The sequence below is a fragment of the Paramormyrops kingsleyae genome, chromosome 15, assembly GCF_048594095.1.
Source record: "Paramormyrops kingsleyae isolate MSU_618 chromosome 15, PKINGS_0.4, whole genome shotgun sequence".
NCBI lineage: Eukaryota > Metazoa > Chordata > Actinopteri > Osteoglossiformes > Mormyridae > Paramormyrops > Paramormyrops kingsleyae.
Window position 1 is genome coordinate 17,957,122 of NC_132811.1, and position 111,970 is coordinate 18,069,091.

The window sequence follows — 111,970 nt, forward strand, 5'->3', positions numbered from 1 at the left end:
GAAGCCAGCGATTAATGACATATGCAATATTAATATGCAACATACTCTGGATATAACACACTGTCATCCGTGTCATTCGTTACACTGACATACTGTCAAATTATTACTATTACCTTAATATTGCTTTCGCCTCCATAATTTTATTTGATTTAGTATGATTTCAAATGTTTTATTCTAGTACATTTTTGTTGTTGTACAAATAAAACATAACATTCCCAGTCATAATGAAACAGCATTAGCCTTCTCACACTCAGACACATGAAGCACTTAAATAGACAGATAATAATCAGCATAATAATAAGTCTGGCCTTGAAATTCCTGTTTCTTTAAGCATTATTAAGAATGACAGTATTTACATACAGCTTTAATCATTTTAAATGATTCTGGACTGAAGACCCAGCCAATGGAAACCCTGTGTCTCCCAATCAATGCTAAAATACCATGTCTACCATGTGCTCCTCGTTCGGATTTAGATCCCACCAACTTTATTTCCACTATTTATGGCTGTAATCAAAAGAATGTGACTTGATATGTTGCTGCAAAATAATTTTTCAGTTCATTCTCAGTAGTGGACCAACATTTTTTTTTTAAATCGTTTACTAATTTACAACGTCATTCAGACCATCCATCCATCCATCCATCCATAAATCCATTCATCCATCCATCCTCCAATTGCTTATGCTGGTCGGACTTGTCATTCAGACTATTCATAATGAAAATGCTTAAAATTCATAGTAGTATGGTATTCAATAGAAAATAACAGTAATTGTAATAAGAGTTATGTATATCTCTTTAATTATCTATTTAATAAACAGGCCATTCTTGGTACCATCACTGCAAATGAAAATGTCGTATCACTTTTCTTCCGCTCGTGTCCTGCCATGTTTTCCCCCCCTGACATGACTTCCCCACATCCAAAGCTCTGCCCAGCTCCCTCTCTCCATCCCCACATCTGTTTTTCTTCAGCTATCGGGCTGTTATCCGTAACCCACGGCGATTCGGTTACAGCGCACCCTTAAATTAGGCTGGCCTGCATCGTGTAGCCCAGGCCTTGCCAGCCCCGCGAGCTGTCGAATCCCCGCCAGCGTCTCCGAAGTGCTCGTTTTATTGTCATGGCCTGTAGAATTCCCAGACAGAGAGCCAGCGAGGTGGTGCCAACTGTGCGTGTCACAGCATCCGTGTCTAATTTCCAGAGCTGAACCACGAAGGACGTTTCTACAGGCTGGGTACGTTTTAAGAGGTCTTGTGCCTGCTGTTCTGTAATGTGATGAAACAGAATAAGGTTTGGCTAAGTGTCAGTGGACACATAGTGATGGTTATCCTGCTGAGATTCCGTTTGAGAGGAAGTTCCGCCATTCCTCTGCCCAGGACCTCTGCTGCTATACGTTAACTTTAACAGAATAACGTGCTGAGGGATGGCGTCTTTAGCGATGCTCTGAGACATCGTCCCGTCCTGTGAGATCATCTTACCTCGTAACTACAAATCTTGAACTAAACAGGTACATCATTAGCCAAACACCAGCTAAATATTTGTTTAATATATATAGAAAATTATTCTGAAACTTCAGGTGGGTTCTTAGTCCGCCTTAAGTAGAATGGAGGGCTGCCAGAAGCATGCATTTTGCAATAAAACTCCAGTTACCCACAATAATGTTATGCTAAACCAGCAAGAATAATATTAATTACTCAGAGTTCTCATTTAGAGGTGCGAGTTTGCTAGTTAAATGCAGACCATTTAAAGAATAATGAGCACAGATGTTATAAATTACCACGTTTAGAAAAATATCCATCCATCTATCCATCCAGTGAGCAGTACAGGGTTGCACTGGAGAAAGAGCAAAGGTCCCAGCCAAAAAAACGTACAGGGTGACCATACATTGACCAGGAGAACCAGATTAGACCGAAGTTGGTGAGCATGAAAGCACAAGGATCAAGGAGGAACCCCAACACTGCAATCTGTCATTCCAGTGCCAAGTCTGTTCATCACTGGATACTTCAGCCAGAGCTGCTGTTTCAGGTTCTTGGCAGGATATTACCTCTGTAAAATGACTGTATACATATGTTCACGTGACCTTTCATGGATTCGCGTAGCACATGTAAGGATAATTTATATCATTCTGCAGTTAGTTTTCCCAGTGTACCGACAATGTCCCTTGTAATGGATATGTAAACCAACCCCCACTCACCCACTCCAACACAATTGAGCCACATAGCATGTGATAACAGGCCATAACTGTATATTTGATCAACCGTGGGGGGGAGGAGGTGATGGTGATTTATTGTTCTGATTAATTCCACCTGTAATTTATCCTCCACAACATGCATGGATTATGTGGTGTGCGACATGGTTATGTTCCCCCACCTCAACCACAGCTGTAACTTTTGAGGCAGGAACAGGAGCGTGCATCTCAATAACCATTCCTCCAGAAACATGTAAACAAAGAGAGGTTCCTGACACCGTGTACAACGGAAAATCATACCATGTGAATAATTACGTGCTTCACATGTACTTTTATGAGCATGACATTAATACTTAAATTCCTGAGGGGAGGAAGATAGCAGCAAGTTTAACAAGAGTAGAACCTCTGCTCTGGACTTATTTAATGTTCAGCTGAACCTCCACCTGGGATTTGTTTAATCCGTAAGGCATTATCTATCTCCTGCACAAAGGATCTTATCGCTGTCAACTGAGAAGAGCATTAATGATCTTTCAGGAGGGTTAAAATCCAACAGCAGTGTAAAACTGACATGGATGTTAATAATGCTGTGCAGCAGGGGAATCCGAGCAGGTATTGAACACTCTCTCTGCTCACGAAAAATCTCCACCGCCCCCAAAGATTAGATCACATTCCAACGATTTCTCCCAAGCCGTTAAAATCGGTTGGTCTGTTTGTGATTTCAACAGAACACCCAGGAATAGGCCCAGCCGCATTTGGGCCGCTAATTGCTTGCAGTGGGTTTGAGGAATCTGACAAAGAGCTCGTCGTCTAGACAACATGATGCACAATGAACTGGGAAGTGGCGGCCAGCGGGTCTTGGAATTTGGCAATAGATGAAGTAATCCTTGTAGGGTGGCTTGTACCATCATTCTAGTCTTCATCACTTTCTGTGCTGGACTGGTTCACGGTGTCAGGGAGATACATGACTCTTCAGTAAACACTATAAACAATACAAACACTGCTAACGCGGAGGGCACCGCTAGCTCCTGTGTTTTCATTCTGAGATGGTTTTAAAGGGCTCTCAGGCACTCCTGCTCACGTCTGTGCCCTAGTCTGTGTCTGTGCCCTAGTCTGTGCCCGCGTCTGTGCCCACGACTGTGCCCTAGTCTGTGTCTGTGCCCGCGACTGTGCCCGCGTCCGTGCCCGCCTCTGTGCCCACGACTGCAGCTGTGTTTGTTGAAAAGCTTTCCCTGCTATCTAACAAAGACCCCCACACTGGATCTGCTATGGATTTGCTGGGAGGGTTTGAATGTCTGCTGGGAGCATCATCAGCAGCATCCCAACGCTCTCTGGTAACGAGCGCTTAATAATTACTGATAGACTGCCTGCAGATACATTAAGCGGATTGGCCAGCTGTCATGTGCTACCCACATGGCGCGCTGCGTTGACTGTCGGCGTAGCGCCCCCTGTCCCCTGGGGGCAGCCATAGGACTGGAAAGGGGATTGCAGGTGTACTGGGAGTGAGCTTTTCCTTTTATGGGTTTCTAGAAAAAGAGTTTATAGAGTGGGAATGGCTCAGCATGGAAGGGAAAAGGTTATAAAATTAAAAAAAAAAAAAAAATCATGAATAAAAAAGAACTGAAAATTCTCCAAAAAAAAAAAAAAAAACTGGAATGTGTGCATTTGGGGCAGAAAAAAAAAAGGTTTTAATTTTTTAATCAAAAATTAATTAGTTAATCAACAGATACCCAACCCTATGCATATAGCTCACAGGCGTCTACATTATTATAAGTATAATATCTTAGTAAATGAACTAGTTACAGTTATAAAAAGCCTTTCTCTGGAGATCTCACAGCAACGGCCTGTGGCCTCCGGTCCAGCCTGTTAAGCACCTTCACTCACTAGCGTGTCACCTAACGACTGTGTGAGACGGCAGCAGCCCCACGTCTGCGTGCTGCTTATTTTTACGGGGGTGGCAGGGTATAAATATGCAGAAGGCATTTCAGCAAACATGGCAAAGAAAACTCTTTCAAAATAATCCAATAAATGGTCCATCGATCTTTTTTCACATTTCAGCAGTCGGAGGCTATTAATGGCCAACCTCCCCCAACATAAATTCAAAGACCCAGCTTCGCTGTACCGGGTAAAGGTCTAGAGGTGCAATACCATCTTCGGGGGCCCCTGTATCACCAACAGGCCTGAGCAAAGTTCAAGTCATAGATACCTTTAAAACATCATCTACTGTAAAACATGTGGAAGAGTACAGCATTTAGAAACATATCGGAAATTATCAGAGCTACCAAGTCATTACGAGTGTAGCAAATGTACACTCTTTTTCACTGTAAAATTAAAACATTCCAACAGGTGGCAGTATGTTACGTATGGCCAAGAAAAACCCGATACTTATAACTGTAGAAGAAAACAATATAATTGCGTATGTTATAGCCAAACCGCATCCCTGCGGTATTGTAACTGAGGCAGGACTATAAAAGGATATTTCTTTGCCAACTGAAGCAAAGGTGACCATAATACATTTATAACAACCCAGATGGATTTAGGAGAGATTTTTCCTTATCCCAGAACAGTTTTTTTCTGTTTTTCCCACACTGTAAGAAAACCTTTACTTTTTATTGCCTTTAAAAAGGATTCTTACAATTAAAAGACTGTAATGTACACATGAAGCATTTACATGCTTATCGTGAAATGCTTACAGCTCGTCTGACTGTAGGAAAGCTGTTTCCCAACAGGCTTTAGAAGTGTGGTTGAATTTGAAAGCTCTCTTCTAGCCTAATCTTTAATGTCCTCTTTGTCTTTCTGGCTTCCATTTCACTTGACAGAATGTGTTTACGATGTTCTGCAATATTTCATTGGTTGGTGTCATTCTGAAGATAGTATATTACTATATATTGCTAATATTTTAAGCCATTTGTGTCAACATCATTCCTCTTCTCAAGTCTTTTTAGGCATTTTGTCTGGGTTCATGGCCTGAAATTTATCCACCCGTCTTTCCATCTATCTTCCACCCTCTTATCCTGGACAGGCTCTCAGGGGTCTGAAATTTAGCACCGTGATAATTGCTGTCAGACTGACATCAGAGTCACAGAGCAGGTGGGTCTAGTTCCTGAATATGACGTTCAGTAACGGAAAACATTACAGTAATCTCACTACCCCCGACAACAAAACAAAAGGTATAATCGCTTTCCCGCGCAGGATTTCTGTAGAGTATTCTGGCATCCAAACTCTAAGCCCATTCTGCTGATGAATGTGTTCCTCTGAGCAGTGGATTAACCGTATCCAATCGTGCTCCCTTCCACTCCGCACCACTGACAGCCCAGCCCAGGTGAGGGGAAAATTGAGCCGTAACTCACACATCCCGCCCCCGCAAGCGCGAACGAGCGGATATTTCATGCCATCCTCTTCCAGCACCGTCTCTCCAGCTGATTAAAAAAGCCAATAAAACAAGCTGGGACTGAACTGCCGCGTGCACTCTCAGATTAGTTCTGGGTGATCTTGCTTCATTTCCCTACCGAAAACTCACAATTATACTTGTATCCTGGAAATAGCAGCCTTCTGAAATAGAGACCCAATAACACTAAGTATAGACTGATGAAATGGGTTTGCTGTAACCGGTGACACATTTGCTGAATAAGAAACTAAGTTTTTATGCTGATGGTGGGGAAAAAATACGACGAATACAAAAAGCATTCCGGTTGCTTTGCGGCAAGCAGTGAAATCTTGACTCATTATGACTTATTGTCATTCTTTACTGCTATACTGTGTCATATACTACCTGCAAATTGATAGTATTTTTATACGTACTGGGCATTTAACCAAGTAAATATAATGTCTTTAAGAAAATGTTATTTACACGTAGGCTACTTCTAACCAATGGACTTAAAACGAAGAAGACACACACACACAATACATACATAGATGGGTCCGGACCTCGGTAATTTTTAAAGAACTAAATATAAATTTTGAGCTAAATATTAACCGAAATAAAACATTAGGCTAACGGTATTAATAACGTGATTGACGAGAACCACCCCCCTCCCACCCCCGGACCTCACTATTTTTCAAACCCTGCCTACGGCCCTAATGTGTGTATCATATACCCCCCCGGAAAGCATAGTGTATAAACACGCACACGCTCCAACACAAATACATGCTGCCATCTCCCATCCAGTCGGTCGCAACCCGCACGCTCAGATTTTTATTCATAGCGATCTAACAGGCAGAAGCCGCGTCCGGCGCGCCGCAGGTGAGCTTCCCTGCCCCGTCATTCCCGGCTCCGGCTCCTCGGCGAATGTGCAGCATTCTTGAACTGTCCGGATTCATTAACGTCAGCGGCTTCCCCGGCAGCGTCCTGTCACGGCGGCGGAGCCGGACCGCGGCGACGTGTCCTTTATCTGGGGGGGGGGGGGTCCGCTGGGTTGGGGGAGCTCATTCAATTCACCAATCTATCGCGGCTAATTGCTTGCACGGGGAAGGTCTACAGCAGCTGGGAAAAAAACCCACTTAAAGGGAGAATGAGACAGAAATGAGCAATTATATATATAAGAACAAAAGAGGCTTCCAGAGAACAACAGTGTGTTATCCACAGGTCAGACAGGGCAACCGAACGGAAATGAGCGCAGTCCACTAACCGGCCGGCGCCATCAAGCCAGAGGGACGCTGTGCGGATAGTGAGCCAAAGACGGCTATCGGACACTGCGGACCCATGATACATCCGTCCGTCCGTCCATCCATCCATCAATTTTCTGTTCCCGCTTGTCCAGTAAAAAAACAAATGAGACACAAACAAATGACTAACAAGAATATTAGTCAAATGTTATTACTGATTAAAAAAAAAAACCATTTCTTAAATTCTTAAAAATGAGACAGCAGATTTACAAGAGAGGAAATTAGCAAGCATAGTTCTCACAAAAAGAAATGATTCCTAAATCAGTTTGGAATTTAAAAATATAAGTAATATGTTATTAAAAAATAAACTATTTAAAATCCGTACTCTTTCTTATTCAATTGCGATCATTTGAAAGCTTTTTTATTAAGATAATTTAAAAGCAAATCCATTTTTTCCCGCGCGATACAAACGTACTCTCAAGGTCATCTCTAATTTGAAGTGAATGTCAATTTAAATATTCATAGCTGACCTCTGCTCCCGTTAACTTCCGCTCACAAGGAGAGGTCGTTACTGCTGGGTTCCTGTCACTTAAACCAATTGAAAGGCTAGCTGATTAGCCACAGGGATAAGTGCACGAAGAAAAACTAGTTAAAACCAAAACCTGACACTTTAATGAAGAACTTTTACAGGAATGGGAATTAGGGGTCAGATTAAGAGTTTTTTTTGGTGTAAAAAAAATCATTTCATATATATATATTTATTTATACACACATTTTTTTTCTAAAGAGATGTAATTTGCATTGAAATCTGGAGTGGTTTTTGCATCAATTAAGTCGTGGCTCGAGGAGTCCCCTGTTCTATTGATGCGTGTAATGCTGGGGAACGGCTGTTAACAAGATATTTTATGACCTGGAGAGGGACCCCGGCTCTTTGCTCGTCGTAAAAGGCGCAGCCCGCGGCCGGAGCGCGCAAGCAGAGCCCTGACAGACACGCCTGATAGCGGCTGTAAAGGCGGCAACGAGCCTTTCACTGCACCCAAATGAGGTTTATGTGTTTTATTATTAACTATGCCAACTCGGCTCTAATCACACTGCAATATTAATGCCTGTATTCCAAAAAGACCTTCTGTCAATGTTGTTCTCCTCAGTGGGATTCGGTGCTTAAGAATATATACGGCAAGTATGTCAGCTTTGAAATATGCACAAAAAAGAAATCCTCCAAAAATGAGGACAGATTTGGCGCATAGACAAAAAACCTGAAAGGCGGAAGGGCTAGATGAATTCCTTATGCTGTAACATGTACAAATATACACTTTGTTACGCGCATACATGTAATTTAAACAAGAGATCCTGTGCATATTTAGGAAGTAGCATTTTCTTAACTAAATCGGAGACATCCTGCACTTGAGAAGGTATCTTAAAGACACTGCGATGGTTGCACCCGGAGCGTCGGGACTGCGTCTGGCAGCACAGATCCGGCTGCCTCACTGAGCATCATACTGACCCAGATTCACATTAACTCCATCTGCCCATTAACATCACGCCTTTACCGCCCCCCCACAAAAAAAAACGTTACGTAATCCCGAAAGCCTCGTTTCTCTAGATCCGGGCTTTTGAGCAGGAGGGAAAATCATAAGCATGTCCATTTTAGATCGCGTTTAAAGACGTGGGGAGCAGCTGTGATTTGCGGGAGGCCAGATGTGTCCCAAAACTGAGCTTTGCTGCGTGTGATAATTTGGAGAGCAGATGCGTGTTTGGTGGTCCGGGACCTTAATCTGTCTGCAGAATGTTTCGCAAACACAGTGTGCATCAGGCTTTTAGAATTACTAAATACCTAACAGAAATGCCAAACCGCAGTTTTTGCGCCTGTGTTGTAAAACCTACGAACTCTTTCAATCGTTCCTTTGTTTTGCTGTATAAAACGTAAAACAGCGCCCCCATGTGGTAGAGGCATAACAAAGGAAATCTCTTGATTTTCTTGGGACGTTTAAGGAACCAGTTCAAATATTTTATCAATGTGTAAGATAACGGCATGAAAATAATTGCAAGCACGACCATTCTCGGCTTCCATACAACTCCAAAGCTTAAAAAATTGCCTTTGATCTCCATATTCATTGCGCTGGACTGTTCTGTACACAGACATCAGTCAAATACATTTCTTGCAACCTTAATTAAATTTGTTTACCCCCTTCAACCTAATTTCCATTGTAAACATACTGCGAAGCAGCCTCCAAATACAATATTATTACATCTGCCTAATTAAGACTTGCTTCTGTCGGGTTTCTTAATTTTATAGTCAGTGCACATGCAAATTTCCAGAGCGACGCACTGAGTACTTATCCAGCCCCAGCGGTTAGGTGTGCGGTATTCATCAACACGGAAACAGCGTCGAATTAACGGCTCAGCCGGGCGGAACCGCCGCTAGTTTTGGAATACTCTCTACATATCTACATATAATGTCACAATTTTGATTGCCCTCGCCAGGTAATGAGCATTTAGTCTCCAGACCAACGTTCTCAGAAATGACTCATTAAGCTGTGTATGTGTGTGTGTGTGTGTGTCTGTGTGTGTGTGTGTGTGTGTGTGGGGGGTCCTTTACAGGTGGGGGTTATGGGCAGATGGGGGAATTACAAATTAGGGATCTTTGCAATTTAAGTAGTTTGAAATTAAATTGCCAATGCAGCCGTTTTCATTTTCTATGGACATTTTGTCAGTAATATTGTTACTGAAAAAATTGTTAATATGGGTGACACTCCTCCCTAAGAATTGGAGGGGGGGGGGGGGCTGTAATCAGGGGAACAAACAGTGAGAAAATGACAGAATGAGGTCTGCAAGGGCTGGTGACTTCATTTAGGATTTATTTTGATAAAATTATACAAGACAAATAAGACAAGATAAGGGGAGACAACTCCTGCATGTTACATCAGAGAGCTGCGGCAGTGGAGAGCAGACAATTAGAGGAGAGGAACAGAGGACAAAGAAGGAGGAGAAGGTGTGAAATTAATGAGGAGGGGAGAGATGGAGCTGTAGGCTGGTGGAGATGGAAGGGGGGAGAATCAGAAGACTGCAGCCTGGGATGGGGGGCAGCAGGTGGAGAAAGAGAGAAGCAAAGAAGCAGGGAGACAGTAGAGGAGGCCGGCTTGTAGGCGAGCCGGAGAGCACTTCAGGGTAATTAGGAATTCCAGCTGTTTGCCAGACGTGGGGACAGTGCAGCTGTGGGGGGGGATGGGGGTGGCAGACTGGGAGTCGCTGCCAGGCAGGATGCTTTCCAGCATGATGAGTGGTTTCCTGTCCTCCAGGAGCGGGATAACGAGACTGAGACATCGCCGGCGCCTAAGTGGACTTGGGGGAGGCCGCCAAGCAGATATTAGGTGCTCTGTGGGACTCGCCATGATTAGAGCGTGATACTAGTGGGGAGGGGGATTCCCAGGCTGTCGGGACGGGAAGCCCCTGTAACGGTCCCCCGTCACATTGTCCCGTGAGTGTGGGACAATGTACGCTCACAGCTCAGAGCAGCAGGACTGTGGGAGAACTCGAGTTATCTTAATTTATCCCAGAGTCCAAAGCACAGCACAAGTATTTAAGATGCCCCCCTTCTTGATGAGAAACTATCAGTATGAATGTCCTCTAGTGATTGTAAGGTCAAAGGTTGCTGCTCTAATAAACAATGACAGCTTCAAAATATTTAGTCTTGGGGGCTATACACCTCTTGGGGGCTATACACCTTTTGGGGGCTATACACCTCTGGGGGCTATACACCTGTTGGGGGCTATACACCTTTTGGGGTCGATACACCTCTTGGGATCTATACACCTCTGGGGGTTATACACCTCTTGGGGGCTATACACTTCTGGGGGCTATACACCTCTGGAGGCTATACACCTCTGGGGGCTATACACTCCTTTGACCATTTGGATGTCTACATACTGAAGAGCTGATTCCATAGAGATGAATTAGGCTGTATAAGACTAATTGAAATGATTCTGTGCTGAATAAATGTTTATCCAAGATGGATGGATGGGTGGATGAGGGACGTGACAAAAGAACGAAAACAGAAACAGAGGCGCAGTGCACACTGGAACCGCTCAGAGTGGGTCCAGCGTTTTTCTTTTTGCTGTCTAAAGATAGATGTAACATTCCATGACTGGGAGGGTTCAGCAACAGTCTCAGCATCAGCATCAGTGCTGCAGATGCCTTCATGGTAGTTAAAACCAGCCAGAGAATTTTTTTGGTAAAAATGGCCAATCCCATAAGGGTGAGCGAGTCCCATGGGAATCACATCAGCACCAGTCCCTAGGTGCTCAAACTGCCTGTACCACTAAATAAAAACATTCTGGGTCAGGCCTTCAGTACTTTGTTACCGTGAGGGTTACAGTGGGTGGCTGACCAGAGGCGTTGAGAGGATGGATCCTGGAGAAAGGATCTGGTGTAACGTGGATCCCGAAAAGCCACAGAGGGTGAATATCAGAGAAGTGATGAAAGGGTGAAAAGCAGCAAAGACCAGAGAAACAGCAGAAGAAAGACTGGTGACAATCATAGTCAATGGAGGACAAACGGTGAGATCTTGGCGTGTCCAAAGGCTGTAGGTCTTCAACCTACACCAGTCTTTGGCTGCAGTGCAGACTTTCTTGACAATAGGTGTTAATGTTATGTCTTGTTTTTGAGCTCTCCACTCACATGCAATAAAACATACACCACACCCATGTCCCTTTGGGAGACAGAGCTAAGGTTGTGGACGAGTCTAGTATGAAGGAAAACTGTTCTGTATGCACTATGACAGCACTATGACAGCACCACAGAAAGGTGGGGGAGGAAGACAGGGGGACAATGAGTGAAAGGATAGGGGGGTGACAGGAAATCAGGTGGCGAAGATGTGTGGTTGGTATTTTATCTCTTTATCAACTGATGAAGGTTATACGGTTAGGCTTGAAATGGAGCCAGTGGAGCGTTTGTCTAATCTACAGCTTGACTCAACTACCCCTTCCAAGCCCACTGCTGGCATATTTTGTCTTGACACGACTCATTTATTAAAGCGAAAGCTTTCGTATGCAGCGTGCTAGTCGGCAATCACCTTTTTAGCATCCCAATTAACTGGTTTCTAATTGATGTTGTACGTATCAGAGTTAATGAGGCAGAAGGCCATCTGTTGAACAGAGAACCTGAGAGCATATTATCATTGAAGGGGCAAATGCACAGACAAACGCAACAAGGACAACATCATCAACAGAGTGGTATGTTCCAAAGACAGAGCCAGCTGCTGGAGTGTCCTCCACGGGGACGTCCCTTTTATGACACCAATATTTTAGACATATGGAGGATACAGTATACAGGGGATACATGGTTTGGGCATCACTAACGAGGTTTATCATATTTTATAGGAGAACTGGGTGCTGGTCCCAATGACATTACAGCACTTAAAAGACCAGATCCACTACTTTAAATTAATCAGTAAAGCCGGCCGTGAGGGCAGCTGTTAAAAGCGTCCCCTCCTTCCTTTACTGCGGCTCATTCCCTGGTGACATCAGATATCTCCAGCTGACCCAAAGTCACCATGCTAGCATCATAGAGTCAGTGTTGACGGGGATGTCATGTGAATGTCACAGAATCCCTCCTCACATGGAGGGGGGGGGGGGCGGGGGGGGCTGGACTCAGGGGACACAGCCTCCGTTTTGCCTGGCTTACTCAACCGCGCAAGAGAATGTCAGCGGGATGGTCCTCCATAGGATGGTCCTCTATAGGATGGTCCTCCATAGGGCTCCTGTCCCGCCCAATGTGCAGGTTCCATGCGACAAGCGTCTCTGTACAAAAAGCTGCTTATGTATGTACACACACACACACACACACACACTCGCAATGCCTGTTGCTATCTGATCCCCTGTCTCCTCATCTTATTCTGCAGAGCTGCACATTCCTCCTGACATATGACCTGACATGTGACCTGACATGTGATCTGTTACAGCTTCCGCTTCCTCAATCCATGGGTCGGCATAAATGGCTACTGATGGTAACAAAAGCGGAAATCTTCATGCTGCTGGGCGCAGGGACAGGATGAGTGAATGAGGAATTGAACTTGGCTCCACTGCAGTGTAAACAGGTGAAACAAACAACAAACAAATACTTGTTTTGCTCTCTAACTTAAAACTACCAAAACGAGAACCAATCATGCCCCAGCAACCAGAGCACTGATTCAGGTCACTGTCTCATACATACACGTAAAGGACTGATATTAATGATTACATGCTGGTAGCGGGCGTGTTCCCCAAACTCAAGAAGACAAGAAGCGGATTGAACACAATACTCATCTACTGTTATGGCATTATTAAGTACATCGTTCCTCTTTGTCAAAAAAAAAGTTGTAGTGGACTGACCCAAAACGCTATGCAATGCAGTAAACTACCAAAAGGGGGCAGTCATATAACCAAATGGTTACTATTTAAAATTGTTTTAATTGGTTTCCTGCTTAAAAACTTGACAACTTTTATAAAGACAAAATCCAATAATTTAGAGATAACCAGGTTTTTTTTTTTAAAGGTTTGAAAATGTACAGAAAAGGCAGCTGTTGATTTAAAGTTATTAACGGCCCAAAACTTTGGTTTTGCAACAAACCAAAAAATATCATAAACAGCAGGGTTGCTATTAGCCCTGGGCAACCGGGGCTACATCCCCGGATCTTTTATTAGTAGCTACGGATCTCCCGGATATTAATTTTTTACTTTACAACAGCAACAACAACAACTGTAAAAACCTGATCTGTAACCTGTCTGTCTTTCTGAACTTACTTTAAAGCCCTCGTAAAAAATATGATCTCGTTGATCAAAAACACAAGTGGTACGTTTTGGGTCTTCAAGCAGCAGATCTGCTTCTCACTACCTGTCATGCGTGCATTGTGTGCGCATGAGAGAGCGAGAGCACTGGGTGCCATGCTTGTCATTGATGGCAGCTTGTGCTTTGCTAGCTACTTTACAAAAAGAATTATGGATATAAGAAGCTTTTTAAAAAAAGATAAAAGGCGAGGAGGTGCAGGCGAGGCTGGAGGACGTGGAGGAAAAGTTATCTCCTATTACCGCAGCAGCTTTATCTGCAGGCTCAGGTTGGTGGAGAAGAGTGCTCGCTAGCTAGCTAGCATAGCTCACTAGTTCTCAAATGTTTTTGAAACAAGGCTCACCATCTATGAAAAAAAGTATTTCTGAGGCACATTTTTACATGCAAAGCACCAAAAGACTAATTTCAAAACTCAGCTCCCAAGACACAGCAGCGTACAACGGCACACATTTGGAGAACCACTGGTCTAGCTAATAGGGATCAAGCACCCGAATACAAATACATTATTCAGAAACGCACAAATTATGCATTGTAAACAGATATTTTTTAATTTTTTAATTTTTTTATATTTAAGTTTCATGTTATTACTAGGAAAAAATTAGCAACATGGAGGAGGTGTCACTGTCCTGTGCAGATTTCTTTCAAACCCGAAACCCCTAAACATATACATCACATTTTTTAGCTGCGTCAAGTCCTCCCACAGAAAAAAACAGTAGAATTATTGAAAAAATTACACTCAGTTCACTCAGTTTTCTTCTGTTTAAGATGTAAATTCCTGTATGCATCATTCATAGAGAAAATGTTTAAAGGGCTATTTTGATGAAGAAGGCTCTTGCTGCTTAAAATAAAAAAGTTATGAAGTTGATTGAGAGCTCAGAATGCCCTCATTTTGTTTATTTTGATGTCTCGTTGTGACCGGAACCGTTCGCGTCATGTACTCATTTCACTCTGAAATAACTTGAAAATGGTGCAATTATTGAGTGAAAATCTAAAGATTTTTTGGTTGGGCTGAGCCCCCAATGTTTCAAGACCCTAACAACGCCCTTGATTAACAGCAAGACATATTTTGACAACAAGTAGGCTAATGTACATAAAAGACCAGCACATGCGATCTCAAATTCATTGTATGCGTTGGATATGTGCAAAAGGCCACTGTATAGTGTTTCACCCGTATGGGTTCATCGACATTTTTTGGGAAATTTCTAAAAAGAGCTTCACCAGCAGCCAACTGCTATAAACAAGAGGAGACGCAATGTTTTGGATGTGGTTGAAAGGCACAGCAAATCAAAATTTAAAAATAGCTTCACGTGATCATCTGAAATGTTACGAAGTACCCTTATTTATAGCGAAATGATATGCAGCAAAAAGAGTAAAGAGATTTAGCATGACTGTGGATCTCTGCCCTTAACACTTTACTTGGTTACAGTGTATTTTACTTTGATTTACCTAATCCGACATACAGATTTAGCCTAATCTGCATTTTCAAATGTATGCATGTATATAGGCCTGTGTGGTTAGCAAATCACAATTGCTTTACACCACAGTGGTTTTCCCAAATACTATTGACACAGGCGGGCTGTTTAGCAGCTGCATATATATATATATATATATATAGACACATACACACACACACACACACACACACACACACACACACACACAAAGCGTTTCTAATGGAATATTCCCCGTAAACATTTTCTCTAATAGGGATCAGTCAGCCACTGTATTTAAAATGGCTGAATGGATGTATACCTCATGCTTCTGGACTGGGAATTAATAAAGATGAATAATAGGCCGTTAACCTGTGGATACGGCAAATAGGAAGGAAAACGATCTTCGATAGCGGCGAAACTAGAACGAATTATAAAAACAGCTCTAAACTGATTCCTTGCCTCGCAATTAAGAAAGTTTGAGTTTTGCTAAAATATCTTACTCGGTGTGCTGTTTTGTTTCCCTTCGCTGCGCTGACCGGCTTAAATACTGAACTGCGAGACCCTCAAATCTGCGCTCCATCCCCCAGGAGAGCTGCTCAATCCAGCCACCTCATTAAGGCGTCCGTGTCGTGTGTGAGCTTTGCCATAAGCACCGCGATTAAACGTAGCTGGCCAATTATTTCTTTTTTCCCCCTCTCTCTCCAACTGATGGAGCATGCAAGGAGATTATTAACTAGTTTAATATCTAACGGGGCCTGACAGGTGCTCTTCTCGTGGATGTTTAAGGACTTTAGGGTTAATGGTGGTATTGGTGAGACTGTCATAACTCACAATAGGGCCATTAATGTGATATTACTGGGAGGGCTCATTCTGATATGTATCTTAACGCCAGCAGAGGTGGAGTTAGACAGAATATAATTTTTTAATGTGATTTTACTGCCTGCAGGGCTGCGTGATGTGTCGGGAATTTCAATACCTCTGAAATAAGAACCGGCACCAGCTGAGAACAATGGACACCAGGCGCCCCATGCCGGTCCAGGACCCCCGTCCCTACAGACGGGGAGACCATAGTAGTATTTCAAATGTGAAATACACCTCTGAAATCTGGTTTCTACACGAAATAGACCTTTACACCAGGCCTGGAACAGCTGTTTCATCTTTCTCCTGACATTTCAATACCAAAAAACGTAAGTAGAGCAGTCTTTCAACTGAACAAAATAAGTAATATCAATGGTTCAAAAACAAAACGATGGCCTACTAGTGAAACGAGAGAGCGCTTCCGCAAGCCACAAGAATACGACCGACAATGTTACAACACTCCCCTCTAGTGTCCAAAGTGTATATAAATAGTCAGAGCCCCATGATGTGTATGGCAGAACATCCGAATACTATTACCCTGTTCTACGGTAATTGCGCATTAACAAATGGCTGACTTAAAACATAAGAAAAAGTAGAATTGCACGCACACAAATAAAGGCACACAAAGGTGAATAGGTGTTATATATGAACTCACAACCCAAACCTTTCATGCATTGTTTGTGACCCACACCACAGAAAAAAAAATTCAAAAGGACAGATAAAAATTTCTGGTTCACATCTCTCTTGCAAAGGTCACGAAACTGCTGATGGGACACAGTCCTGTCACCTGTTACCACCTTTGGACACACCCATGTCCCCGGTTTATTTGACTAGCCAGAGTTCCTGCAGTAAGTCTATAATAATTCTGAATAATCTTTGGCTCACACTGACTACAACGCTGTCGTCAACGAGAAACACAAACGGGTAAGCTGCCATTAACAGCATAAAAAGCTAAACATTTTCAAAGGTTAAAGAAAACCTAGTCCGTGTATTCCTATCGTCGAAACTGTGTTTGCCAATTACTTCATGTACACTGTATTCTTTTAAACACATAAAATACTCTACTTACCACACATAAACGTGTTCATATTTCAGTGTAAGTCAAAATATGAATGTTAACCCTGAAGCATGAGGTTTGCCTGCTTACATCATTCGTGTCATTTCACAGATGAAAATGGGGTGCTTCAAATGTGTCAAAGTCACCATGATCATTTTCAACATGTTAATATTTGTGAGTATTATCCTGTTTGACTGCAGTGAATGTGACATTCAGAAACCTCTTTGTGTATCATATGTGAAGACCCGACGGAAACCATTACCTGGCGAGACCAGTGCTTATTATTCAAAGAGACCCATATTTCTGCAGTAATAGATACTGGAGGGTTTCATAATTATCTCAGATTATGGAGCTGGGTGATGTTATCTGTGCACAAATCCCGTCAAATGAGCATTATTTTAAATAGGGCTGCACAATATTTTTAAAAAAATCACATCGCGATATTTGAAATTTTTGCGGATATTGCGATATTTACAAAACAAAAAAGGAGAAGAAATTTACCTGAAAGAAACTATTCAAATAGCACTTATTATCTACCAACTGAGTGTCAAATAAGCTAGTGGCAATGCTGTAAGTTGTGTTAAACACAAAGCAGTGCTGTTTGGTTGCTTTTGCTCAGTATTTTTTCTGATACAAAATTATTTCATACGGCAGAAGGCGAATGCCTTTTGGTGACCTGATCTTGCTCAGGAGACCGCTGCAGTCCTTCTGATGTGAAAAATGTATGCGTATGGCATGTAGTGTCAATATTAATATCGCACACTGTGCACCTCTGTCATGTATGAATCCGTGTATCCAAAAAAAACCCTTAAGTTGCAGTAAATTATATAAGACTTAATTCTCTTGTAGAATAGTCATGGAAAATGAGAACAATGTGAATTTTCCTTTTGTATCAAGCAGCAAAAAAAAAAGACAAAAACAGTCATCCATGACATTTTTGGTGGAATTTGCCTTACTTGACATGACACGTCCAAGGATGTGATTGTTGCACACAAACATATTCTGAAGACGATAATGAAACAATATATTGTGTAGCCCTAATTTTAAAAACCTTTTTAAATCTGTGTGTTTTTTAAATAAGTCACTATAGATTGCTCTGACTCTGCTTCATCAGTATAGTACATTTCTTGATCACTGGCAATATAACTAGATGACAGGTATGAGCTGTTAACCTGACTTATACGGTTAGTCTCATCCAATCACTGTCACCTGACTGCTGACATACTGAAGGAAATAATGAGCAGAGAAAAATAAATAAAAACAGTAGAAAATACTGCTACGCTACCCAACTTTTATCCCATTCTGAGCTGAAACAATGCATTTCAACAACCTGTCAGCATGTTTATCAATTGTGTTTTCATTTTATTGTTTTTTTCAGATGATGGAAACAAAATATGTGTTTAGATTGTTTTTCCTTTGAGCTTCCTCAAAGTGATTGTTTAATATCCCCTTTAAGGGGAAGCTTCCCCAGTAAATCACTCTAATAGGCGAGAGCCTGCTCTTCTTCACCGGGATATTACGTGCTGGGAATTGACGTTATGTGTGACATTATATACACTTAATGTGCTAAAGTGCTTCCCTTTTGAAGTGTCTCAGCCCTCTCAGGCATCAAAACACCAGCACAGATTTTTATCACCCATGGAATGAAATATATTTATTTTTTATGGTTTTCTTTTTTTTAACGCTTGTCCTATCTTATTTACCAAAAGGGCCAGCCTGTTAAGAGCAAAAGGACAGAGACACTCCGTAGTAAAGTGTGTTGTTGTGTGAAAAGCACCCATAAAACCCCAGAGAATCACTCCCTGTGTAGGTCATGGTTATAAATGCTCTTTGCATCAAACATTTCAGTAAAGCCAGGGCATTTTAACCTTAAATGGATGCTGGGACATAGAGGGTACACATTGGTTAGGGAAAACCCAGTGTGGAGCAAGCTCCCTACAGACAGGCAAGGGAAGGGTCTCCCTTACATCTGCCTCTCGGTGGCTCGTCTTCGCAAATGATTTGAGCGCCTGTGAGACAACGAAAAGGAAAGAACAAGGTCAGAGTGAGCATTTGTTTTAGGTCTTTTTATACAGAGAAGATGATCGCTGCCAAGCTGAGTTCGTACGAGATGAGCTGTTACTGAGAGAACAAGCACCTTATTCTGATGCTGAGACAGATGAAAGACAATGATCGTTAAACTGACATGCAGTGTCAGAAAAAAAGGGTACAGCCCTGGTACAATTTTATTCCCCAAGGTACGAACAACATTAATTGTACCTTCAAAAGTATAAATTGGTACTTTGTTTTCTGACAGCATAGAGGGTGACTTCCGCTATATTGAAAAAGGCACACTGGGTTGTTTTTGTTTGTTGTTATGAGACAATTTAAAAAATCCTCAAAGACCAAGAAAATCAGTAACAGCTCACATATCACTTGACAGCCTGCTGTCCTTCAACGTGTCACCCTTCTTCCACTTTTCTCACCACAGCTCAGTGGCACCGCCCTGCTGGCCGTGGGGTTGTGGGTGACTGTAAACAAAGCATCCTTCCTGAGCATGCTGGGGCCCCTCTCTGCCCAGGCCATGCAGTTTGCCAACGTTGGCATCCTCTGCATCGCTGTCGGGTTGGTGCTGTTCCTGCTTGGCTTCTTGGGCTGCTGCGGAGCCTATGGGGAGAACAAGTGCCTTATTCTGATGGTGAGAGAGTGGGCACTGCCCCACACTGCGCCACACTGCCCCACACTGCACCACGCTGCTATCACACTGCGCCACAGCCTGGTCGCAAACGCCATTGGTCAGGACTGCTTCAGTGACACTCATTTACAGATAAGGACACCCAGAAGGCACAATTCACTTGCACAACCATTATAATACAACGACTATTACATTCAGCTCCTTCCAAAGAATAGGGGAAATGAGCTATGGGAGGCATTTACACCGTGACCTATGGGCGGTACGGGTCCCACAGGATTTAGCGGAGTTCCCGTGCTCGTGTCAGCGATTCAGCGAAAAGCCACTGCCGGTATACAAAAAAAAACACCAACTGACTTTTGCATATAATATTTCATGCTGATCTGCTCAGATTTAATTCAAAACCCAGGCCTACCCAACACTGGGTTATTCTTGACTAAATGCTGTGTAAAACTTCCCATTGGTGCTGGGTTGTTCTTTTATGTCTTTCATTATTATTAAATATACATTAATCCCATATTTAATATATAAAAATATTAAATATCATGAATTCGCAAATAGGAAATGTTGTTGTGAATGTTCATTGCAGTTCACAGAATTAAGTTCTACAAAATATCTAGTGAACCAGCGAACATGGCTGCACTTCAGTGTCAACCTGTCAAGGTTTAATCCATGATAATCGCCCGCTAATCTTTTAGCTTACAGTTAACTAGCTAGCTAGCTAACATTACCTAATGTTAGGTAACTGATATTAAACGAAAGACAGTATCATTATTGTTCAAAGAGATGGATAATTATTTTTTAGTGTTTATATTATTATAATATTACAATATTGTTTTATTTTAATAAATATAATTCTGTTTTCATATGCTGCATCTATACCACATCAGCCATTTGGGGGACGTTTGGGTGCTTGTCCTCCAATCGTTCCTACAAAGACATGCTAGAATGTGGTGCACGAGAACATGGATTCCCAGATCAACGGGGGTGTAGGTACCCAAGTGCTGGATCAAACACATTACCCTGCAGTTGATTAGGCTAGTAACCCAATTGCTGGGTCTGGACTTAGTACTTGGATGCAAAATAACCCAGCTGGCAGGACCCAGTAATTTTTAGAGTGTATGGTGCCCGAAATATAATTTTTAAATAACCAAGCAGCACGATTGCTGCCGCTCCCCTTGCGACCCCCCCACCCAAGTGGGGTTCCCACCTCTGCGCACCGCAGCGAATATAAGCAGCATTCCTTTGTTTTATGTTGCAGTTCTTTATCATTCTCCTGATCATTTCCATCGCCGAAGTCGTGGGGGGAGTCGTCCTCCTGGCCTGTTCTTCACTTGTAAGTTTGTTCATAGCCACGCCCCTTACTCACTCCCTTTTCATTCCTCTCCGATTTTTATCGCCATGTAAATTCCTGTCATATTCCCGAGCATCATTAAATTACCGGGGTTTATTCCCGGTTCACTGCATTCATGGACTTAATGACTCGTGGATTTTGCCTCAGGCTGAATGAGGCGGTTTTCACTTTGTGCAATTTATTATATTAGAAATTTGAAGTTAAAGCATTTTATATGCAAAGCAGCCTATTTACATATATATGTTTTCTATTTTGTGGAATGTATAATAATTACAGCATTTCATATAAGCTATGCAAAGAAGGTTGGAAAAAGCATCCAAAAGGTAGAATATAAAACCGGGTCCAATTAAAGAATTCATCAGAGTCCTGGAAAGCAATCTTGGCTAGCGCGAATACAGCGGAACCGTAGAAACAAGCTAATGTGATCAGAAGATGGATTTGAGAACAGAGGTTGCATTTTAATGCGCATAATCCATCCAGAAAAAGGCTACATATCCAGTATGAATCCACTCAGCTTAAAGCCCAGACGGTGGCCACTCCCTTCAAACGGTGAGCGCTGATTACCGCGACTGTCCTCCGAGGACCCGTCCAAACGTTTATCATTAATTCTGCGCAAATAATTTCCCAAGCAGCCCTCCCTTTCTCGGTTAGCTGAGCAAATCCGTACTCCCGCATGCATCTAAAGGTCATTCTGCAATGACCTGCTCCAGCTCAGGACCAGAATATAGACAGATGAACAGGAATGCTCTTTTTTACTAGAAAGATAAAGTAGCTATAGATATTTAATGGATTTTTTGTTTGCATTGTTTACTCACATTTTTGCTTAATATCTACACCTACCCACCCAGCCATCTCCTATAACCACCATTCTTGGTCTTGGCTGATGTTTTCTGTAGCATTATCACATGCAAACATTATCACATTTAAACATGCACATGCAACACACACCAAATCCCCCCACACAAATCTATGTGTTCTGTGGAAGGCATTAATCTTGAAATTTTCAGGGACCCTCTTGGGATTAGAACCAACAACCTGTTTGCCAGTTCCTAAGCAGTATAGGCTGTATATGAGTGCCTATAAGCAGTATAGGCTGTATATGAGTGAGAGAGGTATGGAATGTTAGCTTTGGCATTTTGCTGCTGAGTTTTGCTCAGATTTCTTCTTTCTGTCCTTCTGTGTAGGTGAACACAAAGAAACGGCAGGTCCTGACAGTGATAAATTAAACAGCACTTAATAAGTCTTGTGATCCACGCTGCCTCCCCTCCTTCTTGGGGGATGTTTAATTGCAGGCCGTCTCCCGCTGGCTTGCTATAAAAATAGCCGTTATGTATCAGTGATTCATCCGGGCGAATTAATCAAAGACACAGAGTATGCGGCTGCCTATACAGTGACTGACACATAACAGCGTACCTGTACACAGACCACGGACGTGAAGTGGAAATATACTTCTTTTAACTTGCAAATAATACAATACAGCTTCACCGAATTTAAAAAGCCAGCCCACTTGTTTTTGCACAATGGGAGGAAACCCGCACTGGGACTGCATGCAAACTGGACACAGCTGGGGATTGGAATGAAACGTCATCACCTGTTTGTTTCACATAAAATAACACTGCAGACATACTAAATATTTACACGTTATTGACAGAAAATGGGCTGCACGTGTGCTTATGCACGGGTATTTAATTCCCAGATGCTTTGTTCACTTCTGACTGAAAATAATCTGTTCACTAATTCATAGATGATTGCAAAGGATTATGTTCCCAAGAGCAGGCTTGTTTACGGATCTGCGTAACGTGTATGATGACACCGCAGATGATACCATGCGCAAAGCGTCCTAGGGCCGGGTCGAGCCTCCTGGGCAGGTTCTCTGCATGCTGATACCCACCCCCTTGCTGCTGTCCTCAGGCCAAGAGCATCCTGATGAATTGGGCCGCCCCGGCACTAAAAACACAGTACGGCACCGACCCGGACGTCACGCAGATATGGAATGCGACCATGACGGAGGTGGGTCGGGACCCGCAGAAACCCGGACGGAATTAAAAGCTTACCGCATTCACACTGTCTAGATGTAATTATAACAAGAGAAAGCAATTTAGGGGCAGATTTAATTTAAAGATGCAAAGCAATGTGACGGGTTGGTTATATTAGGCCTACATAGATTATTACATTTAGATGTTTTGCTGATTGTTTTCTTTGCCACATCTCTGTAGAAATTGCCTAAGCAATTCATTTAATCTGATTCCCCTGTGCATGTTTAAGCTGAGCTGCTGCGGTGTTACCAGTTACACCGATTTCACCAACTCCAGCTACTACACGCAGCATGGCGGCAGCTACCCGCCCGCTTGCTGCACGCCGGGCAGTGTCCAGTGCAATCTGGCGGACGCTGAGGCGAGCAAAGTCATGGTGAGACTTACATGCCGCTTATATCCTCAGTGCAGATGACGTCCTCCAGCAGGGGCAATAGAAGCAATGCTGATCGGCTACATGCAGACGCTATAATTTGCATTTATATATATATACACACACCTCTGATTTTAAAATTAACCCGTGTATCATAACATCTGTGCTTCACCCATTTGGGCACCAAAGCACTTCAGATTAAGCCTCATTTTGAAGTCGCAACAGGACAGACTGCAGGTTACATGTCCATCTCTCACCTCCATTACCTGTTCTTTTTTTTTTTCTTCCTTTACCCAGGGATGTTTCGAAAAGCTACTATCGGTCTTGAGGACAAACGTCGGCATCGTCGGGGGAGTGGCACTTGGTATATTTGCCATTGAGGTAAATGCCACCGTCACACATATTCAGCAAAATGCCTGCAAAAGATCGGCCATTACTGTTGCTGGTTTTAAGTTTATTATCTATATGCAGGTAATGGTCACACCCAATTGGAATTAAAAAAAATAATAATTCTAGCTGGACCCGTTCCACCACAAATGAATTGTGTGTCTTTCATGCTTAGTTGGATAGTACTAAGACTTCCAGTGCTAGTTCCTGGTTAGTTAACCTTTGCAGCCCTATACTTACCGAACCTGTTGTTCCCCTACTCCAGCTGACCGCTATGACTGCATCCATGTACTTACACTGTAAAATTGACAAAGGCTTCATCCACTGAAGAATGATCTTCCTCACACCTGGAAGGTTGCATGGTTTTCCAACAAATTGCCTGGACTATTCATGTGTGGAAGTAAAAACCTTTCTGACTCCAAGTTACAATAAAGGCTTTCATTTATAAGCAAGCATCCATCACTGTAAGAGCTGTGCAACAGCGTATCCAGCTTCACGCTTAACTGGGGAAAGCTGGTTGTTTGTTCTTTTTATATACATTAATTAATAAGCACTATATGCATTTGATGGTGTCTAAGTCATCTTGAGACACTTAGTACTGAAAGAGGTAAAACCTTGGACAGTGTGCAGGCGTGCTGTGATACTGGTGACTTTTATAAGACCGTTGCATGCTGTAGCTGACGGTTTATAAGGCCAAGTGTGAATCCCAATTATGCATTAAAATTCTGTCCACTGTCCAACTCTAATTTATCATTTGCCAGCTTCTGCAAAGCCCATAAAATGAGTTTTCACAGGCAGAAACATGCTGTAATAAGGTGAAAATTAACAAGGAATTTCCTCTCCCACCCCAACATCAACCCAAACTGCCTTTCTACCTGTGTTACCTGTCAGGCACCAATTCAAATAGGCCACTTAAAGGGGCCTGTGGACTCTACGCGTAATGCAGGCTATTCTGCACAGATTGGTTTGCCAAGGGTCTCCTGTATTATCATCACCTCTGTATGGGGATAAGATTTAAAATGTCCTTTAATTGGTGGGGGTTGCTGGGTAAGACTATGCATATGCAAAACTAGATTCTGTACAGTAGTTAGTGCATTTCTGCCTTCTACATAACATCAACTCTTGTGGGATTGGCTCGATAACTATCATGATACTTGATTATTCTGCAACGGAGATCATAGGTATTATTCCAATAGCTGAGTGTGCTTTCTGTTAAGGCTTTTAAAAAGCATTTTAAATCCTGAAACAGCCCTAATGAAAAGTCAAACCCTTCGTCTGTGTGCGAACGTTCAAAATTAATTCTGGTTTTTCACTGGTTGAATTAATACTTGTTCCATTGTTACCAGAGCCTGCATCTGTTAAAAGCTCTACATTAAAAAAAACACCCTAATTAAATGCCCCTGAAGCCAAGTTCATTCCTAACGAGACCATTTTCATTTACTGCTCGACGGTGTGAAATGATTTGGTGAATATCATGGAGTAACCCTTTCTTGCCCCAAACCATCTACACTGCTAATCAAAGTTTCTGAAAACCCTTTAATATTTTTGCATTTGTAGTTAAAGAACAAGTGACGCGCTCATTTGTAAATACCCTGTGAGATGTGAGTCAACTGACTTTAATTAATCTCATTAAGGTGATTTAGGATGAAATGTGAAAAGGGGTCAAGGTCACACGGTCAACAAGGGCCAACATTCGTGGGCTCTTCTCTGCAGTGTTGGAGTGAACTTTGACTCTAATTACTTAAATGGCTAGAGTTTATTCAGCTGTAGTCAGTATAAAAAGTAGGTAAAGTGGCTATTTTTATGAGCCAGACATTTACCCTATTTTTTATTACATAGGCTGTTTCATGTAATATTTTCCATGATTTGCTATTTTGTAACTTTTTGTTTTTCTTTTTGCATGTGGCACTGATAACGATTGAACATAATAATGATTAAACTATAATAAAACAAAAAAAAAAACTTTTGATTGGAAGTGTACCTCAGTGCCTTTTTCAAAATGCTGACCAAATGCAGTAGAAGAAACAGGACTTTCAACAAAACTGGAGGAGTCATACGAGAGCTAAGCAAACCCTTCAGAGTGAGCGACCACCAGAAGCGGAATCTGATGGCCAGACCCATTTGCATACAACACATTTCAAGTACATTTCATATAAATGCACTATATTCTTTTTCAATATATAGCCGTGTCATGCCAGCCACTGCAGTTTGCTAAGGCAAGCTATTGAGAAAATTCACTGCAAATATCCAGACTAGCCCCTTCACTAGCACAGTAATCAGCCTCCCAGGCATTCCAGTTCTTCCAGATGGCACGCTTAACTGCTATACAGTACCTGCTCCGCACAGTAAAATGATCTGATATCAGATGGACATAAACACCAGGCTGACATCCTCTTTCCCATCCCTTACGGGCAGCCCGATGCAGGAGATGTGCCGGGTCACAGATTTGCACATCCTCTTTTCCATCCCTTACAGGCAGCCCAATGTGGGAGATGTGCCAGGTCAGATTTGCACAGAGCCCAGCAGCGTCCCCTTCCAGTCACCACACAGGAGAAATGCTGATAGCACTGCTGCTCCCAGCTCATGGCTTACAAATACTTGCAAGAATGTTAAATTCACTGAGGTCACATGGGATTGCTACACCAATCGTATGTCACCTGTAAAACTCCACCTACCTAATATTACAACCAATACCCAGGGTGAGGAGCATTTATAAACTGTTTATCATTTTAACAAGCCTGGCTGTTGGCACTAACACAATGCATTTATATGGATAGTATATTAGATGCATACATAGAATTGATATTAAATATCAAGTCCTTCTGTACAGAAGGAATTTTCCTGCTCTGTGATATTCGGTGCCAAACATCCCTAACTGACAAAAGACATGATTGCTGGGGTTTTACATTTATTTTAAAAACATTCAAATTCATTTAAGGAACAAAGTTTTCCAACACCCATATCTCCCATGTTTAAAAAAAAAAGAAAAAAGTAATTGCCGTCTTACTCAGTGAACCAATTAACCATATTTAATTGATGATTAGATTCAGCTCATAGAATAGAGCCAGACTTCAATGCAGTCAACCATGTTGAATCTAACCCTTGCTCACACAGAAGCTTCCTCTAGGGCTATTACTCAGCTGTTGGAATTTATCTATCTGGAATGGGTTAAATGGCATTTGTAAGCCTCTGGGATACACAGACAAAGCCATTATCTCCAAGCAGAGTGGTGAGCCTTCCCAGGAGTGTCCGTCCTGCCAAAATTTCAGTAACGACGTCGCATCCAGGAATCCACAAAGGTCCCAGGCGTACATCCAAGAACTGCAGGTCTCTGTGGCCTCGGCTGGGGTCAGCGTTGAAGACTCCGCAATGAGACATTGGGCAAATATGGGGTTCATGGGACAGTAGTCAGCCACTGCCCAAGAGAATCTTCCAATTCTCACCTTACATTTGGGACAAAAAGCACATGGATGAAAGCCAAGCATTTTGGTTAAAAGCGGAACTTTTTAGATGATAGTTTCCATTTCGCCTGGAGCACAACAAAGACGTCAAAGCACCAGTGGCACATTGGGAGGCTTTGCTGCCTCAGAACCAGAGCGATGCGCCATTGCTGAAGGTCAGGAAAATTCTGACAGTAGACATCCAGTCATCGGTCTCTGAGCTGAAGCTGAAGAGTAACAGGGTCAATAGTATAGCAGCATGATAATGATCCAAAACAAAAAAGCAAGCTTACATCTGACTGGGGGAAGGAAAATAGTTTTGGAGCGGCCTAGTTATGACGCAGTACCAGGACCTACTGATGTCGGATATAAAGTAGCTCTGGAGTAATATTCTTCCACAGCAACAGACCGAAATCAAATTATAGGAAGCCCATGTTTGTAGGTATTACTGTTAAAGGAGGTGCGACCTTTTCAGGGGGGTGGGGGGAATTTTATTTTATTTTTTTACATAGGTGATATGGCTGTAATTTTGTTCCTTAAAAGAAATAACAGTTCTGTTTACTCGTGTTCCCTTTGTCTCGTAGCACGTTTCATATATAAATCTGAAACCTTTCAGTGTGATAAAACCTGCAATGATAGAGGAAGTACGAATTACACCAACATGCAGGGAAACTGCTGCATAAACAATGTTTGCTGAGACAATGAATACTAACGACACTGGGAAGCACAGAATACAAAACTAATTTTATTGCGTATAAGAGAAAAAAAAGAACAAAACACATGATATAGAAGTATAACGGGTTAAAATGTTAAACCACATAACTCTGAAATGTGAAGGCGCTACAATGAAAATGTCACAGATGTGTGACGGTGCAGGATGGGAAAGGTCACACCTTATGACAGCCACCAAACTGCGACAGGAGTTCAGTCACATGTCCAGCCGGTAATACTGGTGGGCGCCGTTCAGGAGGTGCGAGAACTGCTGAGTACCGTTACATCTTTCCTTTTGTTTTCCGATCGTTATCAGACCCACGTATGACGACCATGGAAAATCACAGTAGTAAAATCCTTCCTTTTTGAAATGGCACATTTCTCAAACGATGGTATATTAGTCATTTCTCTGGTACTCAAACATGAAACAGCTTATAAGATCTGCTTTTAAAATCATTTTGAAATGACTGAGAATCTGGCATATTAACCGCTCAGAGAAAACTCCAGATAGGAAGGACCTCTGAACAGTTCTTTAAAAAAAAAAAAAACTAAACATAAAAACAAAGTGGTCGTTTCACACAGGTTATAGTACACGTAGTGTTCAAGTGTTAGTAAAAGCTATTGTCCTTAACCCAAAGCCCCTTATATATGAAATAAATTAAAATTACAGTACTATCAAGGCTGAAAATGACTACAAAAACCATACAAGTTCAAATGGGATTTAGATGCAGATACATTGTTTGTGAAATTGCTGACCAACCAAAAACAACTCATCTGTTGAAACAGGTCAAATAAATAGACATAATTTAAAATGATTGTATGTACAAAACGGACAGAGCATTCAGTAGTTTGAAAGTGGTGTGTTTGAGTGGCATGAAGTCACTGACATCCATATAGGGCATTTACTCCCCCCCCCCCCCCCCCAGTGGTTGGAGCCACTAGGGCAGATCGCCATGGCTACACTTCAGATGTCAGTAAATGCTAAGCAAATGCTTTGAGTCGAACCCTGTGCCCACCGGTGTTCAGTCCTGGAGGGAGTGTGACAGCCAGGCCTGAGATTAAGGCAGTGTTCGGGGGGGGTGTTATGAGCCAGGCCACCTCCTCCCCCCCTCCAGCTGATTAGCATTAGCGCCGTGGGGCATTAGCACCACCTTCGCATTAAATAAAGAGAAGCACGAGGTGAAGGGGCCGTAACCCCACTTTCCCACCACGGCCCCTCCCAGAGTCCTGCGGCAAACTCACCCGCCGGGCCCCGCGGGGGCCCAGGTTGGTGGTCAAACCGCCACAGAGAGCGGTCAATGTTCAAAGCGACCGCGTTACCCCGCCGTTACGTCTGCTCCACCGGGGCGCCGTCTTCCTTGGGTGCCGGCTCCAGGTGGATTGGGGTGATCTGGGGTGGTTTCTTTACTCTGGCGGGAAAAGGGGAGTAGTCTTAAAAAAGCACAATGAAACAGATCTCTCATCAGAGAATGACCCAGATGTTTTCCGTGGACGGGGACTGGCGAGAGGGTGGCAGGTGACGACCACTCACGAGTACGGAGACACCGGCACGGCGATGACAAGGACGTGGTTCTTCTTCCTGAAGAGACGCCACAGTCCTCTGTGGTTCCCACGCACGTCCAGGTCCCACACATGCAGACACTGTGGGCCAGACACATGGATGGGGCTCTCACTAAACACAAATACCAGCAGTGTAGTGAAATCATATAAAGTTGTTACTCAGCTTTGACAGTATTACAGAATACCGCAGCATTTTGAAATACTGGCAACAAATTCAGCCATAACTACGACGACAAATGTTCTTTTACTCTTTCTTTGTTGACCTGCTCTGTGAAAGTCAGTACTGCCACCTACTGCAAACACCTAGACAAAATGTCGGCTGCATGCGCACAGTCGGTCAGACAAAATTCACATCTCTCACTTTGCATGTGAACCATAACAGCATGCAGAAAAGTGAAGTGTGAAGTATGAAGTGTGAAGTGTGAAGTATGAAGTGTGAAGTGTGAAGTAGACCATAACGAGGACCACGACGCCTGTGAGCTTCCCCTGCCCTCTTCACCAAAATCATCCAGTCACATTTACTTTACAAGAACAATGAGATTTGGGAATTTCCTTCTAGAACAGCATTTCCCAATCCGGTCCTCGGGGACCCACAGTTAGTCCATGTTTTTGCTCCCTCCCAGCTCCCTGCCAGACAGTCTACATTTTTGCTCCCTCTCAACTCCCAGTAGAGCAAAATAATGTGGGCTGTCTGTGGGTCCCCAAGGACCAGATTGGGAAACACTGCTCTAGACAAAACCACAATTGTTTTCTCAGTTGAACCATTAGCAACAAAATATATCATGGCTTGTGGCCGTTTAAGAGATATACAGTCCAATAAAATATACCCAGTTCCATCCCCACAGGGCCTGATTTGCATAGCTTAACTTCCATAGCACAAATGACATGTTTCAAAAGGCAGAAGGATGAGAAATGTAAACACTGACAGAATATTTTAGTCACTTCATTAGAGAGACCTGGGAAGACCTGGCTAGCTTTTACACAGAACACAATACCAGTCAAATGGTTGAACATCAGTGCCTAACCTCACAAATGCTCTTCTGGATGAATGGGCAAAAATTCCCACAGATAGACTCCAAAATCTTGTGGAAAGTCCCAGAAGAGTGGCAGCTGTTATAGCTGCAAACGGGGGACCAACTCGGTCCCAGGGATTTGAACTGGCAACCTTCCGAGTCCCAACCCACAGAGCTGCCCACACCAGAAATTATTGGTTGCTACTTTTTTGGTCAGTGCCTAATTCCATGCATATTATAGTTTTTAAGTCTTTATTCTAAAATGAAGAATATAAGACAAATATTTCTATGGGTGGGTAGGTGTGTCCAAAATTTTGACTGATTCTACATTAGGTTTTTGTTTCCTTTGTAATTTACGGTGTGCCAGATATTTCTGTGATCAGTATCACAAAATCTAACTGCAAAATGTGTAAAACATTGTTTCACATAACACTGGTCAACAAAAACCCGAGTAAAAACAACTAAGGGTTGCCTTTTATGAACTTTTAAGAAATGCACTCAGATTTTTGCTCTCACCCATAGTTTTTCAGTAATTATGCTTCCATCCACTTGATGCATATATTCTTAGCGGCAAAACAAAGATTTCTTGTGATATTCGCGTTTCCACGAAACTGACTTTCATCAGTAAAAGGGGGCATGTGCAATGACGTAATATTCGGGGAAAATCTGTATCGCATAAGTTCTGCCTTATCGCCAAAAAAATGCTTCCATCCAGAACCGCATACGTATTGACAAAATGACTTCTCTTACTTCCATATCCGAAGGTAACAGTACAAAACGGGAAGGATATAGTCAGTACCTGAGTTAAGAACGTCCGATTATGGACAACTCATACAAACGAACTGCCATGAAGCTTATATTAAAAGTTTAAATACAATGGTTCGTAATAACGATTGTACAGTACCGTGTGTAGTTACTGTTATTACTGTTTATGCACTAGATTATTTTTCCAACTTTTAACTTAAAGACAGACTTAAAGAATGGATCTCGTTCATAACCTGGAGACTGCCTTTACAGGGAATTAATGTGCATTGGACATTTTTTTAATTATTTTATTAACACAACTAGTCAAAACACTGTGTTTATCATCCAAGGAAAATGCCACCGAAACAGAATAATTACATTTTAGGAGGATATACCAGTGAACCACTTTACACCAAACCTCTGGCTTAAATATTGTAGGATGTCCAGATCTGCATTTGAAATAGTGTGCTGGCACACAGGAACTTTCACTGGGGCAGTAATAGGCAGCCACCACCAGTTCCAGCTCGAACCCGTACCGCAATTAATCTTCGCTACTTAAAAAAGAAAAAGTTTGTATTTACAGTTTGAAAATTTTAGGATTAAACAACGTTTCCCTTGCCCACTTTTTAGCATTGACGTGTTTTTGCACATAAAATCTCTTCGATGGACACCTGCTTAGTGATGTCAGTACTGCCTATTACTGGCCCAATAAAAGGTCCTGTGTGCCGGCATTTCAAATGTAGAACTGAACATCCGAAAATGCTGTGTCGACTAATTGAAGTAATTTAAAAATGCCCAACGCACATTAATTCCCTGTACAGTTCCCTGTTCTCCAAATTACGAAAGAGATCAGTTCCACCTTTGCCGAATTTGTAGGCAAGTTAATACAGTGAATAATAATTATACCATAAAATAATAATAATAGTATCTACATACAGTACTGTACCTTGAGAGATGAACCACTGAAGCTGCGCAATGTTTTCACGAGTGTCACAAAGTAGTGCATGCGTTCGTTATCATGAACCGTTGTATTTATCCCAATTTTTTTATGTAATAGGCAGTTCATTTGTATGTATAAGTTGTGCGTAATCAGATGTTCTTAACCTGGGTACTGACTGTATTTCCATTTTGTGCAGTCATCCTTGTTATTTGGATTTGGAAGCAAGAGAAGTGAAATCTATGTATTTTATCGACACGTGTGCAGTGCAGTATGGAAAGTTTTTGCCGTTACGTGTTTACGCACTAGGTTTGATATCCTCATGATCCAGTGTAAATCAGTGCGGATGAGTATTCACCGGGATGCCCCACCTTCGCCAGCTCAGTCCAAGTGGCCGTATCTGCCTCCTGCTCCATCTTGATGTACATGACGTAGGTCTTCCCCTCCGTGTCTGGGATGAATGAGTCCTCACAGGGGTTCTTGCTGTGGTCAAGGAGCAGCGCCTCCCTGTGGAGAGAAGCCCGGGGTCGGGATCCGCTGTAGCTCCTCAGGACGTGGAAGACACTCAAGGAGGCAGAGAGGAAGGAACTACTCACCCCAGCAACTTCTGTATCTCCATCTCATATGCTTCCTTCTTCAAGCTGCAGAAAAACACGTGAACCCCATTTACGGCAGCGATTCCAAACCTGGCCGCGGGGACCCCCAGACGGTCCACATTTTTGCTCCCTCCCAGTTTCCAGGGGAGCAAAAACGTGGACTGTATACGAGTCCTGAGGACTGGGTTGGGAAACACTGCCATACGGCACTGAGGAATCAGACGTCAAACTTACCTGTCGACATTCTTGAGCTGAACATTTGGGACTGTGTTGAACTTGTGCTTCTTAAAATAGACTTCCTAAAAACACACAATAGCAAAGTATTAAACACAGCAACAGTTAAACGACAGTTAACATTTAAGATGTCTTCACTCAAAAGCAAAAATACAGAATTCTCCCTTGCCAAATTATTTTCTCTAAACCCCGTGAATGAACGATTTGCTGCTTTATAAAAACAGCTGTTCGGTATCTCCATCAGAAGGTCCAGCACCAAGCTTGCCCGACATGAAAAACACGGGATAAACCAACTCAAAAGGACGGCCATAGAAACGGCTCGTCTCCACCCCCCCCAAAAATCAAAGCGACTCCTGTGCCCCCGGCCCGATCGTACAGGCACTTACGTGGAAGTATCCATTCATGTTGAGGCCGATGATCCCGAAGTGGTAGGAGCGGGACACGTCCGGAATGATGCACTCTCGGCCCCGCCGCTGCTCTGGCATCCGCATCCACATGTCCCAGTCCCACAGCTAGAGGGCGCAGATGTGCACATGTACACTCAGGCAGAGTTCATGCACAAGTATCCCAACCTCACAGGTGCATATGGGACAAGCGAATCATCCAGACCAGTGTTTCTCAACCCAGTCCTCAGCGAACCCCAGTCAGTCCACGTTTTTGCTCCCTCCCAGCTCCCAGCCAATCAGGAACACCGAATAGCTGGTACAGGTGCGCTGGGAGCTGGGAGGGAGCAAAAAACGTGGACTGGCTGGGGTTCGCTGAGGACTGGGTTGAGAAACACTGATCCAGACCATACGCAAGGGACAATGGAACCCAACAAAGGAATCGAAAGCATGCTTTTAAAACCAGTGAGCTGGTACCGACCCAAAGCAGCACCAGCTGATATCAGCCAGAAATCCAGGCGAAACTGTTTACCAGAAGTTTATTTGACACGATAACAGATGTGGGTTTCTATGATTCTATGGATGCAATAAACTGAGTTACTTCATTTAAATTTACCCACACCAGCGATCACAAAGGTCAATAATTAACCTGAAAACCAATTAGAGCCATCCTGCGTAGGAATGGAACACAAAGCAAATAAATTATAATAATGGAACTGTGACAAGTCAACCCACTGCCTTATTTTAGCTCTTATTATTTAAAGGCTTGTCACGTTTAGCTGTTAACAGACGCGAGCATTAGATTATTATTAGTTTGTAGCAGCTTGCTCTTAAGAGAAACTGCAAAGCCTACTGGGTTCCAAACATTGCTCTTTAAAACTGAGCATTAACACAAGGGAATGTAGAATATTTAAACTTGCACAATATTCATTTAATAACCAGCGTTTACACCGTTTATGCTCTGATTTTACGCTCTAATTTTGCCTTTCACATTCCTAGGTTAGTGCAGGTCAGCTAGCCTGGTTTGTTAAACATCGCCCTCTGGTGGAAACAAACAGGTTTTGCTGTACCTTCTCTGGTGTAGGCCACTTGGGCTCCAGCTCATCCTTGTACAGGCTCTTCTTTAGCACCCAGCCCAGGCCAGGCATGCTCTCCACACGGTATAGCAGGGAGGGGTCCTCCGCTGTATGCTCATAGCCCTGAGACGAGCATGGTCTGCATTAAACTGCATATCCCAGCATTCCCCAGGACACCACCCACGTGACCACTTTACCATTCAGCAGTGGGACGCACCAGCTGAACGCAAGTTCAATCTTAGCCCTATGTCTGAGTTTATGCACTACTAAAGAAATTATCAGTTGCACCATGCGAACAGTTTCATCGTAGCACCAAGTTGTAATGTAAATTATTACAAAAACAGAGAAAACAAAATCAGGAGCAATGTACAGTATAACCCAAATTTGACAAAGATGTGGAACAGCGAGTTAGTCCCGGAAATATCAGACAGTGATACTGATTGGTTGTCCATGGAGAAAACGTCACTCTGTGCGACAATATTTTTATTTAGTAGCTACTAACTACAATGTAACTTAAGTAGCAGTGGTGCAACCCACAAAAAACGTGGGGCTAAGTAGCTTCAAACTAGCTAGTTTCAACATACGATTTAAGGTAGACTTTACACCGGACTTTACGTTCGAGCTTATGCTAAGCTGGAGTAACCCACTCCAGGGCTCCGCACCGGAACCAAGTTAATAACCATTAATGACAGCAATGCTGTCGACAATTATTCCTTCCCAGGTGGCTTGCCTGTCTATCAATGGAAAGATCTAAAAGCATGACTGGATCCCACTCACCTGGTCATTCCAGGCAGAAATGCAGTACAGGCTTTCATCTTCATTCAGCAAATGGATGGTCTGACTCAGGAAGCTGGAAATAACATAACATTTTCAGAATTTTTCAAACTCAGCTTCTCAACACGTAGCATCTTTCACTGACTGGAAAAGACCCTAGTTGGTAAAAGCATCCCTCTTGTTCTGTAGGGATGTATAGGGCTGCTAAAGAGAATGTACATTAAGATCGTCTCAGTGAGGAACCCAGCACCACGCAGAAACAGCCCATTTCAGTCACGGCCAGGTGCTGAGCTTGAGGCTGGCAGCACCTACTGAACACTATTTAAAGTAAATGCAGATACACATTAAAGCAGCTTAAAAAGACCATATGGTGTTCAACCCATCATTGAAAATAAGGAGAAAAAATTCTGCAACTGAAATTCCTGTTTTTGCATAAAATTTCAAACATATAGCAGTACAGCAGTATCAGTGTTTGCATGAGCACCCCAGATTTATTTAGCTGAGCCACCTGAAGAAATCGATGGATATATCCAGGTCTTCCTCCAAGACGATTGCAAAGTTGGCTTCCTACGGATGAATGAGGGGGAAAGGAAACAGAAGTGAAGACTTAGACCAGTCCTGGGTGCATCCAAGGGCAGAAAGGTGACTGTGAGGGACTCTCACCGGATGCAGGTTGAAGGTTGCAGTCAAACTGGCCTTGTAATGCTGCGTGATCAGAGCACAGAATCAAACCCCGGTTAGTTCCCCGCTGTGACGGGATCAGTGGGCAAGTAAAGCAGGACGAAAGTGATCGACTTCAGGAGACATTCCTTAAGCCCTAATCCAACAAGATCTGAGCAATCTTCAGACATTTAAAACCATCACCACCACCAGATAAAATATATATATATATTTTGGTGTGAAGTTAACTAAATTTACCCGTAGCAACCTAGAGGGTTTAAATGCTGCCCATGTGCACAGCAGGTAACCATAACCAGTAGGAGGAGCTTCTTTGATCATGCTGCCCAAACAAACCAACAGCTATATTCCCATCCACAGGCCCCACCCTCCCATCCACAGGCCCCACCCTCCCATCCACAGGCCCCACCCTCCCATCCACAGGCCCCACCCTCACCTGCGACACCCTGGCATTTTTAATGCTTATGGGAGTATGCTGAACGCCCTTCAGGCCAAACAGCTCCACTACATCCATCGGCTCCTGGCAGACAAAGAGACACAGACGATTCACCCATCAGGACAGGTGCATTCCCATAACAACCCGCACCAAAACCCCAGCCATGGGGGGGGGCCTCAGTACCTCGTAATAACCGTCGATAAAGACTGTTATCATCTGTGGGTTGACGCCATGCGAGGAGAGAAGAGATCGAAGCATCCTAAACGAGAGACAGCACACAAAGCCACAAAAGCCTTTATCATCAATGTCACATATTCTAGAGATTAATAAGTTCAAGCCTAGACAACATATATTATAGTCGAATAAGTAAAATCAATTTTAATGTTTTCCTGTCCATAAACAAGTAAATTTGAAACATTTTTACCACAAATATAGTTGATGTTCATTATGAGTGATTTCCTCATGACGCATTCTTACCTGTAGAGGTAATTCGGCCTGTTTCCTGCGATAACAGCTACAGGAACGTCGTAGACATTATTGGTGGGCAACTGAGGGAGAGGACATTGGGGAAAAATGAATTTAATGGGTCCACAGCTATAGGTTCAGATACTGTGATAAGGTCAGACCTTTTTGAAAATATTTAGCAGACACAATCCAAAGTGAGAAACCAGGCTCAGCCAGTCTTTGGAGCGACTGGGGGGGGGGGGGTTTAGCGCCTCGCTCAGGGGACCAATTGTGAAATCACTCTTAAACCATGGGATCTGAACGTGCAACCTTGGAATCACAGGGCCATCTTACTGGATCGGGGCTGAACTCGATGGGCGCCGGGTCTTTGCAGCTGCAGATGCTACCGTAACCTTCCACCTTGCTGCAGAAGACCTTCCGTCTCCGGTTGAGCTCCGTGTCGGGCCAATGGCACTCTGCCTCTGCGGGAAATGTGGCAGTGTCAGCGAGTCCCGGGGGAGGGGCGTCCAAGACGGGAGGCTAGACAACTGCAGCCCGCGCCTTCTGCATGTTACCTTCAGACGGAGTCAGCTGAACCTCTGTCTTCAGGAGCACAGGGTCACCCCAGGTCGACAGCGCCGGGGACTTTGAGTGCTTCTCCCCATACACTTGGCCTGCAGGAACGTGAACGCAGATTTTGACGAAGGCTAAAACAAACACACCCTGAAGGTCTCATAAGTCTTCTGGAGTCCTCTACCTCCTTTCTTCACCACCAAGGTCCACATGTCCCTCCAGCTGAGGGTCAGAGATACCCGGCTGCCCAAGCCTTTCAGCAGGTTCTTGGCTGCATCTTTTAAGTGGAAGGTGCCTTCATCCTGTGATGAAAGGAGGACGAACCAAACTTCACCCGGCGTTACCCAAATTCTGGTGCCACAGCAGATCCTTCTCACCGGCCGAGATTCACTGCAACCATACGCGTCATGGGGTTTGAATGAAACATTACTAAAAGAATTCCACCATCGTACCAATAAATTACTACAAAGATGGCTACAGGTACATCTATGCAAAGCTCTACCGTAAACTAACCTGGAGTCCATTTCCAAAAAGCATAGTTGCTAACGTTAGCAACTTACAAAGTTGTAACCATGCAACTGAACGGTTCCAACTAAGTTCATTGCTAGTGGGAGGTTTTAGGAAAAATACCCCTGGTTCATTATGCATCTACAGCCTTAAACATCTCAAACAATCAGGTCTTGCCAATTAACTATAGCATAGTAGCTATAATGTTATGTAGAAAATTAACCACTTGGTACAGAATTATCACTAACGGTGATAAAGAATATTTTCTTTAGGTTAAGTAGAAGATGTAAAGGTAGGTGAGAAGCCATGCAACCGCCCAATCAGGTCTGCAGGAAGTTCTGCAGGTGGTTTACAATTGGAAGCTTACATTAGCCCAGCCCTCCACTCCATTCCGTCCAATCATTACGACAGACAGAGCAGAAACATATGGCGTTCAGCCAACCCGACCTTGATGGTAAAGATGAGGACTCGTCCACGGGTCACCATGTTGAGGAAGAGGATCATGGCCTCATCCTCATGCGGGGAGTACGTATCGAAAATTCGCTTGGCCATCACGTGACCCTGGAGAAGGAGGAGCGGCCATCTAGGGTCAGGTGACTGAGGTGAGACATGCTGAGCTGCTCCTCGCTGGCAAAAACATTCCCTCAGTGGCCACTTAATTAGATACAGCTTCTCAAACTGCTGGCCCCACAGAACAGCAAATCATACGATCACAACTCTGTATAAGACATGGATACAGCATCATAAGGTCCAGTTACTGTTTGATTAACGACTACAATGGGCAGGAAGTATGATCTAAGTGCTTCAGAACGAGGTGTGATTGCTGGTGCCAAATATGGTGGTTCCAGCACCTCAGAAACAGCCACCTTCCTGGGATATTCTCACACACTAGAGGGTCTAGGGCTACAGGGTGATAAACAACATGCAGCCGGCTGTGGGGGAAAATACCTTGTTAATGTCAGAGGTCAGAGGGGCATGGCCAGACTCATTAAAGCTAACAGGAAAGCCATGAGTGCAAAAATAACAGCAGACAGGCGTGATGGCACCATTTGAAGAACCTTGAAGTGTGTGAAGTGTACAAAACAGCAGAGGTCCTACCTGCCTAATAAAATGGCTGCTGTGTGTGTGTGTATGTATGTGTGTGTGTGTATATTATATACATATACAAACATACATATATACACACATACATATATATATATACATATACATATATATATATATATATATATATATATATATATATATATATATATACACATATACATATATATATATATATATATACATATATATATATATATATATATACATATATATATATATATATACATATATATATATATATATATATATATACATATATATATATATATATATATATATATACATATATATATATATATATACATATATATATATATATATATATATATATATATATATATATATATATATATATATATATATATATATAGTGGTTGATGGTGGGATGTTGCCCATAATGAGGTGATGGCGTCCATCCCACAGTGTCACCAGACTACTGTACAGACATATTTTGTTCTAGCTCCTGCTATCTCTCTGTCCATGACTCTTCAGTTTTTCCTATTCCTGTTATGTACCTATAAAGCACCATGTATTTGCTGTGCTTTGTAGAATCAAGGCCTTCTGCACCTGTATCTCTCAAAAAGCAAAGTGTCATTGCTAAGCACTCTGCCTATCGCAGGCCAGTACCAGGGCCACATGGTTCTATTTGCCATTGCGGCCAGAAGGATTCATACAGGGGGGAAAAAAAACAAACTGCACAGAAATTTCAGCGAACAGATGAGTTGAAATAAACATGCTCACGGTGGCCTGATTGAGGACGATCACGTGAATCCCCCGCCCTTGCTCTCGCATCTCGTCCTCCAGAACCTAGAGAAGGAACAGAGGCAAGCAAAAGCCATTAACCCAAAAAAGTTATTCGTCAAAGTAGGGCTTTATTCTATGTCTCGCAGTTCATTATAGCTAATTACGGGTTTAGTTGGAGCAACCAGGGCTGGCAAGTTAATAAGGCTAAACACATAAAAAGGAAGGCACATTAAATAAAAAAGACCATGGAAAACACCCAGGATATTCCCTTATGGCTCTTTAATAGTGTACCATGAATATTTTTTGTGCAGATGCTCAGAGGCCAAAAAAAGACAACAGACGGCTTAACCGAAGGCATGATCTATGTTTGCACATGAGTCATGACGTCCAAATGACTCCTCACAGCACATATACATGAGAGCAAAAGGGACAAGGAAGAACAAACACAGAGTAAAACAAAAAACTGCAGCTCACCGTGGTCCCGTCGACCGCCACGTAGACCTTAGAGCGGCTGGAGTACACCTCGATGTCCAGAACTTTCCGACCATTCTGGGGCCTGCGAGGGGTCTCCATGTTCGGCAGCGTTTCATCTACAGATAAAAGCACAGTGTCCAAGTCACATAAACTTAATGACATATTCAGTAGGACCTAAGAATATTCATTCATATTGCAGTTATAAAAAAGAACCCTGTCAGGGCTTAAGATGCCCAATCATTATTTAGATCTTACACTGCAAAAAGTGCACAGATAGTAAGTACTGTCATCTGTTCAAATACTTGACCTTTGACCTCACCGTAATCCTGTGCAGCCTCTTCCTCATTGGCTACTCTCCTGGTATCCAGAATGAGTTTGATGTTTATGATTACCGTCACCAGTAAGAAGAGCACAGCCCCAGCCTGCCAACAGAATACCAGACAAGACGGTCTTTTCTGGGCGTTTTTAAGCATTTCTTATATTATCTGCTTTATCTGGGTAACCAAGCAGCGTTTCACAGCTTGTCTATACCCTGGCATGACAGAGGCTAAAACCAACTCTAACGAGGCAGAAATGATCCCTGGAGATGTCTGCCGTAGTCAGGCTGCATTAACCTTAGCCTTTTAATGATATAAGCATTGCCTGTCTGGTCAAAAATAGCAGCACACCTCCAGACTACAGATGAGGATGCCTGGGATAGCTCTGTCCACACACACTGCTGTATTTACAGATCTCTTTACGATAAGATAATCTTTATTGTCACTGTCACTTGACAACGAAATTGAGAAAGTGCAGGCGACTCAATGTGAGGCATGAGTAATAAAAAATATATCAAAAATATACAAATTGCACTGACTATTACAGTTTATTACTTGAAATTACATCTAAAATCCCTGCACATTTCTTAGTTGTGCTTCACCCACAGGTAAGTAAAATTATACAGGAAAATCAGGCATCATGGCTAAACACACAACTGAGGCAACATGGTGAGGGACAAAAATAGAGAATAGGTGCTGCCAGGCTCTTATTAACGCGACTCCATCTCTTACGAGTGCGACCACGCACACTAATGCAATGGCCAGCAAACTAGACCGGGGCATTTTAAAGGGATGCGAGGCTACCTTTGGCCCTGCTTACCTGGCAGAGCCGCCGAATGGCCCTTTTGTTGGTCAGTTTGTACTTCCAGGTGAGGTAGAGGCTCCGCTGCTGCCGGGGGATGAAGGGCTTGGCACGCGGGTTCGGCGTCCACGAGTCCATGGCAGGAGCAGGAGGGCGCGCTCCCGCAGCTCACGGCGAGGCGCACACGATGTCGCGCCGGCGATGCCCCACCTCATCCACTCGGTCCGCTTCGTTCACGCTGCCATGTGCAGGAGGAAGGGGGGTTGGTTCAAGCCGCGTCCCACGGGCAGGTAGATACTTGAACCCTGACCACTACGCTCCTCCCTGCAAACACCAGCACACACGCTGTCTACAGGTATAACCCCAAAATTCGCACACAAATAAACCAATTCGAAATGCAGGCATCATGGGACTACCGCAGTTATACGAGCCTTTACATTTTAACCAGATAGCTGTCCATTCGAAAGCGTATCAATGTCTTTTTTTTTAATATCAGCCTGCGACATGACAGTGTTTGGGTAGTCAGTCCGCTCATAAATTCATTTCAGACAATTTTCTAAGTCCATTCAACGCGTACTAGCACATATACCAACTAACATGAACATACTAGATAATATGAGACGTGTGCTCCTTATGTTAGATGTTAGTAACCGTACCGGCGATATTAGCTGCAGGCAGTTGACGCTAACTACATGTTTCGAGGGACACCTAACATAATATACATCACTTCCGACCTGAAGGGCTCCGGCGCATGCTCTGGCATTACCGGCTCCTGGTTGCAATTTTAAAGTTCCCCGGAACAGCTTCGCTTTGGAAATTTGGTTCCTACATTAACCAATACTGTGGTTCGTCGGCTTAATATCAGTATTAGTTCACGGTCAGGCTTCTATAGCCAAACCTTTGGCCACTCGTTCCAATGCCAAATATTGATTTCAGTGGAACCAGCAGCGCAAACTTTGGCTGTGGACAATGTGAAACATGAATTGTTGAATTTTGAATGTCTTGTGTCTGGTTTTTGTGCTTTTTCCTGGGACCTCCTCAAAATTAAGCTTATAAAACAAAGACATCTGCTGTGAGGAGTGAAAATTAGGCTAAAAAACAGTGATATGTATAAGCACATAAAATTATAATGCTTGTACTGTAGTAATAATATGTTTGATAATATGACAATTATAGTATGTAATTAGGCTATACAATTATCAATTCTCTACCATAATAAACAGTTACAACCATAGGCAGCAAGGTAGTGCAATATTCAGAATTTATTAAATTTTCCTCATTCCATTATATGAGAAATATTGTGTGTAACCTTTAGCCTATTCTATCAATATTTATTGTCAAACTTAATGGTTTATATGTACTACCAATTTTGAGGAGTCTGCAGTAGTTTTTCTTATGAGTGTCTGTGGGTTGCCAGATGGATAGGCTGCACTGATTTGCTAGTCTGATTTTTTTCACCTTGCAGTGTTGTGTAGCATGTATTTCATCAGCAGAGCGGTCAAGGACTTTTGCCTAAAATTAGCTGCCCTAGTTTTATATTTTTGGCAAGCATTCAGATATGTTTATTTTTACATACATAGTCATTTGTTACAAAAACATGAAATTCAATGAATATTAAGTTAATGATTTTTCATCAGGTTAGCTCAGGCACTACCTAGAAGCAGTATGTCTGGGTAATACAACTCAGGGGCTGCAAGCCTAAAGCCAGCATGTTTGGTTAACTAGCTCTGGGACTGGCAAAAGCTGACAGGTAAGAATCAACATGGGGTGCTTTTCCCAAAAGCATAGTTGCTAACTAGGTACTGCTGGCTCACCAGCCTCAGTGTCGGCAACAACGGTTTTGCCTGCTGTACCTCCGGGGCCTGGTCCCCTGGCTGCAGCTGCAACTCTTTCACCTCTGCCTGAGATCCCACCAACAGGGTCTGCAGCCGCCGCATCCATGGGGTCTGACTCCCCAGCTGCCGCGTCCGTGACACTGGATTTCCCAACCACCATCTCTGTGGAATTTGCCACTTCAGCTGCAGAATTTGCTTTGCCACCAGCGCCTGACCCACATGCTGCCACTATGCCAGCAGCTCCAGTCCGGCCTCGTCTGTCCCAACTACTGCTGCTTCACCACCAGCTAAGTTGCCAGAGCCTGTCTTTCCAGATCCTGGGTCTCCAGAGCATGTGTCTCTAGTGCTTGCTGTCCTGCTTGCTCCACCAGAGCCCACTTCCCCCACAGTGTCTATGGAGCCGGGTCCCCCCACAGCATCTTGGGTGCCCGATTCCCTCACAGCGTCTCCAGAGCCCAGTTCCCTGGCCTTTTTGTTAGCACTCACCTCACCAGCTTCTGCTTTGCTGGCAAGCCCGGCGGAGTGGGTGGGATCCTACGGGCATCGCTCTGGGTCCGATATTGTGGGTCCTTTATCCAGTCCTGTGCCCATGTTTGCCTGGAAGTAGGGTAATGCTCTGGTCCCACATTTCCTGATCCCAGGGCAGTCACCAGCCTCAAGCACAGTGTCAGACAGGATCAGGACGACTCTCCATATCCTGGAAAGGACACCAGGGACACAGACCCTGTTTTCGCCGCCCGAGCTCCTTGTGGCCCAGCTCACCCACATCTACAGGTCCATCTGAGCATGCCTAGGTGTCAGTGTCTCCAGCTCCATCTGTCTTAACTCTGGCTGCAGCCTCACCTCTGCACCTCACCTCAGAGCCATCCCAAACATCCACATCAGCCAGACCTTCAATGGCATATACAGTACCCTAACCCTCCTTTTGGGTCTGTCCGTCCATCTCTCCTTCCCTCAAGGTTTCCATCCACTTTCCTTAATGGGATACCCTTGGTCCTTATCTTATTTTTCTGCTCCCCAATACAAAACCCTTATCAAACACGAAGTACTGCAGTGATGGATCAATTGGAAATGTGAAAACCATTAAATGTTTTAATAAGACATGGACTTATAGGTATATTTATTTACTTAAGTCAAAGATAATTCCGTGTGCTTAGTTTTTGCAGTACAGATTGCTGTGTACAGGCAGAGCGATACAGGCAGAGCGATACCGGAGCGGGCACGACACCTGAAACTTCACATTTTGTATGAAGCCCAGTGGGGATTAAGCGGTTACGATAATGGATGGATGGGTTAATTTAATGCGCTGGTCTTTGAAATACAGCAAAACACGTACATTTTCAAGATCGTGTTTGTGAATGTTGATTAAATACTGATGCAAAGTTGGCGATTTCACTATATATATATATATATATATATATATATATATATATATCTCCACGTATATACCTGCTCCACGTATTCATTACCAAATTGTCACATCTACCGCTTCTATGAACTAATGAAGGGATCAACTTAATGTCGAGCAGGATTGAGCTCAGCCTATTGGTCCAGTTCTCCACAACAGGCTGAGTTTCTCATGTGGCCCCCTGGGGAAAATTGCCTACGCCTGCTCTAACTTAAGTGCACATTTTTAAAAGTATGCTTAGTTTAGTTTATCCGTATAATGTGAAGTTAAACCGGTTGCTTGAGATTAACAACAATGAAACGACCACGAACGTAACGCCTTACTGACGTATACAGATTTATGGTGCGTTCGTATGGTGCGTTCGTTTTTCTCTCGGAACTCGGAAATTCCGAGTTGAGTGACATCACGTCCGACAATCTCCCGTTCGAGCTACCCACATCTCGGAACAAACATGGCTGCCTCCATGAACACGTTGCTGTGTGTTGTTGCTTTATATTTTAGCAGATTTGGAGTTTTTCAAATGAAGAAAATGGAGAAATTTAGATTTTTCCGAGAGACAAACAAGAAACACGAACTAGTCAAACCACATTAAAAGCTTTATAAAATATTTTAGTACATTCATAGCGATATTCTTCTTTCGAACAGTAAATAAACTACAAACAAACCAAGTCGCCATGTTGAAATTACGTCACAAGGGCAACTCGGGCAACAAAATCTTATCCGACTTCAACGTCATAAAAGGGGCGTGTTTCCGACGGGAAGTGATGTTTTTCGTGACGTATCGTGACGTTTTCATCCGAGTTCCGACTTGGAGAGAAATAATCGAACGCACCATTAGTTCAGATACACACTCTGCACCTTTATGACGTAAACGGGAGTGCCTGTGTTTTGCAAGCATACAGTACCTCCTTCCTTCTTCTGGGTTATGCTAGCGAAAAGCGATCAGAGCTAAGAAACACTTTCCTCTGGTCAAAAATATTATCATGGAGTTTATGGGAGCGCTGGGTTGGAGCGACTTGTGCACATTTGCGCTGTTCGGGATGCTATTCCTGTTTTTCGCGGAGATCTTCAGGATCACGTTTCCCACAAGCAACATTCCTCCGGGTCGCAAGCCGTTTCCTTTTGTGGGAAATGTTCCGCAAATAATTAAAGATCCAATGAAGTTCATAAATGAGGTAAGACAATTCAGCAGACACGCCGCATAGTCTTAGAAATGTGTCTATAGGCGTGTGAAAATTACATTTATAGAATGTAGCCTATTGAATCCAATTTTCCTATATTTTGAACATTCTGTAAGAAACATTCGAGCCAATACCAGTTTAGACAGTTATTCCTTTTGTATAATTGCTGTCTTTTTGTACAGTTTGCAGTTTTAGCAATGATAGCGTTGATTTGCCACATTTGACAATTTTGTTGTCTATAAATATATTAATTTTTCAGCGCTAACTTTTTCAGTACACAGTCAACACAATTAACAATTACAGGAAATTCCTCTTCATCATAGAATAACTCATTCATAACCAGACCATAAAGTGCTGCATACTATAGCCTATATATTTCCAAATACTATAGTTGAAAATATTTAACTCTAATATACATATAATACCATAGAGTACTATTAACACCATAATAGTAAAACTTCGGAGCGGTTGGGATCGTATTTATTGAAAGTTGATAACAGATTAATGTCTTTTTAAGCGCAAAAATGAAGAGCAGCGACACTTGTTTGCTTAATTATTCATGAAACTATTAATGGGTGTGACTGTGGGAGGTGATTAAGTGAAAAGTATATAGCGGCTTTTCAGAAACAGAGAGGCCTGGCTTGTCATGTCCAGAATACGCAATTTCATCACCAAAGGGGACATACGACGCTGAAGTTGGTTTAACAAAATAACAACGAACAACAGAAATTTTCCACACCAAAATTTACAAATCAGTTTTGCAGAATAATTAAATAACTAAACTAAATAACTAAATCAAATTAAAATTAATAAAATTACATTGACCAAATATAAAAAATAAGTGAATTATTATTATTATTAGTAGTAGTAGTTGTAGTAGTAGTATCATTTAGCTTAGTTATGTAATTATCATGCAAAACTGTTTTGTAAATTTTGGTGGAAGAATTTTCTGTTGTTTGTTATTATCATGAATGTATGTTTGCTGACCCTCAGCAGCTGGTAAGTGTATTACTAATTGTAACACATGACATTGAGCTCTCAGATGGCATTATTTAAAAACAAATACACTATAATACATTGCAGTAGTGTATATACATATTCAATTCAATTGAATTCAATTCGATCTATACAGTGCTTTTTCACAATGTTACGTTGTCACAAAGCACTTATTGTACTTTTGCTGCTGCACATTGGTGGCTCATTTTTGGCAGTATATCATAAGCTTTGATGAGTCTGTATTTGTCATTGAGAAAAAGACTTTCCTGTCAGGATTTCTGTGCACGAACCATTAGCCTCAGGTAGCTAGGCAGACACAGATGGGTTACTGCAAGGCACAGCAGACTTATTAAAGTAAACTAAAAAAAATATGTTTAAAAAGATCCAAAATGGACACTGTAAGCGGAGTACTTGATTACTATAAGCATAGTATTAGAATTGGTACAGGCAGGGGCGTTGCTAGAGATTTTGGGCCCCATGAAAGCATATCATATTAGGCCCCCCAGTCCAAACCAATCCAGTTATTTTCCTAATTTTTTAGGGCCCCTGTCCTAGCTTTCCTCCCCCTTACGGCGCCCCTGGGTACAGGTATGATTCTGTCCCAAGCTTTTGTATCCATATCAGCGGTTGATCACTGCAAGCATGATCACTTTAAGCCACTGTACATTCAAAGCCACTGTACATTCAAGGGCTACTGTACATTCAAGGGCCACTGTACATTCAAAGCCACTGTACATTGAAGGGCCCATGTCAGGTGCTGAGCCCCATGAATCTGCCTGGTATCCATGCCCCTCCAACACGCTTGTCTTCCACCTCCAGGACTGTGTCTTTGATTCTAACACTGCATGTGAAGGAAATATGTGCCAGTGTCTTGTGGGTTCCCTGGTTCTTCCCCTGGTTCACAGATGTGTGGTTTAGGTGAATCTGTCTCTGTATGGTATGTGTGTGTGTGTGTGTGTGTGAGCGGGTATACCTTACCTTATGGGGACATAATGTCCCCACAATGTGATGAATACCTGTTTTTTTGTCCCTTACGGGGACCAGTTTCCAATTTAATAAAAATCTGATTGACTGTAATGAAAAAAAACTAAAAATGCAAAAACTCTTGTATTTTGCTTGGTTACTTATGGTTATGTTTAGGGCTGGGTAGAGGTTAAGGTTGTCATAGTTCGCATTAGCATTTTTCCCATAGAAATGAATGAGCGGTCCCCATAAGGATATGATTACAGGTCTGTGTGTGTGTGTGTGTGTGTGTGTGTGTACATACACAGTGTCACTTGGTAAAGACTCTATGGATAATTAACACTGGAGTAAGAAGAATTATGATTAACTTCAGTTGTGATGCTTGGCAATCTTCAAGGTATTTTATGCAATTAAAAATAATGTTTAATGTCTTTGACAGATGAAAAATTATGGAGAAATCAGCTCTGTGTACTTGGGTCGTAAGCCATCCATATCATTGAACACCATTGGTGTTGCTAGGGAAGCTTTGTTGCAGAATGGATCTGATTTTCTGGGAAGACCTTTAATACCAGTTCTAGACTGGGTCATCCATGGAAAAGGTAATTATACACACAGGCAGCTGTGGACTCTGTTTTGTACCTAGAGCTGATTGGCAACCTGTACAGCTTTTCTTGACATTCAGTCCTAAAAGGTAATTCCATAAAGTTCATCTGCTTCAGTTATTAAGCAATTTGTTGCAGATCACGACTAGTAACTTGCCATGTTCTATGTACTGTACATACTGTATATATCAGTCTTTTCTCTACCCAGTCCTTGGGGACCTTCTGACAGCCCAAAGAGACACTCTGCTTCCTCCCCCTTCCCAACATACCCATCCCAGGAATTTGCCGTTATTGATTGTTTGGTATCGGTATGCCGGAGGGAACAAAAATGTGGACTGTCTGAGGGTCCCTGAGAACTGGGTTGAGAAACGTTGGTATGTATATTACAGGGAGGATGATGTCTCAGTAGCAAAGGCTCTTCAAGAGTATCTGTGAGGAATTCCCATGTACAAACCGCTCAGCAAATACCCTTTAGTGAGTTAGGTTTGTTTACGTGTGTCTATGTCTGTGCACATTTAAATTCTGTTTTTGTTCTTTAAACTCTGTTTTCTACAGAAGGCTTCAGTCCCTCTGTGAACCTGATCAGTCAAGTCATTATTAAAAACAGATCGATGGATTTGTAGCTCCCAGTCATGTCTGAACAACAGGAAATTGTTCGGCTGTGCCTAATTATGTCATCATCATCCTAAGGGTTTCCTGTTTTCATAGGGATTGTAATGGCCAATGGTGACTCTTGGAAGCAACAAAGGAAGTTTGCCTTGCACACGCTGCGGAGTTTTGGATTTGGCAAGAAGTCATTGGAGGAGCGTGTTTCCGAAGAGGCTAAATGTTTGGCTGAGGAACTGGAGAAACAGGGAGGTATGGATTCTGGACACCTGAAATAATGGCTAATGAAAGGAAAAGGTACAATTCGGTACCTTAAGCTCATCCAAGGTCCAACAAAACACATCATTAACTTGTTATTTAATCATCACTATTGATATTTTTGTACTGTTTAAATCCATACTGTAAGGTATAGCAGATAACCTTGATTGTCTGTTATCCAGACAAAACATGAAAGAATAGCATGTCAAGCAACATTATCCTTACCCTCACATTACTTAGATCTTTTTAGGGAAATAGTTGAAAATTCAGAATGATCCTTATTATATTAATTCTGATGCTTTTTAGGAATATATGAGAGGATTGTATATTAGACGTCTGTTTTGCAAAAAAGTTCTACTAAGTAAATGAAATGTCAATTTCCATAATATATTCACAATAAATAATGTAATGTGACAGTGAATGTACTTGTACATTTACAGTGTCAAAGGACTCTGTACATTTACTGTATTGTATCCCATATTTCTCTGAAAATACAAGAAAAATATTACAATTTACAAAGGAGCATTAAAACTGTTCATGGACATTCTTGTCTTTAAATCTCAGATTCCTTAAATAGCCCCAATTGCCTGAATAATAGCTTCGCAAACATAACGAGTTTCAGTAGGGAATCACCCAAGCTGCCTTCGCAGGTATCGGGCCTGTGTTTGGACTAAATTATCGAAAACTGTTAATAGGCAAGTGTCTACAGTTAAAAATATGTATTATTATGATTTAGGCGAAGTCAAACTTTTGACTGATGCTGTACGTAAATATGCCTGAACGTGTAGTAATGCATGATGCTGTATTACAGAAAAGCCCTGTGACCCTCAGTTCTGGCTCATGAACGCCACGTCCAACATCATCTGCTCCATCGTTTTTGGGAACCGGTTTGATTATGATAATGAGCGGTTCTGTCACCTTCTGGACATTGTGAACAAAAACATCATCATGACAGGTTCTGTGATTGGCCAGGTATTATTTATATAATTATTTCATTCTACATCTCAACCTAGAGAAAGATGTTAACCGTCTTTTTGTCCTGTGTGTTGCTATATTTAGATAAATAGAATTGTGGCTATGTGTGTGTAGTATGTACAGTATAGGCAGTTTTTGTTAGCAAAAAATATAGATTTGGGTTTCCTGCATTTAAACATAGCTTATTCAAAAGTCATGCAGGACAAAACCTCCTTTATGGTGGAGCTGAGTTTTTGTATTAAATGGCTGCTTAATGGATGACAGAATGAGCTCTTTGTCCTTCAGATCTTCAACTTGGTTCCCATCATTAAGTACCTCCCTGGACCCCAGCAACAGATTCAGCGTAATGCTAAAGAGTTTACTGCCTTTATCAGCGAGGCTGTGAAGGAACATCACACGACACTGGACAGAGAAAACCCCAGGGACTTTATTGATGCCTATATTATGGAGATCGAAAAAGTAAGTCAGAAGCCAGCCAGGGTTGTGGGGTTGTTGGTGCTCATGCCTCTGTGTGTGTGGAGTTCTCCACGTGTTCCTCTGGGGTCCCTTCCTCTACCTGGCCTCAGGATGCTGTAGGGTGTGTCTGTGGGTTCCCTGTGATGACCTTCAAGAATTGATATAGTCTCCTCTGTACAGACTGACTGGCTCCACGTTTTTCATGACCATGCACTGAATAACTGCTTATACAAATATAGTATATATCTGCATGATGCTGCTTTATTGAGTGTTTTTCCTTTGCTTCCTCTCATTTGGAACAGCAAAACTCAAACCCCGAGTCAAGTTTTTGTGAGGAGAACATGGTTTTTTCAGTCGCTGATCTTTTCCTGGCAGGAACAGACACCACCTCCACGACTTTGCGGTGGGGTCTGATGTTTATGCTGGACCATCCTGACATTCAAGGTACCAAGTTCCTATAGTGAAGCACTGTGTTGATAAAATGTGGATAATAGAAAACTTCAAAACAACATGGTGTGACTATTTTAGAAAATGTATGTGACTACATTTAGAAAATACATCTAACTTGAAACTGAGGATTAACATTTAAAAGATGACAAATACCTTCTGTCCCTTGTAAAGTCTACTTTTGATTGTGTATTAAATTTATCAATGCACCGATAATCCTGTTTTGCAACAGAGGATGGAGTGATTTCTAGTGCAGTGTTTCACAACCCAGTCCTCGGGGAACCCCGGACAGTCCATATTTTTGCTCCCTCCCAGCTCCCAGCCAATCAGAAACACTGAATACCTGGTACAGGTGTGCAGGGAACTGAGAGGAAGCAAAAACGTGGACTGTCCAAGGATCCCCGAGGACTGGGTTGTGAAATACTGTTGAATACTAGTGTCTGAAAGGTTGCTTACTTGCTGTCTGTTACAGCAGGCTGCAAACACAATTGCCATCAAATTTAAACCCCACCTTATTTAAATATTCACTTATGGCTTTTGGTTTTTTTATGGCACCCTAATTGATGGGTCTCACTTATTCTCAACTCACATTTTCAATGAATGTTTTGTAATTATGTGTGTTGCTGTGTATTTTCTATGTCGGTTTAATATCTGCCGTTTTAAACGTGGCTGGGAATGTTACCTGAATAAGCAGGATCTGCACCCACAAATGCATTTTCTACCTTCCTCCAAAACGTTAGAGAGGTGCCACCAGGAGATCGCCGACGTCATCGGCTATGAACGCTGTCCCTCCATGGAGGACAGGGCCAACATGCACTATGTTCTTGCCACCCTGCACGAGATACAGAGGTTTGCCAACATCACGCCGCTGGGAGTGATGCGCGGCGTCACCACGGACACACAGCTACGGGGCTTCAGGCTGGCCAAGGTGAGCAGAAAAACCCAATTTAGACCAAACCCAAATCAAGTCTCTTTATTTGTCACATCACTTGGCACTTGGTAGACTGCCGGCAGGGACAGATTAACTGATCTGGAGGCCCTTGGATGACAGTAAGACTTTAGTGTAACATCTGGGAATGATTAACGCAGTTTTAAGACACGAGGAGCCTTCACTTTAAATGCAACTCAATGAATGCTTCAAATGACTGACCATGATGGGTCACAATGACCTAACCAAGACTAGAAACAAGAATGAGGGAATGTAGAGGCTTCACATGGACATTAAACGAGGGTAACACTGAGGAACATATATCATCCAACCCCTTCAACACGACAACATGTTCAACATAGCAAATATTGTTATCTGATTAAATCCTCGTCTTGCCCTACCTACTGGCTCCTCTCCCTTGCTTTCCGGCTCGCTTGCCCCGCACCCTGACATAACATAAAAGACCAAGACGGGAATAGAGAACAGGTAGCGATTCATAGACACCAGTAATGAGGGCTAAGCAAGGGACAGGTGTGGATCATTATGAATGAATGAATGAATGAATGTTATATTCATATAGCGCTTTTCAAGACACCCAAAGTGCTTTTTACCAAACCAATGGGGAGCCACTTCATTAACACATAACCAAGTACTTAGGACTATGATACTAGGATATCCAGGGAACACAGGATATAGATATAAACTAGATACAGTTCTAAATACTCAACTAAAGTAGACAGGGTTTAATGATCATGTAGACATTAAGGGTCAGGACATAACTAAGGTGCAGAAACACAGGGAATATAATATATACATAAGGTAATTCAAAACAGAGTCCTGGGACATAAACTACCCAAAAGTTCACCATTGTTGAGGTTGACCTCAGCTTCCCAGTGGTTTGGGTTGAATGGCCATCAGCTGGACGCTCAGTCCATTCAGCTAAACGGTAGTCCCAGAAACAGGGAGAATTACGGGGACTGTGACTAGGGAATTAACCTAAAGAAACATAAGGGATGGAACAGGATAGCAAGCGACACCCACTGGCCAAACAGGGAACTCAGGGAAACAACAGACAGAATGGGACAAGACAAGGACTGATCCTGAGAACCAGGAGGTGTTCTGCCAAGCTGTTGAGCTATTTTTTGATCCAAAATAGAAAAGAGGATAATACAATGCAATAATATCAGTCAATAACCAGCAGTACAGCTTGCTTTGCTCTATCAGCATAACCATTCCAATTCTCCAAGGCGGGGTGGGGCCTCTGGTATTTGCTAGGACCTAAGGCTATAGCCAAGTAGCCTATGCATTAATCTTTACAGGAGAGTGAAAAACTTGTTCCACAACAGCAGTGTTGGACTATTGGAAGTGTATAAAAATGGTAAATATACAACATACTAATAATAAATAGTGTGACTGGTATATATACAGTGCTCACAGAAAGTCTTGAGACGTTTGCGTAATTCAGTAAAAATATTGCAAGTTTATTGGTTTTATAACAAAAAACATTACTTTATTAACTTATTTACAAAGATACAGTATCACTTCAGAAACAATCAGTAGTTCTTAAGCAAAACGTTATTTTTAAGTAGTAATAAATTGAAACCCAGGTTATAGTTCTGAAAGAGCTGTTCCGAGTTAAAAAGTTCATTGACAAGCAGTTTCATTGCATGTTTTTAAATTGGTAACATCGCAGTAACCTGTCACGCCCCGCTCCGTCCGATCCTAATGTGTGCCACGCCCACCTCGTTACCTCGTGTTCAGCCCTGATTGTGATCACCTGTGTCCTGTTATGTCTGGCTAGTCTTTTGTATTTAGTCCGTGTCTCAGTTAGTTTCCCCAGATCCGTCATTGTAGTGTCATGCGTTATTCCTGGTTTGTTCGTCCTGTCATCTGATTAAATCCTCGTCTTGCCCTACCTACTGGCTCCTCTCCCTTGCTTTCCGGCTCGCTTGCCCCGCACCCTGACATAACCTAAAAGACCAAACATTTTTGTTTACTATCCCTTTGGGAGCCAGTGACTACAATTGTAATTAATAGCAAAATGGCAGTCAAAAATATTATTACACTTAAAAAGAAAATGTTTGTGCAAAAGATATGTGCAGATATGTTAGACGTTACTCGTCAATGGATGTTTGTTATGAAACCAATAAACCTGCAACATTTTTACAGAACTAAACAAGCACCCCAAGACTTTCTGTGAGCACCGTATATCCTATGACTGCAAAGGCGTAGCTTTGGTTTGAACATTATGCCGGTTGAGGTCTCTGCCTATTTAGCGGGAGACATGAGTACTGGGGGGTTGTATTACCTGGCTTTTATTTTTGGGGGAGTTACAACCTCCCCTCCCAACCTTCCCCCCTGTTATTTACCCCTATGGATGACTGGATAGTAATGTGGCCCATTACTAACGCACAAATAAACTGATACAGCCAACCATAATAACCAGCAAAATCAAAATCACTGGATATTCCCTGCAGTGAACTGTGCTGATCACAGTCATTCTCTGTTCTCCAAGTGGCGTGCAGACTATTCCTCAGTGGACCATTCAGCATGACGATAACATAACCCCCAGTGCTCCATCTGATAGCAGGAAGGTCGGCTCTTTGGCATTCCTGAGGGAGACACGTCCCAGCAAGCGTTTCATAGGTGGTTCTAGACCCGATTTGGTGGGGGCTTCACTCCCCCTATCTTTAGTCTCAGCCCCCTTGAAAAATATTTTTTCTAAAACCACTTTGCAATTTGTCTTGTATCCTCATTTTGTAACCCCCCCCTTCGGCAGACTTAATCATGAGGGATGTCCCCTCCCCTCCTCTCAGGAAAGAGGGGGGGGGGCTTCTTCATTTCCTGTATTTTCAGCCTCAGTCCCCTTGAAAAATTATTTTTCTTAAACCATTTAGTGATTTGTTTTGCATCCTTGTATACATTTTGTGAAACAAAATTGTAAATATTCAGAAATGTCCTTGTACAAACTACAATACTTTAGGTTTGTTTTTAATATATACTTGGAGAGTAATCTTTTTTCATAAGGGATTCAATTTTATATTCATGGGCTGCTACATCACTGTTTCTTTATTAGTGTACATCTTTTATGTATTTTATCTGGCTCTGCAAATGTGATGAATCTGCTTCTGTCTCCTGCAAAAATAAGTGAATGTGTGCCGCGTGTCTGCGCTTGTCACCAGTTAAAAAGATCACCACTTAAACCGTAACACGCAGGCACATGGAGACCGTAACTTTACCCAGGGGGGCAAAATTAACTATTGGGGTCAGCAGTATAAGAGGGGCCTGAATTTTTGCCCATAGGAAGAATGGCAGTTCAAAGATACAGGGATATTCTCATTCTGTCAATTTTGGAATGATGATGTATTCTTCATTGTACTTTTTACTTACAGGGAACTCAGGTGTTTGTTAACATGACTGCAATTTTCACCAACAAGGATCATTGGAAGTTTCCAAATGAATTTAACCCCGGCAACTTCCTCGATGATGAGGGAAAATTCCTGAAACATGAGTTCTTTGTGCCTTTCTCTTTGGGTGAGAAAAACTTTACTGTGCGACTTTGCAGACTGATCTCAGTGCCTTACCTTCCCTGGTGCATAGCCCTGAGTGCGTCAGTGCCTTACCTTACCTGGTGTGTAGCCCTGTGTCAGTGCCTTACCTTGCCCAGTGCGTAGCCCTGAGTGTGTCAGTGCCTTACCTTGCCCTGTGTGTAGCCCTGAGTGTGTCAGTGCCTTACCTTGCCCTGTGTGTAGCCCTGAGTGTGTCAGTGCCTTACCTTGCCCAGTGTGTAGCCCTAAGTGTGTCAGTGCCTTACCTTGCCCAGTGTGTAGCCCTGAGTGTGTCAGTGCCTTACCTTGCCCAGTGTGTAGCCCTGAGTGTGTCAGTGCCTTACCTTGCCCAGTGTGTAGCCCTGAGTGTGTCAGTGCCTTACCTTGCCCAGTGTGTAGCCCTGAGTGTGCTGTCATGCCTTGTAAGATCCTGTTTCCCATCTCAGGCCCCAGGCTGTGTCTCGGCGAGCAGCTCGCCAGGATGGAGCTCTTCATCTTCTTCACGTCGTTGCTGCAGCGCCTTCGATTCACCCACCCGCCGGGGGTGACATCCAGTCACAACGATGGGATCTTTGGCCTTATTAGAAGCCCTAAACCCTTCAAGCTGGTGTGTCAGAAGCGGGAATTCTGAAGCTGAGCTACAAATTAAGTCTAATCTGTCTCGTTCCCGCAGGGACTTGAATGCACTGTACTTCAGGAGACTTGTCTGGCAAAGTAGCACATATCTATATTACTATATTTGGTTACTAAAATGTATTATCACTAATTACCAATATTATTAGAAATTACTCCAGACACCAGGTTGTATCATGTTCCAAGATGTCGTTCTAGACCAGGGGTTTGGCAACTTCCAGAAAACCAGTTGCAGAATTTACCTGGAAACAGAAACTTATTCTAATGGTTTGGCAACATTTTTTATATGACACCAACAGCAAAATGTAAACAAGCAATAAAATATTTTCAATGCTTCATGAACTTTAGAATGAAAATGGCATGTCCTTGATTTTCTTAATTGCATTCTTATTTTTAGGAGTCCAAGTAGCAGTACCATTAACTCCTGTTTTCCTGTTGGTTTTATTTTTGAAATCGTTAAACAGGTGTTCTGCTACTTACTGTATTCAGCATGGGCTTTCTGTGTTTTTTAATGTCCCGAAACGCCACAAAACTGGCAGCGACTATGCTAACTCCAAAGCTGTCTGAACAATGAAAGTTTGCAATCTTGCTTGAAAATCAAAGTGTGTTCGTACAGTCCAGATATCGAGAGGACATCCAAAGAAATGAGGGCACAAAAATTACATCAAACAGTCAATTTACATATTCTGTGTCTGCAACTGTATTAATGGTGTATTTTAGGCAACCACAATATTTATGTTTTTTCCCCCATAACACCACAAATACATAGTAGTGACAGTAATCAGATAAGTATTTAGATAGAACCCATAAAACAACAATACCGAAACCTAACAGCACAAACCAAAGATCGCCCAATGCATCCTGCCTCTGTCCTTCTACCAAGCTCAGCAGACCATCTTCCCCAGCATCCAGACCAATCACACAAAACCCCTCATTAACACAATCATCTCCCTTGCCCTACCCTATTCCCTATGGTCTGAATTGCCTTGCCCATAGGATGTTTCGACTGAATTTTAACAACGAATTGCAAATGTCAGATGGAAGGTGAACATAATTAAAAATTAAATATTAAAATTAATAATAATTTTAAAAAGCAGGCAGTGGTGTTTTAATGGTTAGTGAAGCGCACTTGTTATTGAAAGATTGCTGGTTTGAATCCCCGACCAGCAAGGCACCACTGAGGTACCCTGAGCAAGGTACCGCCCCCAAGCACTGCTCCCCGGGCGCTGAATTAGCTGCCCCCTGCTATGTCACAACATCACATATGGGTTAAATGAAGAGGATACATTTCGTTGTTGTGCACTGTGTACTATGGTGTGTCAAAAATGACCACTGATCACCTAATTCTAACAATGGACCACAAAGCTTTAAAAAATTGCTAATTTCCTTTAAGAACTGAACAAACCCTTTCATGAGGAAAGACCCTGAAAATCATTCTACACCACAATGTTACATTAGGAGGGGTCTCCTTAATCCAATTTACCAACACACACTTATGTGCTATCAGCAGAAGTTTATCAAGCAGTGTATATTTCACAGGGTGGAAGGACACATCCTTAAATGGAAGTCCAAGCACAAAAAGCCCTGGGTCTATTTGATTCTTGTTTTACAGTTTTTCTGAATTGCTAAAACACTAAACTTCAGTCTTGGAACCGAACTACCAATTGCCAAAACTCCTTTATTGAATCAGTCACTAGTTTTGTGAAACTTTAAACAGTGCTCACCTCGTTAGACACAATTTGCAGATCTGAGTCACCCTTTTTGCAAAACTATAAACACATTCTCATTCATCAAAACTATGCAGAACTTAGATGCAAAACAGAACACGCAGGTTGCAAAACTTAAGCACAGCCGGAGCACAGTAGACATCATTTAAACACAATGACTCAACTCATATGTTTACATATGTTTCTAAATATTAGAAGAAGCCAAAGAGTGACTAGAACATAGAATACATGGCATAGATGGGATGAATTTTGATGTCAAGGTACAAATGAGTCACATAAAGGATTCTTCCCGCATCGCCCAGCAAGGGAGAGCATTTCCTGTGATGTAGACAAAGTTCTCTGTCCAGACCCAGCCCTGAGACATGCAGAATGAATATTCTTCCTTGACTTTGGCTTGGCAGTTGCAAAACATTTTACTGTAATGTGCCTCTCATATGGATTCAATGTGCAAAAGACCACATCCACAGCATCCAACTTCTCTACATGCCAGCAAGAGTTTTGACTGTTTTTAATTTTATGCTTTAGTGTGTAATGACTGTTCAGTAGTGTTTACTTAACTAAATGGTTTGATGCATGATCTGAAAGCAGCGTTTGCTTCTGAGCAAAGATAACATAGTTTTGAGAAGATTGTTTGATTTTGCAAGATGAGTTTTGTGAGTGTAGCTTGAATTTTAGGGTTCAGTGTTCTGAGAAAAGGAGATGGGAGTTTAGGAAATTCATTTTAGCAGTTCAGTAAAACTGTAAGAATACTAATCTCTGTGCCAATACAGGACCAGAAATGTAAAATGTGTGTGCATTCCCAAAACAAGTAGAAATATTAATGGCATAGAGGTCTATCCTGCTTCACATAACTGGAGTAATATGAAACCTGTACAATATTTTGTAATCCACACAGACAGGAGATGCACACAACCTCCTAGGACATCAGAGAAAACAAATCCAGCATCGTTTTGAAAAGTTTGAAATTAAAAGATAATTAATAACCTTTATGATATTGCTGATACCAAATACTGCTTTTATGGAACTCACAGACACAAACCTTTGACTTGAGTATAATTTAAATCAACAAAAATATACAGGTGACTTCATTTTTACAGCTCATATTATGCTGTCTTCATTCTGTTACAGGTCTGTAAACTGTCTAATGATCACGCTCACAGTTCTTGTATTGTAATGATGAATTATGATATCGGTTATTGTTGTAAGTAATGCTGAAACAGTATCTATTAAAAAATCAAATTTGCAAGGCTTGTAAACATTCTACACAACAATGAATCTAACAGAAATTTACATCAAACATCTTAAAACAAATGCTCAAATTTTCCAAAAAAAAATCCTAAATAATTTCTACCAGAGCTTTATGTTTTTTTTTATAAATTATGACCATTTTGCTTATGATTTTGTATGACATCAGTACACAATATACACACCACTTATGTTTAGTTAATGAAAGGTGTGCCTGTTCCAGAAAATAAAGGGATCCAGCCATTTTATTCTCTGTATAACTCTGTTAACTATATTGCAGTGAGGTTCTATTGACTAGCTGGATAGACACGGGTCTGGACACCAATGCCCCTCAGTACCAGCACATCCGTCAGGGAAGCTAGCAGATGTTTAGTAGACACAAAGCTATTCAAAAGAACTGGGTCATAAATCATAGGGCAGGACTTCCGAACCTGTGACAATAGGACACCTTTTGGATGTTGTTCCAGAAGGTTCCGAAGAGATTCCTTCAGCTTGGCTTTCTGATCATTCTCTACAGGAGCCGGCTCTGGTAAGCGAGCCCCAGATTCAGATGATGTTGTAACTAAAGGACAGAATTGGTCTGTTTAATTAATTGAGTTCATTTGTGTTAATCTTGTGAACAAGGTAGACATACAACTAAGAAATCAGCATTTATAGGCTACTACTTTGAAATCATACTATCAAGCCCTCACACAAAAACAGCAGCTTAATCTATACAGGTATGTACCCTGATTCACCGAGAATACTTCCAAACTTAAAAAAAAAACAATCTATGAGAACCTAGAACCTTAGCTACAAGGTACAACTTAATTTACCCACAGATCAAGCTATACCAAACAGGTTGGGCTGGATTCGGATCTGTTTAAGTTATGCACAAAGAATAAAACTGAATAACGTACCCTTATTCAGTTCTTGCCGAGTTCGATGCTGAAGAGCATCTCTATATGACTTGGTTCTAGGTTCCATTCCAGGCTTTGTAAAACCTGACAAACCAAGCCAATGTAATTGAAAATTCAGCAATGAATCCATAAATATTAATAAATTATAATGTGTATACTAGCGTTTTCCTTATAGGCTACATCCTGGTTACGTGCTCGTACACACAGTAATATATAACGCAATGTGCATCAATGTAACATGTAAAATGCAGAACATATAGTGATATTAAGCTTATAACAAAATTTTAAAATGTAATTTCGAAATATGTTTATTGATTATGAGTAAACCATACCTTCGACTGGTCCGATCGATCTTCCGCTCCACGTCTAGTAAAGCTCCGCACTTTCGGTTTCGTTTACGCCGAAACCCGGTGTGTTCACATGCTGAGTCTATTGTGGTTTTTCCTTCCCAGCCAATCAGGAGTTGCGTAGATCTTAAGATTCAGTCTTTATTGCAACAGCGATGTGACAACCAAGGCCGGACACTCTGCAGTGTTGGCTTACCCTGATTCTTACGTACACTTTTCTTATCTCTTAATAGTTAACCGTCACAAGGCATGTCCTAAGCATAATCTTTCCCTCGACCTTTCGCCACCATTATATTCTTCTCTTTTGGAGTTTTGGTATTCCCCGCCCACGTGGGATCCATCCATCCATCTATCCATCCATATTCTGTAGTGAATCCAGGTATTGTGGGACATCTGGTAATGTGGATAAGCTTTGACAAGTTTATTTCCCGGCAATAGTAGATCCAGTTGGAATAATTGTTATTGAGAGCTAGACATGATCAAAAAACAAAAAAACAAAAACATGATTTTATTGATCTGAGGTCACAGTTCGGGGCATGGCAAGCATTTTACAGGAACATCCCTCAGAAATCACTGGGTAAGGTGAATGACATGTGCTTTTGATTGTATTGAAATTACGGTTATAAATTTGTTATAAAAAATAAATTGTACCTCATTTTTATGGAATTATATCTATGATATACTAGTGGATTAAAATAAATACTTTTAATTGACAGTTATATTTAATTTTGTAAACAGTGTTATGTTTCATCTGCCCCACATTACCAAGCTAGTTAGGTAAAGCAGGACAGCATGTTCCAGGTAATATGTCTCCCAAGAAGAGTGAAAGTACGGATTTGACAGGATGGAGTCCCAACTCCTAAATATATTCAATAAGTATACATAATGTACAAAATATAAATAATCTTTATTTATTTATTTATGAAATGGGAGACTCCTTTCCATCGACCTCATGACCCCCCCATGCTCTCCCAATCCGTCTACTGACTTCATAGGAGGAGTCACCAGAGACATGAATGTCACTGCCGAGGTCAGTGAACCTCTCGACGCTGCTGACGGCTGCGCCCAAGAGGTCATTAAAGGCCTGGATCTTGGTTTTTATCCAGGCCACTTGCAAGCCCAGACACACGAGAGCTCCGATCAGAGCCTCCACTGACTCACCGAAGACCACAGCACTGTCTGCAAAGTCAAAATCAGTGGCTCTTTCTTCACCAACAGATGCCACAGAGCTGCTGGACCCCACGACCCTGCCCATCACCCAGTCCATGCAAGCATTGAATAGAATAGGAGCAAGAACACACCCCTGATGAACCACATAATCAACTAGGAAGAATGCAAGGGCTCTGACTCCATTCGGCACGGCACTCACGATACCAGTGTACAGGCTGGGCATGACGTCCAGCAACTTCAGGGGGATCCCCACAAAGTCTCAGGTTGTCCCACAGGGCTTCTCAATCAACTGAGTCAAATGCTCTACAAAAATCAACAAAGGCTGTAAAGAAACTCTGCTAATATTCACGTTTGCGCTGAATGAGAACCCTCAGTACCAGGATGTGTTTGATGGTAGACTTGTTAGGTGTAAAACCAGAATGCTCCGGTTGCTGGTAGGCGGGCAAGTGATCATAAGCCTTATTAAGGATTACCCGGCACTGAGAACAGTGTTATCTTCTTGTAGTTGTCGCAATCCAGGTGATCACCCTTTCCTTTCCAGATAGGGACAACAAGTCCCGTTTGCCAACCAGTGGGGATGACGCCCATCTGCCAAATGGAAGACAAGATTGCTTCCAATGCCAGAAGGACAGCCGAACCACCAGCCTGGAGAAGTTCACCTCAGATACCACAGCTCCCTGTAACCCTCAGCAGGTTCACCACCTGTGCAATCTCAGTGTGATTGAGTGGTTCACAGCTAATTGGAGGATCAGTCTCAAGAACTGTGGACCCAGAGATCTCCAATGTCCTAGCCAGAGGGTCAGCTTTAATGAACAGCTGCTCAAAGTAGCCAGCCCAACAGGTCTCAACCGCAGTGTCATCCAAAAGGATCGTTCCATCACCTGCCTTAACTGCGACTCTCCGAGGAACAGATCCAGTTGTGTGTAATGTATAGATTTCTCTGTGAGCAGGTCCTGGGTCACTAACCCACAGATGGTGTGTCACTTGTCCACAGATTCCACTAACAAATGCCTCCTTTATTGCCCTCAGACCCCTTGCAGCCGTCCTTCTCAATGATGAAACACCTCCTTCTGGGTACACCGGTAACACCAACACAACCCTCAGCAACCTTCAGAGTCGTGTCAGGGAAGGTCTCCCACACCACTTTAGAATTAGCAGTTGCAAGTTCCTCACATAAAGAGGAGAGATAGTGCCTTAATCTGAGTCTCATAATACGCTCCTTGAAATGAGTGACATCAGACACCAATCTGCCAATAGCTACTCCCTGAGTATGGCAGCCATCAGAGCAGTGTCACTCAGTCTGGTATCTGAGGCTGTAGATGGTGCCATATTCCCAGGTGCAGTATCATGTCAGATGAATGTCGTGCTCCATGTGACCTGGCAGGGTTTGACTCTCCCTGCAGGCCTCGCCTTCGACTCCTGGGATCTGGATTATTACACCACCCTCTTCCAGAGGGTCCGCAGGAACCCCACCAGCGTGGAGTGCTTCGACCTCGCCCAGTCAAACAGGTCCGTCTGAAACCTGAGACTCCTCTCCTGGTGTTCGGGGCTCCACGTGGTATCTTATCCTTCCCTCCTGTTTTTTTCCCTGCAGTGAGCACAGCCAGCACTGGTTTTACCATGGCCTCATGATCGTCGATGGACAGTCTCATCATGGGCACTCAGCGCCATAGCAAGCAGAATAATTTCATTAAATTCTGTGACAACAGCAGGTGAGTGGAGCATGAAGCATCAAGCAAAGAGGATCGAACACATAATAAACTTTGAAGTTAAAATCAGGTTCCTGTACAAATTCTATATAGACAGAAGTATTGGGACATATTAGTATTGGGAATTCAGGAATTTGATTCAGACTCATTTCCACAGGGTTATAAGGTCAAGCACCTAGCCATGCAGTCAGGTTTACAAACATTTGTGAAAGAATGGTTTGTTCAGAATTGCTCAGTTAATTCAAACATGGCACTATCATAGGATGTCACCTTTGCATTGTCAGTTTGTGAAATTTATTCCCTGCTAGATATTCCTCGGTCAACTATAAGAGGTATTATTGCTAAGTGGAAGCATGTAGGAACAACAGAAACTCAGCCACGAAGTGGGAGACCATGGAAAGTAACAGAGTAGGATCACTGAGTGCCGAGGAGTATGGTACGAAGAAGTCGCCAACACTCTGTTAACTCAGTAACTGCAGAGTTCCAAACTTACTCTGGCATTAACCCCAGCACAAAAACTGTGCACCTTGAGCTTCATGGAATGGGCTTCCATGGCCGAGCAGCTGCATGCAAACCTCACATCACCAAACACAATGTCAAGCGTCAGACAGATTGGTGTAAAGCACACCACCACTGGACTCTGGAGCAGTGGAAAAATTCTGTGGAGGGAAGAATCACACTTCCGTGTCTGGCAGTCTGGAGTCTAGGTTTGGAGAATGCCAGGAGAACATTACCTGCCGGACTGCATTGTGCCAACTGTAAAGTTTGGTGGAAGAGGGATAATGGTATGGGGGTGTTTTTCATGGGTTTAGTTCCAGTGAAGGAAACTCTTAATGCTTCAGCATACTAAGACATTTTGGACAATTATATGCCTCCAACTTTTGTGGGAACAGTTTGGGGAAGGACCTTTCCTGTTCCAACAAGAGTCTTGAAAGATCAAGATCACTGGCCCACACAGAGCCCTGACCTCAACCTCATTGAACACTTTTGGGATGAACTTGAATGAAGACTGAGAGCCAGACCTTCATGTCCAACATCAGTGCCTGACCTCACAAATGTTCTGGGTGAGTGAGCAAATATTCTCACAGACACACTCCATAAAATTGTGGGAAGCCTTCCCAGTATAGTAGCAGCTGTTATAGCCGCAAAGGGGGGACCAACTCCATATTGATGTCTATGGATTTAGAATATGATGTCATAAAATTCCTGCAAGTGTCCTAATACTTTTGTCCATATAGTGAATCTTGAAATCACAGTCAACACCATTATTACCCTTAATAGCTTGAAACACACGGCATGCTGTCTTGCTGAATTACTATTAAAATTGCGGCTTAATGGACGGAAATGGTTCCTGGAAACACTTAACTACTGCTTATGTTGTATTATCTGTCTCACTTGGTTGTCATTTTGGACAAACACACCTGCTAAATGTAAATGTGATTATCAACCTCTCAGCCTTGCGTGACCACTTTGAAAAGCCTTAGTATTTTTTTCTCTCAGTTTAAGCGGATTTTCCATAGGTTCGGGTTCGGTTAGAACATCGCAGTGTCCAGGGGTGCAGTAGGGGGCATGAATACCCTGGCAGATTCAGGGGGCCCAACACTGTAGGAAACAAAAATTCTTTATAAAGACGAAGGCCTGTTAATTATTTCAAAAGTTGAAAATATTGACATATTGCTAATTGGTGTATTTATAAAGTGATGGCCTCCCACTGAAAGAAATACTGCATGTTATTTCTAGTAACCTTTGTTTTTGATACACGTTAGCATTTTATTTCTTCTGCTGATAAACATTCAAAATAGTTAGAATGGAATGTTTCACTATCATTAGCAAATGTTAATTATAAATGGCAAAATAGCAGTAAAAGGATGAAGCACTGGGTCATTGTATTAAAAACTGAACAATAGCATTAAACAATATAGTATTCAATAGTATTAAACAATATAATATAATTGCATTACTAAAATTTGTAGGGACCCTTGAATACACAAAAGTACAAAATTATATCATTTAAGTGTGGGCATTGGAGCCCAAAATGACATTTTGCCAGGATTTTCTGACTCCTCTGTGCCCAACTCCTGTTTTTCTGGAACATTCCCCATCTCCTTCTGTCAGTTTGATTTCCACCTCTGTGGTGTCGCTGGTGGCATCATTCCTCCATGTCACAAGACAAGACAAATGATAGAATGTTATTATTTAAAGATGCCTGAACTAGACTATATGTAAGGAATTATGGGTAAACGCCCCTGTGACCCTGAATAGGTCAAGTGGCTAGATAAAATGGATGCATGGATGGATGATTGGATGGATGGACATACATACATCTCATATGCTCAGTCTTTTTCCCCTTGAAGAAAAGATATTATCTGTTTACTACCAATTATTTTCACAACAAGCCAAGCAGCGCCACCACTGTCTGACACATTACGTGCAACCATGGCAAAGATATTGATTGGTTGGTCTGGTCTGTGTTCTGCAAGAAAAGTGAAAAGACGAAGTTAAACAACTGTATATGTGAACCTTACAGGGAAGGCAGCTCACTTTGAATTTACAGCCACTGCAAAGTAATCTGACCTTGGACTCAGAGCACCCAGTTAGAAGAGGAAGGACAAAGGAAAACCTGACATAAAACCTGACATAAAACCCACTTCCATTTAACAACACACTCAGTTTCAGAAATACCACACGATTTCAGCAAGTGTAACCTTCACAACTCTAATCATATACTATAAGTTATAAGTATTTTACACATACAGTTGTTGACAGAAAGAAGCACTCTGTGGGTTCTGGAGACAGTCAGAATGTAACTGGACCATGAAAGAGATGATTTGAGATCACTGAGAAGCTCATTTCACCCAGTCAGCCCCTGGGGACACATTCTAGTGGGCAGATACAGGAAGCAGCCTTCGAGATACCGAGTCCCTCTGCACAATACACCCGCCCCTCGGAAGGCAGACTGGCCAGTGCGCGCCGGCAATCTTGTTTGTCCAAGGCTACAGATAAGGGTGATTTATTGCCTTTCGCTTTTATTGAATTCGTGAGGGCAAACTGAACGAAAACGGGAAAGGATAAGGAGAAAAATAAAAATGTAATTAAAATTAAATTTTAAAAAATGTTTTTTTTTTTCTTTTTTACTTTTTAGCGTGACAAATATTTACGACATTTAAAGTTTGGTCCTAAGATACAATATAACACCGTCTGAGAAAAACCGCTAGGTGGCACTTTTGTACCACTTTTTAAAGAGCTGTCACAATTTGATTTTCTCTAAAAAGAATGATGCGCATGGGTGCAGTACTGTAATAAATTACATACTACTAAGTCCTACAGAAATATCATCCTTTGTGGCCATGTGGAAAAGGGAAGCTTAAGGGAACAAAAATTCTTTATAAACATGTAGGCCTGTTACATATTTCAAAAGTTTGTAACCAAGTAATACTGGCATATTGCTAATTGGTGTATTTATAAAGTGATGGCCTCCCACTGAAAGAAATACTGGATGTTATTTCTAGTAATCTTTGTTTTTGGTACACGTTAGCATTTTATTTCTTCTGCTGCTAAATAGCTAGAATGGAATGTTTCACTATCAGTAGCAAATGTTAATTATAAATGGCAAAATAGCAGTAAAATGATGAAGCACTGGGTCATTGTATTAAATACTGAATAATAGCATTAAACAATAGTATTCAATAGTATTAAACAATATAATACAATTGCATTACTAAAATTTGTACTGCATGCATCAGCAAAACTGTATCATCCATTCGCATCACATTGTACAATCAGTGCTACTAAGCAAACCAGTTTCGTGTTATACATGGTGCTGTAAAAAAGATATTATTTTATTCCCTTCTGTCTATTAATGACAGTAGATATACCCATTAATGACCGAAATAACTAACAAGAAAATAAAATATAAATCACAAAACAAAATGTCAGAAAGAAGCAGCTTATGTATATGGTTGGGTTTGCAATCTGTTAGTTGTTTTTATTATGCACTGTACAAAAATAAATTTATTAATGTCTTTGTATTGCCTGGAAACTGTGAACGTATTGCATCTGTCATCTATTGCTTTTAGGTACTGTACTGTATGTGGGTGCTCTGAAGAAACACAGAAATGCAGATTCCTGCTTCTCATGGATGGATGTCATCGGGAAAATGAAAGTGAGTGTTTCCCGAGTGGACAGCCGGTACAATAAGTTAATTATACAGAAGGAAGACCCCAGAAAACACCTGCCTGGACCACAAAGCTGTGAAATAAAACTGTGTTCTCAGGCAACCTCCTACAAACCAGTCACAGAGATGGCCTGTAGGGATGGAAATGATTATTCTATTCAGTGAGTCGATTCTCTCTGAACAAAAAAGATTCTTGCAGAATTGTTCATTGATTCATTCATTTCTGTGTCAGTGGGATGGGGGTTCCTTTATATTTAATACAATTCTATTCAAATATTGGCCAATATAATTTATTCACTTTTATGTAAGTTAAATTGATTAGATTAAAGTGTATCTATATATATATACATACCTATATTTCGTATACATCATTATTTCGTTGGGCTTATGCATTTCACTTTATGCTAATTACATTCTCTTTCACATGCCTGTACATCGGTACTCCGGTGGGGGGGTCACATGGACCACAGTGGACAAGCAGTGTATCATTTAGCCCTATTGAACAAAATAAATGAATCAGTACAGTGACTGAGATAATTTTATTCACTTATAAGACGCGTTCTATACCTGACTATAGCTGTTTGTATGAGTTCTTGAATATAAACCAGATAAACTGTCGAGCCTACCTTTCAGTCACTCAGTGCTCAGTTCACGGCCATGAATATGTGTGCAATGTGCGGTTCTTAGAAATGCGCAGTCCCGCACTACATAGAGAGGCGAATTGCGGCGAATACCTACTTAGCGCAGTGAAAGCGCCGATTTAAATGAATCATATACTTCGCTACACTTTATGCTGCGTTAATTGTCCGTTCTCTCCAGTAGTAGACAGTAACGTTTCACGCTACATGTTTTCCGTCGTGATTTTGGCAATTATAATGACTCTCTGTTAAACGGTTTGGCAGGAAATGAATTTGCCAGTAAAGTATCCTGCTGCTCGGATCCTATTAATACTTCATGGGAAGTTTAAACTCTTTATTTGACTCTTGGACTGACGTTAGAATGATAATTATTCTGAAGGAATGCTGTATTACCACCATCCTACCACTTAAATTGTCGCAACATGCATTTTATTTCGAAGCCTCATTAATAGCCTACAGAGTAAAACGAGGCGCGATTATCTGGGCAATTAAACACACGCCTAAGTTTTAAAGCCTGGACTCTTTTCTCTTCTGTATGATTAACATTAAGCTGTGCAGACATAGGACAGTCTATCTAACCCTAACCTGGACCCTGAAAAACTTCGGTTGAAGGCTGAACCCGGGAGTACAAAGCTGAATGAAAACGGATGAAAAGTGATTCGTTGTTATATTAATATCTTTGGTTCATTTACGATTAAAGATGATGACAAATTAATGATTAAGACAGGTGAGTATCTAGCTATTGAAAAGATCAGGGGCTAAAGTCCGGTTTACCTGGGGTTTGACTTTTTTGTTTTTGTTTGTGACGGAAAATTAGCTTCGGGGCTAAAATACTCGGGCTATGACCTCGAGTGATCAGGCCGAACGGCATCCATGGATGAACCAGCAGAGGAATGGCTGATCCGCACAGTCAACCAAAAGCCGTAGAAATGCTTTGCTTTGTTCATCTTGTGTGAAAGTGTAGAGACACAGTCGTACCATAGGAAAATCTGAGGACAGGCACTCACATGCCTGCTGTTAATGGGCTATACGTTTTTATATTTACATAAACATAAACAGCAAGATAAACTTAGATCGTCATCACGTGAATGGCTGATAAACTCTTGTAAGTATTAATGCTTATAAGACAACTATGTGACAGGCTACTGTGAGTTGTGTTTTTCTTCGTGATGTTAATAAACGAACATAATGAATTAAAGACATAGTGAATTAGGGATGTATCATCTGTTTGGACTTAGAGGATACAAAATACAAGACTTTTTGCATTTTTAGGTTTTTGATTGCTTTCACAGATTTTTATAAAATTGAAGTTATCCTTGTGGGGCATATATGTCCCTGCAACGTAAAAAGTTACTGCTTTTGTCGTATTGTGGGGAAACCCAGTCCCCACAATGTAATAATTACAAAAATGCATTTCAGATTGACTGGTGACTCTAAAGCTGCCTATGAATAATTCTGCCTCGCAGATTTACTGACATAAAGCTTGAAAATGAGGTAATAAATTAAAGCAGCATAATAGATCCAAATAAATTGTCCAAATAAATTGTGTCATTTCTGTTTCAGAAAAATAATAGAATAATAAAAATGATAATGGGAATTTCAGTAGTGACGAGTGCAAAGGGGGAAAAAAACTCTCTCCAGGGTCTTTATCGACTCACATTGCTGTGAGGACTCTTATAGGTGTGAAAATTGTGTCTTGCACATGTGTGAAGGGGACAGGATGGGGGGGGGGGGGGCAGGGTTGCCGATTTGTCTGAAAAAGAAAAATAATATCTCAGTGTCTAATTGCGCAGAAAATACTGCAGCTCACAGGAAAACAGCATCAGAGCTCTTTGTATATTCCTTTTGATTCCCTGATTTGTTAGACTGCTGACATCAAAGTATCATGTTTGGGATGAAAGCACAGTTAAAATATCACTTCAAAATCATGTGCCATGAAAACTGGGATGACCTGCTGAGCCTGTTAATTTCCACGTTACAGATAATTAATAACAGTTAGGAAAAATAAAAAGTATTGCCTGATTCTTCTTTTTAAAATATTATTTAAAATGCTACTATAGTTTGTTGTTTCATTCCGGCTGTGAAGCTTTACATAATTCATTCTGCCTTCTTTTATTTACATTTATTACCATTATCCTTTCCAGTTTCAGTGCATCTTAGTAGTATGAAATGTGTGCAGCATTGATTTAAAAGGCACTATAATAAATGCTATGTATGTATATTTATTGTTTCAAAATAACAGCAATTAATTTGTCAGTACTTGGGATATGAGTAACACTACTAACTGTTAAATGCTGTAGATTGTTTCTCGCAGTTTAGCTGTTGTTTGTTTACACATGAGAGTATTATGGGTAATCAGAACAAGGTGGCATGGTGGCTGAAGGGTGTGGAGCTTGTGTGCAGGGTGTGTGGAACTTCCATGTTCTCGTTGTGTTTTTGGGTTTCCTCCACCAACTTATTGTTCAGTTGGGTTTAAAGCCATCTCCAAATTTCCTGCAGTGCTGTGTGTCCTCCAAAGGACTGGCATCCCGTCCTGAGCATCCCGTCCTGAGCATCCCGTCCTGAGCATCCCCTGCCTTGTACCCTGCCTGGTGTCACCTGGGATACAGGCTCCAGGTCCCCCGTGACCTTGCCCTGGTAGATGGCTGGATGGATACACAGGAAGACGTGACGCAGGACGGGCACAGAACACGTGGTTCAATGTCAATTACAGGAAGGACATAAACACAAGACAGAGGATGTTTCAGTCAGGAAAAAGAGATTATAAGTCAAGCCTGGACACCAGTGCCAGGGAAAATAATCGAAGCTGCAGGATATGAAACGGGCATGAGGGAATCGGTGCAGGTTTACTGGGCAGAGAATAAAAAATCTAATTATAATAAGGAAGAAAATGCTCTCAATCACATGACATTACTCCTGAGACATTACTCCCATGGCTGCTTACTAAAGATACTGCCTGCCATTCAGCACTACACACGGTATTAGTATGGCCCCAAATATAGGCAATAAAGAAGAGATATTACTAGAGAATTATTATTAATTATTTAATTAATTACATGTATGTCCGTTGGGGCTAAAACTGAAAACAAGCGTAGGAAGAGGAGTGCCCGTGTGATGTGGACCGGGTCCGCCTGGGCTCGGGTGTAACCCAGGCGTAAAATGGAAACGGTAATCAGGCAGCTGACAGTAAATCCAGTTCCGTCTGTCAGCCGGGCCCTGTGCTATCATGCCTCTCCATTAAGGGAATGTCAAAAGCGATTGCAGAGTCTGCCCTTCAGGGGCCCCCGATGGCGAGATGCCATGTTACTGTCCTGTGGGGGGGGGGGGGGGGAGGGGGTGCTCTGTTAAAATGTAAATTGCTTTTGCTGACCCTGCGCAGCGCGTCGTGGCGGACGGCGGCATCCGCTGGCTCTCAAAGTGACCCCCGCCTCTGGGATGTGCCCCACCCTGCCCGCGGTTTCCCTCATACCGTAATCTGCTGCTCACCATTACATGCAGAGCAGGACGGAGGCCACACTAATGTTTTCTAAGTCAAATTGTTTTATATGAGCAATACAGTTGATTCGATAATCCCACTGTACTTTTGCAGTGTTTCTGCACTATGTCTATTATATATGCAATTTATAATTGATCTTTCAGATGCCACTATAGTTACTGTACTGGACAACTGTAATTTTACATCAAGTGTTTATAAGTGGCTGGCTATGTAGACTCACACCCAAAAAGTTGTGGGTTCAAATCCCATCCCCAGTTCTGCTTATATGGAATTTGCATGGCTGTTCCTCGCCTTCGCATGGGTTTCCTCCTGGTGCTATCGCAGAGCAAAAACTCCCAGGATGGGGAACTGATGTCCCTAAATTGCTGTGAGTGTGTGGGTTTGTGACCTGCAGTGCACTGGCAGCCCATCACTGAGGACCTGCACTGGATAAGCTGTCCTGGAAGCTGGTTATGGATGTTAGAGCCTCTTTAGGCACATTGTAATGAAGCACTGAAACATGAAAGTAAGAGCAGCAGATATGGCAAAAGATTTAAAACAAAAAACAGAGACTTTCAGAACGTACCCAGAGGGATGTTGCTCTTTTGAAAAAGTGGGTCACGCGTTCTGGGACGTCGCACAATGAAAATTAGACAGCATGGTTTTAAAAGATGGCCGTGCTTGTCACAACAAGCCAATTTAAGCTGTTTAAACATGATGCAAATTAAATCAAATAGGTTTCAGGTCTCCATCCATCCATCCATCCAACCTGCTAAACCACTGACCTTCCTGCAAGGGTTAAGGTTTTTTAAAGTCAAATATTTAGTATGATAAGCAACCCTTTTTATTGACAAACAAGGTACACTAGAATTGTAGTGACGTGCTTAATTAAACTTTTAATTAGTTATTTTTTTAACCTTTATCCAGGAAGACCTTTTGAGATCAATATCTCTTTTACAAAAGGACCCTGGTCAAAATTGCAGTGTGTCAACAGAAACAAAAATATAAACAGAGACAACAGAAGCGCACAATAACACAAAAATAAATATTAAAACAATTAAAGCAATGTATTTGAAAACAATTACATGAACCTAATTCAAATTTTACACCCCTTATCAACATAGATTTAAACACATCCACAGTGACAGGTGTTTGAAGTCTTAGAGCCTAATGGAGCATATTCCATGCAGCCCGAATAAACATCAAACTGGCCTTGATAAGCGTGGTGTGAACTTTGGGAACAAGTAAATGCAAGCAATCGCTAGACTTCAAGGAATAGGTACCAACATTGGACTGTAGTCAGGAATCACGGTTCCAGTTTGTTTTTATATCAAGCCCTGATTTCATCATGGCTTCCATGACTTAAGTGATCCTCTCCCCCACCCCCGTCCCTCATTTACTGAATATCCCCATCACCATCTCATATGCCATGATTTCAGCAGCACTCTGTTTGCTGGAAATGAAAACACCCACAAGGGACAATCAGGCAGCCAATCAAAAACCCGTGTCAGAAATGGGTGGGGCCACGCCCTTATACGGGCAGTCCGGGATGGCGGGATCGCTGTCAGGAAGGGAGACGCAGCCATCCCACCTCTCCCGCAGTTCCAGCAGTCTTCCGCTAATTGACAGCAGCTCCCTGACACCTGCAAATGATGAGCAATGTCCCGGAGATCTGTGGTTCCGCTATTCAGTGGTGGTAAAGTTAGCCGGCAAGAGGTTTTACTGCTGCAACCTCACCCCAAATTTTATCACCACTCTCTAGCTCCGGTCAACAAATTTTACCTCCCCCAGCCCCAGTCGGCAATATATATACGGTATTATCATAATACCGGTCAAGCACTGGCCAGCCCCCCCGCCCCCCTGGATGCCCCTCATCTGCCTCCCTGAATATGGGATGTCTGGATGTCTGGAGACATTATTTCACCTCACCCTGCAATTCACAGCTTTAGTTTTGGATGAAAAACAGAACATGTCACATGACATCTGGCGCTCTATATCCTCACCTTTCCCCTCAACCTCCCCCTTCTTCCCAGGATGGCAGCAGAGGGCTTTGAAATCTCCATTTACGATACTTCTCTTGGTCTTCTACCTCCCAGTCTCTGTTCCTCCATGCAGTCTCCTGCCACATCTCTTATTTAGATAAGTGTACCATCGTTCATAATCATTTGCTAGATTCCCTTCTCAGCTCTTTCAGTGAACATGACATCCCTCCTGTGCAAGATGCTGATCCAATGTTCTCATTCTGTGACAAGCAGCCCAACCTCATGTTCACACAGAAGCAGTAACACCTCAAGACTAGCAATAACTTCACATCACAGGTCATTTTCAGTCTTCATATCCTCCTCACTATCTCAGCCCAATCCAAAGAGCTTGTAAAAAGATTCCTCCTTCTTCTGTTTTTCTGCCTTAATGCTGAAGCTGAAGGCACCTGTCTGATATCTACCTTTCTCCCTCCCAGTCACAGATGCCAGCTCACACATCCTTTCACTTTTTACAGCTGCTTGTAGATCCTCCATGATGGTTATTGCAGTTCCTCTCTGGTTGACATCCCAAGTTCTGAAACCAGCTCATGAAATTTCAGGAAGTGACATCATAACCTTATAGCCTCCCACCTGTGTTTGAGTGTATGTATATCTTAAAAAGCAGAGCATGATGGGAAATGGGGAAAAAAGCATTCCAGTGTAGCTTATACTTGTATAAATGGTAATTAAAGCTTATTTTCATTAAAATAAAAGAAGCACATTGTTCTCCAGCAGTTTCCCTTAATACTGATGCTCAGCTTTTCCAGATGTTGCTGGCCATTGTGCATTTATTCATACTTTCATTTGCACTTAAAACGTGAGCTATAACATCCACCACTCGCACTTAATTATGACACGCCGATGATCAGCACAGGAGGAACAACAATAGCAAAAATCAGCTGAAGCACAAAGGCAGATGGAGCTCTTAACGTAGTAGCAGAGCCCTGAGTCGGTGCTCAGAGTGAAGATGCAGTGACAGAGTGAAGATGCAGTGACAGAGTGAAGATGCAGTGACAGAGTGTAGATGCAGTGACAGAGTGAAGATGCAGTGACAGAGTGTAGATGCAGTGACAGAGTGTAGATGCAGTGAGGTCCTGTCAACACCCAGCCAGTGCTGAGAGTAAATAAATAAACAGGCGCCAGGTGTGAGCGTCTTGTGGGACGGGTGGCACTTAATGGATGACTGGGGTCAGTGCACCTTAGTGACGCCGAGGCAACAAACTGTCTGTTCTCTCATCAGTAAATGTCAAGCGCAAGAGGACCATACAAAAGACATGGGAGTGGATGGAATGCTGAATGCAAAATCCCAGAAAGCATAAACCAAAACACTCCAAGGGTATTTGAATCATTTTTGTTTAGATTTTCCAATTATTAAGTTAAGATTAAGTACACCAGCCCTGGAGATCCAATGAAATGGTGTATCCTTTTAGGAAACTGTGCCACAGGTATAGCTGAGTAGATTGTTAGATGCGTAAATATTTTTGCATTAGGCACTCTATGTTAGCATGATAAACAAAACCATGGGATGCGGATGTAACAAGTTTATTTTTTTCATGGCTAGAAGGGAAGAGGTAGGGCTGACATGACACAAACAGCGACCAGGGGGCGGGGCAGTAATGAAGCATCAGCATTCACCTGAGAACCAATAGTATAGCTCCGCAATCTGGTCTCCAGGTTACTAGGGGGAAGCAAGCCAATACACACCCACTTATATACAGGGATGCCGTAATGGGGGGAGGGGTTAGAATGATTCCAAGGGCCCTCTGAGTGATAAGAGGCCTAGATTTGGAACATAAATGAATTGGTCTGGGTTCAGGGCCCAATATGATGTGCCTTCATGGGGTTCACAATCTCAAGTGATACTCCTGATGCCAGTCACCTGACCTTCTTGACCTATTTTCCCACAACGCCTCTAGTCACATGCAGTCGGATTAGCCTGAGCCAGCTGTGCCTGCTTAGTGAAAGTTTAGGCCTCGGAGCCTGACACCTTCAACAACTGTTTTAATTTATTCCAGCTTAATTACCTCCTCCATTCATTTAGCCCTTTATTACATCACCGAATCTTAAGATGGGAGCTGAAGTTAAGTGAGAAGGGGCTGGACGTCTTTCTAGAGCCCCATTGTAAGATGGGAGACATGCATCTAAGGACCAGATGTATTCATCTAAACCAGGAAGTTCACATCACCTTCATAACTCATTGCAATTTTAATTCATGCAAATCAGCACAAAAAAATGTCACCTCTCAAAGCGCTTCAATCTTCCTTTTATTATCTGCCTGAAGGGGTTTTTAAAGGCAAAAATAGGTGTAGGATTATACTTCCTTAACAGGCAATTATCACCGGACGCCTTATTTATGGCCCCCTGCTCACCCAGGAGAAAGAGAGAATAATAGATTTGTGAAGCTAAAACCTCAGGAGTCTGCTGGGAACAGGACAACAAAGACTGAAATCTCCTCAGGACCCGAGAGGCCTTACAAAAATATATATTTACAGGGAGCTGAATATTATAATATGGATATCAGCTGGATATCATTATTCCAAGAATACTTTATTCCTATTTGTGGCCATTTGAAATTCAGTTTTTGAAACCTCTGTCCCTTATGAGAGTTATGATGTAAATATTCACAATAACCATGCTGTTTATGTATTAAAAAGGTCAGAAAAAAACACAAATCCGCCAATATTTTTTCTTAATGTTTGATCATAACTCTGGCAATACTAGATTTTTGCGGATAGCTTTAAAATGATCTCAGACTTACTTAAGGATTTCTCACCCTATTCATTGTTAATCTTCCTCCTTCTACCATAAAAAAACTCGCAAACATAGTTCTCCTTTATGAGACCGTCGATTTGCCTGCAGACAACTAGGCTGGCCGCTCAGAAGCAAACGGGAGACCAGAGGTCTGGGAGGGAGTTTAAAGTACAGGAGCCAGGGCAATGTGCCTGACGGGGCTCATGGCGGGCGGCTCGAAAGGGAGACAGGCGAAGGCGAAAAGGTTAATACGGACGTCTTTCCTGCCAGAGCGGCAACACCGTCACTTTGCGGGGAGCAGCCTCAAGCACGGTGCAGCCACACGCTGGGCAGGAATATTTTAGAATATTAATTGCACACTTAGTATGCTGTTGTCATATGGTTTTCATTAGTATTCTATCAATTCAATGAGCCTTGAAAGACCCAGATGGTACGTCTAGTGCTTTGCCTTATACGGCAGCATTGTTCTATTTAGTGTCTTGGTTCTATTGGTCATATTTATGAATAAATATGTGCCTATATCTATAATCAATAATATATATTCACAACGGTAAAAATGATTGGGTGATTAATGTGTTTTTTCAGTACGTACATTCTAGAAGCAGGATATGGAGAACTGATGATGCAGAATTTATCACCAAGACCGGGGCAGTCCGACTTCCTATTCAGCGGCAAACTTTAGTAACCCTTTACGCGACGAGCACTCGTCTTTGCGGACAGAACTTTCTTTCTGAATTACTGCAGTGATTCTCATGACACACAATCTGGAGAGTTAAATGATGAAATCCACCTCTGGGTGTGGGCTGTGGGTGGGTTGCATGCAAGTTTCTGCCTTCTCCAAAAGTACCGTGATCTCCTCCAGAGGTCCAGAGACTTGCCTGTTAGGTGGATAGGTCACTCTGGCTTGACCTTAGGAAGAGGATGAGTGTCTGAGTTTATCTGAACGCTCAAGTTAAATTAATGTTCCTGTCCATGGCTTCTGGTGTCTTATGCCCTTCACATCTGGATCTGGATTCCATCTCTGCTTGTAGGTTACTAAAAATCGATGAACCGCTAGCTGGCATTTCTGCAGCATAAGATTTTCTCAGTCAGATTTCACTGAACAGGTCTGATTGCCCTGGGTTGGGGCTACTTGTCCGGTGCCCCGGGAGCATTTGTCAGGGGGATAAGGACTTTGCTGAAGGGCCCTGCAAAGATCTAGCTATTCTACAGAAAACGCAATTCAAACTGGCAACCAACCAATCACAGACATAGAGGCCTAACCCGTTGAGCCAAACACCACCTCCCCCCCATGCTTTATGAATCATATATCTACCTTTTACAAAAACACAGGGCTGCTCTTAAGGTCTGATTAGTGACTGAGGCGTCACTGAATTCCAACCCATATTAGAATGCAAACACAACGGTGATTAAACTGATAGGGTGTGAACATTTATGTATCTAGCAGACACTATCGGCCATGTACAGGCAAAGAAAGTGTGGTGTCATGGAGCAGGATCAGCCTGAACCCCAGCAGCATTTGAGGTCAAAGCAACACACAGCGGCACAACAGTATGATTACTCTGCCTGCCAGAGGACTTGAACCCACGACCTTCTGGACACTGGCGCAGATCCCTAATGTGCCGAGTTTTACTCTGCACATACATATGAAGCAAAAGCTGCTGGACCCCAGTGAGGTCAGCTGAGCTCTGCAGGTAAGATCGCAGTCAAACCACACAAAGCAGAAAGCATCTTCAACCCAGTGTAATAATGCCGCCAGCAACACTGGCAGTTGACAGATACGGCTCGTTGGGGGAAGGCATTACTCAAATGCCGTGTCTGACCTTGGTGGAGCTGAAGCAGACTGTTTTACAAGCCTGATTACAGCCTGCTAATAAGTCCAGCAGGTGGAAATATACGTGCAAGTGGAGTGCGGCAGCCGCGACATATAAATAAAATATTGTACTTTACTCAGCTCCTGGAGATAAAAACCTGACGGGGGACCAGAACGTCACAAACTGCGGGCAGAACTTGCCATGGAGTATTCGATTTAATGCGTCTGGATGAATTGATTGGGAACCTTATTCCCACCTCTAGAGTGGAATTCATCCTGCTGCTGTTTATACTGTATACACTCAGTACAACCTAGTGCTGCTTAAGCAACTGCGACAGTGTAATGAATATATTTACTTTATACTAACTTGCTATTCTTTCAAAAAGATTTCTTTTTCTTAACAAGGGCTATTATGAGGGAGGGACTTTCTGTTTACATTCACTATCACCCCACAACTCTTCCCAGTCCTACAGTTTTACCACAGCTTTACACAGGGGTGTAAGATCATCACTGAAGATTTATTTGTTTAGTAGATATCTGAGCTATGTGTTGTCCCCAAAGACTCTACAAACCGTGTGATCGGTGCTGCAAAAATAAGCTCTTTTCTGGGCGAATGTGAAGACGGTGGACGATGTGTCGGTAACTCATTAATGATGTGAGAGGAGCCTATGCATCTCTTTCAACCCGTGGGGGAAAACAAGATACGCCGGTGATGTGTTCAGATTTGGATAAGTGGTGTTTCAAGGCCATGACTACAAAATACTTCTTGGCAGTCCTGCCCTGACAGATATTCCTAGCAGAAATCAAAGAGGATCCCTGAAAAGGCTTCAAGTGGATTTTAGTTTCTTCATGACAAAGAGTAGGTTGGATTAAACAACTTTGCTCTCATCCTTGAAGGTGCAGCCTTCTAGACTTCAAAGGCCATTTCAATCTTGCATCATATGGGAGAATTTTGCAAAAAAAATAAATAAAAAATTAAATTAAATTAATATAAAGGTATGCCTCTGTACAAGGGCAGTTCTTGATAGATGTGTTTGCAGTTGGGTTGAACAGGTTGCATGAAATAATTTTAAAAACATAATAATAAATTGGATATCACACCTCCAGGGTTGCAGGTTCAACTCCATGTTCTTCATTTGATTGCTTGGATTTATTCCAGGTGCCCTGGATTCATTCCTTAGTCCAAAGGCCTGCATTTTAATGTAATTATTAAATAAATGTGTCGCAAGCACAGCATTATAGGGCTCCACCCTTTCTGGACTGGACTATGCCATCCATTCTGTCACACGTTTCCATGGTCTTGAATGGCATCCAATGCAGGGGCTGCCCTGGGCAATATGCAGACACTACAAACTCAATGGAACCCTGCACTGGAAGAACAATTAAAGGAAATATATACACTCACCTAAAGGATTATTAGGAACACCATACTAATACGGTGTTTGACCCCCTTTCGCCTTCAGAACTGCCTTAATTCTACGTGGCATTGATTCAACAAGGTGCTGAAAGCATTCTTTAGAAATGTTGGCCCATATTGATAGGATAGCATCTTGCAGTTGATGGAGATTTGTGGGATGCACATCCAGGGCACGAAGCTCCCGTTCCACCACATCCAAAAGATGCTCTATTGGGTTGAGATCTGGTGACTGTGGGGGGCATTTTAGTACAGTGAACTCATTGTCATGTTCAAGAAACCAATTTGAAATGATTCGAGCTTTGTGACATGGTGCATTATCCTGCTGGAAGTAGCCATCAGAGGATGGGTACATGGTGGTCATAAAGGGATGGACATGGTCAGAAACAATGCTCAGGTAGGCTGTGGCATTTAAACGATGCCCAATTGGCACTAAGGGGCCTAAAGTGTGCCAAGAAAACATCCCCCACACCATTACACCACCACCACCAGCCTGCACAGTGGTAACAAGGCATGATGGATCCATGTTCTCATTCTGTTTACGCCAAATTCTGACTCTACCATTTGAATGTCTCAACAGAAATCGAGACTCATCAGACCAGGCAACATTTTTCCAGTCTTCAACTGTCCAATTTTGGTGAGCTCGTGCAAATTGTAGCCTCTTTTTCCTATTTGTAGTGGAGATGAGTGGTACCCGGTGGGGTCTTCTGCTGTTGTAGCCCATCCGCCTCAAGGTTGTGCGTGTTGTGGCTTCACAAATGCTTTGCTGCATACCTCGGTTGTAACGAGTGGTTATTTCAGTCAAAGTTGCTCTTCTATCAGCTTGAATCAGTCAGCCCATTCTCCTCTGACCTCTAGCATCAACAAGGCATTTTCACCCACAGGACTGCCGCATACTGGATGTTTTTACCTTTGCACACCATTCTTTGTAAACCCTAGAAATGGTTGTGCGTGAAAATCCCAGTAACTGAGCAGATTGTGAAATACTCAGACCGGCCCGTCTGGCACCAACAACCATGCCACGCTCAAAATTGCTTAAATCACCTTTCTTTCCCATTCTGACATTCAGTTTGGAGTTCAGGAGATTGTCTTGACCAGGACCACACCCCTAAATGCATTGAAGCAACTGCCATGTGATTGGTTGATTAGATAATTGCATTAATGAGAAATTGAACAAGTGTTCCTAATAATCCTTTAGGTGAGTGTATAAAAAGATACAATCAACAGGCAGAATGTAATGTAGTGACAAACATCAGAAATCCACACTTCAAATATGTGGGATATTTGGGAATAGATTGTCATTAAATATTTATTCCTGGATGATCAGCCTGTACATGTTTTTAGGTGGAAAAGTTCAAGTCCAGACAATTATCTTAATACCTTACGGTAAGACTGCACTCAGCACACTTCTTGTTATACATTTTACTTTTTTTTGTATCGTGACTTGAAGGATGAAGGACTCCTGAGCAGCCATTTAAGAGAACAAGAGGAGGTTTTACTGAACAGAAAAGGGAAACACACAAGATCGCAAGGGATCAAAAAAGGAAGACGAGGATCAGGAAGGGCACAGACAACAAGAGGACTGACTTCAATTACTGGGCTGGGGCTGACAAGACAATCAGGTACTTAAATAGAAAGACTACCGAGGGGCAACAAGCAACGGGCGTAGCTCACCTGGGGCCATGTTGGGGAAGAGACAGGAGGGGCAGGTGGACATGCCAGGCAGCAAGTTACATTTTGTCGACATTGTTTTCTTCCATCCAACCATAGCTCTGTTAATCCAGAGACCATTGCTATTTTAGTCAAAAGGAACAAAAAAAATCCCTCTGCTGTCATAAACATGCACACATTAGAATTCACATGTGCTTTTGATTCTGCAGAAAGGAACTTTCTGATTATGACTTGTTAACACTTTAAAGGGTAACTAGGGAACTCTGAGTCCTTCTTAAGGTCTTACCTCATGTGCCAGCTTTCATCATACAGTAACAGAGGGAAAACCTATTCCAACCTAGATAACTTAGTTTGAAAGGTTTCCAATTTATTATTTAGGAATTTGATTGAACTGTTTGCCATCTACATCTGGGCACATATGCATTGGAAATCATTTTTATGACTCTTATTAAACAAGGTGCTTGATTTGTATCCAGTTCTTCTCAGTACGGCACATTCTGTATTTCTATCCTACTGTCTGCTTGATACACAACTGAGAGAGAAGCTGAAATGGTTTCGGTTGGTTCTGTTTTCAATTAGCCAATGCCCAGGCAGAGACAGGTGACATATCACTCTGGATTTCTCTTTCAGTATCAAGTGTCACGTTTTAATCTTGGCATTAAGGAGCTACCTGATACCTCGTTCCAGGCTAACACAAGCTATTTGCTTATGCAAATGGTGTGCGTCAACAAATATGCCTCGCAGTCATCAAGCTTCATAATTGGTGTCAGTTGTCTCATTAGCATGACCGCTGATTGTGTTATGTCACTGGCAGTGAAGCTTTAAGTCCCACAGTCATGGTCCCTGGAATGATAACTGATTTCCACACTGGCCCCTGTGTGAACTGGAGGAAGCTGTTAGCTTCTCTGATTACTGACATTGCTCTTTAGTCGTGAGGAAAAACACAGTCTGTGACAAATTGAAAAGTAAAGTTCTGGAAGCATGAGTGAGAGAAGTTCTGCTTCTCTGGCTGTTTGAAATTAAACATAGAAAGATACACATAATTACCAAATATGCACTGTGTCCTTTTCTGAGGTGCCTTTATGGATTTTGGGCCCCATGAAAGTATATCATATTGGACCCCCAACCCAAACCCATCCAATAATGTTCCAAGTATTTTAGGGCCCCGGGGCGACAGGGGTTAGGGTTAGGGTTAGGGTTAGGGTTAACCCCCACCCCCCATTACGGCACCCCTGGTTTTTTCCAGCAGAGGTTTTCTTCAGACTCAGATGAACTCCTATTTTCCTGCCTGTTAATAGTTAAAACCCCTCATATACAGCTGTTTGCAAGAAACAAACTTTTTAACTCCTGTTCAAGGGAACTGACAACATATTCCATATTTACAAACTGACAAAAACAAGAGTGAATTATAATTATTGTTCAAACGACTTGTATTTATATATTTTACATCACATTATTCTGGTCTAATCAAGAAAGCGTGGTCAGACGTTGATTAAGAACCATTTCCCTCTCGATTAATCTTGTCTGAGGACAGCAGGAACACAGCTAACCCTCAGGTCAAAAACACAAGGAGGTTTATCATGACATACAGTACATGAACAAAAGCAAGCTTGGGCACGATAATCCACCCAGTATTTGCATTATTTTTTATCCGTACATTTTTTATAATTTTTTTTTTGCATCTTGGCGTTCTCAGGAGAAACCGGGGAATTTCAGACAATGATGAATCACACCATTATAGAAAATAAATTGAGTTTAAGTTCAAAAGAATAAATTTGTCCAACATGAAAGTAAAAAACATGTCGTGTTCCCACCCACATCCAGTTTATTCCATAGATATTAATGAAAGTCCGTTCTTCATTATAATGCCTTATTTCACAGCTCATCATGGCTTGTGGAGGAATTTCTCATTTCAAAGCTCATTACCTTGGGTGACAATTAATTAATAACAGCAGCCTCAGGCAGAGTATATTCAAGGGTGGGCAGAGCATACTAACTAAACAATTTAGGTTACTGACGAAGATCTTGCTCTTTAATCAAACCGAATAGTATCGGGCATAGCAGGCTAACTATTCTGTTTGAAATATGACTACAAACGTTAAACATTTCAAACTCAGCGATACTGCTGAATTGTTCTGTTAACTTATAAGCTGTGCCCCTACTATCCTTGGTGTGATAATTAAATTCCAGAAAGTAAGTTTTGGCACCGAACACCAGGGCAAAGCTGAGAAACTGTTTATCCTTGGGGTGTCTCTCAACAGTGTCAGCGGAGAAACACTTTTCCCTGGGAAGAGAACATTTTCGAAAAAATAGGTCATTGTTCTCCTTTATCACATCCCGCTATCACCAATATCGATTTGAAGAAGATAGAATTTTCCGCTTGGGATCTATAGAGTGTATCTATCTCTCTATCTGTCTGTCTAAAATATAGACTGAGTTGAGTTTTACCTACAAGGTGGAAGAATTAAGTCAGAAAGGTTAAAGTTAGGCCTTTGTCTAAGAAAGCTGAAGATTCCATCACAGTCTAATACATTTTACATAGCTTACAAATAGTTGGGCTTCTTGCAGTGAATGCCGCCTCGATGAAGATGTTAGTCAGCCACTTTCAGGTACTTAATGCAGACTCATAAATACTGACATGAGTCTGCTTTATTAAACTACTTATTATACAAACTAATGCCAGGCGACAGGCTTTTTCCCCCGTCTCTACAGACACCCTTTCTCATAATTATCGAAGTCGCTCTCATTTCTGTCTGGCACAACCTGCAGAAAGGTTGACTGTTGAATTCTGAAGTCCTCAGCGTGCTAATTAAGATGCTTCATTTCTCGTTCAAGTAACTGTCAGATTAGCCAAGCTTGGCGATCCAGAATAAACGATGACGGCTTCTTCGTATTTAAACACTTGTTGGTGAAGCATGAAGTCATACGAAAAGGACAGACAACCCAGCGGGGGAAGAAATCTTTTTAAATGAACAGTTAAATGCAAATTTGTGTATTTCTTTTCTGTATATCCAGATTTTTCATGTCCTGCTCTCTTATTACACTGTCAATGTCACACTGAATCCTGTGAAATCTAGTTTGTTAATGATCCCCACTGACGACAAAGGTCTTATAGGGTGATAGATGCTTTTAGAATTTATGGAATTGTGACGGCAGCATATTATGAGCTTTTAGATTTATACATTATGTTATAATAAATGATTCATAACACAGTAGCTCCAACCCTTCCCCTCTTTTTTTACATTAATTTCAAAGTATTATCTGTAACGGACTATAGGTGTCATCTGTCCGTTCTACAGCTAATTACAGATGAGATTGGTTTTTATTTCCCTGGCATGAGCTTGAGATTTAGGAATATATCGTAGTTATTCCTCTGAGTGAAAATATATTCATTCAATTTAAACAGCCATTAATTAACAACCTGTAATGGCTAAAATAATATTGTCTAAATGGAAGTCCGTGAGAATTTATGGTATTGCTAAATAAAGGGAAACTAATGTTTTTTTTCAGAGACAATGTTAGTAGGGTAGACCTGAGGGCTTTGGGGTGAATATGTCTTTATTTGTTTTCTTCTATGCTGCCAAATCTATATGCATTAAACAGTTGCTCAAAATATTTCCCGTTTCATCAGCAAAGCTGTGAGGGACGCACATGATTTCTGAGAAATGAACTAAGCGAACCGATTGGGGTGGCGACGAGCCATGACAGCGATGACTAACAGAATAAAAGGCTGGCACTGAGAGAGGTGGGCCAGGGGCCGTAAGCAGAATGCATTACTGTGACAGTGATCAGTACGACAGCAGTTTCGGTAACACTGGCCCTGGAGAACATTGTGCACCTGCCCTCCCGTCCTGCAGAGGTGCTAAACCTCGCTGATTCCAAGGGCCTCTTCGCACATATTTCAGTATTTCCCAAATACAGAATAATATAAATAAAGCATCCCTTAAAACTCTATCTGTTACGTAGCCTACATTGTCAGTGCTTATATTGTGTGGCACTGCAGTAGGAGTCACAAGACAAGAAATAGATGCATATATGTTTTATTAGGCGTACTTATTTCCAGGCATTTTAAAATTAATTCATCGAAGAACCACTAATTTTGTTGAAATAAGTGCAAGCGGCAGAGCCTAACAATAAGGGGGGGGGATTATAATGGATTCTGAGTTTAGCGCCGAGTACATAAAAGGCTGAGTTTATCAGCCTCTCGGGTGCCAAGATTAAGGAACAAGCCAGCAGGAGCCGTTACCTGTGAGAGCCCCATCAGCACTGCTTGGCATTATTAGAGACGCAGGGCGCCCAGCAGAGGCACAAGCTGCGAGACCGCGTGCCTCAATGACTTCATCCCAAACTCTTGTAATTAGCAACTGTCCTGTCACACATCCGCGGGGCGGCACAAGATCCCGGCGAGTCCCAGGGCGGCGATCGCTTCCCTGACAGCACTTGCGAGAATGCCCGTGCGGTTTCATTAAATTGCAGTCTTCGGCTTCCATTAGTCCGGTGGTGAAGCTGGTTTATGAAATGTGACAGTGAAGCACCCCACAAACGACTGTAACCACAGTGGCTTTGATGATCTTTTTGTGTCACACACACGCGGTGCGTGTGATTGAATTTTGTTGACAGCTGCCGCACCGTTTCCTGCCAAAGCCTTCAGGGGAAATTTCTCTGTGGACGGTAGTGAAAAAATGGTGTGGAAACACTCATCGGTCTGGGGAAAAGCGGGACTGCATGGGGGAAATCGAGGCCTGCCTCGCAACTGTAAAAAGAGTCAAAATGAATTTTAGCAGGGGCATGAATTTCCAAGATTTGACCTAAAAAAAGACGTCTGTCTTGGCATATAATAAAGCGCCGAACAATTGAGAAACTTGATGTAGGTGTCTGTGTGTGTGTGTGTGTGTGTGTGTATACACATTCACACACGTACATACATATATATACACACAATATACATTCTAGATAGGCTATTGTTGAATTTGAATGATTCAATACAACCATATCTATTTCATATTTTTTTATTAATGAAGTCGGCTTTACTCCCTTCCAAGAAACCCCCAGCTGTCTCTAACAAACAATCATCGTATCTCTACCACTCAACTCACATCACCATTTATTTCAGGATCTCTTCGTATGGATGAGAAATCTCGAATTTTCCCAAGAGAGTTCAATAGTAAAAAAATGGCTCAACTACAAATGAATGGCTAATGCAAGGTTATTAGGAAACTAAAAAGCAATATCCTGCAATGTAGAAGGAGCTTACATATTACATCATGAACAAAGTGATCGGCTTGAAATTATTGTTAATCATCCGGCATTTTAGGATGATAAAGGTTAGGTGTTAATCCCCAAAGTCGATGTAAAGAGTATGTGAAATATTAGATGCATTGTAGGAATAATTATGTGGGTTATTAAGCAATCTGAGGAGGGATTTAAATAAAGTACAAAGAGAAATAAAAAGAGAGGGAGCGCCAAAAGACTGTAAAAGGTCATTAGGAGGTGAAGAGGAGAGTAGCGGCAGAGTAGATCCAATATATTCGTGTTAGACAACCAGTCGTTCTGAGGATATATGTACCTAAATGGAGAGGGGCACTGTTCCACAACCTATAATGCATTATTGGGTTTTCATAGGGCGAATAGGGCCTGTAACAAACTGAAATTAGATGACGTGTTGCAAGGGGCGTGGATCATGGATTATCAAAGCCCAGCGATGCCATTTGTGGGGACGGGGGGGGGGGGGGGAATGAGTCTTCCTGCCGATTACCGCATTTCCGTCTGCATTTGCCCTTTCATTCTGGAGGTGTTACCTGCAGCAGGGCTCAGAGCAGGTAGAGGAAGGCAGCCCGCACCAGACCCCCCCCCCACCCCCATAGGGTGCCAGCCTGCTCCCATGGAGACTAGCGGGAGTAACTGGGTCTTCCCTCTGACGCGTTCACTGCCTCACCTGCCTTAAGTGAGCTTTTTACATGATCAGAAAGCCACACGCACAAAGCCGGCGTCAGATCCCGGCTCGCTCATCTGCAGTGGGGGGGGGGGGGCTCTCAGCGCCGCTACCACATGGACAGCAGTAAGATCATCTCCGATTTTCTGCCGTATATCGAGAAAATAATAGGAGTTTTAAATTTTTGTTTCCAGCCCACACAGACATGCATAATGTTAACAGCAAGAGAGAAACACCTAGGGATCATTGAATAAAGTGAATAAAAACCGAGGGACTTTTAGTAAATTAATATCACATGAAGACTGAAATATAGGTAACAAATAAAGTAACGGAATAATCCCCATTTTCATGTGGATTGTTTTTATTAAATATTTCTGGGAGATATACTGTATATCCTGTGACTGTATCAGGCCGTTTTCCTGCCATTTGGCAGGATTTCCTGCATGCAGATTAAAGAAGTTTTTAAAAAAAAAAATCCCTCTGTTCACATTTAGTTTTATAAAGACATATAAGTGACTGGAACTCAGAGGTGATGCTCGTGTTAGTAAAGCGACGGTAAGGTTGTGTGCAAAAGCATGTGTGTGTGTGTGTGTGTGTGTGTGTGTGTGTGTGTGAGAGTGTGTGTGAGTGTGTGTGTGTTCGTGTGTGTGTGCGTGTGTGTGTGAGTGCGTGTGTGCCAAAGCCCGACATAGGGCTGGCTTAGGTGATCTGATACCGCATCCGGAAGAAGAGGAACGATGGATTGGCCTGATGAATTTAGACACAGTTGTGTTTTTATCACATCTTGTCATCTTCAATCTGTTGGAGGAGGAGCAGATGCGGCTCTCAAAGCACCTTCGGGAGAGAGGGCCGTCTTGTTTCGCCTCGTGACCAGTGTGGCCAGACAGCCCTCTTACTGTTATTTTTTTTCCCCCATGAACTGACCAAACATTTTAGTGGCAACATATAAATAGACCAATTAAATTATGTATTAGTGACTTCAAGGGGACCGTGGTGGCTCTGTGGGTCCCATTGTGGCCTCACACCTCCAAGGTCATGTGTCTTGTGATGGACAGGCATCAGAGTGTGCCCTGCCCAGTGCATTCTGGGATGGACCCCAAGCTAACCATGAGCCCGCAGAAAAGATCAAAGGAGTGGGTAGGTTGGTTAGTTTGTTAATTACTAGGGATGGGTGATACCACTGGTTTTCTTTTCAGTCTGATTTGATTCAAAACCATGGTTGGTATTGCTGACTCTGATATTTGGTAAATGTTACCCTGATATGCTGACACAGGGGAGATGTGCTGGTGGATTGATTGTCCATTTCACAAGTAACTATTGTTTGGGCCCCAAAAAATCTTCCCCTTTCTCCCCCCTTAGGGGCAGCCCTGCCTGATAGTAGTTCATGTTTATCTCCTACAAAGGTCCTTCCAACATTTAAGTACCAGGTTAAAAATTATTCATTAAAAATTATTTACAAATTTAAATTTTAACGTTAGAATCGATTATGAAAATGAAACATTCAGATCAAAAGAATTAATATTTCAACATCCTTATTAATTACTTATTCAAATGGTTGCTGAATATCTTAATAATTGGTATAAAGATATAATCTTAATGCCGTCACACTTGATTGCGGCAAATCCATTATATGTGCCTGTGTGTTTTAAAATGCAGTGGGATGAAAATAAGAAATAAATTAAGCATTTTAGCTGGATAATTTCTTTTATTTGGATAGACCCAGACTGTGCTGCTATTATTGGAGCTGAGTCAAGTGTTCCAGATAAGAGAAAACCAAATAAAGGAATTGATTAAAAAATGAATAGAAACCCACAATCCTAGTATTTCATGAAAGTTAATACCCTGAACAGCTGAGGAGAGGAGAGGATGGAGGAGGGAGTTACACTCAGGCAGATACGACTTGTTCATTATCGAGGTTGGACAAGGCGTTTCACCTCCACCCGAACCCACTCCACATCATCTGCCATCGCTGTGCTGGGAAGCTCTGCCTTGCTGTCCTCCAGACGAAGCCTCCCGCGGTTATTTAAAGAGCGTTCCTCTGCGTTATTTATGAGAACGTGCCGAGCTGGAGCGCGGCCATTACTCACGTTAAACTCGGGAGAGAGCCAGCAAACCTGATCTTTCATTTATAACTTCCCGGATCCAGAGGAAATGAGGCAGCCCGTGCTAAATTCCCCTGATTTGTCATTTTTTTCTTCATTAGTACATTGTTTCTTTGCAGATGAGGGGGGGATCTGACCTCTTGACTGTCGGACACGCGTTCTGCTGGGGGCTCGGGGTTATGCGAGTTCTTCATTGGCTGGACAAAGGAGGGAAAAGAGTCCATTTGCTGCATCTCTGTGCTGCCTGTTTTGCAACACCACCGATAACAGTACCCAGCATGCCTACTGAGTTTTTCACTCCTTCTGTGAAAGAAATTAAAAAAAAATATATATATCTGATTAAAAACACCTGAAAGTCAAGAGAAGAGAGAAGATGATCTGCATTTCAAAGTGTGAGAAAATGCACATTTAACTGTCCTGCTTTTGGCCGTTCAAACACCACTATTTTGTTTTGTGTCTAAATTACAATGGGAAATTGACAGCAGCAAGTAACACCAGGCTGAACAGAAAGAGAAGAAGGGCTAAAATATTCCTCAGATTAATCTTAGGGATTTTACTACTATAAAAGGCCAAAAAAACAGACATGAAATAGTGAAACATTTGGGCTTCTTTCATTCAAAATAAGCAGCAACAGTAGTATTCAAGAAGAAAACTTTGTCATTTTCATAAGCTGACATGACTAATAAACCATCAGACGTTAAATAGTCCCACATGAAAACTTTTACTGTTTAAACATATATTTGCCTTTGTAAATTTTGTTTCAATGGACACTGAGAACAAATAGTTCAGGAAATAAATAAGTGAAAATTGGAATGTGAGGAGTCAATGATTTTCACTGCCCTCTGTTTTGCTCTGGAGGTAAGCAGATTGCGGCTGTTGGACAGGCTCACTCCTATGGCCCTTTCTGTAGATCAGAAGATGCTCTGTGACCAGTGTGTGTCCTGTTTACTGGCAGACCCACACCAGACTGGAGGTGTCTAAGACAGTCTGAGTTGCAGCTCTCAAGATAGGATGAATTTTTATAGTTGCCGTAGGAATCACATTCTCTGCTGGGCCTTTTTGGCAGTTGATGTTGGCTGCCCACTTCAAGTCCTCTGAGAATCCTAGGGACTTCAAGGTCCCACCGTCATCACCATGTTGTCCTGTACAGTAAGAGGGTGCGGAAGTAGACTTTCTGAAGTCAACCACCATCTCCACTGTTTAGAGTGTGCTGAGCTCCAGGTTATTTTTTCTGCACCTTTTTGTGAGCCGTGCCATTACCCATCTCAAACAAAACCAGTGACTGTGGGTTCATCTGCACACTTCATGACTTTGACTTAGGGATGGAGCATTAGGTATGCAGATTTTTCTGTGTACAGAGAGAAGAGAGATAGAGATTGTATACATATTGGTGCTCATGTAGCTGTAGATAAATCTAGCTTCACCAGTTATTTTGTACCTATCAGAAACTTGGAGAAGTTTAGCATGTAACAGTTCTGAACTGGTTGTATTAAACACCAAGTCTAAAAACAGCATCCTACCACAGGCCCCCTGAACAGTAGATGGATGTAGTGTAACCATATGTTGACGGGTGTAGTGTAACCATATGTTGGCGGCTGTAGTGTAAGCATATGTTGACGGGTGTAGTGTAAGCATATGTTGACGGGTGTAGTGTAAGCATATGTTGACAGGTGTAGTGCAACCATATGATGATGGGTGTAGTGTAACCATATGTTGCCGGGTATACTGTAACAATATTTTGACAGGTATATTGCAACCAAATGTTGATGGGTGTAGTGTAACCATATGATGACGGGTGTAGTGTAACCAAATGTTGCCGGGTATAGTCTAACCATATGTTGATGGGTGTAGTGTAACCGTATGTTGACGGGTGTAGTGTAACCGTATGTTGATGGGTGTAGTATAACCATATGATGACGGCTGTAGTGTAACCATATGTTGGCGGCTGTAGTGTAAGCATATGTTGACAGGTGTAGTGCAACCATATGATGATGGGTGTAGTGTAACCATATGATGATGGGTGTAGTGTAACCATATGATGATGGGTGTAGTGTAACCATATGTTGCCGGGTATACTGTAACAATATTTTGACGGGTGTATTGCAACCAAATGTTGATGGGTGTAGTGTAACCATACGATGACGGGTGTAGTGTAACCAAATGTTGCCGGGTATAGTCTAACCATATGTTGACGGGTGTAGTGTAACCGTATGTTGATGGGTGTAGTGTAACCATATGATGACGGGTGTAGTGTAACCGTATGTTGACGGGTGTAGTGTAACCGTATGTTGACGGGTGTAGTATAACAATATGTTGGCTTCAGCATCCAGAGATTGGGTGGGGAGCTTATGTGACTTGGATCTTCTGTGCTGAGCTGAGTTCAGTTTTTGCCCTGGTCTTTGTTTCACTGCTTCAAGCAGCTGCTCCCCTTTGAGGACTGAAGCCACACTCTTTGACATTCTTTGCAGACCATCTTGCCTGATGGGTGGCAAGTTGGAAGGGACAGGAAGCCCAGCAGAGTCACCTTGTTACTCCTCAGTACCACCACATTAACCCTGTACCCAAGAGCTTGCGACATGGGGCCACGAACAGAATCACAAATGAATTCAGCTGTGACCCAGGGTCTCAGCTCAAATAAATCTCTGCTGTCCCTCACTGGGTATATTTCTTTGTTTTACTTCTCTCTTGCTGTATTTGTTTGCCTAAATTTACAAACTGTATTATTTACCTTGAATTATCTTGTCCAGTGGGGAAGATGTATGATACTTAGAAAAGCTTATTTGGCAGAGATTTTAGCATCCATTCAATCTTCACCATTAGGAGAATGTTATTCGAATATTATTAAACTGACTGAAAGCCCCACGAACACGTAATTCTATATGGCCAATTTCCATTCGCCATTACAAAATCAATACCAGGAGATTGTTATTTACTTCACACAGAAAAGGAAAGATTTGGTAAAATCGTCCCTGCAGTCCTGCCATTAATATACATGTAATATTTTTAGAGGTAAAACCGTTTTTCTCTTTGCAGTGTGAATACATTATTAGGTCTTTACAACATGATTGAAGTATTTAATTATTAACGCCAATAGATTATTTTTAGGTTTTATGAATATTGTCAAATATTATGGGGCAGTAGTGATGTATTAATTATTTTAAGTATCTGTGGATATAACATTAGTGTAGTTAGACTCTGTTTATTTGGCATTTAATTCTGTTTGAATCAGTATACCCATCCATCCATCCATCCATCCATCAGTCTTCCATATCACTTATCCAGTACTGGGTCACAGCAAACCTGAAGCTTATAGCAGGGAGCACTGGCCACAACTCAGCAGACGTCTTGGACGGGATGCCAGCCAGTTGCAGGCCATATACTTACACACAGTTGCTCAACTAGGGCAATTTGAAGACATTGACTCACATAACCGTATCTGTTTTGGATTTCAGGAGGATATCAGAGTCCCCAGAGAAAATTCACACACACACACACACACACACACACACACACATGTAGGGTAAACATATCCTTATGGGGACCGCTCATTCATTTCAATGGGAAAAATGCTAACGCTAACCATGACAACCTTAACCCCTACCCTGCCCTAAGCATAACCATAAGTAACCAAACAAAATACAAGAGTTTTTGCATTTTTAGTTTTTTCATAGCAGTCACCGATTTTTATAAAATAGAGTTTTCCCTTATGGGGACCAGGAAACCGGTCCCCATAAGGGAAAAAAAACGGATATTTATCACGTTATGGGGACATTGTGTCCCCATAAGGATAGGTAAACCCGCTTGCACACACACACACACACACACACACAAGCTGCCCACACGGACTGAGATGGGTTTCAAACCCTTTACCCTGGAAGTGTGAGGCATTCCAATGACACTTTGTTTTTCCTGTTGATAGATTCACAATATAACATCTTTGAATAAGTACAGTGGGCTCCATACTGATCCTGTTCTTCTTATTGTAATTTCAATATTACATGTCTGCTATTACATGTAATGTAAATAAACAGCTTAAACAGCATGCAATGAAATAACGGTAGCCTTAAACCAACCGCAAGGTTGAAAACTCTTCCCTGGCTAAATCTGATTTGTTGTAAATTACCTAAAACTGTGGCAGCGTCTCATTAAGTCTCGGCATGTGCTCAAATGCATTTACATTTTTAATCCTGATGGTCCATGCAAGATTTAAGTGCAGTGGGTTACATCCGCTATCCTCATGACAACAAAGCCCCATTTTCTCGCAGAGGATCTCGTCAATCTCGCCGTTATCTAGGTCAGCTGAAAAACAAGGTTTTGATAAAGATCTGAGAAGGTTGATATTGAGAATGAATCCATCGCTGGAAGCAGAGCCAGTCTGCAGACCTCTGGGGTCTGGATCAGACAAACAGCTAACGGGTCTCTGGAACTAAAGAGGTTTTTTATCTGTACAGTCAAGATGAGGAATGGTCAATTCCAGAAGGGTTAATTCTGGTGACGAGTGTCTGGACCAGACCGACTACAGCGGTTGGATTTTTTTAACCTGTATGTAACTTTTCTTCAGCTTGTGAACAGCCACCAACACATTACCTTGCTTTTCTGACACATCCCCATATTGCATCTGTAAAAATTTCATCCTGCCTATATTAGCCAGGCGATGTCTGTATATTTCTATATTCAAGGTCTGCGATGCAATAAACAATCCATACCATATTTTACTGTTAACTATAAACTTGCCCCTATTTCTGCATTACTACCAGTCTCAATCCCTTCTTATTCAGCAGTGGTTACTCTCTGTTAACCAGTTCCGTTCCTGTTAATCTGTTATCTCTTCCTCTCATTGGCCACTGGGATCCTCCTTGGGATGTAAATGACCTGTAATAGAATAGAATAGAATAGAATAGAATAGAATAGAATAGAATAGGGGCACTTAATTCATGCGAGTAGGGGAGTTTTCACATATCACATATTAAGGTTTTGGGGTCCGAGCGCAGAGCGAGCCAGTATACAGCACTCCTAGGGCAGCTGGGATTAAGGGCCTTTCTCAAGGGGCCCAATGGTGATATGATTACTATGCCAAGAGATTACACTATGCTACATCCCGGAATATAAAACCTTCCCTATCTCTCACATCAATTTCAAATTTTTGTTGCCTTTCTTGCAAAGGATTAAGGGGTGAATTTTATTTTATAATGTCTATCTGGGCATTATGTGCACAGAATTTAGCGTTTCACTGCTAGTGGTAATTAAATGTCATAGGCTGTTTATATGTAAAATTCTCAGATGTGTGTAAAAATACAAATTTTTTTTTGTCTTGAAATTTCACTGACTGCAGAAACGTGATGATGAATGTAATGAGTGTTTATTACGTCTGGCTCTGGGGACACTTAGCTGGTCTGAACATGTAATCGGGAGGTTTCACCCAAACCATTTGTGGGAATGTTCTTAACAATTAATTCCGATGGGATGGCTCTGAACAATGAATCTTACATCATAATTTTCTGCTTATTGCACATTAAAACGAACATGTATGTGTAACACAGTCCCACCTTATATCAGCATCAGTCAGACATTCAAATCACAGTATTCAGATGCTATATAGAGACTTTTTTCTCTTGCTCTGATCGGATTAAAAGCCCAAAATATCACCATAAAATAGAAGCTTATAAAGTAATTGCTCAGATAAGAAAGAAAAACCACCATGAAGCAATTCTCCAATGGAGCACAATTCTACATTAAAATTACAGTGCAGTGAGGACAACTGTGGGCTCAGATATTTTATAAGTGACTTTGGGATTTCCATCTGTCATGCACTTTATATTTAGATGATCTTTATTTTGTACTTCTGATTAAGTACTGATGACAGTACAGTAAACACATAACACACACTCATACATATTTATATTTATATCTTCATTTCTATGGGAAAAAACTTAATCCCAACAATGACAACCTTAACAAAGCAACCAAACAAAATACAAGACTTTTGACATTTTTAGTTTTTGGTTGCAGTCACAGAGAACATTCGGTCCCCACGATGGAGAAAATACAAACCCACACAGAGACACAAAAAAATCTTTAGCCCAGAGTGATTGTAAGTCAATGGAATATGGGCGGAATGAGTGCACAGAGAATTGCAAAAAACTAGATTAATTTAATAAAAAAAAAAAAATGCTGAATCGTAGTCCTTGCAGCGGTGCAACAGCACTGTCCAACACTTACTGTAAAGCATGGCAGTATCAGAATGATGCATTATTTTAAAAAAGGAAGAAATACTAGGCTGACAATGCCACAGGTTAAGCTACCAATAAATACATTTAAAAAACAACAGCTAAATTACAAAGTGGGGAAAAACACTGGCAGCCTGCCAACATTAAAGTGAATGGGAGCAGCACAAAGGGCAGCATAAACACATTCAGTGTTTATGATTTATGGTTATTGTGAAATATTATGGGGCAGCATGGAAGAGTAATGGATGGATGGATGGATTAGTATACTGATTCAAACAGAATTAAATGCAAAACACAGAATCTAACTACACTAATGTCATGTCCACAAATACTTAAAATAATAATACTGAAAAACAGCGCCCCCCCCCAGACTCCAGGTCAATGGAGGCTTCTTGCCACTGTTCTGCCTCGTGTCATCACAGACCACATGGCGCCAATGTTAACTGAACTGTAGGATAAATGGTGTGTGGTCACCTAGAGACCTGATCTAATTCTGAAAACCGCAAGGGAGAATCAGCTCAAACAATGAAGAAAACTCAGAAACTCAAAATCCAAAGCACAGAGGCAGGTACATAGAGCATCAGATACTTCCATAGAACTACACTGCCATTTGCCTTCAAGAGAATGGCTCGTATGAAACATTCTCCCTCAGTTGTAAGAACTCTCAAATATAAATTTCAGGGTCTTCATCCAACCATGCAGTTAAAATGCGAAAAGCCTTTAGGCTGCATTTCTCTCTCCATGATCTGTGAGCCAGACAGGTTCCCAAAGTCAATGAAGATTGATTGGAGTTTCCAAACCCTACATTTCCAAAACCTTATGCTACTCCACACCTCTATCTCAGAGTCATGTGACTGGTTCCATAATCAGTATGTAATGCCACTTTCAGAGACTGATGGAAATAACTTGGAAACTCCTACATCCTGTTCTAGGAAGTGTGTTTCAATAACCCAGTCATCCTCTATTCCTGTTTAGATTCATTCTGAGAAATCTGATTGGCCAGAGACCCATTAATAAGTGTCCCTTGTACAATGTAATATATACATAATATATATACTAGGGCTGCACGATATTGGGAATAAATCACATTGCAATATTTATTCTTTCTGCAATATATATTGCGATATTGGGATTTAAAAAATTCTAATTAGTTCAATAGCTCTATTGCAGGGGTATTCAACTAAAATTTAAAGAGGTCCAGTTAGATAAAATTTCTTGAAGCAAAGGTCCGGAAGATCATAATGTCTAACTATTTAGTGTGATGTATATTTAAGTAGCATATCAGTTGTATCAACATTGCATGTAATCAGTACCTGACTGTCAAATCAAATTAATTCAGTGCAATTCAATTCGAGATGTCTGAACACACATGTAACAGTTCTTACCTTGTAAATAGTATGCTTTTGTATTTAACCATGTAAACACACTTTTGACGTAGCTCATTTTAGGTTTATAATGGAATAATATAGATTTGCCGTAAAATTTCCTGCTCAAGTCTGAAATCATGAGTGGCGTGCCAGATGCTGAAAACGTACAATTTTTGTTTCACCTGAGTTGATCTATATAACAGATAATATTACTTTATACATATGTTAAAAAGCGGAAACTTCCACGAACATGAAATCACCAATAAACTATGTCTATTTATCCAACATGTTATATAATACATACTGTATTTGAAAACTTTTCAGCTATATGATTTCAGGAGAGACCAGCCACTCTCTTAGGAACATTACGGATTTTTGGTTGCGGGTGTTCGCTTCGCTGCTGTTATTAAGCAGCCACTCTGTTAGGAACATTACGGCTTTTTGGTCGCTTTGCTGCTGTTATTAACACTAATGGCACATTAGCGCAGACAAAGGGCTGCATACAACGAACTACGCTTCGCAGTTAAAGGCGTTTGACGTGCATTGGTGTGGGAAGCGGCAGTTGTAGTGCTAAACCACTACCGAAAGGACTACAAAAGCTGTGGCGGTTAAAATAGAAGGGCCCCATCAAGTTTTAAATCATAACTTTCTGTTTTGGCGCGGTCCGCCTGTTAGTGACCGCTACTCTATTGGTATAATTAATCATTCTAGAAAGATTGACCTGATTTAGCCCAAATATAATGGTAATGATAACTTAATCAGTACTAAACAGAGCATGAGCATTAAACTATGGAAGCTTATCGCATATGAGAGTTAACATGAGTGAGAAAATAACGCTGAGTTAAATGGTTAGAATGTTTGTGCATGGTGGTTCGTTCTGTGATCGACATGTTTGTTAGCTGCCGGTGCAAAGCTGCGTGTCGACTCCGTATCCAAAAACCTTTAAATTGATTTAAATTATGTTAGACAGACTTTTGTGGATTGTTTAAGAATAAGAACAGTGTGACATTTGTTAGTTCAGCAAAAACACCAAAAGCGTTGTCCACGCCGCTTAATTTAATTTGCGTTACTTAACATCGAACATCCTGCGATGTGACTATTGCACGTGCGTACATCGCGATGACGATGCTGAAACGATATATCGTGCAGCCCTAATATATACTGTATATTAGTGCTGTCAAACGATTAAATTTTTTTTATCAGATTAATCACAGGGTTGCTGTGGATTCATTTTGATCAATCACTATTAAATATCATTCATTTTTAATCTATATTAATCGCATTTCATTTTGCATGAGCAAACAGACTCAAGAAAAAGGAATATATATGCACTTAACATGTTTACTGAACATCTTGAAGACGAGTCGGATGCATTCCATCTGCCACAGAAGTGCAATACCATGGACCCATATCAAAAAGCAAGATTTTTTGCTTAGCCGGACAACTTGTCGGATTTAAGGTACCTCAGTTTAAATGGTCTTTATCTTCGTACACTTACAGTTAGCCCGAACTACCGCAAATCCGACAAATAATCCGACTAATCATGAAATCCAATTCCAGACCGGTTAATTGCCATTGTTAGCAATTTCACTTGATAACACATTACGCGCGGTGCTTTACGTATAAAACTCCGTAGCAACACGTCCACAGATAAATTGGACGGTATAGTGTGTGCGACCGATTTAATGAGCCACAAAAGAGAAGTAATGCTTAAGCAGTATAAAACTACAACTTTCCCTTCTGTTGATAAAAGGAGCAGCCATCTTGGATTCTGAACTCCGGATCCTCTGTGCTGCTCCGAGATATTTCTCGGCTCTCTGAGAAACGGGAGCGCGCATGTCGTCACTTCCGGCTTCAAAACTCATTCAGAGGGCAAATGGAACACACCAAAACTGCCGAAATGGGTTGACAGACACATTTCAGGGATTTTGAGTCATTCTGCACTGCAGATGGGTTAATTGCGTTAAAAATTTTAATCAGATTAATCATGATGATGACAGCCCCAGTAATATATATATATATACCGCAACCGCGCAGCCGGCGTCACCAGCAGCCTCCATATTCCAGGGTCGCCACCTGGGGTATGTGGGAATCCGGGCCATTCTGGACGCTATCCTGCGGGTCCCGCGATCTCTTAAAGGGACAACGCATTACCGGGACGCGCCGACCCTGGACGTGCTGGACGAGGTGCCCGACGTCCCGCATGCTGCCGCCGCTCTGCCCGCGGCCTCGCCAGCTAACACCGCTAGGCCCGTGGCCCTCCTGCCTGCCGACGCCGCTACGCCCACGGCACCGATTGCTGCCGCCGCTTCACCCGCGACCCTGCCTGATGCCGCCGCTACGCCCGCGGCCCTGCCTGACGCCGCCGCTACTCCCACGGCCCTGCCTGACGCCGCCACTATGCCCGTCCTGCCTGCCTCGCCCGTCTCGCCCATCCTGTCTGCCTTGCCCGTCGTGCCTGCCTCGCCTGTCTCGTCTGCCCTGCCCATCCTGCCCATCTCGTCAACGCCCCCTGTCTTGTTTGTCTCGCCTGTCCCGGCAGTAGGCGTGCCACCTATAGACACGTCCATCGTCCCTGTGGCTCCGTCCTCACCCAAAGTCCCCGAGAGGGTCCCGGACTGTGGGACCATCTCTCCTCCTCCCATGCGGGAGGAGGAGGAGCTTGAATGGCACCCCTCGGGGATCTACTTGATGGCTCCTAAGGACATTAATGATGGACTGACTCCTCCATGATCGCTTCCACATAGTGGAGCCCGACCTGGTCCGCGTATGTCAGTTTCCTGGAAAGGGAGAGGTCACAGACACAGGGACCAGGTCCCTCCCGCCCTGCCCCCTGGCTTGCCCGTGCGTCCCCTGGCTGTAGCTCGGTGGCTGCCTGCGGGTCCTGCTCTGGCTCGGCTGTCGCCTCTGGGTCCCCCTCCGGTGCCTCGTCGCCCGCCTGCGGTCCCTCCGGCGATGCTTCGTCGGCCGCCTCCAGGTCACCCTGCTTCGGCTTGGCATTGGATGGCGCCTTCCCCAGCTCCGGCTGCGCTATCGCCTGCCGTGGCTTCCCCCTCCTGCTTGCCTGCGCCAGTGTCTCCTCCTGCTCCCTCCTCGTCTCCCCCGGTGTCCCCTGCTGCTTCCTCCTCGCCTCCTCTGTCGGTCCCTCCGTCTGTCTAATCATCCCCTGTGTGGTCCCCTCTGGCTCCGGCCTCCCGTCCGCCTGTGGCCCCTGCGGCTGCCTTCCCTCGCCCGCCTGGGTTCCCTCGGTCTCCCCTTGTTCCTCCGTCCTTTCCCTTCCTGTCTCCTGGTTTGTTCCCTCCTGGTCCCTTTGTTCCTCCTGTTTCCATCCCTCGTCCCTCTGTGCCTCCTCTGTTTGCTCTTGGTCCTTTTGTTCCTCCATGTTTTGCTTCCCCGGCATCTCCCTTTCTGGTTTGTCTGTCTGCATTCCCTGTCTTGTGTCGGGTTCTGTTGTGGCTTTTGCCCTAGTGCCTGTTCTGTGTTTCTGTCCTGTTTCCAGTGCCACGTTGATGGTCTTGTTTTTGCCTTCCAGGTCCTGTTCCCCCGGTTTCGTCCACCCCTTCCCTTGGATGCGCCCGGAGTGCGCGATTGGGGGGGGTTCTGTCACGGCCAGCCCCTATCACCTCATGTGGACCACGCCTCCTCGTTAACCCCATGTGGAATCCTCCTGCTTACCTGCTGTTTCCGTTTCCTGCTCGTTACCCAATGTATTAGTCTGTGTTCTGTTTGGTATCCCATAGATCGGTCATTGTATATGTTATGGACGTTCGTGTTGGTGATTCCCCTGTCTGCCTGTTTCCCCTGGAATAAACCCCTTAGTACCTTTATCTATGCCTTCACTCCCTTGTTTGCCTGCTTGCTGCCATCACACACACACACACATATATATATATACTGTATAAACTTTTCACATATATATATATGAAAAGTTCTTCAATAGTTGTCATCCATAAGAACAGGGTGGTGATTGCACCATCATTTCATGACTGCATGCTCAGAATAAATTCAACACGTTTTGGATTAGTCTTATTTGCTGGTTAGGTTGGCTATGACGCCACACGCACACAGAAGAGTGCTTCCCCTTTAAGAGCCTCTCTGTTTTTGTGTTTTAGCTCAGCCTTGTCACAGAGCCTGCTGACTGGCTCCCCTTCGCCCCTGAACACCATGGGCAAACTTCCTCCTCACCGTTCCAGCCTCCCAGCTGCTTGACCCGGTCTGCCAGGATGGATGACCCTCCACAGAGCAGAACACGGCGGATAATGAGCATCCTTCCAGACAAGGTAGTACAATTCCACCAAGTTACAACATTTCTCCGGACACCAATGACCTTTTAGTGACAATTACTTTCATAATCCCTGTCCCACCCCATGCCCTTTAATGAAGTCTGTCTCTGTTACCCCCACTAACAGTCTTGTCTGGTCGCTGCATTTGGACATAAACGAAATGTTAAACTAAGCCAGAAAATTAGGTTTCCCTGCTATCAGTCAATAGGACAATGAGGATTGGGATGAGAGAGAATGACTCCTGAACCCCCCCTCCCCCTCAAAATGGCCAAAATTTACCCCTTTGCAGCACCGCACAAGTGACATGGGGAGACAGTTCCTCTGATGGCATTTTATACAACATACGGTGCATAAAGATTTCCATGTGATGTCCAGGTCAGGCATGCAATGCCTAGTGTAGCCTACTGCCCTGGGGGGCGTTTCCCGAAGCCTTTTTAACGCTAACGTCGTTCGGAAGTTCTGTCTTTTAACACAGAACTTACGAACGATGTTTCGTTGTGAAGGCTTCGGGAAACGCCCCCCTGAGAAGATTCCCAAGTAAAAAGAAATTAGTGAGATTGTTTCTGGATTCTTAATCAAATTGCTTCACTAGTTGTATAATTCAGACAACTCGTTTAATTGCCTTACGCATCAACTTTGTTTGGTGAGTCATATGAAACATTTCAAATAAAAAGGCCATTTATGCACACACACACACACACTCACACACGTGTGTGTGTGTGTGTATATATATATATATATATATATGCATGTATATATATATATAAAATGACAGCAATAGTAAAAAGTTATCGCTTGCGAGTTTGTTATATTACAGAACCCAATGAAAAATCTGTTTGCGGACTCCAAGGGCGGCAACTTCTAAGGGGGCGCGGATTTACAAGCCACTTTGGCTCGGATGGTGGTCGACGGCGTGTAAATCCTCGCCTAGGGCGCAACATCAGCTAGACAGCTACTGTACTGTTTCTCTTTTAGACCACATAACACCAATAGCCTTTTAGAGTACCTAACACCAATTCATCCTGACTTTATTATCTCTGTCCTATGGTGCGATGAAATGCCATATCTAAAACTGCAGTGACCTATCTTTTCGTCCGCTTGGAGGTGTCTTCGCAATTAAGAGTATTCAAACACCGCATTATAAGCATTATATCACGAATAACCATTTTATTTTTGAAAATAAAATTCTGCCAATAATAATAATAATAATAATAATAAATACTGTTCCCGCACACGACATATATTGTGAAATATATAGTTTATTTTTGAATGAAGTATCCTTGGGAGGGAAGGCGTTAAAGCCGATGAAGCATGTCATGGTGATTCTCTGTGCCTTTCCGTCGGGTACGACTGCATTAATCTCTCTCACAATTCAGCACGCAGCGGACGAGGATTGCAGGGAAGACGAGCGGCACTGACGCAGTGATGCCTGTGTCCTCACCTTCAGCGGTGCTGCTTGGGAAGGATGACAGCACCTTGATGCATTACTTTTAAGATCCGCTCTGCAGCTACGTACGTTGGGGAAACGTGGATCGCGCTTTTGTATGAGAAGCACTCTGCTATCACATCATTTTAGCATCTCATGCATGCTGATTTCACGAATTCCTGTAAAAAGCTAATTCGACGGTCGCATGCAGTTTCACGACCCGATAGTGAGTTGAACCGAAGTTTAACGTTTTCTCGAGATCCCGGACGATCACGGGCAAGTACTGCGTCTGAGTATCAAAATGTTTAAGCCAGGTGAACAAAAAGGTACGCATCCTATCTCAGATCTTCTCTGCGTGACACTATTAATTTTGGGTGCTCTTCAGTTTACTATTTTTGAAGGTTTCCAGTGACTTTAAAGGACGTGGGAAACAAGTCATCCACATGTGCGTCTGTTTTATAGAGCTCGCTGGATTTCTTGATGGAAACTATTGAACGCAAAAAATAATAATAATCTTTTTATCTGCCTCTTTGCTGGGTTTTTATGCATGTCTCGTTTATTTGCTAATTTTCCTAACAAGTTACTAGCCAATAGTAAGTCACTAAGCCGTATGCCAGGTTATGGTTGTCCTAGCGGTCATTCTTACACAAGTATAACCAGCCAGCAATATTTATGAGGCATCATGTTTTTATGCAATGCCAGTGCCATAAAAGATTGGAGTTCTTTCCTCACGCAGATCTTGCCGCTCGTGAACAAGACGGCAGATTTTGTCCACCAAAGCATAGAAAAAGTAGAATCTACCACCAGTGCAATGGTGACCGCCTTGGAAGCTGACCTCAGCGGGGTGAGCCCCAGTCGCCCCCCGCCCGACCCGAACCACACCTCGGGGATGGAGCACTTCTTCCAGTACTCCTACTCAGAGAGTGACCTTCTGTACACGGACTTCAAAAACCAGCCCGGCGATCCCATCCCTCTGCCCAAAGCCGTGTTATATTTGGTGATGGCAGCTTTGGTGATGGTCGCTGTGGCGTATGCTATCGTCGGACACCTCGTGAAGGATCTGCTCCATGACTTTGTTGGTGAGTGTTTTGCTTCTGAGATTATTTGGGAAGACAATTTTTAAATTATACATATACAATGGGATGTACACATCTACGAGTCTAAAGTTACGAACAGTGCATAGTTGCCCATAGAGTCCTCCAACAGAACTTAAAGCGTGTGAGCGCGCGTTTGCCTTTGACTGTTTATTTTGCGCACGACTCCCAGCAAAATCGATTAACTTTCTGTCTAGTTGTTTTAATGAGATAAATATTAACTGAATGGTATACGCATCTGTTTTCCAGCTCGCTCATATAGCTGAGATCTTAATGCAAAAACATTAAAGAGGTTATTGGTAAATATATGCCAGAACTGTGGTAATGCTTTTGTGTTATCGCGATTTTTTGTTAAATATTTTAACAATTTACATTGTATTATCGGGTGTATTTTTAATGCGTTATAACATATCGCAGAAATGCGAAAGTATAATTTTAAAATATTTTGGCACATCTGATAACCTCATCATCTTGAGAAACAATATGTAGTATTAATGATTTTTATTACACTTTACGTCAACCTTTACTGAGTATCTTAGCAGCTTTCCTTTAACTGCATTTCTTATTAACATCTAATTGATTAAAATATCGCTTTGACTGTGCTCACGCATATTATACTTAGCTGTAAAGTTGAACATCAGCACTGCAGGGGAATATATCCCGTTAAGTATTTTTTCGATCTCATGGTTGAGATCCCTACCGCGCCATCTGGTGTCGTTTGTTCGTATTACACCAAAAACGTCGATCGACGGAAGATCAACATGAAACGGCATCTGCCACGATTATTAATTGCACTCGATCCTTCACTGCGGTGTTTTTCTGTCCTGGTCTGCAGGCGCGTTGCATATGGAAGTGTTTTAAAGAAATCAGAACCAATTAAGATAATCGAAGTCGTGTTGTCCCATGACCCTGACGAGGAGAAGCAGTTGGAAGATGGATGGATGGATGGAAAGTGTTGCATTTGGAAAATAAGAAATAAAACTACATATGTAGTTATATATTTATATTTTTGATTATTAAAAATTGTCTTCGACATAAGCCTTTTTACTTACAGCTCTTTCTCCTTATTCCGTCAAACAATTTATATAAACATGAAACTTATTTTGAACCACTCGTTAAATGGTTACATAAGAGACCTGTTTTTCTTCTAGTGCCCGCCAGGATATGTTGCTTATTCTCAATGTATGAATCATGAGAGGATCATTATCTAAATAAAGATTAATGAGGTTAGAATTAATTGATTTGTACCTTCAGAAACATAGATCCTCTAAAGCAGAACAGATGGAATGTTCATTTTAGAATTCAAAGTGTACTCTAAATCAAACTAAAATGCTTATGCTTTGTGGTTATGCATCTTAAAATGAAATACTGGTATGTATTTCAACAATAAAATTAGGTGTACCTGAACAACCAAAAATATAATAAAGTACAATATATTTTAAAATAATATACAGGAAGTATATAGTAACAATATTGTAGCCATATTGCATATTTGAAGTCACTGTGAGGTACGTAGCACCTTATGCTAATAGATGAAAACAATGATGAGAGTCCATCAATAAAAATATCATCGTGATCAATGAAGTCAGGAGTCTGGACCTGACGTCTTTTACCTAAAAAACACTTTTTGCACAATAAGTGTAAAAGACGCTTTCACTAGGGAAAGCGCTCAGGCACCAGAGATATTCTCAGTTGACACTGCCCACATACCCAAAACCTACATCAACACATCAAAAACAGAGAGGATCAGGGGCTGCAACAGCAGCAGAAAGCACTTAAACAACCCCTGGGAATTACTGGAAGCCTGGTTTATGGAGACAGCAACGGGTACATTTGCTAATCCTCGTCTGTTTTTTATTTGCTTTTTGCCTGCCGACAGTGTGTAAATATGAGGACAGACTTCCTCTACCAGCTGCTGAGGGCTGGCACTGCTTCTTCTAGCTTGTTCTCCCCAATGAGACGCCTCTCCAACACTATTCTTCAGTATAAAGTACTTTTCGTGCCATACTGTACATTGAAACTGCTGCAGGTTCAAGTGCAACTCAGGTGCTGCCAGCACAATGCTTGGAATCCCTCTCAGCTGCGCGGATGCATTTATTGCGAGTACAATGCTGCAAGGCTGGAGCCCCATGACTCTGAGAAGAATGAGTGTTTAGAAGACAGATATGTGGGTTTAAGGGTGCATCTTGCTCCTCTGGTGACCCTATCAACCTTCAAACCTGGTCACAACACCAGGTTCTGAGCCACTCTCACTGCACATCTCATTGAAAAATAGGAGTTTTTCTTTCCCTATATGTCATATTTATTGCAGTAAGGTTTTAAACAATCTTAATATGGCTCTTTTTCCTGCAGTGATCTTGTACACACTTGTGGTCACTCACTGGAAGCTCAGCTTCGCAGTACTTGTATCTTACATGGTTCCTTGACATCCATATGCTTGTTTTGTGCTGTCTGCCTGACCTGTGTATCAGGATAGCCAAAATCATTTCCTAAAAAACATGAATGTAATTGTTAATCAGTCAGATTCATGGTTGAGATTCATTAATCTGGTTCCTGATGGCACAAACACAATGGTTTATGTCATTTTCACAGATCTGGCCTGGAGCCAGATTCTGTAAGGCAGTGCTTCTCAACCCAGTCCTCGTGGACCCCCAGATAGTCCATCCACGTCTGGGGGTTCCCGAAGACCAGGTTGACAAACACTGCAATAAGGTTTTCATTTGCACCACCAGCTCACATTAAATCACTGCTTTCTTCACGTTTGATTATATCCCTCATTTAGCCAGCAAAGACAGTATGTGAAACACCTCTGCTTTTGAATCAAGTTATATCCTAATTATTACTTTAAATGATTATGGTATTTGTGAGGGAAAGATTATAATATATAAAATATTCCTATTGGAATATCAGAATAATTTTTCTATCCATCCATCCATCCATCCATCCATATTCTAACCACTTAACCTGGCCAGGGTCACGCAAGGAGGCCTGGGGCCTATCTCAGGCTGCACAGATGGGATGCCAGTCCATTGCAGGGCACATACACACACAAAGAGACACGCACACACACAAAGAGATGGAACATAAACTCTCAACTGACCTGAGATGTTGGCCTTGATTGTCATTCACTAAAGCACTATCAGTTCATGCCGGTTTTCCCTCTCTTTCTCTTTCCCTCTTCAGATTGGGTGTTTGGTGCCCGTCCAGTCGACACCAGCAGTAAGACTCAAATAAACTGTATCAGCAATAGCATGAATGAAATGAGTGAGTTGGGCGAGCTCACTCAGTTTGCGAACGCTAAGGAGCTTCATCGCGGTCAAAGTGACTGTCTGGATGCCGCTAAGGATGAGGAGTTCATAATCACCATAGACGAGACTTTACACCTACCTCAAGATCCGTACTGTGGTACTTAAACCCATCGCCATTAATGCGTAGTTTGGTTCTGCCTGTAGAGGGCGCGGCAGGAGACAGCCGGTGATCTTGTATGTGGAAATACCAGCGAAACTGCATGGCTCGTTATAAGCTAACGTGACATTAGCATCACCGCCCGCTGAAGAGGTTTCACAGCCCAGGAAGACTCGTCTCAAAGCTGGAGGAAGATGAGGCTGTTTGCAGCGTTTCAACAGACTGCGTCTGCCCTTTACCCATGAAAAGTTACCAAAAAGTGTTGTGGTTAAAACACGGCGTTTTGTTAGAAGGCATTATTGATATACTGTGTCTGGATACTCTGTAGCAAAAAAGCATTTTTTTGGATGCCTGTCATATTTACTTAAAATGTAGACACTTTTAATCATCCCACATATTGCACTCTTGGACACATTGTTGTGGCAATTTTTGGTATTTCTGCGCACACTAGAACTCAAACCTACATGTATACACCTACAGTACACACTCTTTTTGATGTTCTCTGATGTGACTAAGGACGATTTTATTTTACATTTCATTCTCAAACTTTTCATTAGTGTAGTGTACGGTGTGACATTTTGATCTTAAAATATCCAAGTTATTCTTTGTATCTGGAAGTGATTTAGTTTCTTAATATTTGCGGAAACATTTACCACAAGTGAAATAAACTAATACAATCATAATGTAATACAAAAATACAGGACATTCAACAGAAAATTGACGGAAATCAAACATGCTGCATACGATTATCCACTTATTCAATGTTGCTTTAAACACAGTGGATATTCATAGTTAATAATATAAATAATATTAATATCAATTATGGAACCTCTGCCATTTACTTGAATTTGAGACACTTTGTGTTTGCAATATAATGACGTTGTAACAGTAAAACACGAGCAACAAAATTATCCAGATTTTTATAAAACATCACCCAGACAAACGTTTCACCAAACTGCTCGGCAATTTGTCAATTAAATTTATTTTAAGTTCTAGCTGGAGGATTTTCCCTGTTGCGATTTTCAGTTTTTGTCTGTTATCGTTAACACAACACGTATAGTTTTGCTTAAAACTGAAAAGGATATAAACGGGGCATATTTAACACCAAAACTTGTGTTATGGGGGTAAAGTGTTTTTCATAACCTTCCTTTCTATCTCAGAAATAAGGGCTATAGGTTTTTGTCGTCATGTATGCCTTTGGACATTATGACTGCAGTGAGTGCAGGTTAATTAGAACGACAGTACAGCTTGAGCGTGTATTGTTGAATATAGGGCTGCTGTAATTTATAGCCTATGATGAACACATGTTAAGAAGTCAGGGGCTCATCTCAAAATTCAGCTTGGTCTCTTTGTACTATGAACCATCTTTGTTTCAATTTCCAGCCGCTTGTGATTTTGTGTTCTTCAGTGTTTTCCAAATGCAGTCAAAAACGGAACAACACGTGAATAAAACAAGCATTTCAAGCACTCATTCTGAGAATTTTCTTCTGGGTTTCTCCCAAATTTGTAGCCTCAGAAACAGATGGTGAATGTGTTCTTTACCTCAGGTGTGAGGGAATAAAATTACAGCTAATATTCAGCCCTGGCTGCCAGAACTACTTTGCTGGAAGGGTAGGCGGCATACGTGGGTGGGACAGTTTAATTAGTAATATGCTACCGTTATGACAGCAGCAACTGACAGACCCTCAGTGGTGAAACAAATTAAATCTGTCATATCGGTTAATATTAATCTTATTCATACTGATTAGTCTTAAGGAAGAAAACAAACTATGGTGTACCTTGCGCCATGCTGCACTATTTCGGTGTAAGGCGTATTGATCGCTTTCACCAGGTGTTGGGTGTTATTTTTCCCCTTAAAGTGTTCAGCGACGCAAAAATTAGTCTTGTCAGCTAGGAATTTCATCGCTGCTACCCTGCCCTACCCGCTACTTCCAAATAGAATTCACTGAGCACGGTATAAGTCAGGGGTGGCCAATCTTATCCGCAAAGGGCCAGTGTGTATGCGGCTGTTTTGCTGCAACTCCATATTTATATTAATAATTAGAATACTGATTGGCTGAAAAGTCCTCACACCTGGGTTTGAACAGCTGACCTACAGGTTATCCCAAAAACCTGCATACACACCGGCCCTTTGCGGATAAGATTGGCCACCCCTGCTGTATGTGGACTATGCAGAGGCTTAGGGCCGCCGCAGCCACTAGGGGGCCCCCAAGCTGCAAGTTCAGCCTCAATACATTTGGGAAGAATTTAAATCTTCATTTGTAGGCAGCTAAGCTCCCTCGTGTGTTTAGTGAGGCACTTTCATACTTTGAAATTAAATCTAAGATATAAACAAAAGTAAACTGCAATGATAGAGAATCTGTGGCTTGTGTTTCTGGGGTAAATAATTCAAAATCATCATTAGACTGTCACGAAATAAGTGATGTCTACCGACAAGTATGATGCGATGACTGATAACCACATGTCACATCAGGAGGAGAATGATGGTAGCCCAAGCCGCTGTGATACCTAAATGACATCAGATAGGGCTTATCCCTCTGCTGTGGAAAACCAGAAAATAAAATTGAAGAAGAAAAATATGCACAGGATAAAGGTAAGCCATTAATGATGTAGATTAACTTGTGGGGTGGAGGGGGGAGCTATGGATAGAAGTGCCAGTTTTGGAGCAATTTTGCTACTGTTGTCCTGCTGGTATCTCAACTAGCCTCAGCTAAATTGAAAAGTTAGCCGGCTCCGCTAGCTCCAAGGATTGTTTATTCAGTGTGTGCTTTATGACGGCACACAACCTACATGGCAACCTGGAAAGATTTTGAACTGCGTCCACAAACAGGAAGGATCATAAACCAAGCTGAAAGGACACTTTTAGAGGCTGAGAAGAGGCACTGGAGAGATGTCCTGACCCGCTTGATCTCTATCATGCAGTCTTTAACGGAGAGAAATCTTGCTTTGAGAGTTTCAGCTAACACGTTACACTGCGCTCCCCAGTCTTGGCATTGACATTGTTCCTGTATGTTCCCTGTGTCCTGCCTGGTTCCAATCCCCCTCGTCTGCTCCCCAGAGATTGTTTATTTCAAGTCTTTGTTCCTTTTGTTTAATAAAGCCCCTTTTGTTTGGTCACTACGCCTGCTCCTGAGTCCTTCCTCCTTCACGTTGTGAAGCACATTCTTTAAACTTGGTGATGGCTGATGCAGCAAAAGTATGACAGATGCCATCAGCTACTTTGACCATGTACAGAAACTGCACACCCTTTTCTCAGCAGCCCCGCAAAGATGGACAGTCTTAAAGGAACATGTGCCTATTGCATTGGAGTGACACCCGGTGGGAGAGCCGTGTCAGCAGCATAGAGGCTGTGTGGACCCAGGCCTCCAACATAAGGGAGGCATTGTTGGAAGTCAGGGACAAAGCGACGGATCCTCTGACTAAGGTTGAAACACAAAGCTTGGCAGGAGACGTTGGGTTATACCGCATCCTAATCTGCACAGTATGACATCCTAAGCCACGTGAACCATGTAAGCAGGCTCATGCAGTCTCCCACAATGCAGCTTGATGTGGCAGTTGAACTCCTCATGAATGCAAAAATGCCGACTAGTTACAGAAACACTGGCCTTGCTGCAATTCGGGCCTCTGCTAAAGACGTGTGTGAGGAAATGAATGTAGAGGCCATGCTACAAGAGAAGAGACTAAGTAGCACATTTTGCCTGTGAAGCCTCAGATGAGCCTGTGGTAGAGATGCCATGAAGAGGCTAGAAACTGCATCCTTTAATGTAGTTGTTGACACAAGCTTTGAATCGTCAAAAGAAACACTGGGTGAAGTGAGTGCCAGATTTGGAGTGCTGCTCAACTTCAGGAAACTGGATGGTGGGGAATTGTGCAACCAGTGTGACAAACTCTGCAGCACATTAAGTCCTGGAGACAAATATGATATGATGGAAAAGAGCTGGCTTTGGAAATTAGCAACTTGCCAAGCCTGTCTTGTGACGACATGACTGCACTGGAGCTTCTCTCTTTCCTCCACAAAAACGCCCGAATTAACTGTATCCCAAACTGTTAATGGCCCTGCGAATCGTCTGCACTCTTTCTGTGACTGTGGCCTCAGCGCAGAGGAGCTTCTCAAAGCTGAAGCTCGTCGAGACTTACCTGAGGTCATCCACGGCACAGCGTCGCATCACTGGTCTTGAAATAATCAGCATCAATCATGAGATTGGCAAGCAACTGTCATATGATGACATCACTGACAACTTTGCTTATAAAGAAGCCAGGAAGCAGATGCTTTGAGGGTGATGAAGACTGATCACAGTCACAGGTGGTTTTGCTTTTATTATTTGCACTTTAAAATAGATGGTTGTTTATTGTATTTTTATTCTAGGTAATATGCAATTTTGTTTTTTCATCTTGTGTTGTTGCTTGCGCATTCATATGGATGCTGGTTAATTTTTTTTTCTAAGTAATGGTTTAATTTATTTATTTATCTGCACAATGACCCAGTTTATATTTTATTGTTTTAAGTGGAAGGTGAAAGAATTTTTACGCCGTTTTGTTTCGTGTTTACTAAATTTAAAATAAACATTTTTGAGGCAAATGCTGCATCTGTTGCATTTATGGAAATGGAGGAGCCTCATTGTTTACCTTTCAATATCATTTTCTGTAGGTTTAATTTACTTGGATCAACTTGACATCTTTATTTTTTTTTAATTTAACTTTAGATTCACAAATCTAGCCTGTTTCTTTTTAAGGGGTAACAGACTGATGCATCACCATGGATCATCTTAAAGGGTTTGAACTCCCCCCTCCCATCATATAGTTTTACAAAATAGGGCCCCCCAAACAGCTAGAAATGGCCCTGCTCATCCTCTTCCCTGGGGTGGGATGTCTGGTAACATGAATGACTTGGGAACACTATTATAAGCATTTAAAGGACAATTAA

General features: G+C 42.3%; 4 protein-coding genes and 2 long non-coding RNA genes across 10 annotated transcripts; 3 read left to right on the forward strand and 3 right to left on the reverse strand.

The window, feature by feature from the left end:
• Positions 1-16,620: 16,620 nt before the first annotated feature.
• LOC111834788 (tetraspanin-1-like) lies at positions 16,621-24,510 on the forward strand. Its single transcript, XM_023794455.2, has 8 exons — positions 16,621-16,819; positions 17,064-17,126; positions 19,423-19,629; positions 20,885-20,959; positions 22,889-22,987; positions 23,243-23,386; positions 23,681-23,764; positions 24,036-24,510. The coding sequence occupies exons 2-8, from the start codon at positions 17,064-17,066 to the stop codon at positions 24,096-24,098; spliced, it is 735 nt and encodes a 244-aa protein (XP_023650223.1). The 5' UTR covers positions 16,621-16,819; the 3' UTR covers positions 24,099-24,510.
• A 3,425-nt stretch (positions 24,511-27,935) lies between these two features.
• On the reverse strand, positions 27,936-42,067 carry pomgnt1 (protein O-linked mannose N-acetylglucosaminyltransferase 1 (beta 1,2-)). Of its 4 annotated transcripts, none has more exons than XM_023794786.2 (22): positions 41,977-42,067; positions 41,339-41,644; positions 40,521-40,623; positions 40,202-40,317; positions 39,725-39,790; positions 38,324-38,437; positions 37,554-37,671; positions 37,372-37,470; positions 37,151-37,278; positions 36,830-36,900; positions 36,536-36,611; positions 36,353-36,436; positions 35,902-35,943; positions 35,747-35,805; positions 35,242-35,314; positions 34,459-34,587; positions 33,392-33,517; positions 33,006-33,070; positions 32,772-32,816; positions 32,547-32,682; positions 29,453-29,562; positions 27,936-29,330 (listed from the first exon to the last, which is right to left on the reverse strand). In XM_023794786.2, exons 2-22 carry the CDS (start codon positions 41,456-41,458, stop codon positions 29,249-29,251), a joined length of 1,962 nt encoding a protein of 653 aa, XP_023650554.1. In that variant the 5' UTR covers positions 41,459-41,644; positions 41,977-42,067; the 3' UTR covers positions 27,936-29,248. The 4 variants fall into 4 exon arrangements, with proteins under 4 accessions (XP_023650554.1, XP_023650551.1, XP_023650553.1 ...); XM_023794783.2 differs by having other exon boundaries at positions 32,534-32,682; XM_023794785.2 differs by having other exon boundaries at positions 32,534-32,682; positions 41,339-41,558; positions 41,977-42,066.
• A 3,299-nt stretch (positions 42,068-45,366) lies between these two features.
• Positions 45,367-56,498, forward strand: LOC111834856 (cytochrome P450 2B4-like). Its single transcript, XM_023794626.2, has 9 exons — positions 45,367-45,738; positions 48,143-48,302; positions 49,014-49,163; positions 49,981-50,141; positions 50,430-50,603; positions 50,903-51,044; positions 51,788-51,975; positions 55,368-55,509; positions 55,970-56,498. Exons 1-9 carry the CDS (start codon positions 45,547-45,549, stop codon positions 56,152-56,154), a joined length of 1,494 nt encoding a protein of 497 aa, XP_023650394.2. The 5' UTR covers positions 45,367-45,546; the 3' UTR covers positions 56,155-56,498.
• A 2,343-nt stretch (positions 56,499-58,841) lies between these two features.
• On the reverse strand, positions 58,842-60,764 carry LOC111834864 (uncharacterized). Its single transcript, XR_002836083.2, has 3 exons — positions 60,360-60,764; positions 60,028-60,111; positions 58,842-59,690 (listed from the first exon to the last, which is right to left on the reverse strand). It is a non-coding gene; the product is annotated as an uncharacterized lncRNA (long non-coding RNA).
• A 4,342-nt stretch (positions 60,765-65,106) lies between these two features.
• On the reverse strand, positions 65,107-66,127 carry LOC111834867 (uncharacterized). The gene is made up of 3 exons (XR_002836087.1): positions 66,008-66,127; positions 65,576-65,726; positions 65,107-65,408 (listed from the first exon to the last, which is right to left on the reverse strand). It is a non-coding gene; the product is annotated as an uncharacterized lncRNA (long non-coding RNA).
• Positions 66,128-100,985: 34,858 nt separating this feature from the next.
• Positions 100,986-107,394, forward strand: LOC111834863 (uncharacterized). 2 transcript variants are annotated; one of them, XM_023794640.2, is made up of 4 exons: positions 100,986-101,118; positions 102,498-102,873; positions 103,284-103,626; positions 106,825-107,394. In XM_023794640.2, exons 3-4 carry the CDS (start codon positions 103,359-103,361, stop codon positions 107,052-107,054), a joined length of 498 nt encoding a protein of 165 aa, XP_023650408.1. In that variant the 5' UTR covers positions 100,986-101,118; positions 102,498-102,873; positions 103,284-103,358; the 3' UTR covers positions 107,055-107,394. The 2 variants fall into 2 exon arrangements, with proteins under 2 accessions (XP_023650408.1, XP_023650409.1); XM_023794641.2 differs by having other exon boundaries at positions 102,498-102,633.
• The last annotated feature ends 4,576 nt before the right edge of the window (positions 107,395-111,970 follow it).

Excerpts from the sequence above, each read along its gene's own strand:
- pomgnt1 (XM_023794783.2), bottom strand. The coding sequence starts at position 41,458 with ATGGACTCGTGGACGCCGAACCCGCGTGCCAAGCCCTTCATCCCCCGG. Across the intron at positions 37,471-37,553 it reads CTTGGTGGTGAAGAAAGGAG|GCCAAGTGTATGGGGAGAAG; the intron begins GTAGAGGACTCC and ends ACGTTCCTGCAG. Across the intron at positions 34,588-35,241 it reads TTTCTGCCTGGAATGACCAG|GGCTATGAGCATACAGCGGA; the intron begins GTGAGTGGGATC and ends TGCTCGTCTCAG.
- LOC111834856 (XM_023794626.2), top strand. The coding sequence starts at position 45,547 with ATGGAGTTTATGGGAGCGCTGGGTTGGAGCGACTTGTGCACATTTGCG. Across the intron at positions 49,164-49,980 it reads GGAACTGGAGAAACAGGGAG|AAAAGCCCTGTGACCCTCAG; the intron begins GTATGGATTCTG and ends GCTGTATTACAG. Across the intron at positions 50,142-50,429 it reads CAGGTTCTGTGATTGGCCAG|ATCTTCAACTTGGTTCCCAT; the intron begins GTATTATTTATA and ends TTTGTCCTTCAG.
- LOC111834788 (XM_023794455.2), top strand. The coding sequence starts at position 17,064 with ATGAAAATGGGGTGCTTCAAATGTGTCAAAGTCACCATGATCATTTTC. Across the intron at positions 20,960-22,888 it reads TCCTGGCCTGTTCTTCACTT|GCCAAGAGCATCCTGATGAA; the intron begins GTAAGTTTGTTC and ends TGCTGTCCTCAG. Across the intron at positions 22,988-23,242 it reads GGAATGCGACCATGACGGAG|CTGAGCTGCTGCGGTGTTAC; the intron begins GTGGGTCGGGAC and ends TGCATGTTTAAG.
- LOC111834863 (XM_023794640.2), top strand. The coding sequence starts at position 103,359 with ATGGTGACCGCCTTGGAAGCTGACCTCAGCGGGGTGAGCCCCAGTCGC. Across the intron at positions 103,627-106,824 it reads TCTGCTCCATGACTTTGTTG|ATTGGGTGTTTGGTGCCCGT; the intron begins GTGAGTGTTTTG and ends TTCCCTCTTCAG.